At 47.8% G+C, this 144,179-nt stretch overlaps 4 protein-coding genes and 1 long non-coding RNA gene across 6 annotated transcripts in view; 3 read left to right on the top strand and 2 right to left on the bottom strand.

The window, feature by feature from the left end:
* The window catches only part of DGKZ (diacylglycerol kinase zeta), a 207,778-nt gene extending 200,601 nt beyond the window's left edge, over positions 1-7,177 (bottom strand). The window contains exon 1 of the mRNA XM_073541684.1: positions 6,999-7,177. Coding sequence (XP_073397785.1) covers positions 6,999-7,177 — 179 coding nt within the window. The remainder of the gene's footprint in view (positions 1-6,998) is intronic.
* A 16,649-nt stretch (positions 7,178-23,826) lies between these two features.
* CREB3L1 (cAMP responsive element binding protein 3 like 1) lies at positions 23,827-89,327 on the bottom strand. Of its 2 annotated transcripts, none has more exons than XM_073541712.1 (12): positions 88,674-89,327; positions 38,401-38,614; positions 36,247-36,395; positions 35,443-35,518; positions 35,064-35,221; positions 34,786-34,935; positions 34,166-34,224; positions 33,907-33,975; positions 32,404-32,503; positions 29,543-29,669; positions 25,616-25,826; positions 23,827-24,466 (listed from the first exon to the last, which is right to left on the bottom strand). In XM_073541712.1, the coding sequence occupies exons 1-12, from the start codon at positions 88,764-88,766 to the stop codon at positions 24,442-24,444; spliced, it is 1,431 nt and encodes a 476-aa protein (XP_073397813.1). In that variant the 5' UTR covers positions 88,767-89,327; the 3' UTR covers positions 23,827-24,441. The 2 variants fall into 2 exon arrangements, with proteins under 2 accessions (XP_073397813.1, XP_073397814.1); XM_073541713.1 differs by lacking the exon at positions 88,674-89,327 and adding an exon at positions 76,729-76,837.
* LOC141046963 (uncharacterized) lies at positions 72,441-88,193 on the top strand. The gene is made up of 3 exons (XM_073541819.1): positions 72,441-72,607; positions 86,437-87,311; positions 88,189-88,193. The coding sequence occupies exons 1-3, from the start codon at positions 72,441-72,443 to the stop codon at positions 88,191-88,193; spliced, it is 1,047 nt and encodes a 348-aa protein (XP_073397920.1).
* A 15,493-nt stretch (positions 89,328-104,820) lies between the features above and the next one.
* LOC141046921 (uncharacterized) lies at positions 104,821-128,159 on the top strand. Its single transcript, XR_012219696.1, has 3 exons — positions 104,821-107,160; positions 113,369-113,455; positions 127,299-128,159. It is a non-coding gene; the product is annotated as an uncharacterized lncRNA (long non-coding RNA).
* A 1-nt stretch (position 128,160) lies between these two features.
* On the top strand, positions 128,161-133,731 carry LOC141046914 (uncharacterized). The gene is made up of 2 exons (XM_073541725.1): positions 128,161-130,065; positions 131,799-133,731. The coding sequence occupies exons 1-2, from the start codon at positions 129,852-129,854 to the stop codon at positions 132,842-132,844; spliced, it is 1,260 nt and encodes a 419-aa protein (XP_073397826.1). The 5' UTR covers positions 128,161-129,851; the 3' UTR covers positions 132,845-133,731.
* Positions 133,732-144,179: the final 10,448 nt, after the last annotated feature.

Genomic DNA, 144,179 nt, shown 5'->3' on the forward strand with positions numbered 1-144,179 from the left:
ATAAGACCTATACTAAAGTCATAAGATGTATCAACCCATGTGATATCAGACATGGAAGTGCCCAAGTAATAGCATTGTCCATTAGGACCATGTAACAGTATCACCGTGATGTCCAAAAATAACAATGGGAAAAGTATCCAATTTCTTCACCTGTACCAAAGGTAGAGGAAAGGTGAGTAATATGTGTATGACACTCGGGCTCACCTGGATGCAACAATGGAGAAAAGCAAACACTGTATTCTGCATGTCCATTATGTGGCTGACCTGATCACTACTCATAACTAGGATACAAGATAAGAATTGGAGAGGATGAAAACTCATCAACCGGCTCTTACACAACCCGACAGATGTCCATGGATGAAATCCTTTCTCCCCACAATCTGATGACTATCCTGGCGTATTTATTAACAGCAAAGCCGTCTGTGAAAGCTTTGGTCATGTTCTCCTAAGAGTATGGAAGCCAGTGCACGACTGCAACGTTATCTTATGGGAGACATGTGGTAGGCAAACTTACAGTAATAAAAAAAAACTGAGCATGGAACACATATAACAATATTAAGTATACCTGTGAATCCAGGTCTGGTGTGGGATAAGACACATACCAGAAAGCAGCATGATGATGAGCATTATTCAGCAGTATTAAACAGTGTAGCAGTGAATCCAGTTCTAGGGTGAGATAAACACTTACTAGAAAGCAGGAGCATGGATGACACTAATGAGCAGTACTGATCAGTGTAGCAGTGAATCTAGCACTGAGGTCAGATAAAACACTTACTGGAAAGCAGCAGAACCATCTTGTTGTGTCTCTCTACCCACTCTTCTTCAAATACTTAAATTATCTCTGTTTCTTTTGTCCTGTACAGGGCAGGTTTTAGTAGTATTTCAGAGTGAATAATGAGTTCAGGAGGTAGAGTAGAAGAAAAAGTGGATCTTAAGTGGATAAACAAGCATATGTCTGAGCTAATAAATATTACATGTTTATTTATACTCCCTTGTCATATTGATCTATGCAAGAAAGCAGCAGCATGGACAACATTATACAGCATTACTGGGCAGTGTGGTTTGAGTCCAGCTCCTTCCCGCTTTATAGGTAGATGTAGGTAGGTAGATGTAATCTAATCCCTTCGTGAATTGGAAGTCCCTCTTGCCTTGCGCAGAATTGCTTCTAGCAGTTTTTATTCCTTCACTAACGAACATTGCTGAATCCATCTTCCATCACTTCTGATTATTACACCGAGTCCAATGTTTATAATTATTGATAAGTTGCAAATGTCTTCTCGTCCTAGACTCAGGGTCTCTAGGGAGTTTATATAATCTATTCTGAGTGAGTAGGCAAGAATGGTGGCAGCCAGGGTGCTCATTACAGTTCCCAAAAGGATTGACATTAGAATTTCCTAAACCTGCCAAGAGACGCACACATATCAATACTGCAATTACCAAAATTGAGACCAAATTGAGCGACCAAAGCGACAACTGCAGCACCCATTGTCGGGTGAGGTTTGCACAGGGTGCAAGAATTGCTGCAGAAAACTTGGGGCAAGAAAGAATGCTCACTCCCCTTATGTGCCAAAGGAGCCTGCGTAATATGGAGAGTCTGTGTCGAAGGCCGTCAATAGACAACGCGGCCAGGAATTTAGGACCATTCCATTATGTGCTCCCTATCATGGACCTGTACAATACAAAGGGGCACCCAGCCATTTGGTTTGGGAAAACAAGGAATAGAAGTGTAATATTACCCTTGTATCAATGGCAGGTTGTGCTAAATAATACAGTGCTTAAAAGTGGTACCACGGTGCTCACATAATACCGCCATATACTCCCTATATAATAGAGCCAAATATAAGTAACTTCTAGTTAGCATCCTCTGTCCCCATATTACAAAGTAGCGGGACACCTCGTTAACTTCTGGGTGTCGCCTCACGTGGCTGTTGTAGTGGCCCCATATTGGTTATCACCCAGTTTGCCCAGTAAGCACCATTTTACCAATTTGATAACTTGTTAGATATATTTCATGGAAATTTTTCAAGTTTGAGAGAAAGACTTGCCACATCACACGCAATGGTTGAAACAATACCGAACTACTACCTACAGATAACTGTCACAGGCAGCCACAGAATAAAGGAACTGTTCCCAGCTATGATTGCGCTAAGACCCGATTGTTGTTTGGTAATTGACACGTAACCTTTCCTGCAAGATCCAGATCCGAGCGCGCGGCATTCAGCGTGCATACGTGACTTGGTGTAATACTGCCACTCACAGCTGGGTCTATACATTGATGCTCAGCACGCTTACAGGTTATTAACACGGCAGGAGCCGGGCACGGCCCCGCCAATCTCACATTGTTTTCTGCCTTTCTAGTTAAACTATAGTCCCTGAAGTGTGTGTACACAGCCATGTAAGCGGCAATGTGCGGATGTATCCAGGCGGAGAGAACGCCGGCACCCTTTAACTGCCCGAGGAGTCTGCGAGAATATGGATGGATGTAAAGACGACAGTAGAAAAATGCAGCCCCAAATGTATCACCATTTCAATATGCCTTCCATATTACGGGCCGAGATCTTTGAGTGAGTCTAAAGGGGCATCCCCGCCATTAGGTCTGTAAAAAAGTAACAGAAGGGCAATGCTATATAGCATCTAAGTGATGCAATGTTACAAAATGGTACCACACTGTGCTCCTATAATGCCATCATATGCTTCCTATAGAATAGTACCAAATATACATCAATAATACTGCCATACAGTAACAGGCCTACTTCATGACCCTCGTATCTTCCCCATCTTACAACCCCAAACAGTTATTCAAAACTTTTAACTCCCTCCTCCGCCCAGCACTGTCCCCTCCAACCTCCCTCATCTCTGCCGAGGACTTTGCCACACACTTCAAAAACAAGATTGACCAAACAAGGCAAGTCTTCATCGCTCAACCACCACAACCCCTTTGTATACCAGACCGATGCCCAAACCCCATAACCTCACTCTCCAACATCACTGAAGGGGAGCTTAATCGCCTCTTCTCCAAATCGCACCTCACAACCTGTTCACTTGACCCCATCCCATCCCACCTCCTCCCCAACCTCACCACCACACTTATCCCATCCCTAACCTACATCTTCAACCTATCACTAACGTCCGGTACCTTCCCTTCTGCTTTTAAACATGCCACAATCACGTCTATCCTTAAAAAGCCAACCCTCGACCCAACCGCTATGTCCAGCTATCGCCCAATATCGCTGCTCCCATTCGCTTCCAAACTCCTGGAGCAGCACGTCCACGCTGAACTTTCCACCCACCTATCAGCTAACTTGCTCTTTTACAATCTACAATGTGGTTTCCGCCCCCATCACTCCACTGAGACAGCCCTGACCAAAATTACTAACGACCTACTTACAGCCAAATCAAATGGACAATACTCTATACTCCTGCTTCTAGACCTGTCCGCTGCATTCGACACAGTTGACCACTGCCTCCTACTACAGATCCTCTCCTCCTTCTACATCAAAGGCCTTGCACTATCCTGAATCTCCTCATACCTTTCCAACCGCACATTCGGCGTCTCCCACTCCCACACTACCTCCTCATCCCACCCTCTCTCTGTTGGAGTCCCCCAAGGCTCTGTTTTAGGACCCCTACTCTTCTCAATCTATACACTTGGTCTGGGGCAACTCATAAAGTCCCATGGATTCCACTACCACCTTTATGCTGATGACACTCAGATCTACCTCTCTGGCCCAGACGTCACCTCTCTGCTCTCCATAATCCCAGAGTGTCTATCAGCCATATCCTCCTTCTTCTCCTCTCGCTTCCTCAAGCTCAATGTGGACAAATCTGAACTCATCATCTTTCCTCCATCTCTCAGATCTTCCTTACCCGACCTAGCTATAACAATTAATGACATCACACTTTCCCCAGTACCGGAAGTCCGCTGCCTTGGAGTAACCTTTGACTCTGCCCTGTCCTTCAAACCGCACATCCAAGCTCTTTCTACCTCCTGCCGCCTCCAGCTCAAAAATATTTCCAGAATCCGTCCTTTCCTCAACCCTCAATCTACTAAAATGCTTGTGCATGCCCTCATCATCTCCCTCCTCGACTACTGCAACATCCTTTTGTGTGGTCTCCCTGCTAACATCCTCGCACCTGTCCAATCCATCCAACAACTCTGCCACCCGACTAATTCATCTCTCTCCTCGCTACTCCTCCGCTTCTCCCCTCTGCAAATCTCTTCACTGGCTCCCATTCCCTCAGCGTATCCAGTTCAAATTACTAATTCTGACCTACAAGGCCATCTATAACCTGTCTCCCCCTTATGTCTCTGAACTAATCTCCCGATACCTTCCCTCACGTAATCTCCAGTCCTCCCAAGACCTCCTTTTTTCCTCCACACTTATTCGCTCCTCACCCAACCGCCTCCAAGACTTCTCCCGAATTGCCCCTATCCTCTGGAATTCTTTGCCCCAACTAGTCCGACTATCAACCACATTTGGATCCTTCAGACGGAACCTGAAAACCCATCTCTTCAGGAAAGCCTACAGCCTGCAATGACCCCGCTACCTCCTTCTCTCTCACCACTACCGGTGATATCACCTCAACCAACACCGGAGCTGCTGCAACCCACCAACCTACTGTCTGCTTCCCCACCATCCTGTAGCATGTAAGCCCGAAAGGGCAGGGTCCTCTCTCCCCTCTGTATCAGTCTGTGATTGTTAGTTTACTGTAAGTGATATCTGTAATTTGTATGTAACCCGTTCTCATGTGCAGCACCATGGAACCAATGGTGCTATATAAATAAATAATAATAATAATAATAATAATAATAATACAGTAAACATTTTAAACTGTCCATCTAACAGCATCATATAGGAGGAAATGCCAGTGTCACACAGTAAATGTGTAAAACAGTCCACTGTAGTGTTAAAATAATAATACTGCCATATACTCTCTATATAATAGTGCCATATACTCTCTTTATAATAGCTCCATATATATGTAAATAATAGTGCCATATAGGAGTAAATACCAGCGTCATGCAGTAACCATGATGTAAAACAGTCCACTATAGTGCTCCAATAATACCACCATATACTCCCTATATAATAGTGCCATATATAAAAAATAACAGCGCTATATAGTAAACGTGGTAAACAGTCCACTGTAGTGTTGTAATAATACTGCAATTTACTCTCTATATAATAGTGCCAAATCTATGTAAATAACAGTGCACTGTAGTTCTATAATAATACTGCAATACAATTCCTAGGTAATAGCGAGCGGGACAGGATGGTCCAGCATAGGGGGTTTATAGCCCTTTCTCTTATTGCACTCAGGGCTTTTAGGAAAGCAGGACAGCCCATGTCTGAGGGTTTCTTGCAGCGACATTGATTGTTGAGGCGTACACGGATGCAGCAGGGGCGCCATACTGCACCTCCGCGCCGATCAGGGATGGAGCACAATCATCAGCCTTAACCCTTCCATGTATGTGACCCATCCGGCTGGAGCAGCAGACCACCACGTCCAGAGCTGCCGCAGTTGTATAGCCCCTGGGTGTACGAATAGTTCCTGGCCTGGAGGATGGGAATTCATGTCATATTCATCAGATGTAGATTATTTAATAACGACACAAAAATCACATTGGAATAAAATCAGCCTGAGACAATCCTATTAGATAACTGGAGACTGAACGAGCATCAATCTCCGAGGCGGAACAGTATCTGAATCATGGGGAGAAACATTGTACGCTGGAAATAAGCAGAGGGAAAAAGGGCAGATAGATAATGGATAGAAGATAGATAGATAATAGATAGGTAGATAGATAGATAGATAATGGATAGAAGATAGATAGATAGATAGATAGATAGATAATGGATAGAAGATAGATAGATAGATAGATAGATAGATAGATAGATAGATAGATATTAGATAGATAGATAATAGATAGGTAGATAGATATATAATAACTAGAAGATAGATGATAGATAGATAGATAATGGATAGAAGATAGATAGATAGATAGATAGATAGATAGATATTAGATAGATAGATAGATAGATAGATAGATAGATAGATAATGGATAGAAGATAGATAGATAGATATTAGATAGATAGATAGATAGATAGATAATAGATAGAAGATAGATAGATAGATGATAGATAGATAGATAGATAGATAGATAATGGATAGAAGATAGATAGATAGATAGATAATGGATAGAAGATAGATAGATAGATATTAGATAGATAGATAATAGATAGGTAGACAGATAGATGATAGATAGATAGATAGATAATAGCTAGAAGATAGATAGATAGATAGAAGATGGATAGATATTAGATAGATGATAGATAGATAGATAGATAGATAATAGCTAGAAGATAGATAGATAGATAATAGAAAGATAGATAGATAGATAGATAATAGATGATAAATAAATGGATAGATAGATAATAGATAGGTAGATAGATATATAATAGCTAGAAGATAGATAGAAGATAGATAGATAAATAGATAATAGATAGATAGATAGATAGATAGATAGATAGATAGATAGATAGATAGATAGATAGATAGACAGATAGGTAATAGATAGATAGATAATAGATGATAAATGGATATATAGATAATAGATGGATCACTATGACCAGTCGATAGTTACTGTAGATAATAGATCATTACGATCTTAGCGCAGATACTGGTGATAATTTCTCCTCTCTAGAGGCCATCGATCACCGTCAGCTGGGTCGTACCTGTATTACCTGTATGTGTCCGTCGTGGCATGCTGGGAGTTGTAGTTCAGTGGCAGCTGGAGGCAGTTGTTGCAGGCCTGACAGTCCCCATCCCGGTACTTGATTCCCTGTCACAGTTTTGCCGCCTTTCCCTTCACTTTGCGACACATTACTGAGTTGTGGTAAAACCAGCTCTGCTACATCTCCAGCCAGTCGTCCGCTCAGCAGTAGAGCGATAATCCTGACATGTAGGGATACCGGTACGGCGGACGGTGGCTCACCTGTAGGACAGCTGCTTCTTCATGTAGAGCGGCAGCAGGGCGTCTGCGTGTCCCAGGGGGGCCTCGTTACACGGTGCCACGGTGCCAGCTCGCAGCTCTTCTTCCTCATCCATGCCTTGCAGGCTGCCGGGTCCCCGTCCATCCTCTGGCCGCCCTTGGTCATGCCCTCCCTCCGCCATGCTGGGGCTCACCTGCAGCCGGGTAAGGATGGGGGAAATGTGATGGACGGAGAGAAGGCGGATGAAGTGAGACAGCGGAGAAGGGGAAACTCGGATCCGCTGACAACAATGAGAAAGAATGAAAAGATACAATGTGTCTGGGAGGAAGGAGAAGTGTAGAGCAGAGAGGAGAGAAGGAAGGATGGAGCCGAGGGGCAGGAGAAGGACAGAGGGAAAGAGGGAAAGAGAGGAGAGAAGGAAGGATGGAGCCGAGGGGCAGGAGAAGGAAAGAGGGAAAGAGGGAAAGAGAGGAGAGAAGGAAGGATGGAGCCGAGGGGCAGGAGAAGGACAGAGGGAAAGAGGGAAAGAGAGGAGAGAAGGAAGGATGGAGCCGAGGGGCAGGAGAAGGAAAGAGGGAAAGAGGGAAAGAGAGGAGAGAAGGAAGGATGGAGCCGAGGGGCAGGAGAAGGACAGAGGGAAAGAGGGAAAGAGAGGAGAGAAGGAAGGATGGAGCCGAGGGGCAGGAGAAGGAAAGAGGGAAAGAGGGAAAGAGAGGAGAGAAGGAAGGATGGAGCCGAGGGGCAGGAGAAGGAAAGAGGGAAAGAGGGAAAGAGAGGAGAGAAGGAAGGATGGAGCCGAGGGGCAGGAGAAGGAAAGAGGGAAAGAGGGAAAGAGAGGAGAGAAGGAAGGATGGAGCCGAGGGGCAGGAGAAGGAAAGAGGGAAAGAGGGAAAGAGAGGAGAGAAGGAAGGATGGAGCCGAGGGGCAGGAGAAGGAAAGAGGGAAAGAGGGAAAGAGAGGAGAGAAGGAAGGATGGAGCCGAGGGGCAGGAGAAGGAAAGAGGGAAAGAGGGAAAGAGAGGAGAGAAGGAAGGATGGAGCTGAGGGGCAGGAGAAGGAAAGAGGGAAATAGAGGAGTGCGCTGGGGGCGACGCAGGAGCAGAGCGAAGAGGCGAAAGTCAGGACGAAGTTCAGGGCTGGCGGAGAGAGACGTCTGGCCCCGGAGAGCGCCAGGGCGGTGAGAGGCGATGATGTGACCGTCAGCCGGTGCCCTGTGGAGGAAGGAGGAGACCAGCTAATAGAACCACGCTCATCGTGTCACCGTAGAGACCGTCATTAACCCTGCGCTGCCAGACCAGGGACATGGGAGGAGGTGGGGACATGTCTGGGGGGGGGCTATAGAACATTGCACTGGGAGAATTGCATGCTCTTACATATCATCCATCATCATCATCACTCCTGAAGACTTTTTTTTTGGCTCTAATTTTTTTCCCCGCAGCTCCTGACATTTCTGTTACACGGAGAGTGATGGATGATGTCTAAAAGCAGCGTTCATCACCCATAGGCTTCCATGTTAAGCAAAACACCTATACCGCACATTATATGTTGTTGTTTTTTTCAATGAGTCCTTAAAATAATGACAATAAAGTCACCTTTGTGGTGAGACAGAGGCTAAATACCACTGATGGCTTCTTCCGCCCCCGCGGTCTGGTCTACACGTGCAGCGGCCATCCTTCCACACACATCCTTCCACGCACGTCCTTCCACACACACCGTTCCACACACATCCTTCCATGCTCAGTCGTGATCATCTTGGCCTCTGCAGAGCGCAGCAGCTGGTAACAAACTCATCCTAACTGCTGCGCTCTGCATGGCCAATGGAGGCACTGACTGAGGTTTGGGCCCTGACATTTTGACTGACCTGGATCCCCCACAACTTCCAGAAGAGATTTCCACTTTGCTGGACTCCTTCAAAACCTCCACTTGTGTTTATGTACAGCAAAGCAGCAAAGGAAGAGAGGGGGCGTGTCCCAGACCTCATCAGACAGCAGCCTGAACCAATGACAAGACAGGGGGCGTGTCCCAGACCTCATCAGACAGCAGCCTGAACCAATGACAAGACAGGGGGCGTGTCCCAGACCACCTCAGGCAGCAGCCTGAACCAATGACAAGACAGGGGGCGTGTCCCAGACCTCATCAGACAGCAGCCTGAACCAATGACAAGACAGGGGGCGTGTCCCAGGCCACCTCAGACAGCAGCCTGAACCAATGACAAGACAGGGGGCGTGTCCCAGACCACCTCAGGCAGCAGCCTGAACCAATGACAAGACAGGGGGCGTGTCCCAGACCTCATCAGACAGCAGCCTGAACCAATGACAAGACAGGGGGCGTGTCCCAGGCCACCTCAGACAGCAGCCTGAACCAATGACAAGACAGGGGGCGTGTCCCAGGCCACCTCAGACAGCAGCCTGAACCAATGACTAGAGAGGGGGCGTGTCCCAGATCACCTCAGACAGCAGCATGAACCAATGACAAGGGATGGGGCGTGTCCCAGACCACCGCAGACAGCAGCCTGAACCAATGACAAGACAGGGGGCGTGTCCCAGACCACCTCAGACAGCAGCCTGAACCAATGACAAGACAGGGGGCGTGTCCCAGACCACCTCAGACAGCAGCCTGAACCAATGACAAGACAGGGGGCGTGTCCCAGACCACCTCAGACAGCAGCATGAACCAATGACAAGAGATGGGGCGTGTCCCAGACCACCGCAGACAGCAGCCTGAACCAATGACAAGAGAGGTGGTGTGTCCCAGACCACCTCAGACAGCAGCCTGAACCAATGACAAGACAGGGGGCGTGTCCCAGACCACCTCAGACTCCCTACAGACACTGGAGATAAACTGTAGTCACAGATCACAGCTCTGCAATAATGAACAACAACGAGCTAATATAAAGCAGCAAAGCTGGACATGGTATCAGTTTAGCTCATTGAGTGGATCTAAAAGAGAGGAGAAAAATAAAGAGAAAAAAAAACATACATGTAAAGAGTATGTCATTAAGTATGGCTCTAGGAAAGGCCTTTGGCTTGATCACTTGGTCGTACTGACAACTCACATCAGCCCACCAAGACTCTATCATGGGCGCTAATGGGTACAATGGCAGCCAGGGCACTGCCCCAGTCACTGCCATCTCGGTGCCCCTGTGAAGCTCAGCTCACCGGCTCAGCTTCACAGGAGACTAACATTGTTCCTATATACTGCAATACTATGATATTACAGCACACATTATAAGCCATCGGGCAATCGCAGGTGCAGGTACCATGGCTGCAATATTCGGAGGATGGGACAGGTTTTGTTCCCTGTGGAGTTGGGGGCCTGAAGAATACTCTTTCTAAATTTTCCTTCTTGCTACTTAGTCCTTTCTTCTCTACTTTTTTTTCTTCTTTTAACTCTCTTCTATATTCAGATTTTTCTGTAGACCCTGTTTGCCCTAATGTGTGTCAGAGCGGGGCGCAGGGGGTTGCTCCTATTATGTAAGCCACTTTTGAGTTGTTGCTCTTTGCTTTATCAGACTTTATACTTAAAGCCTCATATTCTATTCTACATAAGGTCTCATTTCAGGGTCTTGGACGTCTCTTCTTTCTGTTCATCTGATGCAAAGGTTTTCTCCGCTCATTGTCACTAATTTGTCACTGTTTATTACACCCTGAGGTCTTCTGTCCTCATTTTCATTTGCTTTTCTACTTCTCATTACATAATGGGTCAATAAACAGTTTGAAACATAAAAGCTCAGAAAAAGCTTCTCTTATCTAACGATCGTGTATCTATGGATCTGTATATCTTATGTACACATCATTACCTAGCTGGATAATATCTCTACTCTATCCTATCTAGTTAGCGCTATATCCTGTATTTATTTCTCTCATCTACGTATTTTATGTATTTATCATTATCTATCTTATATCTATTCATGTTTATATCCTATGTCAATCCTTTTATTTACAGCTATATCTATTTATATCATATATATTATCAATATATTATCTATTATCTATCTATTATTTATCCATCATCTATCGTTCTATTATCTCTCTATCTATTAATCTATCACCTATCTCTCTATTATCTATCTATTACCTATCAATGTATCTCTCTATTATCTATCTACAATATTATCTATCTATTATCTATCTATCTATTATCTATCTATTATCTATCTATCTATTATCTATCTATTATCTATCTATCTATTATCTATCTATAAGTTTCATCAGCAGACACAGGAGCGTTTTGTGCTTATTTGCCCCCCACCTTCTTTCTGTGATTTACGGGAAGCACAGGGGGCTCATTAGTTTGTCCTGACGCTATGCGGTCCTGGGTTTAAATCCCACCAAGTACAACATGTGCAAGGAGTTTATATGTTCTCCCCGTGTTTGTGTGCGTTTCCTTCAGTTTCCTCCCACATTCCAAAGACTGACAAAGAATATACAGGTGTTTCTCACAAAATTACAATATCATCAAAAAGTGAATTTATTTCAGTTCTTTAATACCAAAAGTGAATCTCCTCTATTCTATAGAGTCATTACACACAGAGTGATCTATTTCACGTGTTTATGTTGATGATTATGGCTTACAGCCAATGAAAACCCAAAAGACATTATCTCAATAAATTAGAATAATTAACAATGAACACCTGTACAGGCTCCTAAGTGTTCATAAAGGTCCCTTAGTCTGTTTCAGTAGCTCCACAATCATGGAGAAGACTGCTGACCTGACAGATGTCCAGAAGGCAGTCACTGACACACTCCACAATCATGGGGAAGACTGCTGACCTGACAGATGTCCAGAAGGCAGTCACTGACACACTCCACATGGAGGGGAAGCCACAAAAGGTCATTGGTAAAGAAGCCGGCTGTTCACAGAGTGCTGTATCCAAGAATATTGATGGAAAGTGGAGTGGAAGGAAAAAGTGTGGTAGAAAAAGGTGCACAAGCAACCGGGATAACCGCAGCCTGGGAAGGATTGTTAAGAAAAGACCATTCAGTAATGTGGGGGAGATTCACACGGAGTGGACTGCTGCTGGAGTCATTGCTTCACACCACACACAGACGTCTCCAGGACATGGGCTACAAGTGTCACATTCCTTGTGTCAGCCACTCATGACCAATAGACATCGCCAGAAGCGTCTTACCGGGGCCAAGGAGAAGAAGAACCGGACTGTTGTCAGTGGTCCGAGGTTTTGTTTTCAGATGAAAGTAAATTTTACATTTCATTTGGAAATCGTGGACCCAGAGTCTGGAGGAAGAGTGGAGATGCCACAATCCTAGCTGCTGGAGGTCTAGTGTGACGTCTCCACCATCAGTGAAGGTTTGGGGAGCCATGTCATCTGCTGGTGCAGGTCCACTGTGTTTTATCAAGACCAAAGTCAGCGCAGCCGTCTACCAGGACATGTTAGAGCTCTTCATGCTTCCCTCTGCCGACAAACTTTTTGGAGATGGAAATGTCATTCTCCAGCAGGACTTGGCCCCTGTCCACATGGCCAAAAGTACCAATACCTGGTATACAAACAACAGTATCACTGGGCTTGATTGGCAGCAAACTCGCCTGACCTTAACCCCATAGAGAATCTATGGAGTATTGTCAAGAGGTAGGTGAGAGACACCAGACCCAACAATGCAGACGAGCTGAAGGCTGCTATCAAAGCATCCTGGGCTTCCATAACCCCTCAGCAGTGCCACAGGCTGATCGCCTCCATGCCACGCCGCATTGATGCAGTAATTGATGCAGAAGGAGCCCGACCAAGTATTGAGTGCATTTACTGATCAGACATTTCAGTAGGACATTTCGGACTTTACAATCATTTTTCAAGCTGGTGTTATAAAGTATTCTAATTTCCTGAGATAATGACGTTTGGATTTTCATTGGCTGTAAGCCATAATCATCAACATTACCAGAAATAAAGACGTGAAATAGATCACTCTGTGTGTATTGACTCTATAGAATATAGGAGAGTCACTTTTTGTATTGAATAACTGAAATAAATTATCTTCTTGATGATATTCTTATTTTGTGAGATGCACCTGTAGATTGTGAGCCCCAATGGGGACGGTGATGATGATGTCTGTAAAGCGCTGTAGTATATGAAGGCGCTGTATAAGCAAAGCATAATGATTAATAATAATAGTTGGGTTTTCTCGCACACATCTAACACAGACTGATAGACCATTGATATATAAATGATGATAATAAATACATCGACACTTTACGGCTGGACCTGCAGTAACTCTCGGTCGCCACAAGGTGGTGACAATATGTGAAATAAATGTGGGAAGAATATGGGGACCCCCCCCAGAGGAAGTAAACACACGTTTGGGGTTCACCCCATCTCCCCCCATCAGGTGCAGGTATGCAGTAGGAATTTTTGCTATGATCCTTCTGACAATGGTGAAGATTAGAGCGGCCGGCGCCCACAGGGGGCTGAGTGCAGCTGAGAGACACATGGGGAGAGATTTATTAAAAATGGATCAACTAGTGCATTAAGTGTTTTTCAAGAGCTGGAGCATGAGTGGCTGCTGAGGACCCTCGAGGCGTGTGCCTATAACGAACCTTTATATTAATTGTATACCACGACTATGGAGACGACATTGTATAGCAGCACCGCTATTAGGCTGCTGTATGTATGGGGCGGTTATTACACCACCATATATTGCTATTATACAAGTATGTGCGGTGTTATGGCACAAGTATATGGGGTGGTATGGCACAAGTATATGGGGTGGTATGGCACAAGTATATGGGGTGGTATGGCACAAGTATATGGGGTGGTATGGCATAAGTATATGGGGTGGTTTGGCACAAGTATATGGGGTGGTATGGCACAAGTATATTGCGTGGTATGGCACAAGTATGTGCGGTGGTATGGCACAAGTATATGGGGTGGTTTGGCACAAATATGTGTGGTGGTTTGGCACAAGTATATGGGGTGGTATGGCACAAGTATATGGGGTGGTATGTCGCAAGCATGTGTGGTGGTTTGGCACAAGTATATGGGGTGGTATGGCACAAGTATATTGCGTGGTATGGCACAAGTATGTGTGGTGGTATGGCATAAGTATATGGGGTGGTTTGGCACAAGTATATGGGGTGGTATGTCGCAAGCATGTGTGGTGGTTTGGCACAAGTATATGGGGTGGTATGGCATAAGTATATGGGGTGGTTTGGCACAAGTATGTGCGGTGGTATGGCATAAGTATATGGGGTGGTTTGGCACAAGTATATGGGGTGGTATGGCACAAGTATATTGCGTGGTATGGCACAAGTATGTGCGGTGGTATGGCATAAGTATATGGGGTGGTTTGGCACAAATATGTGTGGTGGTTTGGCACAAGTATATGGGGTGGTTTGGCACAAGTATATGGGGTGGTATGGCACAAGTATATGGGGTGGTATGGCACAAGTATATGGGGTGGTATGTCGCAAGCATGTGTGGTGGTTTGGCACAAGTATATGGGGTGGTATGGCACAAGTATATTGCGTGGTATGGCACAAGTATGTGTGGTGGTATGGCATAAGTATATGGGGTGGTTTGGCACAAGTATATGGGGTGGTATGTCGCAAGCATGTGTGGTGGTTTGGCACAAGTATATGGGGTGGTTTGGCACAAGTATATGGGGTGGTTTGGCACAAGTATATGGGGTGGTATGTCGCAAGCATGTGTGGTGGTTTGGCACAAGTATATTGCGTGGTATGGCACAAGTATGTGCGGTGTTATGGCACAAGTATATGGGGTGGTATGTCGCAAGCATGTGTGGTGGTTTGGCACAAGTATATGGGGTGGTTTGGCACAAGTATATGGGGTGGTATGGCACAAGTATATGGGGTGGTTTGGCACAAGTATATGGGGTGGTATGTCGCAAGCATGTGTGGTGGTTTGGCACAAGTATATGGGGTGGTATGGCACAAGTATATTGCGTGGTATGGCACAAGTATGTGCGGTGTTATGGCACAAGTATATGGGGTGGTATGTCGCAAGCATGTGTGGTGGTTTGGCACAAGTATATGGGGTGGTTTGGCACAAGTATTTGGGGTGGTTTGGCACAAGTATATGGGGTGGTATGTCGCAAGCATGTGTGGTGGTTTGGCACAAGTATATGGGGTGGTATGGCACAAGTATATGGGGTGGTATGGCACAAGTATGTGCGGTGTTATGGCACAAGTATATGGGGTGGTATGTCGCAAGCATGTGTGGTGGTTTGGCACAAGTATATGGGGTGGTATGGCACAAGTATGTGCAGTGGTATGGCACAAGTATATAGGGTGGTATGTCACAAGCATATGTGGTGGTTTGGCACAAGTATATGGGGTGGTATGGCACAAGTATATGGGGTGGTTTGGCACAAGTATATGGGGTGGAATGTCACAAGCATATGTGGTGGTTTGGCACAAGTATATGGGGTGGTATGGCACAAGCATGTGGTGGTTTGGCGCAAGTATGTGCGGTGGTATGGCACAAGTATACGCGGTGTTATGGCACAAGTACACGCGGTGTTATGACACAAGTATGGGCGGTGGTATGGCACAAGTATGGGCGGTGGTATGGCACAAGTATGGGCGGTGGTATGGCACAAGTATGTGCGGTGGTTTGGCACAAGTTTGTGCGGTGGTATGGCACAAGTATACGCGGTGTTATGGCACAAGTACACGCGGTGTTATGACACAAGTATGGGCGGTGGTATGGCACAAGTATGGGCGGTGGTATGGCACAAGTATGTGCGGTGGTTTGGCACAAGTATGTGCGGTGGTTTGGCACAAGTATGTGCGGTGGTATGGCACAAGTATACGCGGTGTTATGGCACAAGTACACGCGGTGTTATGACACAAGTATGGGCGGTGGTATGGCACAAGTATGTGCGGTGGTTTGGCACAAGTTTGTGCGGTGGTATGGCGCAAGTATGTGGAATTGTATGGCACGAGTATGTGCGGTGGTATGGCACAAGTATATGGGGTGGTATGACACAAGTATGTGTGGTGGTATGGCACAAGTATATGGGGTGGTATGACACAAGTATGTGTGGTGGTATGGCACAAGTATATGGGGTGGTATGACACAAGTATGTGTGGTGGTATGGCACAAGTATATGGGGTGGTATGACACAAGTATGTGTGGTGGTATGGCACAAGTATATGGGGTGGTATGACACAAGTATGTGTGGTGGTATGGCACAAGTATATGGGGTGGTATGTCACAAGCATGTGTGGTGGTTTGGCACAAATATGCGCGGTTTTATGGCACCAGTATGTGCGGTGTTATGGCACAAGTATGTGCGGTGATATGGCACAAGTATATGGAGTGGTATGGCACAAGTATATGGGGTGGTATGGTACAAATATATGGGGTGGTATGGCACAAGTATGTGCGGTGGTTTGGCACAAGTATGTGTGGTGGTTTGGCACAAGTATATGGGGTGAAATGTCACAAGCATGTGTGGTGATTTGGCACAAGTATATGGGGTGGTATGGCACAAGTATGTGTGGTGGTTTGGCACAAGTATATGGGGTGAAATGTCACAAGCATGTGTGGTGATTTGGCACAAGTATATGGGGTGGTTTGGCACAAGTATATGGAGTGGTATGGCACAAGTATGTGTGGTGATTTGGCACAAGTATATGGGGTGGTATGGCACAAGTATGTGTGGTGGTTTGGCACAAGTATATGGGGTGAAATGTCACAAGCATGTGTGGTGATTTGGCACAAGTATATGGGGTGGTATGGCACAAGCATGTGTGGTGGTTTGGCACAAGTATATGGGGTGGTATGGCACATGCATGTGGTGGTTTGGCACAAGTATATGGGGTGGTATGGCACAAGCATGTGTGGTGGTTTGGCACAAGTATATGGCGTGGTATGGCACATGCATGTGGTGGTTTGGCACAAGTATATGGGGTGGTATGGCACATGCATGTGGTGATTTGGCACAAGTATATGGGGTGGTATGGCACAAGCATGTGTGGTGGTTTGGCACAAGTATATGGCGTGGTATGGCACATGCATGTGGTGGTTTGGCGCAAGTATGTGCGGTGGTATGGCACAAGTATACGCGGTGTTATGGCACAAGTACACGCGGTGTTATGACACAAGTATGGGCGGTGGTATGGCACAAGTATGTGCGGTGGTTTGGCACAAGTATGTGCGGTGGTTTGGCACAAGTATGTGCGGTGGTATGGCACAAGTATACGCGGTGTTATGGCACAAGTACACGGGGTGTTATGACACAAGTATGGGCGGTGGTATGGCACAAGTATGGGCGGTGGTATGGCACAAGTATGTGCGGTGGTTTGGCACAAGTATGTGCGGTGGTATGGCGCAAGTATGTGGAATTGTACGGCACAAGTATGTGCGGTGGTATGGCACAAGTATATGGGGTGGTATGACACAAGCATGTGTGGTGGTTTGGCACAAATATGCGCAGTGTTATGGCACCAGTATGTGTGGTGGTATGGCACAAGTATATGGGGTGGTATGACACAAGTATGTGTGGTGGTATGGCACAAGTATATGGGGTGGTATGTCACAAGCATGTGTGGTGGTTTGGCACAAATATGCGCGGTGTTATGGCACCATTATGTGTGGTGGTATGGCACAAGTATGCACGGTGTTATGGCACAAGTATGTGCGGTGGTATGGCACAAGTATGCACGGTGTTATGGCACAAGTATGTGCGGTGGTATGGCACAAGTATGCACGGTGTTATGGCACAAGTATGTGCGGTGATATGGCACAAGTATATGGAGTGGTATGGCACAAGTATGTGTGGTATGGCACAAGTATATGGGGTGGTATGGTACAAATATATGGGGTGGTATGGCACAAGTATGTGCAGTGGTATGGCACAAGTATATGGAGTGGTATGGCACAAGTATATGGGGTGGTATGGCACAAGTATATGGGGTGGTATGGCACAAGTATGTGCAGTGGTATGGCACAAGTATGTGCAGTGGTATGGCACAAGTATATGGGGTGGAATGTCACAAGCATATGTGGTGGTTTGGCACAAGTATATGGGGTGGTATGGCACAAGTATATGGCGTGGTATGGCACATGCATGTGGTGGTTTGGCGCAAGTATACGCGGTGTTATGGCACAAGTACACGCGGTGTTATGACACAAGTATGGGCGGTGGTATGGCACAAGTATGTGCGGTGGTTTGGCACAAGTACAGTATGTGCGGTGGTATGGCGCAAGTATGTGGAATTGTACGGCACGAGTATGTGCGATGGTATGGCACAAGTATATGGGGTGGTATGACACAAGTATGTGTGGTGGTATGGCACAAGTATATGGGGTGGTATGTCACAAGCATGTGTGGTGGTTGGGCACAAATATGCGCGGTGTTATGGCACCAGTATGTGCGGTGGTATGGCACAAGTATGCACAGTGTTATGGCACAAGTATGTGCGGTGGTATGGCACAAGTATGCACGGTGTTATGGCACAAGTATGTGCGGTGATATGGCACAAGTATATGGAGTGGTATGGCACAAGTATGTGTGGTATAGCACAAGTATATGGGGTGGTATGGCACAAGTATGTGCGGTGGTTTGGCACAAGTATGTGTGGTGGTATGGCACAAGTATATGGAGTGGTATGGCACAAGTATGTGTGGTATGGCACAAGTATATGGGGTGGTATGGTACAAATATATGGGGTGGTATGGCACAAGTATGTGCAGTGGTATGGCACAAGTATGTGTGGTGGTATGGCACAAGTATATGGGGTGGTATGGTACAAGTATGTGTGGTATGGCACAAGTATGTGCGGTGATATGGCACAAGTATATGGGGTGGTATGGCACAAGTATGTGTGGTGGTATGGCACAAATATATGGAGTGGTATTGCACAAGTATGTGCGGTGGTATGGCACAAGTATGCACGGTGTTATGGCACAAGTATGTGCGGTGATATGACACAAGTATATGGGGTGGTATGGTACAAATATATGGGGTGGTATGGCACAAGTATGTGCGGTGGTATGGCACAAGTATGTGCAGTGGTATGGCACAAGTATGTGTGGTGGTTTGGCACAAGTATGTGCGGTGGTATGACACAAGTATATGGGGTGGTATGGTACAAATATATGGGGTGGTATGGCACAAGTATGTGCGGTGGTATGGCACAAGTATGTGCAGTGGTATGGCACAAGTATGTGCGGTGGTTTGGCACAAGTATGTGCGGTGGTATGGTACAAGTATGTGTGGTGGTATGGCACAAGTATGTGCAGTGGTATGGCACAAGTATGTGCAGTGGTATGGCACAAGTATGTGCAGTGATATGGCACAAGTATATGGGGTGGTTTGGCACAAGTATGTGCGGTGGTTTGGCACAAGTATGTGCAGTGGTATGGCACAAGTATGTGCAGTGGTATGGCACAAGTATGTGCAGTGGTATGGCACAAGTATGTGCGGTGATATGGCACAAGTATATGGGGTGGTTTGGCACAAGTATGTGCGGTGGTTTGGCACAAGTATGTGCAGTGGTATGGCACAAGTATGTGCAGTGGTATGGCACAAGTATGTGCAGTGGTATGGCACAAGTATGTGCGGTGGTTTGGCACAAGTATGTGCGGTGGTTTGGCACAAGTATGTGCGGTGGTATGGTACAAGTATGTGTGGTGGTATGGCACAAGTATGTGCAGTGGTATGGCACAAGTATGTGCAGTGGTATGGCACAAGTATGTGCAGTGATATGGCACAAGTATATGGGGTGGTTTGGCACAAGTATGTGCGGTGGTTTGGCACAAGTATGTGCAGTGGTATGGCACAAGTATGTGCAGTGGTATGGCACAAGTATGTGCGGTGGTTTGGCACAAGTATGTGCAGTGGTATGGCACAAGTATGTGCAGTGGTATGGCACAAGTATGTGCGGTGGTTTGGCACAAGTATGTGCGGTGGTTTGGCACAAGTATGTGCAGTGGTATGGCACAAGTATATGGGGTGGTATGGCACAAGTATGTGTGGCGGTATGGCACAAATATATGAAGTGGTATGGCACAAGTATGTGCGGTGTTATGGCACAAGTATGCGCGGTGTTATGGCACAAGTATGTGCGGTGCTATGGCACAAGTATATGGGGTGGTAGGGCACAAGTATATGGGGTGTTATGGCACAAGTATGCACGGTGTTATGGCACAAGTATGTGCGTTGGTATGGCACAAGTATGTGGGGTGGTATGTCACTGTCGAGCTGCAATGTGTGGCGCTACCTCTTATGTAAAGTGCACTATATCTAGTTATTTTGCAGTATATTATGGTGATATTTGGTATGAGCACAGTATGGTGGTTATTATTTAAGCTCTAAGTTGGTGTTGAGTTTTATATGATGGTATTTAAGCACTGGATGGTGGGATTACTTCAGCACTATATGTTGGTGCTGTTTAAGCACTGCATGGTGGTAATACCTGAGAACTGTATATTTGTATTACTTAAGCACTGTATGATGGTATTATTTCAGCAGTGTATAGGTGCATTAATTGAACACTAAGTGGCAGCATTACGTGGAACAAGTATTATTGTAGAGTCTATTAAGTTTGCAGTATATGTTGGTAATTTATTGAGCACAGTATGGTGGTATTATTTCAGCAGCGAATGGTGGTATTCTTTTACCGCCACGTTTGCATTATTCGAGCCACTGTATGGTGGTATTATTTGAGCAACATACATCTGTATTATTTAGGAAATATATTTTGAAATAATTTAAGTACTGTGCTTTTGTATTTTTGAGTAGTGTATGAAAGTATTTAAGCAGTATATGGTAGTATTGTTTGCGCTTCATATCTATGCATTATTTCAGCACTGTAGGTTGCTATTTATTTGATCTCTGTGGAGTGGTAATATTTTCCTACAATACGTTTGTGTTATTTGTGCACTGTCTGATAATATTACTTGAGCACTGTATGATGGTATTTGAGCACTGTGTGTATTTGTGCATCATATGATACTATTTCAGCACTGTTTGGTAGTATTACTTGAGCACTGTATGATGGTATTTGAGCACTGTGCGTATTTGTGCATCATATGACACTATTTTAGCACTGTATGGTGGTATTATTTTAGCACTGTAGGATGGTATTTGAGTACTGTGTGTATTTATGCATCATATGACACTATTTTAGCACTGTATAGCAGTAATACTTGAGCACTGTATGATGGTATTTGAGCACCGTGTGTATTTATGCATCATATGACACTGTTTCAGCACTGAATGCCAGTATTATGTGAGCACTGTGTGTATTTATGCATCATATAACTATTTCAGCACTGTATGGCAGTATTACTTGAGCACCATATTGTGGTATTATTTATTTGAGCTCTGTGGAGTGGTAATATTTTCCCACAATATGTTTGTGTTATTTGTGCACTGTCTGGTAATATTATTTGAGCACTGTAGGATGGTATTTGAGCACTGTGTGTATTTGTGCATCATATGATACTATTTCAGCACTGTATGGTAGTATTACTTGAGCACTGTTTGGTGGTATTTGAGCACTGTGTGTATTTGTGCATCATATGATACTATTTCAGCACTGTATGGTAGTATTACTTGAGCACTGTTTGGTGGTATTTGAGCACTGTGTGTATTTGTGCAGCATATGACACTATTTCAGCACTGTATGGTAGTATTACTTGAGCACTGTATGATGGTATTTGAGCACTGTGTGTATTTATGCATCATATGACACTATTTCAGCACTGTATGGTGGTATTATTTAAGCACTGTCTGGTGGTATTTGAGCACTGTGTGTATTTGTGCATCATACAACACTATTTCAGCACTGTATAGTGGTATTATTTTAGCACTGTATGATGGTATTTGAGCACTGTGTGTATTTGTGCATCATACAACACTATTTCAGCACTGTATAGTGGTATTATTTTAGCACTGTATGGTGGTATTTGAGCACTGTGTGTATTTGTGCATCATATGACACTATTTCAGCACTGTATAGTGGTATTATTTTAGCACTGTATGGTGGTATTTGAGCACTGTGTGTATTTGTGCATCATATGACACTATTTCAGCACTGTATAGTGGTATTATTTCAGCACTGTATGGTGGTATTATTTCAGCACTGTATGGTGGTATTTGAGCACTGTGTGTATTTGTGCATCATATGACACTATTTCAGCACTGTATAGTGGTATTATTTTAGCACTGTATGATGGTATTTGAGCACTGTGTGTATTTGTGCATTATACAACACTTTCAGCACTGTATAGTGGTATTATTTTAGCACTGTATGATGGTATTTGAGAACTGTGTGTATTTGTGCATCATATGACACTATTTCAGCACTGTATAGTGGTATTATTTCAGCACTGTATGGTGATATTTGAGCAGTGTGTGTATTTGTGCATCATACAACACTTTCAGCACTGTATAGTGGTATTATTTTAGCACTGTATGATGGTATTTGAGAACTGTGTGTATTTGTGCATCATATGACACTATTTCAGCACTGTATAGTGGTATTATCTCAGCACTGTATGGTGGTATTTGAGCACTGTGTGTATTTGTGCATCATACAACACTTTCAGCACTGTATAGTGGTATTATTTTAGCACTGTATGATGGTATTTGAGAACTGTGTGTATTTATGCATCATATGACACTATTTCAGCACTGTATAGTGGTATTATCTCAGCACTGTATGGTGGTATTTGAGCAGTGTGTGTATTTGTGCATCATACAACACTTTCAGCACTGTATAGTGGTATTATTTTAGCACTGTATGATGGTATTTGAGAACTGTGTGTATTTGTGCATCATATGACACTATTTCAGCACTGTATAGTGGTATTATTTCAGCACTGTATGGTGGTATTTGAGCACCGTGTGTATTTATGCATCATACGACACTATTTCAGCACTGTATGCCAGTATTATGTGAGCGCTATAGTGTGGCATTGTGTGCAGACAATGTAGGTTGTTATTTTTGCATTGTATGGTGGTCGCTGCCCTGTCTATTGTCATTCTGAGAAAAGAAAGGAAGGTCCAGCTCCAGAAATTAAAATCCAGGATTTTTATTGAATCATATTTAAAATAAATTCATGGCTGCTTATGATCAAGTGACGGCAACAAAATTACCGCATGGGGATATTCTCCAGGTCTCTGTACGCGTTTCAAGCACAAGTGCTCTTAGACTCAGAGTCTAAGATCACTTGTGCTCGAAACGCATACAGCTGGAGCTGGACCTTCCTTTCTTTTCTTGGATTTACCATACGTCCTGGCAGAGACGTGTCCGTGCTCAGAGCCTTCCAACAGTTCCCATGAACTTATAAGAGGTGAGCTGAAATTTATCTTTCTCAGTATTGTCATTCTGAACAGACGGTACAGCACGTGGTACCGTGTATGGCCGACCATGGTTCAGCATTGCCAGTAATGATCCATTTTTGCACAGTTCATGTAGTAGGCCTTCGTGATTCATTAGTAATGCTCAGGGTCACGGATAATTGAGTAACAGAGCAAGTGCCCCAGGTACAGAGCGCACAGGAGACCCGGGGTTGCAGCTACAAGTGCAGGGAGAGGCCGCCGCTCCTGCTGCTGCCGCTGGAGCGATGCTTGATCTCATTAGGTGAATGTGATCTGTCAGCGGCAGGAAGGATGATTAGGAATTATTGGAGTCACTGCTCACTGACTTTTCCATGTCTGCAAGCATCTGTATCTGACTGATTAACCTCTTATCGTCCGCACGACCCTGCTTGTCCACACGCGCTACCTTCCATGCATTATTCAGCATCTGGGATTTCCTCTCCCCTATTACTTCCCTGCACCCCTCCTTTCGGATTCGGCCTGTTTTGCACCCCCTCCCCTTTCAGTGACTCACACCGGAGACGAGCTGCTGATGCTATTGTTTTTTTTTTTTATTATTATTATTTTGCTTGACTGAAGCAGGCAGAGAGCGGAGATGAGAAGCGTATAAATCTGTATCCGTGCGTACAAAGCTTGCGTTAACTAACCAATTTTCTCCAGGAGATCCAGGTGTGTTATGTACAGGGACAGGGGGGTCCGCCGAGGCTCGCAGGAGACATTCAGGCTGGTGGGATCATGGGCAGAGCAGGGTACGATCCAGCTAAAAAAAAGTCATTTCACGGCGACAAGTAAGGATTATCGATTAGTATTGCCTTTCCATAAAGTCATATTTAGTGAGAATTGGGTTCCTTATAGTGCAAGATGGAAGGCTGAGCAGTCGCGTACCCCTCTGGTGCGCAGAAGAAGCCGCCGTCGGTCTCGCTCGTTGCCGTTGGGTCAGCTCCACGTTGACAGAGTCTCTGCACACATTACGTTGATGCCGTGGTGCTGCGGGCCTAAATCTGTTGGGGGAGGGGAGGTTGAGATTCCGGTCTGGGATCACTGAGGTGTTTTAGTCTTTAATCCCAATTTTTTTTTTTGGTCTTCCTGCTCCACCCACGTATAGTGCTCAGCTTTCGATCCCTCTCCCCTTGGCTCCAACCCTACAATAGCTCAGAGCCTGCGCCCCTGTGAAAGAGAAAAAAAGGTCACGGTCAGTCTTGAATTGATGACATGGGACATGCTGTCACGCGGTGACATTAAAGCCGCCCGGAGCGGGGTACGGAGGAACACCGACGCCTCGGTGAGAAAACTGGAATATCCGCGAGAACCAGGAACGATTCCTGGATGTCGGGGATTGTAGTTCAAAACTAAACTTGGGTGGATTACACATATATATATATATATATATATATATATATATATATATATATATATATATATATATATATACCGCCCATTCATAGAGAGCAGATCACGAAACCTTGTCTCCAAAACCCTTGTGGTCACAAAGAAGAGGGGCGAGTTGCCGCTGTTTCTGGCGTATTTTGTGCCAAAATTTAGGTGCAAAGCGATTTATTGCATTGTTGAGCCAAAATGAATGACGCTGGGGGTATGTAGCAATAATCAGCACAAAACTTATTATGCACCAATGCAAACTTAATGGTCTCTGATCCAACTAAGAAGGAAATTTATCACGGCCGGTCCTGAACAGAAAGGCTGCAAATTTATTAGGAGTCACACGTCACACCGACTCTGGGCGTCCTGGGCTGTACAGAGAATAAAACATCTGACCGGTCGCCATAGACTTGGGGTCAATTTCTTCTAAATGGTCATCTAATGGGGTAAATGACAAGCGACTGATATGTAGCTTCATACTAATCATTGGCAAATTTTTACAATTTTTTTTTTTTTTGGGGGGGGAGGGGAGATTTGAAAAAAAGTTGCTAAATTTTTGTGCATAAAAATGTGAGACTTGATCATTTCCCTCCTTGGAGGTGGCCTATGTAAAATAAAGGGTGTGATAATACTACTTCCAAGGCCAAAGTAAACCAGTGCCATGCTGGAGAATTAGGGTAAATCTTCAATGGATGACGGAGGGTGTGAGAATATTACAAACCGGGGGCCCCGCACGGTGTGGGTGTCTCCATGGCACGGTGTGGGTGTCTCCATGGCACGGTGTGGGTGTCTCCACGGCCCGGCCGGCAGTTTAGACTTCATTTGGCTTTTCTATAAATGGTCGCATGCACTTTTTAAGACCATTTGTATAAAAGCAAAACATATTTTTAGAACAGATGATCAGCGGGAACAGGAGATGACCACAAAGTGACCACTCACCCCTCTTCCTGCCCTGCGAGTCCTCCATGTGTCTGGTTCTTCCGGTCTGTTTGTCCAAAGTACTTGTCCCTTTCGTGAGCCGCGTTTTCGAGACGGTCGCCGAGAGATGCTGCGTCAGATCTCCAATTTCTGTGGTCTCCCAAACCTGTGCTGGGATCCTCTGATGAAACTCCAGCTCCTTCATCGTACGACAAGAGGCTTCGGGAGCGGACTGGGGAAAAATAAAACACAAAAAAACTATTACATTACAAAAATGCAGATTATTTCTGTATGTAAAAGGTATAATAGGCATAAAATATCAAAAAGGGGTCCAAAAAATAGTTTACCCCTCTCATGTCATTGACAGTATGTCGTAGATAAAATATTGCATTATCACTTTCCTGCAATCAGTGCAGCCCATAAATCGCTGCCTTTTCTATAGGGTCTGACAACGTCGAAAGTGTGAGACACCTGTAGAAAAGGACTATTATTTGGGTTGGCTTCCTCCAATAGGTAGCGATATCATACATAGCTATTTTCTTTCCCTTTTTGAGGAGAGTTAATTCCGTTCCATTTATGATCTGCACAGATTGCAATCACAAAGTGAAAAGTAAAGCTGTACCTTCTACCTGACTAGGCACATGTCTGCCCGGTGAACAGGAGTGACTCTGATCTAGGCACATGTCTGCCCGGTGAACAGGAGTGACTCTGATCCAGGCTGATCTCTGCCCGGTGCACAGGAGTGACTCTGATCTCTGCTCATCTCTGCCCGGTGCACAGGAGTGACTCTGATCTAGGCTGATCTCTGCCTGGTGCACAGGAGTGACTCTGATCTAGGCTCATCTCTGCCTGGTGCACTGGAGTGACTCTGATCTAGGCTGATCTCTGCCTGGTGCACTGGAGTGACTCTGATCTATGCTCATCTCTGCCCGGTGCACAGGAGTGACTCTGATCTAGGCTGATCTCTGCCCGATACACAGGAGTGACTCTGATCCAGGCTGATCTCTGCCCGGTGCACAGGAGTGACTCTGATCCAGGCTGATCTCTGCCCGGTGCACAGGAGTGACTCTGATCTCTGCTCATCTCTGCCCGGTGCACAGGAGTGACTCTGATCTAGGCTGATCTCTGCCCGGTGCACAGGAGTGACTCTGATCTAGGCTCATCTCTGCCCAATGCACAGGAGTGACTCTGATCTAGACTCATCTCTGCCCGGTGCACAGGAGTGACTCTGATCCAGGCTGATCTCTGCCCGGTGCACAGGAGTGACTCTGATCTAGGCTGATCTCTGCCCGGTGCACAGGAGTGACTCTGATCTAGGCTGATCTCTGCCCGATGCACAGGAGTGACTCTGATCTGGGCTCATCTCTGCCCAATGCACAGGAGTGACTCTGATCTAGGCTGATCTCTGCCCGATGCACAGTAGTGACTCTGATCTAGGCTGATCTCTGCCCGAAGCACAGGAGTGACTCTGATCTAGGCTCATCTCTGCCCGAAGCACAGGAGTGACTCTGATCTAGGCTGATCTCTGCCCGATGCACAGGAGTGACTCTGATCCAGGCTGATCTTTGCCCGGTGCACAGGAGTGACTCTGATCCAGGCTGATCTCTGCCCGGTGCACAGGAGTGACTCTGATCTCTGCTCATCTCTGCCCGGTGCACAGGAGTGACTCTGATCTAGGCTGATCTCTGCCCGGTGCACAGGAGTGACTCTGATCTAGGCTCATCTCTGCCCGATGCACAGGAGTGACTCTGATCTAGGCTCATCTCTGCCCGATGCACAGGAGTGATTCTGATCTATGCTCATCTCTGCCCGGTGCACAGGAGTGACTCTGATCTAGGCTGATCTCTGCCCGGTGCACAGGAGTGACTCTGATCTAGGCTGATCTCTGCCCGATGCACAGGAGTGACTCTGATCTAGGCTCATCTCTGCCCGATGCACAGGAGTGACTCTGATCTAGGCTGATCTCTGCCCGATGCACAGTAGTGACTCTGATCTAGGCTGATCTCTGCCCGAAGCACAGGAGTGACTCTGATCTAGACTCATCTCTGCCTGAAGCACAGGAGTGACTCTGATCTAGGCTGATCTCTGCCCGATGCACAGGAGTGACTCTGATCCAGGCTGATCTCTGCCCGGTGCACAGGAGTGACTCTGATCCAGGCTGATCTCTGCCCGGTGCACAGGAGTGACTCTGATCCAGGCTGATCTCTGCCCGGTGCACAGGAGTGACTCTGATCTCTGCCCGGTGCACAGGAGTGACTCTGATCTAGGCTCATCTCTGCCCGGTGCACAGGAGTGACTCTGATCTAGGCTCATCTCTGCCCGATGCACAGGAGTGACTCTGATCTAGGCTCATCTCTGCCCGATGCACAGGAGTGACTCTGATCTAGGCTCATCTCTGCCCGAAGCACAGGAGTGACTCTGATCTAGGCTCATCTCTGCCCGATGCACAGGAGTGACTCTGATCTAGGCTGATCTCTGCCCGATGCACAGGAGTGACTCTGATCTAGGTTCATCTCTGCCCGATGCACACGAGTGACTCTGATCTAGGCTGATCTCTGCCCGATGTACAGGAGTGACTCTGATCTAGGTTCATCTCTGCCCGGTGCACAGGAGTGACTCTGATCTAGGCTCATCTCTGCCCGATGTACAGGAGTGACTCTGATCTAGGTTCATCTCTGCCTGGTGCACAGGAGTGACTCTGATCTAGGCTGATCTCTGCCCGGTGCACAGGAGTGACTCTGGTCTAGGCTCATCTCTGCCCGATGCACAGGAGTGACTCTGATCTAGGCTCATCTCTGCCCGGTTCACAGGAGTGACTCTGATCCAGGCTGATCTCTGCCCGGTGCACAGGAGTGACTCTGATCTAGGCTCATCTCTGCCCGGTTCACAGGAGTGACTCTGATCCAGGCTGATCTCTGCCCGGTGCACAGGAGTGACTTTGATCTAGGCTCATCTCTTTTTTTTTGTCTGTGTTACTTCCTTCGTTAGGTCTTACATTCTTATCAGTTCTCTCGTTTGGAAATTTTCCTTTTTGTTACGAAGACCCCCAACAATCAGCTGATCAAATGGATCTTGTGCTGGTTGGACCCCCCCCAGTGATTGTCTATAATCTCAGTGCAACATGCGTTCTGTCCCTCTGCAGCGCCACCACAGGTGACATAAAGCATTACACCATTCTTATTGTATCTCGCAGAGGGTCCTTGTAATGAACGGACACGATGGCTCCTCCAGAGACGGACATTACTTACTCCAGAAAGATCCAATGAAAGTTTCCATTAAGTGACACAAAGCAGAGATCTTAATCCTCCTTAACTTTCTAAGCCCTGAGGCGTCAGACCTGAATCTCCGCTCTTCAAGGACGGACGGGGCGAGATGAGGCTTCATCAGACAGGTCGTCATTTCATGACTCACTTTTAGCCGGAGACCGCGGCTCTGACATGAATGTTATAAGTTTGTGATGGAAAAGTAAAAGGAATTCTATAATGAAGGAGACCCCATAGCTTCGGTCTATTTCCTGTGCAATCTATTGTTCCCAGTTATCAGCCACTCCATGGCCACGAGGGAAGGATTGGTCATCCCTACATTATCACACACTTCACATGAAGGTTACCAGCTTGCCTTGATCCGGTCGTCCTGAGGCCACGTTGGTCAGGACACCACTATGGCCATGTTTCCACCAGGCCTAAATGGTGCTATCCAGTGTTTGTGTGTACATCTGCAGAAAAAGCAGCAGCATTCCTGCATGTGGGAACACGGCCTAATACTGAGCGCAGTCATTCCTACTCCAATCAGCACAGGCTTTGTATTTCTATGGAGAGCGGAGATCAGCAGCCGCCAGGCACCGATGGCGCCACTTATCCTACGGGGGAAGTCATCGGAGCCGTCCCAACAGAACCCAATGACATCTGGGCAGGAAAAGAAAGGAAGTCAAGGATTCCGAAGTCTTACTCTGGCTGAGGGTATACAGGTCGGGTGCCAAAAGAGGGGCCGATTTCACTGTCTGAGACCCCGTAGAGAAGTCTGGGAAGGACGGAATCATGGAGCCAAAGGCAAGAATAAAACACAGTACGACAACCTGCAGAGAGGAGAGAGAAGTCAGCGAGACGGCGTGCAAACGAGAGACTGGATATAGCATTAGTATAGAGACATCGACATCACGTACATCAGTAAGTGTTATACAGAGACCGGCACCATAGCGGCACTACACACAACACATGCCAGGAGTGAAGAATCTCAGAGAGCTGCAGGTGCATGCTCTTACCCATAGGGGGCAGTATTAGACATGGCCAAATGGGTTAAAGCACAGGGAAAAAAGCATCAGTCACGGTTAATGGAAACAAAGATATTAAAGGGCTATCCCCATCTTAGTAAGCGAAGCTGTATCCCTAGATTATGCCATCACTTAATGATCGCTGGGCCCCCCAGCAACCCTGAGAATAAAGGGGCCTCCTGCACAACAAACTTCACTCTCAGGATCAGGGGTGTTGGGGGGGTCCAGAAGTCAGACCCTTAGCGATCATTAATTGATGGTATAGTCCCACGATCTGCCATCACTGAGATGAGAAGAAGAAAATCTGTACCAGGAATATACAAAGTTATAAGGCAGCAAAGCAAAATTCAGAACGAGCTCCCAAGATGAAGTCTCCTCCACCAACGTTAATGTCCACAATCTCCGAGCTGAATTCCCCCGTATAGGGTGCGGGGTGATGGTGCTCAGGGCTTTGTATCCTCATCTTCCTCTCATAACATAGTAAAATCCTGAATTTATGTGGCCACCACTAGGGGGAGCTAACAATATATGTGATTTGTACGACCAGCACTGAAGTCAATGCCGGCTGTAAAGATCTACAACCAGTTGTGTTATGGTCACAGTTCAGTATTGGCTGTAGGGAGGTCCGGCTGGAGATAACCGTCACCTACCACAGACGGGTCACTATTATCAGTCTCTTAGAATTATTCCCGTAGTCACGAATATTAATCAAGAGCATCCAGTGGACGGCCACTAATAGCCTCGAATGAGAAGCGTTATCAATGCAAGCTGCTGGGGACACTAACTGAGGAACAGACACTGAGGAGGGCACAATACATAGTACAGACACTCTGGACAACACTCAGTCAGGGGCGCAGACGCTCCGGAGAACACTCAGGGGTGCAGACGCTCTGGAGAACACTGAGGGGTGCAGACGCTCCGGAGAACACTCAGGAGTGCAGACGCTCCGGAGAACACTCAGGGGTGCAGACGCTCCGGAGAACACTGAGGGGTGCAGACGCTCCGGAGAACACTGAGGGGTGCAGACGCTCTGGAGAACACTGAGGGGTGCAGATGCTCTGGAGAACACTCAGGGGTGCAGATGCTCCGGAGAACACTCAGGGGTGCAGACGTTCTGGAGAACACTGAGGGGTGCAGACGCTCCGGAGAACACTCAGGAGTGCAGACGCTCCGGAGAACACTCAGGGGTGCAGACGCTCTGGAGAACACTCAGGGGTGCAGACGCTCCGGAGAACACTGAGGGGTGCAGACGCTCCGGAGAACACTGAGGGGTGCAGACGCTCCGGAGAACACTCAGGGGTGCAGACGCTCCGGAGAACACTGAGGGGTGCAGACGCTCCGGAGGACACTCAAGGGTGCAGACGCTCCGGAGGACACTCAGAGGTGCAGACGCTCCGGAGAACACTCAGGGGTGCAGACGCTCCGGAGAACACCCAGGGGTACAGATGCTCCGGAGGACACCCAGGGGTGCAGATGCTCTGGAGGACACTCAGGGGGGCAGATGCTCTGGAGGACACTCAGGGGGGCAGACGCTCTGGAGGACACTCAGGGGGGCAGACGCTCTGGAGGACACTCAGGGTTGCAGATGCTCTGGAGGACACTCAGGGTTGCAGATGCTCTGGAGGACACTCAGGGTTGCAGATGCTCCGGAGAACACTCAGGGGTGCAGATGCTCCGGAGAACACTCAGGGGTGCAGATGCTCCGGAGAACACTCAGAGGTGCAGACGCTCCGGAGAACACTCAGGGGTGCAGACGCTCCGGAGGACACTCAGGGGTGCAGACGCTCCGGAGGATACTCAGGGGTGCAGACGCTCCGGAGGACACTCAGGGGTGCAGACGCTCCGGAGGACACTCAGGGGTGCAGACGCTCCGGAGGACACTCAGGGGTGCAGACGCTCCGGAGGACACTCAGGGGTGCAGACGCTCCGGAGGACACTCAGGGGTGCAGACGCTCTGGAGGACACTCAGGGGTGCAGACGCTCCGGAGGACACTCAGGGGGGCAGATGCTCTGGAGGACACTCAGGGGTGCAGATGCTCTGGAGGACACTCAGGGGGGCAGATGCTCTGGAGGACACTCAGGGGTGCAGATGCTCTGGAGGACACTCAGGGGTGCAGATGCTCTGGAGGACACTCAGGGGGGCAGATGCTCTGGAGGACACTCAGGGGGGCAGATAGTCTGGAGAACGCTCAGTCAGTGATGTAATATGGGGGAAATGAGCCTCTATAACTGAATTTGTAAGATTTATAGGCACATTATAATATATACAGTATATGATATAGTGTCAGGTTCGTTATGCAGACAGACTGCAGCACACGTGAATATATACATGCATGTGCATGTGATACAAGTAAATCCGTGTACAGCACACAGACCGGAGTCTCCTACACATGAGACTGTGAGCTCTTCGGCCCATCGAAGTCACACACATTGGGGCACATTTCTACAAATAACCGGAGGTCTCTGAAGTCCAGAGGAGATAAAGGACGGCTGTCGTACTGTTCCGCCATCACACGGGTCATCTCATCCTTTTACCTACCATAAGACAAGTTCCCGTCTGGGTTGCTGCAAGTTTGCAGGGTCTTGGCACTTTTCCTGTTACTAAAGCCTGGAGCTTCTGTAACTGCTGCAGCAGAGACCTGTGGAGTAAAACACAACTTCAGAGCGGAGCTGTACCAATACCCTGACAGATCTGTAACTCAGGAATCCGGGAAAGCTGAGTCGCAGGGTTTTCAGAAGTGATAAATCTACAACTGCCCTTCAACTACCTCGCCATTTATAGTAAAGCTTCTCTTGGGCTGTAGAGGGGTCGGTGGGTGCAACGACAACATCAGTACCTCCTACTCTTACACCTTTACTTGTTATATAGTGACTCTTTCTGGAAACATGAAACATTTACGCAGGATTTGTGTATTACAATAATATTACCCCATATTAGAATTCTTACAAGTCATTGCCAGGTGTGAACACCAGATGGCGCCACATTCCTGCACTCTCCCAGTATAAACGTCTCTTTCCTGCCCAGTCGGGTTATACACCTTCCAGCACGACCCAATACGCCCAGTAAACATTTGTCTGCTATTTTTTTCCTCTTATTTTTTCCGAACTTCAGTTTGTTCTGGTTAAAAATACGAGAAGTTTTCAAAGTGTCAATAAAATAATAAAAGGCAGGTTCTTACAAATGGAAATAGATGACTGTTTATGGATCCAGTGGGCAGTTGACTATTGTTTGGGGGGGTATTGGCTGTGGCGCCGGTGCACTTGGTCTGGGGTATAAGTGCAGAATAGCATGGAGGACGCTATAGTCATCTATTAGTGTTATATTCCCATGCTGATGGCCATATTATAGCTATGTGCAATCACTAAGGTGCACGGATCTGGGATACGGTACCATTAATAATATACTGTATGTGACCCTATTACATATGCCTCTGATAGGCATGCAAACAATTTGTGCATGATCCCTAAAGTCACCGCTCTGATAGCACCAGACGTGCCTTAAACCACATGCCCATTGGTCACTTGGAAATCCATTATTTGGCAAAAAATGTTTTTTTCTAACATAAACTCATCACAAGTTGTTAATCTCCGGCGATCAGCAGGAGAAATCCAAATAGCAAGTGGTTAGTTCTGCTGCAGCACCCCCGCAGGGCAACTGGAGCATTACATAGTGCCTTTGGGCTGCCCATATAATGCATGCATATGTCCAGTCCTCCAATACGAGAGACAGACTTTATAGCTAGTACATGAGAACTCTGCACAGGGGAATAGGATACTGTAAAATGGGCTTTCATTTAACGCACAGGTACAATTTCCAGGGGTTAATGCTAAAGCGGAAACACTGATTGCATCAGGTATACCTGACTATGGAAATCCTCCTCAGCTAGTCCTGCTGGGATAGAGCACATGAGCGGCCATAGTGGCCAGGTCGGAGCCCCTGTGCTGTAACGCTGCCTCGCAGATATTATGGAAAAAGGATTAAGTGGTGCAAAATGCTGACAGCGTTTCCACCTTTCACGAGGCACCTGGACGTATATCTCACCTATTGGCGTTCTCCAGAGTCTCCACCTTTTTCCACAGCTCGCTGTTCTGTGATGTGAACGATTCCACCCTGCAAGAAAGCAGCGGCGACATAATACCCTATGGACGCAGAGGAAGGTACGCAGGTGGAGTGCTATGCGGTGACACAGAACAACAGGAACAATGCAACTAGGATATACGGCTGATAGTGATCAGGGTGACACACAAGACACCGCACCCCTGCACTGTGGCCACGGGTGGACGCACATCACAGGACTCACTTCTTCTCTAGGCACTCCACATACTCCTTTTTCTTCCTCCGACTCTCCTGTGCTGAGATCTGGGAAAAAGAAAAATCCGGTGACAATCTATATTTTACACCAAGGTCAGAATATATAAAGTCGGCAGTGGTCGCCTGCAAAGTTCCTAACATCGCGGCAACCCCATGTGAATGGACCCAGATTCTTCCCATCCCTCTACCCCATGACTGCATTCACATTAATGATAATGGGCTGAGCCGTCCACACATTTTTAGGAAGCATGGAAAGGAAAGGGGCCACCAAGCCTGAGATTGGGCAAGCGGAGCGGCTCAAGGTAAAAGGTTGTACAGGACATGGCTGCTTTCTCTGTCCAGGGGCTGTTGATGGCATTGCAGCTCATGGGACATGGATGGGGCTTATTTGCAATACCACACACGACCTGTGAGCAGGAGTGGCGCTGTCCTTGGAATAAAACAGACGTGCTTTCTTAGTTTTTAAACTAAGGCCTTTAGTACATGGCTTATCCCCTGTTATTCTGCACACGGGCTGGTGACCCATGTAGGTGCCTAGTGCTACACAGACCTACACAGTCTACGGTCTTCAGAGCTGGACACGCAAGTCCCATGGGGTCCAATCCTCACCTTGTTTTTAATCTTCCGACGCACTCTCTTCAGGGCTTTCTCTTCTGTTTTTGTGAGGGGCAGCTTAGTAGGAATGGGGTACCCTTCAGCCACTAAGGTGCGTCGTTCCTCTTCTGTCAGCATGAGTGGTCCTGACGTGCCCTGGAGTTTCTACGTGCCGAGAAAAAGCAGAAAATATCCCATATAGCAATGTCCATAATGTGACAAAATACTTCATAGATCTGAGAAAGGACCCCCAAAAATAGGGGACATGGATGCCCTCCTGGTTGGGTACTTACATGGGGAGCGGTGAGGAGCGGTGAGGAGGAGATAGCATGAGATGACCGCACTGCTGGACGGGCCGGACTTGGGGGTGGAAGAGAGCGAGGACTCTGAGATCCATCACTGTCACTGCTGTGACTACTGGGGGGAGTGAGAGGCATGACCCCTAAAACATCTGGAACAGAAAAAGACCAATATCAATCTGCAGTCCTGTGACCACCACCGATCTCCCGGGAGATGGGTATCATCGGCATCAGAGGTCAAGTTCCTTGGTTTTACATCAGTGGGCAGTGATGTGGCCTAGAGCTCCTACTGTAGACCCCGGTACACCCTCTGTGGGGTGTACATAAATCTCCGCTGTGTGTACATTTCCGCTCGAGATATCTGATCACTTACCTGAGCTTACATTTAGCAGATGGTTTGGGATTCCTGGTTCTACTTTAATGTGCGATATTGAATTTCGAGAGACATTCTGCAAAATACAAAAATTAGGCATTAAAGGGGTTAACTTACCGGATAAGTGATAACTTGTAGATCAGTGGGGTCTGACTGCTGGGGTCTGTGGCCTAACCCTATTATAAAGTGGGGGGGCAGTGCACACGCCCGGCCGCCGCTACATATAACCACTATGGGGCTAATGACTTTTACTGGCTGCTCCAAAAGAGAATGAATGGCGCGGCGGCCGAGCAAACTGAAACTCCATTCCAAAGGGGATAAAAGTGCCGCATTCTGCGATCAGTGGCCTGACCCCCATTGATCTAACAGTTACCACAAGGTCTCCATGCTGATCACTGCACAGTTTTGGCAGGGCCCAGTAGACTTGCTGACTTTCCGAGAGTCCATAAGAACTTCCGTTTTTCTGGGAGCCTCCTAGACTTCTCGGGAGAGTTGGCAAGTATGTGATACACCCTAATAAAAAAAATCCAGACTGTTGAACAATAGTCAATGTGTCATGGCGACAGATCTGAGTTAGAGGACGGAGGTCCAATAGCAAAAACACTTATAGAGGACTCCTTAGATGAACGATCCTCACCATGAGAGGGTTATGGAGTGGCCATAAACCGGCTGGCCCTGGCCATTCAAGAGGCGGTGTAGCCACGATGAACACAACCTCCATCATCTACACATGGGCCTAAGAGGCCACCACTTGGGCACTGCCACAAAGGTGTATCGGCTGTTGATGGTCACTCTCATACGTACCTCCTCATTGTGCAGTAACCCCGTACCAGGACCTTGCTCCAGCGGTACATTCGGATGTACGGGCTCTACTTTTGCAATGAGATTCTGTTCTTGCTTCACCAGTAAAGAGCAGAGTTCGTGCTCCAAGGCCCAGACGGCGCTTACCGGATCTGCAGGTCAAACATAAATAAGTCATAGACCTAGAGATCAAATTCTTACGGCCGATCATGGTTCCTGATACGATGTATTGCTACTGCATGGCGTCAAAGGAGAAAAAAAGACAAATTAGTGTCTCCTGGTACTATCAATATTCTGCACCGCCACAAAGAGTCCCGCACCCATTGCACCTGCTGTACCCATCTGTCTTAGCACTGTATGGTATTTGTACATGCAATAAGCCAGTATTATGTGCCACTTCTTATTTCACACTGTATGGTAGTGGGTCGCCCTCGTACGCCCAGGGCAGCGGGGGTACTCAGTACCGGGCCGGTGTCAAGGCAGGAATGTGTCACAGCAGCGGTGACCTGGACCGTGGCCCTGGGCGCCCAATATCAATGGCGGTGATGTTAATAGTGTTAAAGTTTATTAGAATAGTTCGTGATGCCACCCGTGGTGTTTGGCAAGTAAGATGGTGAGCCAACGCTGCATGCAGATCCGCTGGGACTGATGGTGTGGTGCAGCAAAGATGGTGTAGCTCCCCACAGGTGGAGCTGTAGTCCCAGGGCAGTGTAGGTGCAATGGATGAGAAGAGGCGCAGAATGGTATGGAGGCTCGTACCCAGGTGTAGTGGTGCGGGAATAACTGGAGGACACCAGAGTATGCGGTTCCAAAGCTTTACTCACTGTTTGCAGTTCACACAACTGCCTGCCTCCGTACCGTGTTCTCCAGGTCAGGGCTCCAGCCAACCTCCAGGCAGGATAGGATTCTCCCCTCCACACTCCGCCAACATGTACCTTACTGAACGACTCCTCCAATGCGCCTTTAGGTGTGAAGCACTCCAGTACTTAGTTACCCTGGAATGCCTCTCTCTAGGTGTTCCTAGTCTTTACTTGTATGACAGACAGCTGTAGCCTGCTTCGGGGACTCCTCACTGCGTCCCGGCTCTCTATTCAGTTGCTGTTGTGTCCCAAGTCTATGAAGGGAGCAAGGCGTTAGTGGCTCACTACTCCTCCGGTGTCTGTTGTCGGATATAAAGATCCAATCAACCTCGGGGACCGGGCCCCGGCCTTTGCGCTCTCTGGACTGGAAGGGTTCTCTCTCTTTCTCAACCTGCTTCCCACCGTCCTTCTATTCTCCTTCGTTCCGATCTGTTCTCTCTCTCTTATGGAAGGTTAGGTTATCAATCTTATCAGTCTCTTTCTCTGGCCTTTCTCGTGCCAGCAGCCCAGATCACTGGGACCAGCTGCAGCACGTCCCTCAGACACCCATCTTCTCTCTTCTCTCTCCTCTAACCAACTAACTACTAACTCTCACTCTTCCCACTCTTTTATATCTAACTCCACCCGCCTCCCCAGCACCTCTCGTGTTACGAAGCCAGGGACCACAAAAGGCACCCTATGACTTTTCCAGCATAAAGCATGGATGGGTCCCTGCTGAACACTCCTGTGTGTGGGGTGCAGGTGTTGGAATGCGGAAAGGAGTTCCCAGCCTACCTGGATGGTGGGGTACTACACCTTAGGAGAAGGTGCAGTACCTCTGGCGACTGAAGCCTCAGGGGCGCCACAGTAGTATTATTTAGGAATATTTAGGACTATATATGGATAATTTTTGGGCAGTCTTATGAACGTGCTACTTTCCATTTCCTCCCACAACATATTTTGGTCTGGTGGCCATATACATTAGATTATTGTTAGCTTGAACCCACTGATTCTGGTAGAACCGGCTACTCATCTAATGAGCTGAGGCCACCACCGGGGCCAAGCCAAAAGCCCAGACTGCACGTTCTAGTTTTCAACCCCTAAGACCACCATTGATCAGCAGAATGAAGAAGCCCCTTGATGCCCCAGCCTCATCTGTACAAGAGACCACACTTGGTCCTGCAGCTGATTCTGACATTTGGTGGCGGTCAGTAGGGTCGGACCCTCACCAATCATCATTTAAACATGGGAATAATGACAGAGTAAAGAAAAATATCTTGATTAACAATATGCAGATTCTCATATAAGGTCTTCCTACCTCTTGGACTGTCTTCATCTTCTTCTTTGATGGTGAGGGCTGGACTTTGTGGAGCGGAGTCTTCGCTCAGTGAGTAGCTGTGCTCAGCCTGTATGGGTGGAGTAGGACTTTCAACCTCCATATCCAGGAAGGAATCTCGATCCAAGAGAGGAGGATCATCAAAGAAACTATTAAACAGGTCATTGGAGAATTCATCGAGAGCTTCCGAGAAATGCTGTGGGGGCAAAACCGGTAATAATCAGAAGGCGGCTCATGGCTCTAAGTCATAGGCGAGCGGATGACGGGTCATAGAACTCTATGGACAGTCGAGTGAGTAAGCAATACATGCATGAGTGATATTTTGACAGCAATGTCTATTAAATGGTTGCTGCTGTTTTCATAAATTTTGCATAAATCAATAGTACAAGTCAATATAAGAAACACTGTGATATATCTTATTAGAGAAATTTCCTTTAGTCTCCACTTATAAGCCACTTTTTCCCCTCTCTGCCTCTTGAATTAATCCTTCATTCTAAAGCACTGCTAAAATTCAACTTGGTCAAGGAAGATGGACTATCAGCTCACTGAGGGATCAGATTAAAGCTGCATATTGAAGTCTATGGAGAGGGGAGGGATGAGAGGGAGGAGAAAAGTGAGGCACAGTCACAAACAGTGCTGATGCTTTCTAGTAAGTGTTTTATCTCGCTTCAGCGATGGATACACAGCTTCACTGCTCTGTTCTGTTGTATACTGTAGGTTATACTGTTGCTACTTTCTAATAGTTTTATTTTATCTCATCTTATAGATAGTATGAGAGTTTGTGTAAATTCCCCCAAAACACTTGAGAAGAACAACATGGTCGGAAGAATAGAAGGAACAAGGTGAAAAGGAAGACCAGCAACCCGATGGGGTGATACTATCAAGATAATGGCGGAGAAAACCCCGATGGACCTATCTAGGCTTGCACAAGATCGATCTTTCTACAGATCGTTCATCCTTCAAGTCATCATGGCTCGAGATCTAGTTGAAGGCTGTTAAAAAGCAATAGCTAGTATCACAGCTACACTGCTCAGTACTACTCTGTATTGTTCTCCCTGCTGCTGCTTTATGCGTCTTATCTCACCCCAGAACTGGATTCACAGATATACCACTCACTACCACTGTATAGTTGTCCATGCTGCTCCTTTCTTAGTATTGTTTTATCTAAATCCAGTGCTTTATTCACAGCTACACTGCTCGATCCTTCAGAAAATGTTTTCTATGCATCATCTGAACATGTGCTATATACAAACAAAAAAGCATGAATCCCTCATGTCTGTGTGTTTTATGTATGGGAGTCATCACAGCTGCTAGTCCCTATTCCCTAGCTGAGAGACAGCTGAAAATTAGAGCGCTTGCAGGGAAAAAAAAAAACAGTGAAAAATACAACTTCTAAAAAAGAAAATTTGCAGACAAGCACAAGAATCTGATATAAGGTCCCCCCCCCCCAGGACTCCCAAATATGACACATAGCTGGTGAATTTAAGACCTTAATTACAGCTTGATCAATGGCAACCATGTACCACTACATTGCATCTTTAGGGGCCAATATGTCTTTGTGGCCGCAGCATGATCGCCTGCTTCTAAAACAGTCTATCTATAGGTCAGACACATCATATATACAGGTACTTACATGGGATTATACATGGGGGCAGGTGATATTGAGCAGATTCTCTGTATAGCACAATGTTATAAATACATGGTAATATTGCAGTAGAATGACCACATATGACTGCATGCATGCACGCTGCGTCCAGATGGCTGCAAACACCTGATGATCCATCTGGAGCCGGGCAGGACGGCATCATATGGACAGGAAACCAGCAATCTCATACATACAGGGACAGTTAAATATAGAGCAGCTCTGGGGAAAATGTAAAAAACACAAGTCCTCTGCCACCCTGCACAAAACCAGGCCGTGACTAGAGACAAGGGCGTCTGCAGACTATTTTTCCAGAGGTGCAAAAGAGCCAAGTCCTATTTAATAAGTCTTCCAGGAAAAAAAAAACCCATAAAAACACATTTTGTACATAATAGGCGACAGTAAAAAAAAAAAATAATAAAGAAATGCAGCTAAATATCACTTGTGTGATGGGGAAACCAGCTGAACAGTCAGGATTTGGAAATATGGGGCCGACGGCAGTAGTGGGCCCAAGTAGAGACCTCTCGTCAAACCCACCTTAGAAGATAAGATCATTGGTGCTTTTTACATGGAAGGAACAAGGCGGACAAGGAAAGGTAGCCCCTTTACTATATCCACTTGGGTACATAACATGGCTGGACCCACAGATTTAGAAAAGAGGAATCTTGATGTAGCTTCTTAGGTCCAGATCTTATAATTAGTGGGCCCATAGAGGAGGAAGAAAAATCAGACGAATATGGGCTTGTGAGAAGAAGGGCACCGTCCTTTCGGATTTAACAGGTGGGGGAAGTGACAGTCCATGGGTGAGATTGGCATGCTTGGCACTCAGTAATCTTGGTTGGGACGTTTCAGAAATAAACCTAAGTATCGGGGACCACACAATTGCATCTCGATTTGACATTAAGAATCTGTGAAACAGATGGAAAAGTAACATTGTCCGAGAATTTAATAAGAACCAGGGACAAGGGCGGGATGAATGAAAAAAAAACATGTGCGGTACACACGGCTCCATATCTAGAAGATAAAAAATGGAGGCAGCACACCAGTTAAAGGTGAAAAAGTGCTACTTAAATGCCCAAAATGGCGATGTTCTGTCTCAAAGTTGTGAGCCTCATATCAATCTATAAGAAAATGAAAGCATTCCCATTTCAAAAAGTCGAAAACTTTGGATTTAATCCAAACCAACGTAGTAAAGCATCAGCTTTGGCAATGAGCCTTTTACAAGTGAAAAGGTCTCAGAGTGAACATGGGAACGGAATAAATACAATTTTTCACCTTTTTAAGCTGGAAGTTCTGGCATTCTTTCTTTTATTGGTCTAGTGGTCCGGACTCTGTGGTTTATACTCACGCTTAATTAGATTGGTGCTACTTTATTTATTTTTTTTTTGGGGGGAGGGAATGTTATCTATTTACAGTATTTATCTGACATGTATCATTAATCTAGTTACACATTTATCTACCTATGTACAACCCCAATTCCAAAAAAAAAGTTGTCCCGCTGTGTAAAAAGTAAAGAAAACAAGAATGCAATGATTTGGAAATCTGTTACCGTCACATTTTATTCACAGCAGAACATTGGACGACGGACATTTTTCCATTTCGTTTGAAAACATTATCTTCTTTAGAAATTGATGGCAGCGACGCATCTTAAAAAAAAAGTTGGGACAGAGTTAAGGAAAGGCTTGAAAAGTATGCGACACCAATAAAAAACAGCTGAAGTGACAGTTTTCTAAAGCATCACATACTGTGTATAGAAAGAGGGTGTTAGAGAGGCAAAGACACTCAGAATCAAAGATGGTCCCTGGTCACCGATCTGTGATCAACTGCGGCTAAAAAAGGTGGAACAATTTCAGAGAAATTTTAAATATCCCGCATCTATGGTACATGAGATCATCAAGAGATTCTGGAGAAATTTACCGGTATGTCCATAAGGGACAAAGCTGATGGATAATATTGGATATTTGTAATCCACAGGCCCTCAGTCAGCACTGCATTAAATACAAGCGTGATTCGGTTATGGAAATCACTGCATGGGCTCGCAAAAAACGTCCGGAAATCATTGTCTGATCACAGTTCTCCATGCAATCCACAAAAGGAAAGCTGAATATCAGCACAATCTAGGAAAATGGAAAACTGTTCTGTGGTCAGATAAATCAAAATGGGAAACTCTTTATGGAAATCATTGTGCCCTGCAGACTAAGGAGGAGAGGGACTATCCTGATGGTTATCGAGGAGAGGGACCATAAAGCTTGTTGTTGGGGAGAGGGACCATCCAGCTTGTCGTTGAGAAGAGGGATCATACAGCTGGTTATCAAGGAGAGGGACCATCCAGCTTGTTATCGGCACACAGTTCACATCTCTGATGTAATGTCACAGCACGAGGATATGAGCTCCATCCTTATCCCTAAAGCTGGGGTGCCTTATCTATCCCTGCTCCCCAGATTACTTCTGATGGTGAAGACCTTGGGACCATGTGCTTTGCTGAGCTCCTACATCAGCCCCTATCCTTTCCCTCCCCCACCCAGGGATGTTAGGAGTAATAGTGTATAAGAATACACAAACCAGAATAGCAAGGGAAGACATACAGGGATAAATGAAAATACCAATTATACAAATATGTACTCCCAGACTACAGAGAGGAACACCGGGGAGAATATGAAGGAAAACCAAATAAGAGCAGATGAGAATGTGAACACAGACAAATCACCAAGCAACAGTCTTCTAAACAACACTCCAAACAGCTCCTCAAAGAACCAACACCTCCAACTCGAGAACCAGGCAGTATAAAATTAACACTGGCAATCCCTGTTTCCCAGAGGTAAGTATATATAGAAGAGGGTAGTGGCCAAAACTGAACAGCTGAGACCATCAAAGCAGAAAAGCTCCAGGCTCTCTCAACCTCACAAATAAACCCCTGCACTACTAGCAGAAACCTGTATTTTTTAATATGATGGTGAAGTGCTTTTAATTAGTGCAAGAGTACTTGAAAACAGACACTGCAGTCTTCTGGCCTTTGTCTTTCGAGGTAAGCTCGAGACATGTATTGAGGGCATTAGTGCCTATGACTTGGGCAGCGCATTCATGGAAGACACCATCAGTGCGGAGCGTCATATAGAGGTGTGAGAACATCTGCTCCATCCAGACATCGTCTATTCCAGGGAAGGACTTGTCTATTTCTGCAAGACAATGATAAACCCCATACTGCATCCATCACACACCACGGCTCTGGCTCTGCAGAAGTGTTGGGGTGCTGAACCGACCTCCTGCAGTCCGGACCTTTCACCAATAGAAAATATTTGGTGGATTATGAAACGAAAAATCCAGCAAAGACCCCACACTTTGGAGCAGTGATAATCTGATGTCAAGAAGGGGCAATGTTCCTCTTCCAAGATTCAAGAAATTGTTTCCTCACTTCCCCGACATTTACAGACTGGGATGCTCCTCAATGGTGGACACGACCTGGGCAAAACTGTTCTGAGATGTGTCGTTGCTATCAATTTCTAAATTAGTTAATTTTTCAAATTTAATGGAAAAATGTCTGACTTTCAACTTCTGATCTGTTCTATGTTCTGCTCTGAATATTATGGTGATGAGATTTCCAGATCATAGCATTCTTGTTTTCATAGAATCATAGAATGTTAGAAAACTCACAAAAACGTCCAGAAATTAGTGTCTGATCCAAGTTCCCCGTGCAATCCACAAAAGCAAAGAAGAAGCCGAATTGAGAAGAGAGACCATCTAGCTTGTTATTGAGGAGATGGACCGTCCAGCTTGTTATCAAGGAGAGGGACCATCCAGTTTGTTATCGAGGAGAGGGACCATCCAGCTTGTTATCGAGGAAGGGGGACTCTTCAGCTTGTTATCAAGGAGAGGGACTTATCCAGCTTGTTATGGAGGAGAAGGACCATCCTGCTTGTTATCAAGGAGGGACCATCCAGTTTGTTATCGAGGAGAGGGACCATCCAGCTTGTTATCAAGGAGAGGGACCATCCAGTTTGTTATTGAGGAGAGGGACCATCCAGCTTGTTATTGAGGAGGGGGACTATTCAGCTTGTTATCAAGGAGAGGGACTTATCCAGCTTGTTATGGAGGATAAGGACCATCCTGCTTGTTATCAAGTAGAGGGACCATACAGCTTGTTATCAAGGAAAGGGACCATCCATGGACAATGCTTTTTCCAGTATGATGGAAATCATGTCACAAGGCAAAAGGATAATAATATAGTTGCTTGGTGAACAAAATATCGCCGTGTACTTTATACAATAGCCTCTAGCTACTGTATATACCTTCATATATAGCCAAAAAAGATGTGGTGACCCTTAAAGGTATAGTATCCATTTTTTGCAATCCTCTATATATATTTTTCTTGCACTTTATAGAAAGAGTCACTGTGTTGTTCTATATAAATGCGCATGGTTAAAGTTTGCACATGCACACTGCACTTTATATGGCAGTGATTATTTTGAGTCACTTATATAATTTTTATGATATACAATATATGGTTGTTTTTTTGTACATGCACATTGCTCCTTTTTCATCAGAGATTTATTAAGTTACCAGTGGTCTTTTTCAATCTTTTTTCTTTTTGTGAATATGATATAACAACACTTTGTGTTTTTTTTGCACACTGCACTCCTCATGGTAGTGATTTATTAAATGGTTGTGCTTTATTTTTGCATGCACTTGCACTTACTATTTTTGAAAAAAAAATTTCACTTTATAATATATGAGGTATGCATATTAGAATATGAATTATATGTAATTGGGTCCAATTTTATTTTACAATTTTGTAAAATCGTTCCTATACGTGCGTGCACTTTGTTTTTATTTGGTTTTTATGTAACCACCTGTATAATAAAGATTATTAATTAAGTACACCTTGTCTGGTTTTCTTTGGTTAACAGGTCTTATGGTTGGTTTGTTTTTTTTTTATCTTAAATTAGTGTGTAATCACTATTTTCACTGGACACTGGTGGTGGAAATTAATATATTTATCAATATTAATTGTTGTATCATACGATATATCGAGATATATACTATATCCAGTGTCGGTGTGTGTTTATCTTAAAAAAGATGAAAGGTCGAATATAATATCCATTATCAATCGTATTCAATAGAGGTTCAGCCTATATCATTTATACCGCGGGACACCCTGACTGTAAGACACAAAATCCACAATGCCTCCCTGGCTAAAACATGCTTTGCCCAACAACCTCCTCTTTGTTTTTTTTGTTTTTACTTATCGCTTGCAAAAAAAAAAAAAAATCAGAATACTTTAAATTCACACATTAAAATGTTTCTTCACCCACAATGCTTTTGCATCTTTCTTATATATATTATTCACATTCTCAAATACGTAATTTATACCTAATATAGTTCACAAAGGTGTAATGGACAATATAAATGACATGAGGACTGTCGCCAATAATGAAAGAATGAATTTTAAATCATCGGTCATGTTACTAGTGTAAAAAACACTCAGTTCTTTTAGCCACAGTTCACATATCGCATTTTGTGCCTCCGCATTTATAAAAGTGTTTTTGGGAAAGTTTTGTTCCACTTGTGGTTCTGCTGTGAAATAAACGCGATTATAAGTCCCTGCCTCGTTTAAGAAGAAGAACTTCGCACATCTGCTTTCAATATTTCTGTCAAGTACAGGTAAATATTTTAATAAAAATTTATTAAAAGGCATCTGTCATTGGGATCAACCCTCCTAAGCCGTCTATATGGGAATGCAGATCATAGGAAGCTGAATAAAATGACACCATTCAGTGATATCTGTGATCCGATTTCTTATTCCGGAGAAATCAATGCTTTTCTTAATAATTAAGTTGTTAAGATCTATGGGCTGGACATAGATCTCCCTGAGACTCCGCCTCTAGAACTTATTTTAAATAAAATGGGACATTAATAGTGTGAGACATGTAGATCAGGAGAGCAGACTGTCAATCGTTACATGACTCATACTGGTAACGCCGTTTTCTTTTAGAATAATCGCTGGAAGTGGATTGTCGGGGAGATCTAGGACCAGCCCATAGATCTCAACAGCTCATTTACATATTATGAAAAACGTGTATTTCTCTGGACTAAGACATTGGATCGGAGATATCTAGGTGTCATTTTATTCAGCTTCCTATGACATGCATGCTCATATAGACATCTCAGGAGGGACTGATACTGCTGACAGATTCCCTTGAATCTTTTTGTAATTATTACTATAAGATGTGGAAAAAAACAAACCTTTATTTCTCCATTCCTTTATTTTATTCTATCCATAAAAATAAGATCTCGCTTTATATTCCTCCTTAACTTTTACATCTGCATAATCTAGTGTGCCATCAGTATAATAACCTCCTTTTCTCAACCTATTTTCCCATTTTTCGCTCCCTTCCCCTGTCATACATAGACCTCATTATCATTCCAGGCTCTCCTAATTGTAGTAAACTCCCCTTTGGGTATTGTTTTAAAGAGGACCTGTCACATGATCCAAAAAATGTAGTTAGGTACCTTGAAAAAATATCTGAGCTCAACCTAATTCTGTTGCTCTTTTCCGTTTTGACCTGCGTCACTCCACTGCAGAGATATTGACATTTGTTTCTTCTGGAGCGCAGCATGTGAAATCTCTGCTTGCGGTCCAATTGAGCGTTTGTTTTTTTTTCAAGTCTTCTGCCCTTTCATCCCTCACTCCTAGGCTATGTCAATCACAGTTTGACCGCTTAGAAGACTGATAAACTGCTGAGCTACGATTGGCAGCATCTGTGATTGAGGGGTGAAAATTACACTGCCATAGAAGGCTCTGGGCCCAGCTGAACTACAAGCAGAGATTTCACATATTGCACTTCAAAAGCAACAAATATTAATATCACTGCAATGGAGAAACGCAACTTAGACCTCATTGGGGCTCCCACCACCTTCAGGTAGTAAATTCCATCAAAGTGGAAGAAACAGTAAGTAAGGAGATACTGTGCGCACAATTCATAATAAATGTTTGCACCCCATCAAAATATGAGAATACTTATACAAGTGAGAGCGACACTGTGGGGAATACAAGAACATAAGTCCAAGACGTCACATGGGATCCCGGCAAAGATTTTATTCCATTCAGAATCCAAAATCCGCCTTGTAGATGTCCAGGGTGTGTCGCACTGAATATTGCAGGAAAACGTCTGGTAGGGCACTTCATTAAGGGATCATTGGATACTGTTATTATTGGTTGAAAAACCCGGAGGAAACCCTGCCGTGTGTATCGTCGGTAATCCTGGAAAAATGGCCATTACCAGACTTGCAATCAATAGACCGTCCGCCGTTTTTTGTCACTCAGTGCTCACATTTATTGGTTTAAATTGGATTAAAATAAATATGGAACAAAGTGCTGTATTGTGGAATATAGAAAACAGCCCTGGTCTCTATATAGAAAACAGCCCTGGCCCTATATAGAAAACCGCACTGGCCTCTATATAGAAAACAGCCCTGGCCTCTATATAGAAAACTGCACTGACCTCTATATAGAAAACCGCACTGGCCTCTATATAGAAAACAGCCCTGGCCTCTATATAGAAAACCGCCCTGGCCTCTATATAGAAAACCGCCCTGGCCTCTATATAGATAACCGCCCTGGCCTCTATATATAGAAAACAGCCCTGGCCTCTATATAGAAAACCGCCCTGGCCTCTATATAGAAAACCGCCCTGGCCTCTATATAGAAAACCGCTCTGGCCTCTATATAGAAATCCGCCCTGGCCTCTATATAGAAAACAGCCCTGGCCTCTATATAGAAAACAGCCCTGGCCTCTATATAGAAAACAGCCCTGGCCTCTATATAGAAAACAGCCCTGGCCTCTATATAGAAAACAGCCCTGGCCTCTATATAGAAAACAGCCCTGGCCTCTATATAGAAAACAGCCCTGGCCTCTATATAGAAAACAGCCCTGGCCTCTATATAGAAAACAGCCCTGGCCTCTATATAGAAAACCGCCCTGGCCTCTATTTAGAAAACCGCCCTGGCCTCTATATAGAAAACCGCCCTGGCCTCTATATAGAAAACCGCCCTGGCCTCTATATAGAAAACCGCCTTGGCCTCTATATAGAAAACAGCCCTGGCCTCTATATAGAAAACAGCCCTGGCCTCTATATAGAAAACAGCCCTGGCCTCTATATAGAAAACAGCCCTGGCCTCTATATAGAAAACCGCACTGGCCTCTATATAGAAAACCGCACTGACCTCTATATAGAAAACCGCCCTGGCCTCTATATAGAAAACAGCCCTGGCCTCTATATAGAAAACAGCCCTGGCCTCTATATAGAAAACAGCCCTGGCCTCTATATAGAAAACCGCACTGGCCTCTATATAGAAAACCGCACTGACCTCTATATAGAAAACCGCACTGGCCTCTATATAGAAAACAGCCCTGGCCTCTATATATAGAAAACCGCCCTGGCCTCTATATAGAAAACCGCCCTGGCCTCTATATAGAAAACCGCACTGGCCTCTATATAGAAAACCGCACTGGCCTCTATATAGAAAACAGCCCTGGCCTCTATATAGAAAACCGCCCTGGCCTCTATATAGAAAACCGCACTGGCCTCTATATAGAAAACCGCACTGGCCTCTATATAGAAAACAGCCCTGGCCTCTATATAGAAAACCGCACTGGCCTCTATATAGAAAACAGCCCTGGCCTCTATATAGAAAACAGCCCTGGCCTCTATATAGAAAACCGCCCTGGCCTCTATATAGAAATAGTATATCAGCCCTTTTAGATAAAATTTGCTGACTAATCTATACCAGTGCAGATATCATGGGGCCCCGACAACCGGCCCCCGGTTCTCTCACTCACGGGGCCGCGCTCATCAGGACTGTGCTACACTGACAATGTGCTTCTCATAGCAACCTATCATGTTACCAGAGCAACTAATCAGAGCTCTGCTTTCATGTTACCAGAGCAACCAATCAGAGCTCTGCTTTCATGTTACCAGAGCGACCAATCAAAGCTCAGCTTTCATGTTACCACACCAACCAATCAGAGGTCAGCTTTCATGTTACCACAACAAACCAATCAGAGCTCAGCTTTCATGTTACCAGAACAAACACTCAGTGCTCAGCTTTCATGTTACCAGAACAACCAATCAGAGCTCAACTTTCAATGTAAATCAGCAACCAATCAGGGCTCAGCTTCCACTTTACCTCTGCAGAGGAATGACTGCGGCCATCATTTCCTTCCTTCAGTCGGTGTCTCTCTGTGGAGGGCGGTCGTGTCTTGTTGTGTGCAAGTAAAACATGGCGGATTGTGATAGAGGAGGCGACGTACACACAGGGTCAGTGACAGACACGACTGTTCTGCTCCAGTAATGAGCTGGATATACGGCTTGGAGTAACACAAGATCCATTGCTGAAGTCAAAGAAATAGACCCCACTCCACCCACCATTACTTCAGACATCCAGGAGAGGATCATGAGAAGCCCCAGAAAATATGTGAGGGTAAAGGTCCCAGCCGAGGAACATGGCGCCGAGTACTGAAATCACCGCGCCTGACGCCATTGTGTCAGCAGTGCGAGGGTTACAGGAGGGCGATGAACAGACGCGTGCGGCGGATTGTGACTGAACATGATGGCGGACGCCATGTGGACTTACTGCATCATGTGGGGTGATGACGAGCGGCCCCATAGTCTGCGTGATCCCTCACAGGACGGCAGGGACCGAACACAGAAGATTCACGTGACACAGAAATCAGCGCGTGGAGCGCGGCTCCGTACTCTGCGTGATCCCTCACAGGACAACAGGCACCGGACACAGAAGATCCACGTGACACAGAAATCAGCGCGTGGAGCGCGGCTCCGTACTCTGCGTGATCCCTCACAGGACAACAGGCACCGGACACAGAAGATCCACGTGACACAGAAATCAGCGCGTGGAGCGCGGCTCCGTACTCTGCGTGATCCCTCACAGGACAACAGGCACCGGACACAGAAGATCCACGTGACACAGAAATCAGCGCGTGGAGCGCGGCTCCGTACTCTGCGTGATCCCTCACAGGACAACAGGCACCGGACACAGAAGATCCACGTGACACAGAAATCAGCGCGTGGAGCGCAACTCCGTACTCTGCGTGATCCCTCACAGGACAACAGGCACTGGACACAGAAGATCCACGTGACACAGAAATCAGCGCGTGGAGCGCGGCTCCGTACTCTGCGTGATCCCTCACAGGACAACAGGCACCGGACACAGAAGATCCACGTGACACAGAAATCAGCGCGTGGAGCGCGGCTCCGTACTCTGCGCGATCCCTCACAGGACAACAGGCACCGGACACAGAAGATCCACGTGACACAGAAATCAGCGCGTGGAGCGCGGCTCCGTACTCTGCATGATCCCTCACAGGACAACAGGCACCGGACACAGAAGATCCACGTGACACAGAAATCAGCGCGTGGAGCGCGGCTCCGTACTCTGCGCGATCCCTCACAGGACAACAGGCACCGGACACAGAAGATCCACGTGACACAGAAATCAGCGCGTGAAGCGCGGCTCCGTACTCTGCATGATCCCTCACAGGACGACAGGGACCGAACACAGAAGATTCACGTGACACAGAAATCAGCGCGTGGAGCGCGGCTCCGTACTCTGCGTGATCCCTCACAGGACAACAGGCACCGGACACAGAAGATCCACGTGACACAGAAATCAGCGCGTGGAGCGCGGCTCCGTACTCTGCGCGATCCCTCACAGGACAACAGGCACCGGACACAGAAGATCCACGTGACACGTAAAACAGCGTGTGGAGCGCGGCTCCGTACTCTGCATGATCCCTCACAGGACGACAGGGACCGAACACAGAAGATTCACGTGACACAGAAATCAGCGCGTGGAGCGCGGCTCCGTACTCTGCGTGATCCCTCACAGGACGGCAGGGACCGGACACAGAAGATTCACGTGACACAGAAATCAGCGCGTGGAGCGCGGCTCCGTACTCTGCGTGATCCCTCACAGGACAACAGGCACCGGACACAGAAGATCCACGTGACACAGAAATCAGCACGTGGAGCGCGGCTCCGTACTCTGCGTGATCCCTCACAGGACGGCAGGGGCCGGACACAGAAGATTCACGTGACACAGAAATCAGCGCGTGGAGCGCAGATCCGTACTCTGCATGATCCCTCACAGGACGACAGGGACCGGACACAGAAGATTCACGTGACACAGAAATCAGCGCGTGGAGCGCGGCTCCGTACTCTGCGTGATCCCTCACAGGACAACAGGCACCGGACACAGAAGATCCACGTGACACAGAAATCAGCGCGTGGAGCGCGGCTCCGTACTCTGCGTGATCCCTCACAGGACAACAGGCACCGGACACAGAAGATCCACGTGACACAGAAATCAGCGCGTGGAGCGCAACTCCGTACTCTGCGTGATCCCTCACAGGACAACAGGCACCGGACACAGAAGATCCACGTGACACAGAAATCAGCGCGTGGAGCGCGGCTCCGTACTCTGCGTGATCCCTCACAGGACAACAGGCACCGGACACAGAAGATCCACGTGACACAGAAATCAGCGCGTGGAGTGCGGCTCCGTACTCTGCGCGATCCCTCACAGGACAACAGGCACCGGACACAGAAGATCCACGTGACACAGAAATCAGCGCGTGGAGCGCGGCTCCGTACTCTGCATGATCCCTCACAGGACAACAGGCACCGGACACAGAAGATCCACGTGACACAGAAATCAGCGCGTGGAGCGCGGCTCCGTACTCTGCGCGATCCCTCACAGGACAACAGGCACCGGACACAGAAGATCCACGTGACACAGAAATCAGCGCGTGGAGCGCGGCTCCGTACTCTGCGTGATCCCTCACAGGACAACAGGCACCGGACACAGAAGATCCACGTGACACAGAAATCAGCGCGTGGAGCGCGGCTCCGTACTCTGCGCGATCCCTCACAGGACAACAGGCACCGGACACAGAAGATCCACGTGACACGTAAAACAGCGTGTGGAGCGCGGCTCCGTACTCTGCATGATCCCTCACAGGACGACAGGGACCGAACACAGAAGATTCACGTGACACAGAAATCAGCGCGTGGAGCGCGGCTCCGTACTCTGCGTGATCCCTCACAGGACGGCAGGGACCGGACACAGAAGATTCACGTGACACAGAAATCAGCGCGTGGAGCGCGGCTCCGTACTCTGCGTGATCCCTTACAGGACAACAGGCACCGGACACAGAAGATCCACGTGACACAGAAATCAGCACGTGGAGCGCGGCTCCGTACTCTGCGTGATCCCTCACAGGACGGCAGGGGCTGGACACAGAAGATTCACGTGACACAGAAATCAGCGCGTGGAGCGCAGATCCGTACTCTGCATGATCCCTCACAGGACGACAGGGACCGGACACAGAAGATTCACGTGACACAGAAATCAGCGCGTGGTGCGCGGCTCCGTACTCTGCGAGATCCCTCACAGGACGGCAGGGACCGGACACAGAAGATTCATGTGACACAGAAATCAGCGCGTGGAGCGTGGCTCCGTACTCTGCGTGATCCCTCACAGGACAACAGGCACCGGACACAGAAGATCCACGTGACACAGAAATCAGCACGTGGAGCGCGGCTCCGTACTCTGCGTGATCCCTCACAGGACGGCAGGGGCCGGACACAGAAGATTCACGTGACACAGAAATCAGCGCGTGGAGCGCAGATCCGTACTCTGCGTGATCCCTCACAGGACGACAGGCATCGGACACAGAAGATTCACGTGACAAATAAAACAGCGTGTGGAGCGCGGCTCCGTACTCTGCGTGATCCCTCACAGGACGGCAGGGACAGGACACAGAAGATTCACGTGACACAGAAATCAGAGCGTGGAGTCAGGATCCGTACTCTGCGTGATCCCTCACAGGACGACAGGGACCGGACACAGAAGATTCACGTGACATATAAAGCAACGCGTGGTGTGCAGCTCCGTACTCTGCGTGATCCCTCACAGGATGGCAGGAACCGGACATAGACGATTCACGTGAGACATAAAGCAGCGCGTGGAGCGCGGCTCCGTACTCTGCGTGACCCATCAAAGGACGGCAGGGGCCGGACACAGAAGTTTCACGTGAGACAAGAATCAGCTCGTGGAGCGCGGATCCGTACTCTGCGTGATCCCTCACAAGACAGCAGGGACCGGACACAGAAGATTCACGTGACACATAAAGCAGCGCGTGGAGCGCGCCTCCGAATTCCGCGTGATCTCTCACAGGACGGCAGGGGCCGGACACAGAAGATCCATGCGAGACAAGAATCAGCGCGTGGAGCGCGGCTCCGTACTCTGCGTGATCCCTCACAGGACGGCAGGGACACATCCACTGACATCTTCTAGCGCAGGTCACCGATCAGGAGTGTGAGGGGCTTTGTATCATGGCCCAACAGCCCAGACCTCTAGTAATATTAACCCCTAACAGCTCCAGATCACTATTAATGTTACCATTAACCCTTTGTTCCTCCTAGACCACTGGAGATATCCAACATTATTAGAGAGAGCCCTTCACAGGGCGCCAAAAAACACAGAGTCGTGGAAAGAACAGCAGCGGTTTGTTTGAGGGGTGTGGCTTATAAATCGGACGTGGCATCTTCACTTAGATCAGTGATTGGCTGCAGTAGTGATGTCCCGACTATGGTGCGCATCACCGCTGCAGCCAATCATTGAGATTTAATAGCTTGTGCCATCTACATCGGCATCTCCACTGAGCTCAGTGATTGGCTGCAGCCAAAACATATGGTGGAAACCCCACTTGCCATCAGTTTTTTTTTTACTGCAGAATCAAAGCTTTTCTGTTGGGTCGCCCTCCCAGGGCTGTGGGGTACTCGGTACCGGGCCAGTGTCGGCGGGATGTGTCACAGCAGCGGTGACCCGGTCCGTGGCCCTGGGCACCCAATTAATAGGGGAAGTTTGAATGGTGAAATGTAGTTGATTAAATGAATAGTTTGTGACGCCACCTGTGGTGTTCGGCAAGTGAGATGTTAAGCCGATGCTGCATGCAGATCCTCGGACTGGTGGTGTGGTGCAGCCGAGATGGTAAAGCTCCCCACAGGTGGAGCTGTAGTCCCAGGGCAGTGTAGATGTAGGGGTAGAGGAGAGGCACAGGCGGTGTAGAAGCTGGTACCCCGATGTAGTGGTACAGGATGTGTTAGCGCAGGAATAATTGGAGGACACCAGGGCATGTAGTTCCAAAGCTTTACTCACAGTCTGTAGTACACACAGGTGCCTGCCTCCGTGCTGTGTCCTCCGGGTCAGGGACTCAGTCAACCTCCAGGTCAGATGGAATGCTCCCTTCCAACGCTCCGCCATCATGTGCCTTTCTGAACGTCTCCTCTTATAGCGCCTTTGATGTGAAGTACTCCCAGTACTGAGTTACACTGGAGTTCCTCCTGACAGATGTTCCCAAGAACCATACTAGTACGGCTGACAGCTGTAGCCTGCTTCGGGGACTCCTTGCTCCTGAATCCCGGCTCACTATCCAAGTTGCTGTTGTGCCCCCAAGTCTTAGATGGGAGTAGTGCATTTACAGCCCACTACTCCACCGGTGTCTGCTGTAGGACCATTAGTATCCATACAACCTCGGGGACCGGTCCCCGGCCTGGCGCTTAGAACTTCTAGGCAGGGTTCTTCCTCTAACCCACGTCCTCTGTTCCCTTTTACTCCTTCGTTCTATACTAGTCTCTCCTTCTTATGGAAGATCAGGATTCTGTTCAATGTCTTTCTCCTTCTTTCCTTTCCCGTGCCAGCAGACCCAGGTCACTGAGATCTGCTGCAGCACCTCCTTCCTCCATCCCTCTCTCAGTAATCTTCTTTCCTCACTCCTCACTGAGTGACTCTCTGACTGAACGACTGACCTCAAATCCTAAACCTTCTCGCTCTTTTATGTATTCTAACTCCACCCGCCTCCCAGCACGTTTCGTGTTCCAAGCAGGGAGCCACCAAAGGTGCTTTTACACTCCAAGCAGGGAGCAATGTGGCTTTGCTGAACTACTGTGTTGTGTGGGATGCAGGTGTTGGAGCGTGGTCAGGAGCCTCCAACCTACCTGGATGGTGGGGCACCACACCTCAGGAGGAGGTGCAGTACCTCTGTGGCAACTGAATCCTCAGGGGCGCCACATTGTACTAAAAAAAAGTATTAAAAATGCTGCTTCAATTTTGCCCCAAAAAGGCATCAAATAAAGTGGTAAAGTGGAAAATGCATTACAAAATGCAGCAAAGATGCAATAATCCGAGAATACAGTTATTGTGTTATTTAGAAATAGCATTTAAGTTACTCATGACGATAGCTTCAAGGGGTCTTCCAGGATTAGAAAAACATGGCGGCTTCCTTTCAGAAACAACGCCACCCCTGACTGTGAGGAATGCATGATATTGCAGCTTATCTTAAATGGAGCCGAGTTGCAATATCAGACACAACCTATGAGCGAGGGGTGGCGCTATTTGCGAAAGAAAGCAGCCACGTTTTTCTAATCCTGTAAAATCCCTTCAGTGCTTTTATATCATCTGTGCAGAATTTCCTAAAAATGAGCACTGCCTCCTTCATGACCTCCAGCTGAGCACAGGACTACAACCCCCAACATGCCCTGGACGCACATAGCGTATGGCGAGCTCTGATACCGGACGAAACGACAAGACGCTAAATACGAGGCCATTGCTTTGTCGTTTGTGACAAGTGAGAACAGGGGGTGAGCGAGGAGTTAAAAGTAAGCCGGCACAAGTCTTGGAATTGGGATAGGACAGCCTGGAAGGAGGCAGCCAATGGGGGACAAGAATGCAGCAGTGAAAACTTAGTGGAGCTGCTGTATGTCTGGCTGCAGAAGTCTGGGAGTGCAGGGCTAGAATGGTGGAGCGTCCCCATTAGTGATTCTGGGGGATGCTTGACATGTGGGAGCATTAAGGGTGGACCCCTGTACATACACTAACCACCCCCCAGTGTGCAATACTACAGGGTCTCACATGCTACGTTACTGCCCTGATGTGATGTCCTACAGGTACCTCCGTCCGCAGCGCTGCACAACATGTACTCCGCATTCCCTGGCTGCTATCCATAGGACATAATCATTTTTGCACTCTCTTTTTCCTCTGCACCTCCAGCTACTGAAAAAAATAAAAACCGATGGCGATTTATTAAGCAGCGAGTACGGGGATGGCGTCCGATTTTTTTTTTTCATGGACCCATTCGTTTGCATCGGTGCGCTTGATCCCAGACTCGGATCAAAATTGTTCAAGTGTCCATGATTTTGTGACGACCGCCCACTCTGAGAAACAATAATCAGACATGTGAACAGCCCCATGGACTACAATTGGTACAAAAAGCACGGACAGAACTTGTATGAGAAAAATTGAGATCTGAATCAACTCTAATATTCACACAGTTTCCATTATACATCATCAATGGGACCTGACAGGTTCCAGATTATCAGATGTTATGGAATATCAGACTGCCAGAAAAGTTTATAAAACTTGTAAAAGTGCCAATACACTTGGAGCTGAGTCCAGAGTGCGCGCGTATGTGGGAATCGCCATCGGCTGAACGAGTTTGGCTCATTGCTATTGAACAGGTATTATCTTCTGGGTTTTCTCGCACCACCGGGCAACTGCTATGGGGCCCACAAGCTGGAGGGAGCCGCCCTCGACCGGCATTCAACCACCTCTCCTGACATCTGCCATAAGTGATAAGCAGAAGTTGGAATCATAGAATCGTAGAGTTGGAAGGGACCTCCTGGGCCATCTGGTCCAACCCCCTGCTCAAAGCAGGATTCGCTAAATCATCCCAGTCAGATGTCTGTCCAGCCTCTGTTTGAAGACTTCCATTGAAGGAGAACTCACCACTTCTCGTGGCAGCCTGTTCCACTCATTGATCACTCTGTCAAAAAGTTTTTTCTAATATCTAATCTGTGTCTCCTCCCATTCAGTTTCATCCCATTGCTTCTAGTCTTTCCTTGTGCAAATGAGAATAAAGTTGATCCTTCTACAATGTGACAGCCCTTTAGATATTTGTAGACAGCTATTAAGTCTCCTCTCAGTCTTCTCTTTTGCAAACTAAACATTCCCAAATCCTGCAACCTTTCCTCATAAGACAGTGTTTGCAGACCGGTCACCATTCTGGTCGCTCTTTTCTGAACTTGCTCCAGTTTGTTGATGTCTTTTTTAAAATGTGGCGCCCAAAACTGGACACAATATTCCAGATGAGGTCTGACCAAAGAGGAGTAGAGGGAAATAATGACTTCACGTGATCTAGACTGTATGCTTCTGTTAATACATCCTAGAATTGCATTTGCCTTTTTTGCTGCTGCATCACACTGTTGACTCATATTCAGTTTGTGATCTATTAGTATACCCAAGTCTAGAAAGGGCTCACTCGATGTCTGGCGGGTGCCGGCTGTTCTACACAGTATAACGCCTGCTGAGACTGGAGTAGTCTCTGATCACAGTGGTCTCACCCATTAGATGCTGTGGCAAACAGATACTGTGGCATCTAGGAGGTCAGATGGGGGATGGCGTATGTTACCAGCATTCGGCCAAGAACTGATGGGTTGTTTAAGAGCAGCTGGGGACCAATAGGGGGGAGAGGCCCAACTCGGACCCTCACTATTGGGCCTGCTGATTTCTACTACCCGGCCTCTGCGGATTCTACAGCAGAAAATCTACATCATAAACGGACACGTCGCTGTTTGTAAATCCGGGATCAATAATGTGATCACTTCTTTGTTCCAGTCTTTGCCAATTACGCATTTTTTTTTTTCATTGGGAAAAAGTTGAGTTTTGTTTTCTTTTTATTAGGGTTTTTTTTTTTAATTCAAAATTTGTTATACGCTTGTTTTACTCTAGATTCGGGTAGGGGATCGGAACATGTGGTCCTCTGATCGCCCACATAATACACTGGAATATTTCTGTAAGCCGAGTAAAGCTGATAGGCGGCCATAACAATCATGTGATCGCGTCCTGCTGTTAACCAATTAGATGCCACGGGCAACAATGACTTCAGGAGCTAAGGGGTTTAGCGGCTGGGATCGTAGACATCTTCAGTTTAGGCCTTCGGAGCAGAACAATAGCTGTATGACACAGTTAGCTCCTGCAAGTGGAGACATTTCCCGTACCAGCACCATCTATATGTTTTTTTGCGCCATCTTTCGGCCACATCGTAATAACACCTATATAACCTATAAGGGTACATGGATATAATGGAATGATTCACAGCATGGATCCCCCTCAATGATCCAGAACGGAGATCAGATCTGTAAGGGTATGTTCACATGTTGCAGATATCAATGGCCGGTTTCTCCATCAGGTGCACAGATTTATGCATTTGTTATTACATATAATAGCTGGTGGAGATTCTACATTTTTTATATTTCTTTTTTAGTTGCTTTGTTCCTATAAAAAAAAAAAAAATGACGTGTACATTTTTGGGGGTTTACAGGACATGCCTGCCTTGCTCATCCTCCACTGGTCCAGCACTGAGACAGCAGCGCTGCTGCCAATAACGGAGATCAGCGGCTGTGTCCGGGATGATGGTATGAGCCACGTTCAATGTGACAATAACAGACCGAGACCCTGCACTGGACCCATGGAGGGGGAAGAAAATAATTTTTTTGTTTTTAAACAAAAAAAACCTCTCCAATTCCACCTCAAAAACTTTTCTGCTCAGTTTCTGTTCCAAAAACTCAGCAAAAAAAAAAAAAAAAAAGACAGTGTGCACATGCCCTAAATCAGAAAGAGTTCTAGAAAAGTTTCCTACAACTGTTTTTGTAGAATTAATGCAGAAGTAAATAAGTCAACGGGAGAACCTTGCAAACTATGCAAAGATCTATTTACTAAAAGTAATAATCGTATAAATTCTGAGGGGATTACAAGTGCATCCAAATCAGCAACCGAGTCAGATCTCGCCCTCTCAATTTCCCGTACAACGGCCAAAAAAAGTGTCTGTCACTTGCTTCAAGTTCAGATAGGCATACGGTAATTGCTGGAATTTCTGGGTTCCTAATTTCAATTTTCGGTGCTGCAGTCAAATACGAGCAGCACAAATCTCGTCCTCGTGGTCTCCTACGTAAACCGTCCAGCCATGGTTGTGCCTATAAAAATGCAGCAACATGCATAAAATTACTTTAAAATGTAGGCACCAAAAAGATGCCATGTAACCTAACGAGAGGTGGTGCAAAGTTAGACGAAAGTGATAAATGTGGTGCATTTTCAGAGTTTAGCTTCCAGGGTTAGTACCTCTACCTCAGTATACACAGCGATTACACTCTATATACACGAGATGGCTTCTATCGTACTGGGTCCGGGAGGCCATATCGCTTGTGGGAAGTCTTATTTATTCCTAAAGAACCATTGACTAATACCCATGGCTCCAGAGTTCTCCATACTTTTGCCATCAGTTGCCAGGTTGACATCATTGCCCCTATATTGGTTTGCCCTCTGGATCCATGGTTTTGGCTGAATCCACTAGTCTTCAGCATTATAGCTAGTACCTCCTTGTGGTTCTCTAGGCAAAAAAATAGCCTAAAGGGGTATTCCAGTCTCCAAAAATAATGGCTTATCCAGATCATTTTTAAATCAGCGTGGGTGCTGCTGCTGGAATCACCAGGATGGGAGCTTAATGTCGTCCTTTTTTCACCTGGCTCCATGGCCATGGTCAGGAATGGAGAGGCCATATGTGCCCCACAGCTCCATTCATTGTCTATCTTCATCATTGCTACAGATAATTAATGGAGGACACATACAGATCCAGCTCCTTGTCTGCGCACCTCCTAACCATGGAGAGAATAAGGAACAGTATGACCACGGTAGAATGAGGGACACAAGCCTAAGGTGATCATTTTTGGCAATAACAATTCCTCTTTAGGTATCTATGGTGCTGGTTACACAGTAGTAACCAGCTCCATTCCCGCTGACAGGCTTTCTAGAAATGGTGGCTCTCTCCCTTGCATTTACATCTTTATAAAGTGGTGCAAGACCTATTTCACCCTGTTATGACGGTTTTGGTAGGTATCCTGTGGATGGATGATACATGATGGGATGCCCATTTATACTCTGCTTCTAGAGCCTTTTGTGTATTAGCACCTGCTAGTAAAGGTGTATTTTTAGGTTCAATAGCCCCAATACAAAATCTTTAACATTTGCCACACCTACGATGTGCCATGTATTGGACACCTACGATGTGTTATTTATTAGACACCTACGATGTGCCATGTATTGGACACCTACGATGTGTTATTTATTAGACACCTACAATGTGCCATTTATTGGACACCTACGATGTGCCATTTATTGGACACCTACGATGTGCCATTTATTGGATGCCTACGATGTGCCATTTATTGGACACTTATGATGTGCCATTTATTGGACAACCTACGATGTGCCATGTATTGGACGCCGACGATGTGCCATTTATTGGACACTTATGATGTGCCATTTATTGGACGCCTACGATGTGCCATTTATTGGATGCCTACGATATGCCATTTATTGGACACCTACGATGTGCCATTTATTAGACGCCTATGATGTGCCATTTATTGGACACCAACGATGTGCCATTTATTGGATGCCTACAATGTGCCATTTATTAGACGCCTATGATGTGCCATTTATTGGATGCCTACGATGTGCCATATATTGGACACCAACGATGTGCCATTTATTGGATGCCTACGATGTGCCATTTTTTGGATGCCTACGATGTGCCATTTATTGGATGCCTACAATGAGCCACATATTGGATGCCTACGATGTATTATTTATTAGACACCTACGATGTGCCATGTATTGGATGCCTACGATGTGCCATTTATTGGACACCTACGATGTGCCATTTATTGGACGCCTACGATGTGCCATTTATTGGACACCTACGATGTGCCATTTATTGGACACCTACGATGTGCCATTTATTGGACGCCTATGATGTGCCATGTATTGGACACCTACGATGTGCCATTTATTGGACACTTACGATGTGCCATTTATTGGACACCTACGATGTGCCATTTATTGGATGCCTACGATGTGCCATTTATTGGACGCCTACGATGTGCCATTTATTGGACGCCTACGATGTGCCATATATTGGACACCAAATGATGTGCCATTTATTGGATGCCTACGATGTGCCATTTTTTGGATGCCTACGATGTGCCATTTATTGGATGCCTACGATGTGCCATTTATTGGACACTTACGATGTGCCATTTATTGGACACCTACGATGTGCCATTTATTGGACGCCTACGATGTGCCATTTATTGGACGCCTACGATGTGCCATTTATTGGATGCCTACGATGTGTCATTTATTGGACGCCTACGATGTGCCATATATTGGACACCAATGATGTGCCATTTATTGGATGCCTACGATGTGCCATTTTTTGGATGCCTACGATGTGCCATTTATTGGATGCCTACGATGTGCCATTTATTGGATGCCTACGATGAGCCACATATTGGATGCCTACGATGTATTATTTATTAGACACCTACGATGTGCCATGTATTGGACGCCTACGATGTGCCATTTATTGGACGCCTACGATGTGCCATTTATTGGACGCCTACGATGTGCCATTTATTGGACGCCTACGATGTGCCATTTAGTGGACGCCTACGATGTGCCATTTAGTGGACGCCTACTATGTGCCATTTATTGGACGCCTACAATGTGCCATTTATTGGACGCCTACAATGTGCCATTTAGTGGACGCCTACAATGTGCCATTTATTGGACGCCTACACCAACGATGTGCCATTTATTGGATGCCTACGATGTGCCATGTATTGGACGCCTACGATGTGCCATTTATTGGACGCCTACGATGTGCCATTTATTGGACGCCTACACCAACGATGTGCCATTTATTGGATGCCTACGATGTGCCATGTATTGGACGCCTACGATGTGCCATTTATTGGACGCCTACGATGTGCCATTTATTGGACGTCTACGATGTGCCATTTATTGGACGCCTACGATGTGCCATTTATTGGACGCCTAGGATGTGCCATTTATTGGACGCCTACGATGTGCCATTTATTGGACGCCTACGATGTGCCATTTATTGGACGCCTACGACGTGCCATTTATTGGACGCCTACGATGTGCCATTTATTGGACGCCTACGATGTGCCATTTATTGGACGCCTACGATGTGCCATTTATTAAACACACTCAAGCACCACGGCTGGGTGTCACTACCTCTCCATCTCATCCTGTATATCTATGCCTAAGCTATCATACCAAACCCTACAAATCAGACCTTTATTATATGTCCACTGGAGAAGCCACAAAAGTCTACTTTTTGTGTTGACTGATTTAGGATTAGTTATAATTGTGCAATGGCTTTGGAGTAGGGGATTAGTCATATACATTTAATATATTTTTTAAGCCCTTAATAGGTCTGCAGAAGATTCTGCAGACACAACTGGTAGCAAGTGCTTACATAAATAATCATTGACGGCAATTAAGGAATTATTTCTCGTAGCTGGAAATTGGTTTCATCCGTCCATAAAAGAAGGAAAGTGCTCAGGACATTTCTGTGCAGTAGATCGTTATCACGTATGTTACAGTATTAGGGTGGACATACACGTTAGATCAAAGTCTCCCAAACCCCCTGATTTCAGAGGGAGCGGTCGAAAGTCTAATGTGTATGGTGGTGTGGATGGGAGATGTCAAAAGAAAAAAGGATCAGGCATGCTGGAATTCAACAAACCCAGTCCTTTTTTTTGCAGTTTACAGTTTTGCATCAATGAGTGGAAACATTTTTGTTTTTGCATTTTGAGACTGAAAACATGTCCTGAACGTCTATCTTGTCATGATAACAGTACCAAACCCTTTGTGTGGCAGACAGCTATGTTTGTCCTGCAAGGGGAAACCTGAGTAAGGTGCTACTAGACACCTCTGATGATGACCAATATTTTGGGAAAATGCAAGAATCACCTGAACCTTATCTTCCCTAACATCATCAATTTGAGAAGAGTCGAAGTGCCCAAATGAACATGAGATGGAGTCCTGCAAAAGTCATTGGGTGTGCATGTCATTAATGTAAAAGGAGTATGGGGATCTTGATAACTTTAGTCATAGCACCTAAATGCCAGGGAATCATGCACATGGTAGAACGCTTTGCACCTGAACGATAATGCATAGAGACAATTTTTCATAGTGTACAGCTAGATTGTGTACTGTTCAAGAAACATGCGATCGCAACCCGGAGTCCACCGTGCAGAGATGGCAAACGGCTGCTCGGTAATGACGGACACTAACTGAACACCGGCGGAGTAACCGCTGACCCGGTGTGCACAGGAGCGAACTCTGCTACAGCACAGAGCCGCAGAAAGAGACGCCGAAGCCTATTACCTCACAGGCTATGGCTAAAGGAACCGCTACTGCGGCGCCAGGGATTAACCCTAGAGAAACGCTGTGCCCGCTAGCAATCACAGGGTGCAGCCGACAGTTGTGTGACCTCACTGCTTGTGTACAGCGCCGCCCTGGCGGATGCCACTAACCAGCCTAAGCTTAGCGCTGGAAAGCGCAGTAACTGCGCACGGCACCGCTGAGACGACACTGCGGCGTATGCAGTACAGAGGTGTCTCGTGCAGATGATACTTCCTGGCTTAACATGTGAGAGGCGCTGGAAGCACTGCGGCGCTATACAGTGCCACCGCTTGGCCCTGACTCAGGACTCTAAACCCTACCAACATACGTATCAAAGGGAAGGGGTTTCTTAATGAGTCATTCAGTGGTTCACAAGCATCCATCATCACACACATCACTATCCATTACTGTCTATACTAGCGCATGACCTTGCGGCCATGCGACTCTTTTATAGCAGCGTCCTTCCGGGACCTTCCTAGTGGTCCATTGGGAGCAGCAATAGGACCTGAGCATGTGACCTCAGACCTCCAATGAGTGGACTTCCCACGGGCATGCTCAGTGGACCGAAAGAAGGACTTAGTCCCAAGAGCTGCTCGCTGCTGGCTATTGCAGGTTACTATAGCTGAACCCTGATTAGCAGCTGTAACCAAGCCAACAGGAGCAGACCGAGAAAGACAACAAGAATGACGCCTTTTCTGAGCAGGCTCCACTGCGGCCGGAGATGAATGGGAGACGGCAGACAGCAAGGCTCTGGATTCCTGCTGTGCAGAGGCAGGAACCCGACGCCTAACAGGCACTTCTATCTTTGAGGGACCCAACTCATGTATGCATTACATAGATGGCCCTTTGGCTCCTAGTCATTGGTTGGACCAGGTGGTACTAGCAACCAATGGGAACCTCAGAGACCAACTCTTTGTCAAGAGATCTGTCATGTATGAAATGGCTGTCCAAACCAGGTGACTCATGTAACGAGCACTGTTTATCAAAAATAGCTGTCATGTGACAGCTATATTTCTTGATGTCTCCATTTACATGGATGCTCATCTCAGCAGAGCATGCACGTGTTTTTACGGGGAGATTGGAATAAACCAGACCCCCTTCTGCAGTCTCAGGAAAGTCTGGGTTCAAATCCCACCAAGGACAACATCTGCAGTGAGTTTGTATGTTCTCCCCGTGTTTGCGTGGGTTTCCTCCGAGTTCTCCGGCTTCCTCCCACATTCCAAAGACATACTGATAGGGAATTTTGGTTGTGAGCCCCATCGGGTACAGCATTGATAATGTGTGGAAACTGTAAAGCGCTGCGGAATATGTTAGCGCTATATAAAAATAATGATTATGATTTTAGATATTCAGTCAATCCCCTAAAAATAATCCAGTTGCATGAAGTTTCCTCTAAAAAGTATGGACACTGTGATAAAACACTCCGGGATCGCCTTTGCTGGGGTCAAAGGTCACGTGCGTTCAGCATGAAACTCAGGCGCAGAGCTGGGATACGGGTGTAACTGACCCTGGGTCAGGTTTATTAACGATGAAAGCAATGCAAAAGGAAATAAAACATAAAACAAATCCTTGCCTGTCCGGCATTAACTAAACAATGGACAACCTAACTACCAACTGGCGGGCTTCTCCCATCCAGCCAAACCACAGTTGCAGTGGGCACTGCTTCCACTCACATGTGTCTCTCACACAGACAGGCTCTCTGTGTTCCCAGGCTGAGACACTCACACAACCACCTGGCATCCTTTTATATCCACCTCCCATTATTCATTAGCAAGCAGGTGAGATACTGACCAGACTAGGGCACATAGGAAAGGAATCTGGGCGAGATATACCTGCCCTCATCCACTATTCCCACATGATTCTCACATATCCCCCCCCTCTGCTCAGACCACTCCGGTCGAGCAATGACACCCGCCAAACAGTGCACTCGGGACAGGGCATCTGCATTTCCCATCTGTACCCCTGGGCGGTGCTCCACCGTAAAAGTGTAGGCCTGCAGGGCAAGGAACCACCGGGTCACCCGGCTATTCCGTTCCTTGTTCAAGTGCATCCACTTGAGAGGGGCATGGTCAGTGATCAGCCTGAACTTTCAGCCCACCAGGTAATATTTGAGGGCCTCTAGAGCCCACTTAATGGCGAGGCACTCTTTTTCCACGATTGCATACCTTTGCTCGTGTTTATTCAGCTTCCTGCTGAGATAGAGGACTGGGTGTTCCACTCCGTCCCTCACTTGTGAGAGTACGGCCCCGATACCGGTATCAGAGGCATCCGTTTGTACCACAAACTCGCTGCGGAAGTCCGGAGTCACCAGTACGGGCTGAGAGCAAAGTGCCCGTTTTAGGCTATGGAAGGCTTCTTCAGCCACTAAACTCCATTTAATCATGACGGAGTCTTTCCCTTTTGTAAGATCCGTCAGGGGGGTAGCGATGGCTGCAAAATTGGGTATGAACCGGCGATAATAGCCGGCGATCCCCAGGAAGGCTTGCACCTGCTTCTTGTTGACAGGTTGTGGCCAGTCCTGATCCGCCTGAATCTTATCAACCTGGGGTTTAACAACACCCCTCCCAATTACATACCCCAAATACCGGGCTTCTTCTAGCCCAATGTGACATTTCTTGGGGTTCGCGGTTAGACCTGCCTCCCACAGGTCGTCAACCACAGCTTGTACTTTCTGGAGATGAGTCTCCCAGTCCAAGCTGTAAATGACAATGTCGTCCAAATAGGCCGAAGCGTACTGCCTATGTGGCCTCAGGACTCGATCCATCAGTCTCTGGAAGGTCGCCGGTGCTCCGTGCAGTCCAAACGGCATATACACATACTGAAATAGACCCTCTGGGGTAGCAAATGCCGTCTTTTCTCTGGCAGCCTCCGCCAGAGGGATCTGCCAATACCCCTTTGTTAAGTCTAGGGTCGTAATATACCGGGCTTTTTCTAACCGATCTATTAACTCGTCGACCCGGGGCATAGGGTAGGCATCAAATTTTGAGACCGCATTCAGTTTCCTGAAGTCATTGCAGAACCGGATGGTGCCGTCCGGTTTAGGAATTAGCACAATCAGGCTGGACCAAGCACTGTGCGATTCCTCAATGACACCTAACTCTAACATTGCCTTCACTTCTCGGGAAACGGCTTCACGGCGCGCTTCCGGGATTCGGTAGGGCTTTACATGAACTGTGACACCAGGTTCCGTTACAATGTCATGTTTCATTAGCGTGGTCTGCCCGGGTTTTTCTGAGAAAAACTTTTGGTTGTGAAGTAGAGACTGCCTGACCTCAGTCTTTTGCCGCTCCGAGAGAGTCTCTGCAATCCGTACCTCCGGTACGGTATGCGAGCAGACGGGACGGGCCAGCTCCGCTGACAAGGCAGACCGATCTTTCCAGGGTTTTATCAGATTTACATGATAAATCTGTTCAGGTTTCCGTTTACCTGCCTGGTATACTTTGTAGTTTACTTCACCAACTCTTTCCTTAATCTCAAAGGGGCCCTGCCACTTTGCCAGGAACTTACTGTCCACCGTGGGGACCAGGAGCAACACCCTATCTCCGGGTGCAAACGTACGGATCTTGGCGCCCCTATCATAGATTCGTTTTTGGGCTCCTTGAGCCTGTATCATGTGTTCTTTGACGATAGGCATAACAGCCGCAATACGGTCCTGCATTTGTGTGACGTGATCTATCACTGTTTTAAATGGTGTGACCTGACCCTCCCAGGTTTCTTTTGCAACGTCTAATAGTCCACGAGGACGTCGGGCGTACAATAACTCGAAAGGCGAGAATCCCGTGGAAGACTGGGATACTTCCCTGATGGCAAAAAGCAAATACGGAAGTAAATAGTCCCAGTTCTTCCCATCCTTGTCTATCACCTTTCTCAGCATCTGCTTCAGAGTTTTATTGAACCGTTCGACCAACCCGTCTGTTTGAGGGTGATACACGGATGTGCGTAACGGTTCGATTTGTAACAATCGGCAGAGCTCCTTCATAACCCTGGACATAAAGGGAGTCCCCTGGTCGGTGAGAATCTGTTTTGGTATACCGACCCGACTAAACACATGCACCAGTTCCTTGGCAATCGTCTTGGTGGCCGTGTTACGCAAAGGGATGGCCTCCGGGTAACGAGTGGCATAATCCAAGATGACCAGGATATGTTGGTGTCCACGTGCAGACCGTGGAAGGGGCCCAACTAAATCCATCCCAATCCTCTCAAACGGGACTTCAATAATAGGTAGGGGTACCAAAGGGCTACAGAACCGGGGCTTAGGTGCAGAGGCTTGACAGTCAGGACAAGACTCACAATATACACGAATATCGTGATGCATGCCTGGCCAAACAAAACAGTGTAATATCCTTTCGGTGGTTTTCTGGACTCCCAGGTGACCTCCCATCACATGTCCGTGGGCCAGGTCCAGCACCTGCCGCCGGTAGGGTTTTGGCACGACTAATAGTTGCACCAGGTCTTCCCCCTTTTTCTCTATCTGATAGAGTAAATAATTCTCCAGAACCATGTAAGGATATGCCAGCCTAGAGCCAGGTTCTACGGGTACCCCATTTATCACTTTTACATTTGTCCTAGCCTGAGAAAGGGTAGGATCCTTTATTTGCTCGCTTTGGAAGTCATCTTTCTGAACTTCTAAATCCGGCAAACGGGGAGGTGGACGGCTGTCGGCCTCCTCCTCTTCCCCGGTCTCCTCCGTATCACCCGCCATGACTGAAAACGGGAACTGCAGGTCATTTCCCGCAGACTCTTCCCCCGAGTCTTCCGAGGAGACATCTTCCAGGGGTTCGAGACCCCCACGTGCCCTGGGAGAAGAATCATGTACACTATTACCCGAGGGCATCAACTGATTCTCCCACAATTGCCAGAAGTGGGGAAAATCCCGGCCCAGGATAACATCATGCAATAACGCCGGGACGAGTCCCACTTTATGTTGCACAGACCCATAGGAAGTAGTAATGCATATGACCGTGGTGAGGTACGAACAGGTGTCTCCATGCACACACGTTACAGAAAATTTGTCTGATGGTCCAGTCGGGGCTGACACCAGACTGGCCTTCACCAGAGTCACCACACTTCCCGAGTCTAACAATGCCACCACATTTTTGCCATCAACAGTTAAATCACACAAGTGTTTCTCCACATCCTTTTGACCGGCATTCACACTCACTACCCGTGCAACCATAGACATGCGGTTTTTAGAGTCTGTGACGTCGCACTGCATGGGTTCAGTAGTGACCGGACAGTTTGCAGCAATATGTCCCATCTCTTGGCAGCGGAAACACCTAACGGGCCCCTTGCTTAGACCATAGTTCGTTACTCTCGGCCTCGCAGTGCGGGCAGTCCCGTTTTCCTCCCCCACTGTCTTAGGGATTTTTCCATCTCCCCTACTCCCTGGAACAGTCTTACCGGTTCCACGTGGAGATGATGAAGAACGAGGTGGGGTAGCGTCATCTCGGAGTCCTTCCGCCACGGAGTAACGTTCAACCAGATCCACGAGTTGATCTGACGTTGTAGGATTTCCATGGCTTACCCACTTCCTCAGGGCTGGCGGTAGAGCTCTCAGGTACTTGTCCATGACGACTCTCTGGATTATCTCTGGCGCTGTCAACACCTTGGGTTGTAGCCACTTCTTCGTCACGTGGATCAGGTCGAACATCTGTGACCGCGGTGGTTTATCCGGCTGATAAGTCCATTGATGCACTCTCTGTGCACGGACAGCGGTCGTCACTCCCAGCCGGGCCAAGATCTCGGCTTTCAATTTGTCAAAGTCCTGCGCAGCTTCAGGTTCCAAGTCATAATACGCTTTTTGGGCCTCACCGGAAAGAAACGGGGCAATCAGGCCGGCCCATCGTGCCTTCGGTCATTTTTCTCGCACCGCCGTCCGTTCAAATGTGGTCAGGTATGCCTCGACGTCATCTTCGGTCGTCATCTTCTGCCAGTACCGACTCACGTGAATCACTCTCGACTCTGCTTACAGGTTAACCTCAGGTAAGCTTGCCAGGCGCTGCGCCACCTGCTGGAGAAGCGAACGATTGGTAGCTGTCATGTCCACCAACTCCTTCAGCTGGGCCATCATCACCCGATTAGCTTCTTGCTGGACGGCGGCGGACTGTACCAGCGCTTTCACCACGTCCTCCATGCTCATGCTTGCAACGTGATGCCCGCGTTCTCCACCACAATGTGATAAAACACTCCGGGATCGCCTTTGCTGGGGTCAAAGGTCACGTGCGTTCAGCATGAAACTCAGGCGCAGAGCTGGGATACGGGTGTAACTGACCCTGGGTCAGGTTTATTAACGGTGAAAGCAATGAAAAAGGAAATAAAACATAAAACAAATCCTTGCCTGTCCGGCATTAACTAAACAATGGACAACCTAACTACCAACTGGCGGGCTTCTCCCGTCCAGCCAAACCACAGTTGCAGTGGGCACTGCTTTCACTCACGTGTGTCTCTCACACAGACAGGCTCTCTGTGTTCCCAGGCTGAGACACTCACACAACCACCTGGCATCCTTTTATATCCACCTCCCATTATTCATTAGCAAGCAGGTGCGATACTGACCAGACTAGGCCACATAGGAAAGGAATCTGGGCGAGATATACCTGCCCTCATCCACTATTCCCACATGATTCTCACAACACGTTAAGACGGTCTAGGTGATCTCCAAACTGGGAGAAAATCACTCATGGTGGAAGGCGAGATCCAAATTCTATGAGCATATTTACTATCCGATAGCTCGTTTCATTTGCTAAGTTTGTCCAAATCTTCCATGCAACCACAACGCTGTGAAAAATGTGAACTCAGCAGATAATAAAATCCAGGATACTCTTCCAGTGGTCGTCCCATCTGTGGATGCTTTTGATTTTCAGATCATAGGTACCGTGATCATATAGGCACATGAGTGGCTGTCATGTCTAGAATGTGGTCAGTAAGAAGCATCTGTCGTGCAGATGCCCCAAAATCGGTGAGTGAAATCAATTTTCCTATAAGCAGTGATAGAATTGTAAATCAGGGCCAACTTTTTGCAGTGATCTGAGGCCAATTCTAAATTCGAGAGTGTAGATCCAGACAATGTGGTCTGTCCTGGTGAGTATTCCATTATTGACCTATTGATATGATGAAAGATAAAAGTTGACATTGACAAAAATGATACTTTATATTAGTTTTAGGATAAACCACAGGCAATTTTGCCAAATACTGACCTTTTAGGCTTAAAAGGATTTTCTGGAATAAATATTAGTGGCTCATGTTTGGCAAAGACCAATGTGTGATCGGTGGGAGTCTGTCCACCCTTGATGGAGGCCGAGCAGCTGCACCAAGCAGAATCACATGCACGTTCGAGCCATTGCACCAGGAAAAACACTGATGATGTGCTTTGATGATCTTGGTGTGCCAAGTGTCAGGGACCTACTAATCAGATATGGGTGATCTATTTAGCAGGGAGACAACAATCCAAAATGTACAAGTCAACCTACTGAAAACTAGGCGAGACATGTCTTACCGCTGGGCTTACATCTATCCTGAGAACTGGATCCGAAATGTCCCGTTAGATTGGATTAGCGACTGTTCATATGTAGAAACCATTCTATTTCAAGGGGCATTTCTTGAGTAGGCGCAATCCATTAACTGTTTAAACTTTTTTGGGGGTATAATGCGATATGTCTATAGATTGCATTGGTGGGGATCTTCATGCACCTCAAAAAGCACAAGCATGAGGGGTGGAAGCAACACGACTCTGGAGTTGAAGTGAGATTTCTTAAAGTTCTCCTAGACTATCAGTTGGAAAAACCATTGATATCAGCAAGGTGGGACTCTCACACGCACCACTGATCACCTGATTAAAGGATTCACATCTGCTTCATTGTTTAGCAGACATAGCTCAATACTTTTAATAGTTGCCATGTCGCGTAATGCAGCTCAGTCCCAGTTACGTGAATAGGATCAAGCCACTGCAAAAAGTAAGGAGCTGTGCATGAAGGTGACGTAGGCCCCATTCAATCAGCAGATCGGAAGAGGTTCTGAGAGTCTGACCCAAAGTTTTCAAAGATCGATGCCTATCTTAAGAATTGGCCATGCATTTCGCACAGTTAGACACCCCCTTGTACCGATGGTTCTCCCAGACCTCCTCTTTACATTCAAGCCACAGGGACTGCCATGAGTCCAATGTGAAATTCCCAGCGAGCGAGTATTGCAGGTGCCGTGGAGAAATGTAGAATTACATGCTGGATATTCCAATGAATATCACGTAATACAGGACCAGAATGTGTCTGCTTTCTGTTAGTGACTTTATGCTGTAGCTAATATATGGGGGGTCCCAAATGGGGGGAGTCCCATCTATGACTATAGGGATTGACTTGATGAGATGGAACTGTACTACACATGGAATCACTCTTTTGTGACCTAGTACAAACGAGTTACAGATGCAAATACACTTTTGTCTGATCGTTAGCTCAACGATTTTACATTCAGAGAAAATTGTAAATGTGTATGGGAGTTCACAAACTGTTCAGCAAAGAACAGACTAAAATGAACAAGTCAGCATGCACCAACCGAGGTTATTACGGTCTATGTACACTGTTTCAGTGACGTCAGTATAAATAACATTACTCTGCCTATTGATAACATAATGGCCTATTACAACCAAAAACTGAAGATGTCATAGGGACTTGATTATTAAGACATAAAGGGTTTATGGGGGATGGGAGCATCATTATTTCAGCTCGAACTTAATCAAATTTCATCGTAACTGGAAAGTTTCTAAAAAAGTTTCTCCAAGACTCACTAACTTCCCAGGCAGAGCCGGCATCATTAAATAGACTTAGACATAATTGTTTAGGATCATCTCCATGCATGAGTGCATCGGCCCAGTTAGGTGGGAGGCTGGAGACTCGTTTGAATGACAGGTTTCCGGGACAGAAATATCCTAGAGTTCAAAAGTAATAAGAATTGGAACGATTTCTCCCGACTGGAGAGAGTGAGATGAGGCAGAGTCGGCAGCAGGTCCAACTGGCGTCAAATCAAAGGGGAAGCAGCTCAGCGCCAAGAACGTCCAACGTATTTAACCAGAGCAATGTGCAGAATGACTGCAAACTCCTCCTCATATTACACAGAGAGTACACAAAAGTGTACCACAGAGACACCGAGGGGTAAAGAAGAGCCAACACAACGCCAAAGGTTTTCATAAGTTCTCAACCATTGCTATGTAGACCTGAATGGGTACATGCCATGTCTCTAGGGTGTACCTGCACTGTCCTTGATGAAAGTACTTTGATGTAATTTTTAAGTAGGGGTACAGGCAACCAAAAATCACTGAAAAGGAACCTGGCTCAGGTTACTACACAGGTAGTAATCCTCATCTTGCCCTGGGTGGTGCAAATGGTGCACTTTGCTCTTTATGTACAATGCCTACATACTTTTGGCATAGCCGGCTGTAACGGGGTCTACCCAAGCTGGGGTACCTCTTTCAGTACCACCCCGTGTTTTCGGAGGTCCGCTCTGCGTTGGCTGGAGTCTGAATGAATGACGCTGGCTAGAATTCCTTGGTTACATGGGCACATATAAAAGATCACTGCTTCTCCATGTATTTCCAGTCTGACAACACTTTACTCACAGGACACAGAATATATCACACAGATACAGAGGGCAGGCCAATAGAAAAGCGGCAGGCCAGACATACATTACAAAAGCCGCAGGTGGCCGGAGCCTGCCGATGTTTACTGTGGGAATTACAAAGGTGGGGAGAGGGCGGACAAAGGGAGAATATCGTGTCCCCTCTGCCCAGGGGCGCAGCCTGTGGGCTGATGCATTAGGGACATGCATCTCACATAGAACCTATTATACATACATATAACTGCACCTCATATTCTGGGTGCTGAGTGGTTCTGTAACACGTAACACCGGCCGCTAAAGTTTTTGAAGGGAACAGTTCCAAGGGCTCTGCACTTGTTTATGACTGCAATGTATGGTGGTAAGCCACAAAACCCTGGGGTCCTGGTTCTGTAATGGTGGCATAGAAGTGGATAGCCACATTCAAAGGGTTGTCTTTAAGTTTAGCTGCTAGGGGATCGATTGATCATCCTAAGTCTTGCTCCAAGGCACCAGTTGTATTCACCAGGGTGCCTCAGCCGGCCAGGCATTCCTGCTGCAGTGGCTGATGCAAGGGAAAGGTATAATTATATGATGGCCGCTTGAGATCATGAGAAAACAGCCTATGCATTAAAGAGGTAGTCTGCTGGGAACAATCCCCCTTTTTTTTTTTAGAAGGGTTTACCATAAAAAGCTAATCATGGGGTATCCGGTTACCATGATGCCCAGCGATCAGCTAAGGAGAACCAAGCAAAAACTGTTCAGCATCTTTACAGCAGCCCCACAGGAGAATCGGGGTATTACACAGAGCCTGCGTAAGGCATGGACATGTTTGATCCTCCAGAGTTGCCCTTTGAAGCCTTACTGTTCTCTACTTAGTAGAGGGGGATCTTGAATAAGAACCTAATTTAGTAAATCCCTAGTGATGTGTCAGACAATGGGTTTTGTAAACCAGTAAACATCCCAAAAACAAAAGCCCGAAAAAGAAAGGCGGAATTGTATGGGATTTTTTTTCCAATCCTACCTCACTAATTTTTTACCTGGTAGTCACTAAATTATATGGGAAAAATGAATGATATAATTCAAAACTACAACTCGCCCCACAAAAAAACAAGCGCTAATACGAATATGTATTTGCAAAAATAAAAAACGTGCGGCTTTTGGAAGACGAGAAAGAAAAAGCAAAAGAGTAAAAATTAAAATCCCTGCGCCTCCACGGGTTTAAATATCAACTACGGTGCTTAATAAGGAATTCCCTTTCTATTCTCTACAGGTGGTGATAATAATGACAAAACAGAACAAATGTGATGTGACACTTGCGTTTTAGGGATCCAGACCTGAGGGGTGCAGCCTGAACCGCTTTCCTTGCGCTGGGTAACAGGTACACCAGCGATATCACAATAATATTGTTGTCAGCTGTTTTGCTGTAAGCTGCAGAGAGGTCTCTGTCCATGGTCCAGTTTCGTGTTCGCGTGACTCATAGGGAATCCTGCTCCTCCAGCCAAAAGATGTAACTAAAAAACGTTTTATCAGCGTCTCAGCTGCAGAATCTGGCGAGGACTCGTATGTGAACGAACACGAAATCTAGGACCCCAAGCGCTTAGCAGTTTTCTGGACCTTTAATGTCAATGAGTCCTAAACCATGGACACACATGTGTCACCGAGAGAGAAGACTGATCCTCCAGAGGGTGGGCCCTGATCCACCAAAAGTATTCATACTCAGTGAAATTTTTCAAATTTTTTTCACTTTACGCCTCCTTCACATGTCCTGGTGATTCCTGTACAGAAAAACACGGTACTGGTGAGATCTGTGGTCCGTGTACGCATATGACATCCATGTGCCATCCGTGTGTCAGTGTAGCCATGTGCCGTCCATATGACACATCCCAGCGCCTGAGAAAAGCAGTACAGTTCGCGCTGATCCCAGGAGACAATGGTGGGAGTTGCCACAGGGCAAGTGGAAAGAGTGAGGCTAAGGGCCAGATTTGGCACATCATGTGGATGTGCTTTTTCTGGGGCGACTGAGGGCTGATGTTAGTAGCCTCATGAGGGGGCAATATCTCTAACCCCTTCCCAGGCTATTAATATCAACCCACAGCTGTCTGTTTAACCTTTGCTTGTTTTAATTTATAGGGGGACCCTACATCATTTTCTTTCTGGGGTCCCCGTAAATTCACCAATAAAGGCTAAGCAAAACAGCTTTGAGCTGTCATTAACAGCCTGTGAAACTTATGGGGTATTGTCCCTTGGTAGTCCCTCTGCTGGTTATGAAAATTGCGTGGGAGCCCAGGCTGGTTTTTTTTCCTTCATTTAATCATTTATTTTACACAGGAGTTACTCAGCTGCTGATGAATACAACTCCCATTATTGTCTCCTGGTTGCACTGATCTCAGGGCGAGCAAGAGACAATGATGAGATCTTCCTTCAGCCGCCGGCGCCTAGAAACAGCACAAACTGTACCGCTTCTTCCCAGGCGCCGGTATGTGACACACTGACACGGACATCATGAAGTGCATTAGTATTCAGCCCCCTGTAGTCTGATATCCCTAAATAAAATCCTGAGTGACCAATCGCCTCCAGAAGTCACATAACTAATACATTGCGTCAACCTGTGTGTGATTTATTCTCAGTATAACTACAACTGTTCTGTGAAGGCCTGAGAGATTTGAGAACATTAGCGGACAAACAACAAAGGAACCCACCAGGCAGGGTAGGGATAAAGTTGTAGAAAAGAGTATAGTTAGGCTACAAAAAATAGCCCAAGCTCTGAACATCTCAAGGAGCACTATTCAGTCAGTCCATCGTCCAATATGGAAGGAGAATGGCACAACTGCAAACCTACAAAGACAGGGCCGACCACCTAATCTAACATCTTAAGCAAGGAGAGCACTAATTAGAGAAGCAGCCAAGAGGCCCATGGTCACTGGAAGAGCTGCAGAGATCCACAGCTCAGGTGGGAGAATCTGTCTACAGGACAACCATTAATCATATGTTCCACAAATCTGGCCTTTATGGAAGAGTGGCAAGAAGAAAGACATTTTTGAAAACCATAAGAAGTCCCGTTTACAGTTTGAAAAGAGCCATGTAAGCAACACAGAGAGAATGTTGAAGCAGTGGCTCTGGTCAGATGAGAGCAAAGGAGAATTTTTGGGGCTACATGCAAAAGGCTATGTGTGGCAGAAAACAAACACTGCACATAACCCTGAAAGCACCATGCCCAGTGTCAGAAATGGTGGTGGCAGCATCATGCTGTGGAGAGGCCTTTCTTCAGCAGGGGCAGGGAAGCTGGTCAGAGGTGATGGGAAGATGTAGATTAGGGAACAGTTGGACAGAAGTAGGCCCGCTGGATCAGACAACATGAGGATTGTGTGACGTCTGTACCTATGGAGATACATAGGACTGCATAGGAGTTGTAAACACAAAATGGTAAGAGATTTTAACAGAACTATATTTGAAGTTGCCTCATTTTTCATTTTAGATGCACTGGAGGGAGCGATTTCCTGCTAGCTGTTTACATCGGACCCCCGGCCCCCATCTGGATTTCAGGACAATAAGAAGAATTAAGCAGCAGGTACTATTAGTGGTGACATCAGTTGTTACGTTTGGCCCAATTAGCCTAATGTAAGTCCTCACACTCGGCAGTGCAGCGAGGCGCCCCATGTAAACATGACGGTAAATGCACCTGTTCCTGATGAGATCTCACGCGGCGCAGACTTCCCACACTGCAGCGCCGGGCCCTCGCCTGCGTCTGCTGTTTGCATTTAATCAAAAGGACGGTTCAGTCACTCCAAAGGCTCCAGGATATGTGAACCAGGATGGAAAACGTCAATTGTGGGGGAGGAAATGAGAGAAAAGGCAGAGTTGGGAGGTGGGACCATACAGGGAAACACAGACACAACAAAGAAATAGCAGAAGCACAGATATACATTTGTATCCGTATATAGGCCCATGCATCACAAGGCATGGATTGTGGGAAAATGTCACACAGGGATAAACAGACCCAGGCGGTGGCTATAAGAGGGGTGAGCACTGGGCCCTCACTAGTGGAGTCCCAAAGTCACATCAAACTTTCTTTACATGTCGCCTGCACGTTGCAATCATCATTATCATACACTGTATTCCTATATGACCTCCCCAGATGCTCTGCTCTTCTCACTGCTTCTATAAATATTATTCTGTGAGCCTAAGTGCCGTCTAAGGACCGTGTTCACAATGTGAGGTCTGTTCCTCCTCCATCCAGACTTTCTAGCATTAGATATACAGTCCATGCAGTCTATCCGCCAATGATTGGAAAGGGTTAATAATCATGTTGGGGGTAAATATTTCTTCATAGGTGGCGCTATAACCTTAGATGACATCAGTCAGTCTACTGACCCCAAAAGCCAATCAGTCACTTCATAATAAATAATAATCTTTATTTTTATATAGCGCTAACATATTCCGCAGCGCTTTACAGTTTGCACACATTATCATCACTGTCCCCGATGGGGCTCACAATCTAAATTCCCTATTAGTATGTCTTTAGAATGTGGGAGGAAACCGGAGTGCCCGGAGGAAACCCACGCAAACACACAAACTCCTTGCAGATGTTGTCCTTGGTGGGATTTGAACCCAGGACCCCAGTGCTGCAAGGCTGCAGCGCTAACCACTGAGCCACCGTGCCGCCCTAGAAGTCATAGAAGTCATAGAAGTCAGGTGATTGCGTGGACAGAACGTCATCACTTCCAAGTCTCATGGAAGACCACCAAAGCGATGTCACTCTAACCACGGGCATACCCTCACTTCTTTACTTCACAACTATCCCTTCCATCGGGAAGGTTTTTTTTATACTTTCTTTTGAGAGTCTGACATAATTGCAGCCAACCAATGTCACACCGTGAAGTCTTTCAAATAGTTTTGATTATAAACTTTCCACCGTTTTTTGTCTACAGTTCCCATGCAGATCTATGTGTCTCCATGGTTCCAGGCTACAAACAAACCCCATGTAGGCTGATCTCATAGTCATACTTCTTGCTGATTTTTAGGAAATAGGGGACGGGAACTATAACTACAGGAGCAGACTCTACAGGGTTTGTTTGTAATTTGGAACCATGGAGACGCATAGTTCTGCATAGGAGCTGAAGACACAAAACAACAGATTTTTAATCAAGACCATATGTAAAATGTTCACCCCAGGTAAAGGTGGATTCCAACCTAGATATTATTTTGAGAGATGATAATTATTAGACGGGTGTGAGTCCCACTTGAACTGTCAATGATTATCAGAATGGGGAACCTATTGCACCCTTCTCCCCGGCAGCAAGACCACCGCAGGTAGGATACACCAATAATGATGGTTGAGAGCAGCTCTGGGTATCTTGGTGATATAGAGTTGACTTGAGCAGCAGGATGTAAGTTCAACCTGAAGCTCCAATCAACTCTCTCAGCTACAGGAGAAAGGGGGACACAAGACCCCAGACTCGTGATCCTCCTAGAGACAGTCTTGTAGCCAGAGGAGAAAGGGGGACAAAAGACCCCAGACTCATGATCCTCCTGAGACAGTCTTGTAACCAGAGGAGAAAGGGAAACACAAGACCCCAGACTCGTGATCCTCCTAGAGACGGTCATGTAACCAGAGGAGAAAGGGAAACACAAGACCCCAGACTCATGATCCTCCTAGAGACGGTCATGTAACCAGAGGAGAAAGGGAAACACAAGACCCCAAACTCATGATCCTCCTAGAGATGGTCATGTAACCAGAGGAGAAAGGGAAACACAAGACCCCAAACTCATGATCCTCCTAGAGACGGTCATGTAACCAGAGGAGAAAGGGAAACACAAGACCCCAGACTCATGATCCTCCTGAGACAGTCTTGTAACCAGAGGAGAAAGGGAAACACAATACCCCAGACTCGTGATCCTCCTAGAGACGGTCATGTAACCAGAGGAGAAAGGGAAACACAAGACCCTAGACTCATGATCCTCCTAGAGACGGTCTTGTAACCAGAGGAGAAAGGGAAACACAAGACCCCAGACTCATGATCCTCCTAGAGACGGTCTTGTAACCAGAGGAGAAAGGGGGACACAAGACCCCAGACTCATGATCCTCCTAGAGACGGTCATGTAACCAGAGGAGAAAGGGGGACAGAAGACCCCAGACTCATGATCCTCCTAGAGACGGTCTTGTAACCAGAGGAGAAAGGGAAACACAAGACCCCAGACTCATGATCCTCCTAGAGACAGTCATGTAACCAGAGGAGAAAGGGAAACACAATACCCCAGACTCGTGATCCTCCTAGAGACGGTCATGTAACCAGAGGAGAAAGGGAAACACAAGACCCCAGACTCATGATCCTCCTAGAGACGGTCTTGTAACCAGAGGAGAAAGGGGGACACAAGACCCCAGACTCATGATCCTCCTAGAGACAGTCATGTAACCAGAGGAGAAAGGGGGACAGAACACCCCAGACTCATGATCCTCCTAGAGACGGTCTTGTAACCAGAGGAGAAAGGGGGACACAAGACCCCAGACTCATGATCCTCCTAGAGACGGTCTTGTAACCAGAGGAGAAAGGGGGACACAAGACCCCAGACTCGTGATCCTCCAACAGATGGTCTTGTAACCAGATGAGAAAGGGGGACACAAGACCCCAGACTCGTGATCCTCCTAGAGACGGTCTTGTAACCAGAGGAGAAAGGGGGACACAAGACCCCAGACTCATGATCCTCCTAGAGACGGTCTTGTAACCAGAGGAGAAAGGGGGACACTAGACCCCAGACTCATGATCCTCCTAGAGACAGTCTTGTAACCAGATGAGAAAGGGGGACACAAGACCCCAGACTCATGATCCTCCTAGAGACGGTCTTGTAACCAGATGAGAAAGGGGGACACAAGACCCCAGACTCATGATCCTCCTAAAGACGGTCTTGTAACCAGAGGAGAAAGGGGGACACAAGACCCCAGACTCATGATCCTCCTAGAGACGGTCATGTAACCAGAGGAGAAAGGGAAACACAAGACCCCAGACTCATGATCCTCCTAGAGACGGTCTTGTAACCAGAGGAGAAAGGGGGACACAAGACCCCAGACTCATGATCCTCCTAGAGACGGTCTTGTAACCAGATGAGAAAGGGGGACACAAGACCCCAGACTCATGATCCTCCTAGAGACGGTCTTGTAACCAGAGGAGAAAGGGGGACACAAGACCCCAGACTCATGATCCTCCTAGAGACGGTCTTGTAACCAGATGAGAAAGGGGGACACAAGACCCCAGACTCATGATCCTCCTAGAGACGGTCTTGTAACCAGAGGAGAAAGGGGGACACAAGACCCCAGACTCATGATCCTCCTAGAGACGGTCATGTAACCAGAGGAGAAAGGGGGATACAAGTCCCTGATCTTGTTATTGGTGGTGGTCCCAATGATGTGGCCCACAGCTATCTAAAAATAATCACCAATACAATGAATAATCATTGCACGGCACAACGCCAATCAGCAGAATGAGACCATAGAGGGCATCAAGCCTGGCAGAAGTAGCCCGTGTGCACATAAAGAGGCCATATTTGTCACCCATGTGCCATCTCACTATTCCTTGCCAGAAAAATAAAGGATCCCTTTAGAGATGAGTGGGAAAATGTGAGCTCTACCTAAATGAGACAAAATCCACAAGAATGTGCCCAGTAATAAGACGAGCTGCTCCCGTCACTCCAGCAGCAAACGTGCAACACGCGAGCGATGCAGCAGAGCCCATTCTGTGAGGCAGCAGCACTGTCATTTCTACAGCGGCTGTCATCTGTAATTGTGATCCTTGATTCACTACCAGCGACAGCTTCCAAGCCGTAATACAGATTCCAAGGAGCAGAATGAATAATTAGTGACAACCGCAAGCACATTATATCATTAGATTTAGTTCCTGTCACAGCGGGACATCGGCTTCCTCTTAAATCCAACTCGCTGCAACCACAGATAGCGAAAAAGTTCAGAATGAAGGACGCTAAACTGTAGAGACAGCAGAGCTGAGAAGGTGCAAACTATCTATCTATATATTATCTAGACCAGGGTTCCCCAACTCCAGTCCTCAAGGCCCACCAACGGGTCATGTTTTCAGGATTTCCTTTGTATTGTACAGGTGAAGCAATTATCACCTGAGCAATACTAAGGAAATCCTGAAAACATGACCCGTTGGTGGGCCTTGAGGACTGGAGTTGGGGAACCCTGGTCTAGACTGTCTATCTATCATCTATCTATCTATATCTCTATTATCTATCTGTCTATTATCTATCTATCTATTATCTTTCTATCTATTATCTATCCGTCTATTATCTATCCGTCTACCTGTCTATCATCTATCTATTTATCTGTCATCTCTTATCCATGCATTATCTCTCTATCCTTGTAAAGTTGGATAAGTCACCCAGTTGTTGGTGTCTTTGCAGATACACAAAGCTGAACCTTTAACTTAGAATTGAAGGTAAAGTCTTACAGGGTTCTGTGGCTATATTCACACTGCATTTTAGGCTTCTGTCAGAGTCTCCGTGAGTGCCTATGTTTGAAGCCCTGGGAAACGGGATTCGGACATTTGCGCTGACGTGGACTTGAATGGTGCAGACGGAGTCATATTGTGCCCCGTCGGACATCACTTTCGGAATTATTTGCCTGTTTGAAGCCGGCACCAAATAGGCAAATGATGCCTTAAAGGATGTCCGACAGGGCACGATATGACTCCGTCTGCACCATTCAAGTCAATTTGCCCCGTCAGTGCAAACATCTGATTCCTGTTTTCCCGGGCTTCAGACGTAAGCACCGATGGACCGGCTGTCGGGCCTAAAACGCAATGTGAACAGAGCCTAACGCATTTTACTTCGCACATTGCAGCAAACTTTTAGGAAATGGAAAACTTGTGCTGCTGATGCGTTTAGCTCACAGAGGATTGTCTAGACTGGACACAATTGTAGCAAGTTCTCAGCTGTGAAAAGCGTGGGGTCAGTGCCATACCACTTATTACTTTCTTGTTGTTGTTGCTTCTTGGAAGCAGCGATAATCAGAGCCCGAATTTCAGCCTAATAAACGTGAGTTTTTGTGGAGGGGGGGACATCACGTGCCATTTAGCAGCCCCAGATTGGCTGCAGCCTCAACATTCTGCCTGGTCTCTTCCGGCTTGAATGGCACATGACCGCTTCAGCCAATCACTGGCCGCTGATTGGCTGCAATGGTCACATGACACCCCTCATCGGGAGAGGAAGCAAAGAGATGGCTGGAGGACACGGCCAGTGATGCAGAGGGAGGGTTCATTAAGGGTCTGGGGTTTTTGTGACCACCTTGGACATATTTTTACTATAAAATACGGTATTGGACAAACCCCTTTCATAGGCTATTTTATGAAGCCAGTCCCTTTCACACTAGTGCACACCAATGTTGTATGCACTGCCCCCCATTTAGGATACCCATATAATCAAGAGACCCTTATATAAAAAGCAGCACAGGGGCCTCGCTCCTTGACCCCCAGTAATCAAGACTGGAGCCCTGCTGTCACCTTTCTATGACCGTCATCCCCCCCAGTGCCGGCGCCTCATCACCATGATGTAATATAAATGAGACGCCCTCCGACCATTCCTTCATTATCTTCCCTATGTAATGCTCCGCGGGGTCGATCCTCTGACACACCGTCTGCATGCACGGTCTGGATGAATCTGCGAGGTGTCCTGTGAGTCACGGATGCATCGAAAGCCATGCTGATGTGGCGCCCCTGAGGGTTCAGTCACCACAGAGGTACTGCACCTCCTCCTGAGGTGTGGTGCCCCACCATCCAGGTAGGTTGGAGGCTCCTAACCACGCTCCAACACTCGCATCCCACACAACACAGTAGTTCAGCAAAGCCACATTGCGGCTCCCTGCTTGGAGTGTAGCAGAGCACCTTTGGTGGCTCCCTGCTTGGAACACGAAACGTGCTGGGAGGTGGGTGGAGTTAGAATACATAAAAGAGCGGGAAGGTTTAGGATTTCAGTCAGAGAGAGAGGAATGAGGAGAGAAGATCCCTGGGAGAGGGATGGAGGAAGGAGATTCTGCAGCAGATCTCGGTGACCTGGGTCTGCTGGCACGGGAAAGGAAAGAAGGAGAAAGACTTTGAACAGAAACCTGATCTTCCATAAGAAAGAAAGACTAGTACGGAACGTAGGAGTAAAAGGGAACAGAGGACGTGGGTTAGGAGAGAACCCTGCCTAGAAGTTCTAAGCGCAAGGCCGGGGCCCGGTCCCCGAGGTTATATGGACACTAATGGTCCTGCAGCAGACACCGGTGGAGTAGTGGGCTGTAAATGCACTACTCCCATCTAAGACTTGGGGGCACAACAGCAACTTGGATAGTGAGCCGGGACTCAGGAGTAAGGAGTCCCCGAAGCAGGCTACAGCTGTCTGCCGTACAAGTAGAGTTCTTGGGAACATCTGTCAGGAGGCACTCCAGTGTAACTCAGTACTGGGAGTACTTCACACCAAAGGCGCTATAAGAGGAGACGTTCAGAAAGGCACATGTTGGCGGAGCGTTGGAAGGGAGCATTCCATCTGGCCTGGAGGTTGACTGAGTCCCTGACCCGGAGGACATGGCACGGAGGCAGGCACCTGTGTGTACTACAGACTGTGAGTAAAGCTTTGGAACTACAAGCCCTGGTGTCCTCCATTCATTCCCGCGCCAACACACCCAGCACTGCTACATCTGGGTGCCAGCTTCTACACCGCTTGTGCCTCTCCTCTACCCCTACATCTACACTGCCCTGGGGCTACAGCTCCACCTGTTGGGAGCTTCACCATCTAGGTTGCAACACACCACCAGTCCCAGGGGATCTGCACGCAGCGTCTGCTCAACATCTCACTTGCCGAACACCACAGGTGGCGTCAGGAGCTATTCATCAATTCTATTTCATTGTTCTTTCACCCCCTTTTTGCCATGGAGCACCAGGGCCACGGACCGAGTCACAGCTTCCATGACAACTCCCACTGAGATCAACGGGCTCGGTGCCGAGTACCCCGATAGCCCTGGCTGGGCGCTTCACTGATCCTATAGGGGCCCCTCTGCCTGTCCCTATAAGTACAGTGAGGTCACTACACCGGCCCCTCCTGGCCACGCTGCACGACCCCCATGTCATTCACTGCTGATATACCAGTGATCACTTCATGATTGATGGAGCAATGTATGAACTTGCACAAGGTTGCAGGCGGCGCAGGTGCAGCTCAGGTCAGTGTCTCATCTGTCATTGGTTGGAAACTAAGTTGCCAAACCGATGTTTTCTTTTTCTTGATAATTTATCCCAAAAGTGACAGCTATAGCCCATCTGACCCACTTTCACAATCCAGAGCCCCAATCTGAAGGCATCAGACGATAACCATTACTCCGGACGATATGTACTGGATACTTCCCTGCACAGATTTCTCCAGCTTTGTACTAATATGGCCGGGATCACACAAGCGAGAAACTCAGACGAGTCTCGCACCTTAATCCCCGGCACTGCCGCCGGCACTCGGATGGGAGCATTCAGCTGCATGTATTTCTATTTCTAACCCTAATCCATGAATTTACAGACAGTTACCAGCCCTCAAATGTCAGGAGGCAGATGCTAGAAATGGTGCATGTACTGACGCCCTTAAAGTAAAGTCTATTATGATGCATCAGGCAGCACGGGTCTTGGGTCTGGAAGCCCGCACACCCACCGATCAGCAGTTTTCAGGTCCCAAGGCAGCTGGATGTAGACAGTGTACACAGCCGAAACGGTAAAGCTCCATACACCGCATAGTGGCCATTCTCAGTACTGCAGCTCACCTCCTATTGAAGTGAATGCGATGTGATCTGCAGTACTGAGGAAGGCCACTATGTGGTGTATGGAGCTGTGCTGTCATACATCCTGCAGTTGCGGAAGTTGCCAGGTGTCGGACCACACCAATCTGATATAGGTACGTGCACCTATTTCGAGAACAGGAGCCTCATCTTGAGTCAAGAGGTAACAGAGCATGCGCTATTCTCTCCATTCACTTCTATGGGTTGCACATTTTGTTGTGTGCAACTAACAGAACTCAGGGAAGATGCATGGAGGTCTGCTCTGCTCCCCCTGTGCTGAAAACAGAGACACCGCGCATGTAATGTGAACAGATGTTAACGAGAGGACGAACTGCAGAAGCTCGAGGTTTCCAATCCTTGTGGATTTGCTGTGGATTTTGTTCGGGAGATTTCTGCGCCTCTTCTGTCCCATTCATCGGACACAACTTTATTAAGAGTAATCGAACCGACTGTACGTTGTAGAAAATTCTGCCTCACAAAATTACTGTAAAAGCGCATTACTACAGTTTCTTCTCTGTAGCAGATCTCACGGCATGCTGGGAGTTGTAGTTCTCCACCGGGCAGAGAGCCATAGGCTGTCCACTGTACGGTCTCCCTCAGCAGGTCTTATGCGATTATTAATGTGGGAAATCCATCCACCCCTTGGTAACCTGGGGGATTGTGGAAGGCATCGTTGTCAGACATAATATAACGTAATAGGAATGTGACTCCATCCTCATCATCACTCCGCACTGCACCGTGTAATATTACAGCGCCTAGCAGCAATGACGGCTACCGTACCGTGCCCCCCGAGCAACGCCGTACAGATGTAGCAGAGCCGAGATTGTCATTTAAAGGGAATGACCCACCAAAGTATTCATCGCTTATCTACAAGATCGGTGCGGATTATATGGCTGCTGCGGAGCCGCCAATCACTGGAGCCCCATTGTGGAGGAAAGTAAACGGTGTGGGGGTCACACATGCACAATACTCCCGAATGGAGGGTCCCACGGTGATCACACAAGCACAGTGTCAGTCCCATAGACACTGAGCGGGGTGACCACTGCTTCACTCACTCCCTTCTGGATAAGACCCCTATTCTGGTCATTAGTGGGGCTTCCAGCGGTCATGTAATCCTCACCTAATAATGCTGGGAAGCCCTTAATCACTAGAACACTTTCCGGCACATGCTCAAGCTTCCACTCCATTGTATGTCAGCCCCCTGGACACTGAACGGAGCGGTATTGCATTTGGGACCCCCACTTCATTCACTCGCCTTCAATGAGGGGGCTTAGGACCCCTGTTCTAGTGACTGGTGGGGCTTCCAGTGATCATGCAGTTAGGCCCTACTGCTGGGGGTCCGGAGCATAACTGCACACCATAGCTCCATCCTACGATGCTGCAGGTACCGCGCTCTCCCCCAGCACTGGACTCAGCCCCCGGCCTCACTTATCACATTCCCATTCTGACATTTTGGGACTCCCTACTAAGTATTTTTCAAGCCTACAGGTTACAAGGGGGTTAGCCACATTAATAACCTTATATCGGACGGGTGACACCTGCTTCTTTTTATCCCCTTGTGGATCTTGACAACCAACTGATTTGCAGAATTCAAAGACAAGACCAAATATTCCCACATGGCGACCTCAGCTCTGCTACATCTCCACCTAGCAGCAGCTCTGCTACATCTCCACCTAACAGCAGCTCTGCGACATCTCCACCTAACAGCAGCTCTGCGACATCTCCACCTAACAGCAGCTCTGCGACATCTCCACCTAACAGCAGCTCTGCTACATCTCCACCTAACAGCAGCTCTGCTACATCTCCACCTAACAGCAGCTCTGCGACATCTCCACCTAACAGCAGCTCTGCTACATCTCCACCTAACAGCAGCTCTGCTACATCTCCACCTAACAGCAGCTCTGCGACATCTCCACCTAACAGCAGCTCTGCTACATCTCCACCTAACAGCAGCTCTGCTACATCTCCACCTAACAGCAGCTCTGCGACATCTCCACCTAACAGCAGCTCTGCGACATCTCCACCTAACAGCAGCTCTGCTACATCTCCACCTAACAGCAGCTCTGCTACATCTCCACCTAACAGCAGCACTGCTACATCTCCACCTAACAGCAGCTCTGCTACATCTCCACCTAACAGCAGCTCTGCTACATCTCCACCTAACAGCAGCTCTGCGACATCTCCACCTAACAGCAGCTCTGCTACATCTCCACCTAACAGCAGCTCTGCTACATCTCCACCTAACAGCAGCTCTGCGACATCTCCACCTAACAGCAGCACTGCTACATCTCCACCTAACAGCAGCTCTGCTACATCTCCACCTAACAGCAGCACTGCTACATGTCCACCTAACAGCAGCTCTGCTACATCTCCACCTAACAGCAGCACTGCTACATCTCCACCTAACAGCAGCTCTGCGACATCTCCACCTAACAGCAGCTCTGCTACATCTCCACCTAACAGCAGCTCTGCTACATCTCCACCTAACAGCAGCTCTGCTACATCTCCACCTAACAGCAGCACTGCTACATGTCCACCTAACAGCAGCTCTGCTACATGTCCACCTAACAGCAGCACTGCTACATGTCCACCTAACAGCAGCACTGCTACATCTCCACCTAACAGCAGCACTGCTACATCTCCACCTAACAGCAGCACTGCTACATCTCCACCTAACAGCAGCTCTGCTACATCTCCACCTAACAGCAGCTCTGCTACATCTCCACCTAACAGCAGCTCTGCTACATCTCCACCTAACAGCAGCTCTGCTACATCTCCACCTAACAGCAGCACTGCTACATCTCCACCTAACAGCAGCTCTGCTACATCTCCACCTAACAGCAGCTCTGCTACTTCACCACCTAACAGCAGCTCTGCTACATCTCCACCTAACAGCTGCCCTGCTACATCTCCACCTAACAGCAGCACTGCTACATCTCCACCTAACAGCAGCACTGCTACATCTCCACCTAACAGCAGCTCTGCTACATCTCCACCTAACAGCAGCACTGCTACATCTCCACCTAACAGCAGCACTGCTACATCTCCACCTAACAGCAGCTCTGCTACATCTCCACCTAACAGCAGCTCTGCTACATCTCCACCTAACAGTAGCTCTGCTACATCTCCACCTAACAGCAGCACTGCTACATCTCCACCTAACAGCAGCACTGCTACATCTCCACCTAACAGCAGCTCTGCTACATCTCCACCTAACAGCAGCACTGCTACATCTCCACCTAACAGCAGCTCTGCTACATCTCCACCTAACAGCCGATGCAGTGTTAGAAAAGGATTTGCTCTCCGTTCTCCGGTCAGATTTATTTATTTCTGATCCAGAGTAACAGAAATATAATGTTTCGTTACCGGATGCTTTTATGTTACCCTCCCCCCCAAAAAAGAGGATCCATCCCGTCGGACAGTTATCTTTTGAGAAGGACCTGCAAAAAAAAATGTGATTTGCACAACTTTTTTTCTGTCCCCAAAAATGGAAAGCAAATGGGGATTTGGGGTTTTTACGGTTAAAGTCCCGTGGACGCGGGTCATAGTGGACGCTCATCTGTTAGGGTCGTCCATTGATGGATCCGTTTTTAGCAGTGAGCGCGAGAGGGGCGTCGAGAATAAAAACGGATCCATCGACCGGAACAATCCGGGAAACCAAATCATTTGCTTTAAACGTTGGTTTCCGATTGCACCGTTTTTTTTCTACTGGATCCGTTACTAACGGACGTTTACGGTTTCCAGTATCGGGATGGCTGGGACTTGTGGTCCTCAGGGGATGGAAGTAGATCAATGATTATCCAACATGCCGGCATTTCTCTTACCACATTGCTCATAAAGTCAGCCTCCGTCAAGTCCTCCAGCTCCAGGAAGGGGCTGTGGAAGCTCCGCTCTTGGGTCACGGTGACCCCCTCCATGGTGGTCGCAGCGTCCCCTCGTCAGGTGTCACCGGCCGCCATCCATGAGGACGGATCAGTCACAGGTGGCTGGATGGGAAGAAGGAGCAATGGAGCAGCAGCACACTGCAGAGGGATGCCAGGAGGGGGAGAGGTGCAATCCAAAGAGTGGAGGTCAAAAATACGAGAGAGGGGGTGCAAACTAATGCAAAAGGATCTGCAAGCTATGGGGGGGGCAATGAGGTGCAGGGTCAGAGACCACAGCAATGGAGGAAATAGTGATGGCAGAAAATGGGGGCACTGTGCTGCAAAAATGGCAAGAGCTGGGGTGCCAGGGGGCAGGATGGGGTGCCGGGATGCCCGGGCTGGAGTGGGGGGCAGGCTCCAGGGTCAGTAGGGCTCAGCAGGCCCTGTTTCCTCCCAGTGCATGGTGCTCCCCTCGGGGAGAGAGTCTCCCGTCCTCCTGGTGGCTCTGCCCGGGGATTGTGCAGTCCTGAGCCTGTGTCTCCCGGTGACTTCTCCGCAGCTGTCAGCGGCAGCCGGAGCCGACAACCAGCGACACGCCCCCTTCATGAATATTCCAAACGTAGCATCTAAACCACGCCCACTGTGCAGGGTCAGCGGAAGGCGAAAAACCACGCCCTCAAAGAGGCGGTGCCCAGTGGTTATGGAAGCCACGCCTCCCGCAGAGTCACGTGATGGCGGGAAGTAGAGCCGCGGACGGTGAGCAGCCGGGGATAAAGCCGCGGGGCTGAAGGGGCCGAGAACCAAGCGACCATTACCTCATGTCCTGCTGCCTGGGCGGGAGACTACGAGCGGATCCGCAGCGAAAACGCTCTGGCTGTGTGCACACAGAGGGGTTTTTAGGTGGAGCCGGATCTCTGTGTGCACAGACTGCAGCCCTCCCTGGGAGGACTGTCCTACTCTGGGTCTGTCTGTGGAGAGAGATACATTTACTGACGTTTTTATCTTCCACCATGGTTCGGGGGAGGGAGGAGTGTGACGGATGGAGGAGGCCGGTGTGACGGATGGAGGAGGCCGGTGTGACGGATGGAGGAGGCCGGTGTGACGGATGGAGGAGGCCGGTGTGACGGACGGAGGAGGCCGGTGTGACGGACGGAGGAGGCCGGTGTGACGGACGGATGGAGGAGGCCGGTGTGACGGATGGAGGAGGCCGGTGTGACGGACGGTTGGAGGAGGCCGGTGTGACGGACGGTTGGAGGAGGCCGGTGTGACGGACGGTTGGAGGAGGCCGGTGTGACGGACGGTTGGAGGAGGCCGGTGTGACGGACGGTTGGAGGAGGCCGGTGTGACGGACGGTTGGAGGAGGCCGGTGTGACGGACGGTTGGAGGAGGCCGGTGTGACGGACGGTTGGAGGAGGCCGGTGTGACGGACGGTTGGAGGAGGCCGGTGTGACGGACGGTTGGAGGAGGCCGGTGTGACGGACGGTTGGAGGAGGCCGGTGTGACGGACGGTTGGAGGAGGCCGGTGTGACGGACGGACGGATGGAGGCCGGTGTGACGGACGGACGGATGGAGGCCGGTGTGACGGACGGACGGATGGAGGCCGGTGTGACGGACGGACGGATGGAGGCCGGTGTGACGGACGGACGGATGGAGGCCGGTGTGACGGACGGACGGATGGAGGCCGGTGTGACGGACGGACGGATGGAGGCCGGTGTGACGGACGGACGGATGGAGGCCGGTGTGACGGACGGACGGACGGATGGAGGCCGGTGTGACGGACGGACGGATGGAGGCCGGTGTGACGGACGGACGGACGGATGGAGGCCGGTGTGACGGACGGACGGATGGAGGCCGGTGTGACGGACGGACGGATGGAGGCCGGTGTGACGGACGGACGGATGGAGGCCGGTGTGACGGACGGACGGATGGAGGCCGGTGTGACGGACGGACGGATGGAGGCCGGTGTGACGGACGGACGGATGGAGGCCGGTGTGACGGACGGACGGATGGAGGCCGGTGTGACGGACGGACGGATGGAGGCCGGTGTGACGGACGGACGGATGGAGGCCGGTGTGACGGACGGACGGATGGAGGCCGGTGTGACGGACGGACGGATGGAGGCCGGTGTGACGGACGGACGGATGGAGGCCGGTGTGACGGACGGACGGATGGAGGCCGGTGTGACGGACGGACGGATGGAGGCCGGTGTGACGGACGGACGGATGGAGGCCGGTGTGACGGACGGACGGATGGAGGCCGGTGTGACGGACGGACGGATGGAGGCCGGTGTGACGGACGGACGGATGGAGGCCGGTGTGACGGACGGACGGATGGAGGCCGGTGTGACGGACGGACGGATGGAGGCCGGTGTGACGGACGGACGGATGGAGGCCGGTGTGACGGACGGACGGATGGAGGCCGGTGTGACGGACGGACGGAAGGAGGCCGGTGTGACGGACGGACGGATGGAGGCCGGTGTGACGGACGGACGGATGGAGGCCGGTGTGACGGACGGACGGCTGGAGGAGGCCGGTGTGACGGACGGACGGCTGGAGGAGGCCGGTGTGACGGACGGACGGCTGGAGGAGGCCGGTGTGACGGACGGACGGCTGGAGGAGGCCGGTGTGACGGACGGACGGCTGGAGGAGGCCGGTGTGACGGACGGACGGCTGGAGGAGGCCGGTGTGACGGACGGCTGGAGGAGGCCGGTGTGACGGACGGCTGGAGGAGGCCGGTGTGACGGACGGCTGGAGGAGGCCGGTGTGACGGACGGCTGGAGGAGGCCGGTGTGACGGACGGCTGGAGGAGGCCGGTGTGACGGACGGCTGGAGGAGGCCGGTGTGACGGACGGACGGTTGGAGGCCGGTGTGACGGACGGCTGGAGGAGGCCGGTGTGACGGACGGCTGGAGGAGGCCGGTGTGACGGACGGCTGGAGGAGGCCGGTGTGACGGACGGCTGGAGGAGGCCGGTGTGACGGACGGCTGGAGGAGGCCGGTGTGACGGACGGCTGGAGGAGGCCGGTGTGACGGACGGCTGGAGGAGGCCGGTGTGACGGACGGCTGGACGGATGGAGGCCGGTGTGACGGACGGACGGTTGGAGGAGGCCGGTGTGACGGACGGCTGGACGGATGGAGGCCGGTGTGACGGACGGACGGTTGGAGGAGGCCGGTGTGACGGACGGACGGTTGGAGGAGGCCGGTGTGACGGACGGACGGTTGGAGGAGGCCGGTGTGACGGACGGACGGATGGAGGCCGGTGTGACGGACGGACGGATGGAGGCCGGTGTGACGGACGGACGGATGGAGGCCGGTGTGACGGACGGACGGATGGAGGCCGGTGTGACGGACGGAGGACGCCTCTGCCCCATGTGCTCATTGTTATGGTAGTGAGCTGGCTGTATGGAGTCACATCTGCACACTCTCGTACCTGAGGGTGTGGACGCTATAGTCCACACCCATGTCACTACTTCGCTTTTATTGGATTTCTTTGGAAATTAATCCTCTAGAATAGATAGTGGTTGTGATGTCCCAGTACTGCCAACAGCTGAGAATTTGCTACCATTGAATCCATTGTAGTTATAGTCTGTGAGTAGAAAACATTAACACCTGAATTTGTCTACAATGCTTCCTAATTTCCCACAATGTCAGTAACTTCAGGCTAGTCAGCATTAGAGAGATGGCTAGGTTGCAGACAATCACACAGACAGAAATAAGGGATTCCTGCGCCCCGTCTATCTAGTACATGTTCGTTAGCGGCAGCATGGAGCACATTATATAGCAGTGCTGAGCAGTGTAGCTGTGAATCCATCTCTCGTGTGAGTTAAAACACTTACTAGAAAGCTGCAGCATGGATCTTTTATGTGTCTGTGTCTCTTACTCCGCTCCTCCCCTCTCCATAGACTTCAGTAAATTGCTGTCATCCGTTTCCTTAGTGAGAAATTTTGTCCTGTGCAGCACAGAGTTAATGGTGAGTGCGGGTGGGAGAGAAGTGGGTCTGAAGTGGAGAAAAGTTCATTTCTCCAATAAGATATACTAGTTTGGCCCGTGCAAAATTTTCACACATTGGTCGTCAGGGGCGCAGGAAATTTCAGCAAAAGCAAGCTGGTCAAATTAAGTAGAGGCCAAAAAATGTCTTCCGGTTGAGGCGCCACCTGCAGGTCACTGTCTTTCTGCAGGTTTATGAAAATGAATGTTTACACTGTATTTAGTGATAAAATCGTGGATGTGTGGTTTGTTTGGCTGTTTTCTTGCTGAAGGGGGAAAGTTTACCTTTCAAATGGTGTATCGTGTGTGTGTGTGAAGTATGAGCGGGGATACGTGTTTAGAAATAATAGAATAGATACATTTTATAGTTCCGTCTATTCACTTCACCTGACAGTGAGTGGTCTCTAACTTGTGGCGCTCATGTAATGAAACTACAACTCCCAGCATTCTTTCAGGGCAGCCGGAGAGCCACAGGTTAGAGACCATTGCCATACAACACGACAATGCTCTTCACCTGCAACCCTGCTGAAAGCATCGCCGTGCAGCCGCATGACAGCTCAGCCATTGTTTAGGGACTTCTTATCCATTGTTTCTTGGGTGCTTATTCTCATACTAGATGGAGGCCGGATGCTATCGCATCGGGAGGGCGGTGATGTCACGATGGGGGAGGCTTTGCAGCGTTGAGAATCTCTCCCCCTATGTGCTCACCCACCTATCCACTCTCTTACCCATGTGATGACTTCTCCCATCTGCGCTCTCTTCTTTGACCTGTCTACCCCATGTGCTATGCCCCTTGTCTGTGGTCTCTCTCCCTCCTGTGCTGTGTTCTCCCCTCATGTGCTGTCCCGTTTGAGCTGTCTCCCCCTCCCCCCCCCCGTGTGCTGTCTCTCTCACCCCTGTCTGTCTGTGTACAGAACATACCACAGCTCCTGGGCAGGGGAGGAAGCAAAAGACAATACTGACATTGCAGCAGGAGATCGCAGAGGATACATTTTGCGAGGTAAAATATTGTTTAAAAACAGTCAGTGAAATATTTTACCTCACAAAATGAATCCCTTGTGATCCCGTGCTGTAATGTCAGTCTTGTCTTTTGCTTCCTCCCCTGCCCAGGAGTTGTGGTATGCTCCGTACACGGTCAGACACAGACCATTTTTAATATGGACTTTCGTTCGTGGGAAAACCCCTTTAGGCTATGGGCCCACGTAGCTTTTTTAAACGCACACTAAAAACCGGTCTCCTTCCCAGAAATCGCGCGTTTTTTTCCATGCAATTTCACCGCGATTCTGATCGCGATTTTGCCGCGATTTTCTCAAGCACTTTCCAAGCGACTTGAAGCATCGCTTGGAAAGTGATTGACAGGTTGGTCACACTCGTCAAACATAGTGTTTGACAAGTGTGACCAGGTTTTTACTATTGAGGCTGCCTATGCGGCATCAATAGTAAAAGATAGAATGTTAAAAATGATAAAAAATCGGGGTATATTTACCTTCCGGCGTCCCACGCTGCATTCCCGGGCTACAGCGTGCCTTGCGAGACCTGTGATGACGTTGGTCTCGTGTTACTATAGCGATCTCACGAGACCACGTCATCACAGGACCTTGCCACAAGGCATTACTGGGAACGCTGAGGCCGGGAATGCAGCGCGGGATGTCAGAAGGTAAATATACCCCGATTTTATTTTTATTTTTTTTTTTTTTTTTTTTTTTTTTTTTACAGGGGTATGGTACCCAGGGCCTGGAGGACAGTTTCCTCTCCTTCACACCCGTGGGTACCATCCGCACATGAGACGCTTAACTTCCCGCATGGTGGGCATAGCCACATGCGGGAAGTAAGCGATTCTCATGCATTCCTATGGGTGCAGAATCGCGGCAATTCTTTGCGATTCCGCACAAAAAAATGAGCATGCTGCGATTTTTTTTTTTTTTCTGCGATGCGATTCCGCCGCGGAAAATAGCACAGCATGTGCGGAATGCCATAGGAATGCATGGGGGGCGTTCTGTACACTATTTTTAAACGTTTTTGCAGCGTTTTCGTTTAATCAAAAACGCTTAAAAATCGCATCGTGGGCACACAGCCTTAATGTGACCGGCTTCCTCTGGTACCGCCGGGATCAGCCGAATGATTGCGTGGAATTTGTGCAGACAGATAGCGGCGGTCACACTAAAACTGTGCATGCACTCCTCCTGTACAAAGATGGCGGCGGTCAGTGAATCATTTGGCTGATCCTGGCGGCGGCGTGTTCGCAACGGTGTTCCGCTGGTGGTACGCGCAAGAGGCTGAATACGGCGTATACAGTGTTTGTGTGTGGTGCGAAGGTGTTCCGCTGGTGAGGCTGCGTACGGCCTATGCAGTGTGGGAATGGGGCGTACGGCCTATGCAGTGTGGGAATGGGGAGTACGGCCTATGCAGTGTGGGAATGGGGCGTACGGCCTTATACAGTGTGCGAATGGGGCGTACGACGTATACAGTGTGTGAGTGGGGCGTGTACAGTGTGCGAGTGGGGCGTACGGCGTGTACAGTGTGTGTGTGGTGCGACGGTGTTCCGCAGGTGTTACTGCAGAGGCTGGTACCAGCAGCAGTTTCCATCTTGAGATGCCCATCACTTGGGTGTCCCAATATGGCAGTCGGTGAACTTCCTCCGCTTGGAATTCTGGGATACGGTGACATCTGGACAGAACAGGATGTGAAGACATTACCAGGCAATTCTATAGATGCGGCGCTGCTTCTATAAGCTGTAACTTGACACACTGCCATAATATGACATCACGTCTTGTCGGGTCCCACCACCCGCACAGGCCCATATAGAGGCACAGAAATGATAAGAATTGGGACCCCCATATTAGGCCCAGCTATGGTCGAGCAGTCTCCACCCTTAAAAAAGTGTCCAGTCTCTTGAAGGATCCGATCTGATTCTAATTCTAGGCATCAGCAAAAAAAAAAAAAAAGGTCTGAAATTCTATAATACTGTAATTAAAAGGACAGGAATCAATTTGACGGATCAGAGAAAATGGCTGGATATCAGCGAAAAACACTCATGGCAGATCTGTGCCTTCTCCACAACTCCCTCCATATATACAGTGGAGCGCTACCCACCCGGCATCACACAGCACGATCCTGTGCCAATGACACAGCAGCTAAGGCTTGTATGATGGCGTGATTCAGGAGCTGAGGTGTGTGTGTGGTATGGTTCTGCAGCGGCTGAGGTGTGTGTGTGGTATGGTTCTGCAGCGGCTGAGGTGTGTATTTTGAGGTTCTGCAGCGGCTGAGGTGTGTATTTCAACGTTCTGCAGCGGCTGAGGTGTGTATTTCGACGTTCTGCAGCGGCTGACGTGTGTATTTCAAGGTTCTGCAGCGGCTGAGGTGTGTATTTCGAGGTTCTTCAGCGGCTGAGGTGTGTATTTCGACGTTCTGCAGCGGCTGAGGTGTGTATTTCGACGTTCTGCAGCGGCTGAGGTGTGTATTTCGACGTTCTGCAGCGGCTGACGTGTGTATTTCAAGGTTCTGCAGCGGCTGAGGTGTGTATTTCGAAGTTCTGCAGCGGCTGAGGTGTGTATTTCGACGTTCTGCAGCGGCTGACGTGTGTATTTCAAGGTTCTGCAGCGGCTGAGGTGTGTATTTCGAGGTTCTGCAGCGGCTGAGGTGTGTATTTCGACGTTCTGCAGCGGCTGACGTGTGTATTTCAAGGTTCTGCAGCGGCTGAGGTGTGTATTTCGAGGTTCTGCAGCGGCTGAGGTGTGTATTTCGACGTTCTGCAGCGGCTGACGTGTGTATTTCAAGGTTCTGCAGCGGCTGAGGTGTGTATTTCGACGTTCTGCAGCGGCTGACGTGTGTATTTCAAGGTTCTGCAGCGGCTGAGGTGTGTATTTCGAAGTTCTGCAGCGGCTGAGGTGTGTATTTCGACGTTCTGCAGCGGCTGACGTGTGTATTTCAAGGTTCTGCAGCGGCTGAGGTGTGTATTTCGAGGTTCTGCAGCGGCTGAGGTGTGTATTTCGACGTTCTGCAGCGGCTGACGTGTGTATTTCAAGGTTCTGCAGCGGCTGAGGTGTGTATTTCGACGTTCTGCAGCGGCTGACGTGTGTATTTCAAGGTTCTGCAGCGGCTGAGGTGTGTATTTCGAAGTTCTGCAGCGGCTGAGGTGTGTATTTCGACGTTCTGCAGCGGCTGACGTGTGTATTTCAAGGTTCTGCAGCGGCTGAGGTGTGTATTTCGACGTTCTGCAGCGGCTGAGGTGTGTATTTCGACGTTCTGCAGCGGCTGACGTGTGTATTTCAAGGTTCTGCAGCGGCTGAGGTGTGTATTTCGAGGTTCTTCAGCGGCTGAGGTGTGTATTTCGACGTTCTTCAGCGGCTGAGGTGTGTATTTCGACGTTCTGCAGCGGCTGAGGTGTGTATTTCGACGTTCTGCAGCGGCTGACGTGTGTATTTCAAGGTTCTGCAGCGGCTGAGGTGTGTATTTCGAGGTTCTTCAGCGGCTGAGGTGTGTATTTCGACGTTCTGCAGCGGCTGAGGTGTGTATTTCGACGTTCTGCAGCAGCTGAGGTGTGTATTTCGACGTTCTGCAGCAGCTGAGGTGTGTGTTTCGTCGTCCTGCAGCGGCTGAGGTGTGTGTTTCGTCGTCCTGCAGCGGCTGAGGTGTGTGTTTCGTCGTCCTGCAGCGGCTGAGGTGTGTGTTTCGTCGTCCTGCAGCGGCTGAGGTGTGTGTTTCGACGTCCTGCAGCGGCTGAGGTGTGTATTTCGACGTCCTGCAGCGGCTGAGGTGTGTGTTTCGACGTCCTGCAGCGGCTGAGGTGTGTGTTTCGTCGTCCTGCAGCGGCTGAGGTGTGTGTCTCGTCGTTCTGCAGCGGCTGAGGTGTGTGTTTCGACGTTCTGCAGCGGCTGAGGTGTGTATTTCGACGTTCTGCAGCGGCTGAGGTGTGTATTTCGACGTTCTGCAGCGGCTGAGGTGTGTATTTCGACGTTCTGCAGCGGCTGAGGTGTGTATTTCGACGTCCTGCAGCGGCTGAGGTGTGTATTTCGACGTCCTGCAGCGGCTGAGGTGTGTGTTTCGTCGTCCTGCAGCGGCTGAGGTGTGTGTCTCGTCGTTCTGCAGCGGCTGAGGTGTGTATTTCGACGTTCTGCAGCGGCTGAGGTGTGTATTTCGACGTTCTGCAGCGGCTGAGGTGTGTATTTCGACGTTCTGCAGCGGCTGAGGTGTGTATTTCGACGTTCTGCAGCGGCTGAGGTGTGTATTTCGACGTTCTGCAGCGGCTGAGGTGTGTATTTCGACGTTCTGCAGCGGCTGAGGTGTGTATTTCGTCGTTCTGCAGCGGCTGAGGTGTGTGTCTCGTCGTTCTGCAGCGGCTGAGGTGTGTATTTCGACGTTCTGCAGCGGTTGAGGTGTGTATTTCGAGGTTCTGCAGCGGCTGAGGTGTGTGTATTTCGAGGTTCTGCAGCGGCTGAGGTGTGTGTCTCGTCATTCTGCAGCGGCTGAGGTGTGTATTTTGAAGTTCTGTAGTGGCTGAGGTGTGTGTTTCGACGTTCTGCAGCGGCTGAGGTGTGTGTTTCGACGTTCTGCAGCGGCTGAGGTGTGTGTTTCGACGTTCTGCAGCGGCTGAGGTGTGTATTTCGACGTTCTGCAGCGGCTGAGGTGTGTGTATTTCGACGTTCTGCAGCGGCTGAGGTGTGTGTCTCGTCATTCTGCAGCGGCTGAGGTGTGTATTTCGACGTTCTGCAGCGGCTGAGGTGTGTATTTTGAAGTTCTGTAGTGGCTGAGGTGTGTATTTCGACGTCCTGCAGGGGCTGAGGTGTGTATTTCGAGGTTCTGCAGCGGCTGAGGTGTGTATTTCGAGGTTCTGCAGCGGCTGAGGTGTGTATTTCGAAAGTACATACCACCGCATCTGCTGAAGAACCTCTTCTTAAAAGCAGAATGGGCACTGTCTGCCAGCCAATCAGTGTTTGGCGTAGGATAAGTAACTCCTGAGATGAGCGGCAGCGCCTCTGCAGGAAGAGATAAGCCGCCCCGGTAGAATGCTGTTCCTCTCTGACCTCAGAAGGTGACGTTTATACACGTCTTCTGTGCAGACCTCAGTAGAACCTCTCCATGGATGAGCCTCAGAGTGGAGCCGTCGTCGGATCACCATGTCCTGGGCGCTGTGCTTCTCGGAGACAGTGTTACTCATGAGAGAGACTCATCAGCTTGTTATCCGCTAGGCGCCTCTGGAAATAATTTTGCAGGGTTTCCATATTTGCACAACCCCAGCTGAAATGATTGAACTTTTGATTAAGAGGAGATTTTCCAGGGTCTATTCTGAGCAAACATAATACCATGTGTCCTATTCTGCAACTGCTGAATGCTCTACTAAAGGCCGATCTATAGCTTCAGATAGCGGGAGATCGACGCGGTCCCTCGGGGTGACTGAGTACTGGACACACGAGGAGATACTTTACTTAATTCATGCATCCTCCTGATTTCGAGGATTATTGGAGTTTCCCCTTTTCCACAGATAACTGTTGTATCACAGGGGGTCAGACTATTGGACCCCCCCATCAAATTTAAGAATGGGGTTCTGTTGATCCCCTCGTTGAATTGAACAGAGGCGCAAATGATCAACTTTCGCTCCATTCATTCTCTGAGACTTGTGTAAAAATACCTGAGCACTGATCCAGCGTGGGCAGCACCACTCCTGTTCTCATAGTCTGGGGGCCCAGTTTTCAGGATTGCAGGAGGGGGTGGGGGGGCATAAATTGGATCCCCAGTGAGTAGTACGTAATCTGCAATCCTATGGATAGGGGATAACTTTCAATTATGTGAATCGCCCTTTTAAATGGATTGTCCAGGTTTGTTTAAATAAAGCTTAGAGGTGTTGTCTGCAACTTAAAAAAAAAAAAAACTTTACGTCTCATCGCTAAGGCCTCATTCACACACCTGATTTTCGCCTACGAGGGCTGTCTGCGATTTTCACGGATAACACCTGTGATAGTGTATGGCTGTGATTTTTCAGTCCCCAGGGACCTGTCCGGATTTGATCTAAGCGTCAGATCAAAAGCGGCAGTGCAAGTCAATGGGTCCATGGAAATGTCGGAGTGCTGTCCGAGTTTCACGGACTGTCATACTGGAGAGAGGAGGAGAAATTTTTTGTTTTCTTTTCTCCACGTACGAGAAAATGAGATGACGCTTGTACCACATTCTGATCCAAGTCTTTCGGTTTCAATCGGACGTGTAAACGAGGCCTAAGTCAGCTGTAGAAGGTGCCTTTCCCCAATCCTATGAATCGGACCCTTTGTAATACCTCCTCCGCCCCTGCAGGCGCGCTGCAGGCAATGTAAAAACTTGCAATCAGGTTCCTCCTCGGAATACCGGAACTCCTAATTTTTTTTTCCACAATTGTTCGCTTTTCAAGACCTATACAGCAAGTAAAGGTCTTGAAATAGTGAAAAAAAAAAAATAGTATATAAAAAAAAAGTTTATAATTATTTACACAAATGCAGAACCCCCCCCTCTATCGCATCTGCAGTTCTTTAGATAGGCTGTTCGTTTTTGTACACATGCATTTAACCCCCTTGCGGGGTTGGGATCTGTCCACAGCAAATCTGTCTGATCTGCGATGTAGCCACATTCTACGATCTCCATGAGATAGCAGTGGCCTAATATCAATGTGATTTGGGAGTTTCTTTGCAAGCAGAAGCGTGCTGATGATACAGATGTAGAGCTGGGGGGGTTTCAACCCCCATGAGCTTCCTGTGTGCTGTAGAAGCTGCCAAGGGCCAATTAACAACCTGTGTCTGCAGGTCCATAGACAGAATCAGCCGCAGGTTAAATATTGGAACGCTCCCATGTGTAAGGGTAGCAATAAATAGCATTTCTCTAACATTAGCAGACCTGTCACTAGTCCTCTGCTGCACCCTGTTATTAGGTCGTTTGCTGTATCGGATGCACTTTTACACATTATGCCTTACATGGAAAGCGAGAAAGGTGTTTATTAATCAGCGTTCTTATAGGAGATACTAATACGTATATATTTGTGCACTACACAACCCAGGGACACCCAAATAGGAAGCTGTTTTTGGGAAGGGGATGAGCTCACAAGGGTCCAGTTCTTCTGATCTATTGATTTTTGTACCTGTTCATACTGATTTTTTATAAAAGCATGCTGAGTATTGTTATGGTCCAGCAGCAGTATTGCCTCCACGTAATGTACACATACATATAGGGATGCCAAATGGGAATCCTATACGCACCCTTATAATGCGCCATTGCGCAGCCACCAGCATCACACGACTGCACCCGCAGATCCCATGGTGAGGATCCCCACTACTGACATCGGGATCGACAAAACTTCTAAATGTGGTTTAGCAGCAATTAATTGATTTTCTAATCTATGAAAATGGATACCGCAGGCACCGTCCGCAAGGTTTTGGGATTTTCTTGTGCACCCTTTGACTCTAATGGGTTGAGTCCTGCTGACGGTTCAGACTTGATCATTGCGTGTCGCGATTTTTCTTCGCGGACTGTGTATCCCTATGGTAGACTGTCCTACTTATTAACGTGCGGTTCGGTAGCAGTAAATGGACCAAATTAATTTATCGACTCTCTAAAAGATTGCATTTTGCAAAAGCATCATCCAACCGCGATGCAACAAGTGCACAAAACTGCACAGGGATGCAAGACATCCGCAACTTCCCGACATGACTGGCTCCAGAATTCAGACCTCTGCGTTGGTTGGGATTTACAGTTCTCATTCATTAAAGTTTCGTCCGCTGGGCAAGTTTTTAATCCCTTTTTTTTTTGCATATATATTTGCAAACATCAATACCCTGTGAAGGTTTTACTATCGATTTGATTCTCACTGCAGTTGGTTAAGGAAACATGCACATTTGTAGAAAATAATGCACCTACAACTTTGTATCCTGACTCTTAGCTTTCATGATCAAGTTTGGGTCAAGTGCTTGGTTTGTTAACAGCAGGGGGGGGGTTCTGTTGTGCGTAAATGTCAAAATTTCTTTAGCCACTTATTCCACAAGAGGGAGCTATCCGTATTCACTTTGTATACAGTCCCACCAATATACATGGTGGGCCATTTATATGGAAACACCTAAATAAAATGGGAATGGTTGGTGACCCAGAATGGGCAAAACAAAAATTGGAACAGGACCCTCAGTTTACACAGAACATTATGTTCAGTGATGAGCCAGACTTTTTGGGGTGGGCCATTTATATGGATACACCTGAATAAAATGGGAATGGTGACAGTTTTCTTGCGTAGGGGGTCTTGCATTGAAATCTGCTGCAGTGACCCCGGGTACTGCCTCCACCAGACATCAACACAATTTATATCCGCTTTTCACTTGTTAACCTCTGTGACATATCAATGGCTGTAAATAACTCATGAAAGAATAGAGTTACTCAAAAACCAAGCACACCATTGTTTTTCTTGTGAAATTCTCAATAAGTTTGATGTGTCACATGACCCTCTTCCCATTGGAAAAAATAAAGTTGGATTCAAAATGGCCGCCATGGTCACCACCCATCGTGAAAAGTTTCCCCCCCTCCCATACGCTAATGTGCCACAAACAGGAAGGTGATATCACCAACCATTCCCATTTTATTTGGGTGTATCCATAGAAATGGCCCACCCTGTAGATATCATATGGAGATTGCAAACTTTGCCACATGGATTATGCAGTATCAGGGATGGGAACTAGAAGAGCGGCTGTTTTTGCCTCCAAATCAAAACTTAGACCATGAAGTTCATTGGACATTTTTAGGCTGAGTTCACACGTGGCGTTTTTTTCGCGTTACCGCGGCTGTTTTAACCGCGCGATTTTGCCGCAAGAACGCGAAAAAAAAAGCATCCCATGCAGTCCTATGGGATTCCGCAATGCTGTGCTAATGCTGCGGTTTTTCCCGCGGCGGAATTGCTTCGCGGTAAAAAACGCAGCATGCTCAATAATTTTGCGGAATCACGGCAATCCCGCACCCATAGGAATTCATTGTTCTGCTTACTTCCCGCATGTGGCTGTGCACACCATGCGAAAAGTAAGCAGAACAATTGCGGATGGTACCCACGGTCCGGAGGAGAGGAGACTGTCCTCCGGGCTGTGGGTACCATATCCCTGTAAAAAATAGAATTTAAAATAAAAATTATTGTTATTCTTACCTTCCGACGTCCCGCGCAGCCTTCCCGCCTCTCTCCACGCTCCCGTTCCCAGTAAGCCTTTGCGAAAATGCCCGCGATGACGTCCGTTCTTGCGGTCATTTGCGCAACGTCATCGCGAATTACCGCGAGACGTCGCGATCCTGCGAGAACGGACGTCATCGCGGGCATTTTCGCAAAGGATTACTGGGAACGGCAGTGTGGAGAGAGGCGGGAAGGCTGCGCGGGACGTCGGAAGGTAAGAATAACCATTTTTTATTATTTTTTTTACATTTTATCTTTTACTACTGATGCTGCATAGGCGGCCTCAGTAGTAAAAAGTTGGTCACACTCGTCAAACACTGTTTGACGAGTGTGACCTACCTGGCAGACCTACCTGGCAATCAGTTCTCCAAGCGATGCTGCAGATCGCTTGGAAAACGCTAGCATTTTGCAAGCTAATTACGCTAGTTTTTCCGCGGGAAAATCGCGGTAATTTAAAATGCGATTTTCCCGCGGAATGGAATTCCGGAACTCTCGCGGTAATTTCCGCGAGAGTTCCGCTACGTGTGAACTTAGCCTTACTCTCGGCTATGTCATGTCAGGTTTGTCATTCCAGCAGCGTTAATGATGGCTGTCATGCTGGTTGTCGGCTGTTCTATAAGCTGATGCATATAGCTTTTTTTTGTCGAGAGGCTTCTCTTCGGTGGTGGTTACATGGAGACAGCGGTTTATTTTCAGTCACCTCATGGCAGTGGGCATTTAGCTCGTTATGTTCTGAGCTATGATCTCACAGCGCTGCACAAATCCCCTGCAATGAAATAGTTAAATGCCAAAAAAAAAACAATGCAGCTTGTAAGAGGATGCGCTATGTCTTGTTATAGGGAGAGGTCTGGACCACGGCGGGATGAAAGCCACATCCGCTACACAAGATGGAACAAGTTGGGTCGTTGAGGAGTAAAGGGTTAATATTGTCTCTTCGTGGGGGGTACTCGAGGCCTATAATGAGGGCCCCCTCTAATTAGAGCAAGTCAGAGAGGAGACACAAACAGGATTGTGGGGAGACGGGACAGAATTGGTAGTTTGGGGTTTTCTTTGTCCTGCATTTCCCTCGACAAATTGTAGCTTTTCCGAAAAGTGATTAAAGCTGCATCTTAGCGGGCACCGATGTGAGGACAAAATCCACGAGGAGACAGAGGAACCACACCCCACGACGCCCCCGTCCGACCCCAAACTCAACCTGACCTCCTGCTGGAGTAACCCTTTCGAAGACGCGAAGTAGAGTGTAATACATGTACTGTATCATTGAAATACTCTTTCCTGTCTTTGACCTAGCACTATAGTCTTTGTATGGGAATGTCATTTAGTATTACCTTTAAGTCATAAAACTTTTATGTCCTCTTTTTTTCATGTGGTTTTACAATTATTTTTCCTTATTTAAAACATAAATTCCAAATTTTGGGACCAGGTGACTTATTAGAATATGCTGTCATGTCTACGTGCAATTCCTGGCCATTATATAACATGTCTCCTGTATTTTTCACCAGTTTTCCTTCTGTAGGATTTATTGCTAACGATCAGTTGTCTCTGAGCTAGTGGGTGGAGAGTAGTTTATGACGTCTCCCATTCACATATATAAATATATACAGCAGCACTGAGCAGTGGGTAGATCTGAATTCAGCTTTGACAGTAAGTAAAAAAAACACTTAAAGCAATGTGTATATATATATATATATCATTTTATTTTTATTTTTTTTTGCTTTTTTCTGTGTTATATTGGCAGATACCTATTTGTAATCATGAAGTTTCATGTTATGTAATATCTTAGCGGCGGCTCTCATTTCAAGACATTTACTGCTTCTTTTAATATGTATATTTTTTTTTAATGTGTTTAAATGTTTTCTAATAAATATTGTATTTTTAATACTTTAGAAGTGACCCATTTTCCTGTTCAACATTATCATCGGGTTAGGAGATAAATTGGTTTATTTGGAGTGCTAGTTCCGTATGTTTTCTGGATTTTTTTGCAAATGTATCACTAGAAAGTAGCATGTGTATTCAGATCTGGAGTGAGATAAACACTAGATGCAGCAGTGCTAAGCAGTGTTGCTGTTAATCCAGCTTTGGAGTGATAAAAAAAATAACATTTATTAGAAAGCTTTACTAGAGGTCTGTGTGTGTCTCTCTCTGTTCCTCATCCCTCCACCCTACCTTCTCTATTGGGCAGCTGTAGTCTTATCCCTTACTGAGCTCGCAGTTGGACCAAGTTGGATTTCAGCAGTTTCTCTAAATGAATGATGACTTCAGAAGGCAGGGATGTGGGGAGGGGGGAGAAGAAGGGGCTCATAAATGGAGAAAGAAGCAGATTTGTCCAACACTATAGCTTGCAAAGTTTCTCACGTCCGCTTGTTCTGTTGACTTTTACGCAGCCTGATTAAATGACTGCGACCCTTTAAACCTCAGTCACCAAACCTGCTTGAAACACCCTATTTTAAGCAAATCTCCACAAGCCTCGCTTATATGTGGTCCTAATCGAAGGACATTATTTAGAAAAAAATGGGACTGTTGGGGTGCATGCCAAAAATACAGCCAAAAATATAGAATACACTTCCACTGTTGTACTTGGCATGTGGTCCCCCTGCCCAGAACATACTGTACATCAATAACGTAGCAGAAGGCGGTCATCATGGGAGATAAACTAGACGTCAATGTAAAAACTACATCTTGTGCTTTGCTCGGGCAATGCTGGAAGTAGAAATCCTGAAATACAGATTGACAACCAACCCACTATGTTTCGGACTATATACAGTCCAATATTAGAGGCGACGTGTTATCATTCCTCATTTTCCAGACAAGATGATATTCTTAGCAGTGCGCTCAGTAGTTGACTCCTTTTGCGTCAGAGTCCGTTCCCATGGAAACCTGCCACTTGTTACATTCTATCGTTACTGCATGAAAGCCTGGGTAGCCGAGCGCCCATTGACGCTTCTGTCACCAACTCCGTGCGTCACCTACGCGGCATCTGACATTAGACGTCAGATTGTGACAAATAAGAGAAGAAACGTGAGCTTTATACTGAAAAAAGAGTGCAGATGGTTCCCAAAACGCTGCAGCAGATTTTGCTCCAAGAGTTGTAGTTTATTAGCTGAAGTTGCGTCATATGGCGGGAAAAATGACAAAGTTTTATCCGTAGTATGAAAGGGGGCAAAAACTTTGAAAACCGCACCAAATATGTTAAAATAGCATAATAAATACAGATGTAACAACGCTGTATTGAAGACGAACCTTTGCCTCAATATTTTGTGAAAATAATACATTTTTAGGCTAAGGTCACACAATCCGTGAAATTCGGTCTGATTAATTATGCTAATCACACGCAGAGTTTGATCATTGTGCCCAGATGTGGAGAGGATGGGATAAAAAAAATTCTCAATTTTCTCCATTCTGTCAGTCCATAAAAATTGGTCTATACTCCAATGTCATCGGCGCGCGTTCCGTTTTTTTTTTTTTTTCCCGGACCCATTTACTCGCATGGCCGCGTGTGATCAGATTTATGGATACAAATCAGGCATGCTGCGATTTTTTTTCTTTGGACAGCCTCAATCTGAGGAAAAAAGTCAGACATGTGCACGGCCCCATAGAATAATAATTGTTACGTGTGTGATCCAATGGTTTGTCAGATGGCAGTCAGACCGAAAATACGGTCATCTGCACGAGCCCTTAGCCTGAGCATTGTTTTGAAACTTTAGTGTCTAAAACGCATTTTTTTTCAGTAAAACTCTCCAGTTGTTAATACTTTTATCATGTGGTATGACTTTTCCTGGTTCCAATCTGTTTAGATACTTTTCCCTATATAAATGATCACCTATCCACCACTGGGACCACCCACCTATCCACCACTGGGACCACGCACCTATCCACCACTGGGACCACGCACCTATCCACCACTGGGACCACGCACCTATCCACCACTGGGACCACGCACCTATCCACCACTGGGACCACGCACCTATCCACCACTGGGACCTCCCACCTATCCACCACTGGGACCACCCACCTATCCACCACTGGGACCACCCACCTATCCACCACTGGGACCTCCCACCTATCCACCACTGGGACCACCCACCTATCCACCACTGGGACCACCCACCTATCCACCACTGGGACCACCCACCTATCCACCACTGGGACCACCCACCTATCCACCACTGGGACCTCCCACCTATCCACCACTGGGACCACCCACCTATCCACCACTGGGACCTCCCACCTATCCACCACTGGGACCTCCCACCTATCCACCACTGGGACCACCCACTTATCCAACACTGGGACCACCATCGATCACCAGTACGTATGACTTTTTTCCTCCCCATTTCCAAATATCCTATTAATAAATTCTGATTATTTGAGGTGGTCTAGGACCTTCAACTATTAGCAAAGATTGGAGGGTGGTTAAAACGAGAATCTTTGTCTCTGGAGGTCCACACTGGTACTATATTCCCAGAACAGCTTGCTGGCTTCAATGGGACTGGTGTAATGCTTCATTCCCCCTGTGGTGGCGCCATAGGAATATGGAACACTAATTGCAAATAATTGTTGGAGACAATTATTAAGATTAATAATAATAAAAAAAAGAATAAAATAGTAAATTAAAAAAAAAATTAACTGTTGAAAAAGGAGATGGATCACTCGCCCACTTTCTGCAGTCCTAGACCTTGTGCACCCGGGAAATTGGTGACTCAGAGGCTTATTCATGAAAATGATGTGTTCAGGGGGTTAGATACCCCCTAGGTCCAGGGATACTAAGTTTGTGGTGAGTAATGTCAGGCTGGCTTAATGCCGATGTGTACTACTCAGCAGAATGGTCTTCGAGTTAAACACACATGGGAAGAGTAGCGAGCGCTGGTGAACATTAAAGGGATATAATGGATGTCATTGCCTTAATAAAATGTGCGGCTTCAGTTCCCATCAATTCTTATTCTGCTCATGTACAGAGTATTGGTTTATGTCGAGCATGGAAAAAACCAAAATGCAGCCCCCCAGCCCTGCTCATCTGGGCTCATATAACTACCTATACTAGTATCAGAATGGGACTGGGTTTCCTTGGGCCAAACGGAAAATCATTCAGTGGGTTCTTCCTCCATCAATGCAAAACAATCACATTTCATGGCAGATCATCAGTAAAGTCAATTGTGACAAGTTACTTTCTCCAAAGTCCTGTCCGAATGGGATTAGTTTCTGATGGACCATTGGTACCGATTGTGTCAGAGCCCGGGTTTTTCAGATGATCCTAGTTAGCATTGGTGCACAATTTGTAGGGGAAGAGGTTGCAGTATATATGTAAATGCTACCTGTGCACCAATATAATATCACCAGGGTCTAACTATCTACCATGAGTAATCCATCCTGACAGAAGTTCTGTCGCTTATCCATGTTATGCAAATAAAAGCTTATAACCGGACGTTAAATTCAGCCATTGGTTGTATAAATTATTCTTCTGAAAGCTGAAACCCTCTGACATGTGGTTTAGGTTAAGAAAATAAATTGGCATCAATGCAGAAATACTAATCATTTAATGGACACAGAATGGTCAGATTTTGGTAAGACAAAAGTTTTGTCGCCCACAGAAAGTAATGTGGTATTCAAACAAATAATTAACTTAAAATACAAATATATGTTGCATAACATTGGTGAATGAAGTTGTGGTGGTATTAGCGTCATCTATATATATATATATATATATATATATATATATATATAAACTAGCTGAAGAGCCCGGCGCTGCCCGGTCATAGTAACTAACTGTGGTTAATTATAGCAAATTATAATTATCCTCCATCCCATAGTCCCGTGCCCATATACCCATCACACATCCTCCATCCCATAGTCCCATGCCCATATACCCATCATACATATCCTCCATCCCATAGTCCCGTGCCCATATACCCATCATACATATCCACGATCCCATAGTCCCGTGCCCATATACCCATCATACATAGCCTCCATCCCATAGTCCCGTGCCCATATACCCATCATACATATCCACCATCCCATAGTCCCGTGCCCATATACCCATCATACATAGCCTCCATCCCATAGTCCAGTGCCCATATAGCCATCATACATATCCACGATCCCATAGTCCCGTGCCCATATACCCATCATGCATAGCCTCCATCCCATAGTCCCGTGCCCATATACCCATCATACATATCCACCATCCCATAGTCCTGTGCCCATATACCCATCATACATAGCCTCCATCCCATAGGCCCGTGCCCATATACCCATCATACATATTCGCCATCCCATAGTCCAGTGCCCATATACCCATCACACATCCTCCATCCCATAGGCCTGTGCCCATATACCCATCATACATATCCGCCATCCCATAGTCGAGTGCCCATATACCCATCATACATAGCCTCCATCCCATAGTCCCGTGCCCATATACCCATCATACATATCCACGATCCCATAGTCCCGTGCCCATATACCCATCATACATATCCTCCATCCCATAGACCCATGCCCATATACCCATCACACATCCTCCATCCCATAGTCCCGTGCACATATACCCATCATACATATCCTCCATCCCATAGTCCTGTGCCCATATACCCATCATACATATCCACCATCCCATAGTCCTGTGCCCATATACCCATCATACATAGCCTCCATCCCATAGGCCCGTGCCCATATACCCATCATACATATCCGCCATCCCATAGTCCAGTGCCCATATACCCATCACACATCCTCCATACCATACGCCTGTGCCCATATACCCATCATACATATCCGCCATCCCATAGTCGAGTGCCCATATACCCATCACACATCCTTCATCTCATAGTCCCTTGCCCATATACCCATCATACATATCCTCCATCCCATAGTCCCTTGCCCATATACCCATCATACATATCCTCCATCTCATAATCCCTTGCCCATATACCCATCACACATATCCTCCATCCCATTGTCCCGTGCCCATATACCCATCACACATCCTCCATCCCATAGTCCTGTGCCCATATACCCATCATACATATCCGCCATCCCATAGTCCCGTGCCCATATACCCATCATACATAGCCTCCATCCCATAGTCCAGTGCCCATATAGCCATCATACATATCCACGATCCCATAGTCCCTTGCCCATATACCCATCACACATATCCTCCATCCCATTGTCCCGTGCCCATATACCCATCACACATCCTCCATCCCATAGTCCTGTGCCCATATACCCATCATACATATCCGCCATCCCATAGTCCCGTGCCCATATACCCATCACACATCCTTCATCTCATAGTCCCTTGCCCATATACCCATCATACATATCCTCCATCCCATAGTCCCTTGCCCATATACCCATCATACATATCCTCCATCTCATAGTCCCTTGCCCATATACCCATCACACATATCCTCCATCCCATTGTCCCGTGCCCATATACCCATCACACATCCTCCATCCCATAGTCCTGTGCCCATATACCCATCATACATATCCTCCATCCCATAGTCCCTTGCCCATATACCCATCATACATATCCTCCATCTCATAGTCCTGTGCCCATATACCCATCACACATATCCTCCATCCCATAGTCCTGTGCCCATATACCCATTATGACATCATCATCACCATGGCAGCCGTTATGACATAACCGTCACCATTGCAACCTATGATGACATCAGCGTCGCCATGGCAACCATTGTGACATAATGAGGGGCGGGGCTTGACACGCATACTTTTTCCCCATTATGTAGTTAGGGGCAAAATTGTTTGGTGAATTGGAACGCCCGGGGTTAAAATTTCGCCTCACAACATAGCCTAGGACGCTCTCGGGGTCCAGACATGTGACTGTGCCAAATTTTGTGGCTGCGGATGCCAATCCCGGACATACATACATACACACACTTGAGCTTTATATAATAGATTGCCTTGAATTGTCTGTCATCCTCTTCCGACTGGATGTCCTCGAATCCCACAATCCACCGCGCCGCATCGGAAGTACACTGACCGCCATTTTGGTACACCCAAGTGATGCCGCTCGGATCCAGGACGCTGCTGTGATCACGAGGCTGTGAAAGGGGTATAACGAGAGGGGTGTAATTAAGGGGGTGCAATGAGAGGGTGCCGCCGCCAGACCCCCGCCAGGACCCACCGCCTGACTACACGCTCCGGATCCCGCCGCTGCCTGCCCACCCACCTCCGTGCAGTCACAGCCGGCAGGAAAGACCGCAGCTTGAGGCCTGTGCTGGAGATTGGGTGCGGCCACCCTCTGGTGGCGCCGCACACCATCTCCAGCACAGGCCGCAAAACATCTTTCCTGCCGATTGTGACTACATGGAAGTGGGTTGGCTGCCAACCCCAGCGCCACAAAGCTGCCCCCATCGTGATGTTACGGCCCTCCCGATGCGATACGCATCTAGTATTTAATATTTTGTGTGACTTCCATGAGCTTGAAGGACGGCATCCATGCGGTTCAACAATGATTCATACCATTTATTAATGAAGTCATCAGGAATAGCAAAGAATGCAGTCTTACCTGCCTCCCAGAGTTCATCTAGATTCTTTGGTTTTGTCTTCCAAGCTTCCTCTTTCATCCTACCCCAAACATGCTCAATGATGTTCATGTCTGGTGACTGGACTGGCCAGTCCTTGAGCACCTTGACCTTTTTTGCCTGGAGGAACTTTGTTGTAGAGATGGATGTATGAGATGGAGCACCATCCTGCTGCAGAATTTGACCCCTTTTATGATTTGGAATATAAGAGGTAGCTAATACTTCGTGATATTTTAGGCTGCTGATATTGCCTTCCACTTTGCACGTTTTGCACACCCCCATACTGAATGTAACCCCAGACCATGATCTTTCCACCACCAAATGTAACCGTTTTCTGGGTGTATTTGGGATCCATACAGGCTCCAGTAGGTCTCCTACAATATTTGCAGCGGCTGTGGTGTAACTCTACTGAAGATTCATCAGAGAAATCCACCTTCTGCCATTTTTCCAGCGTCCATCTGTTTAGCAGGCTGTGGGACTTTGCAAATGCCACACGGTTTTTTATTTGCCTTTTGTTTAGTGCTGGCTTCTGGGCACTGATTCGACTATGGAGGCCATTTCGAGACAGAATCCTACAAACTGTTCTAGTTGACACAGGGACTTGCGGTGACCAGGACTGTGGGAGCTCTGCTGCAGTGGAAGAGGGGCTTGCTTTGGATTTTCTAACCAACAAACGTTCCTCCTGAGCAGTTGTCTTGCGGGGTCTGCTGGACTTGGGCTTGTCAAACACATCTCCAGTCTCTTCAAATCTTTTTTTAATTCTTTGTACTTGACGCTGAGCCACATTAAAGGTGCTGGCCACCTCTGCAGTGGATCTGGTCTTCAGGCTCTTGATTATCCAGGCTTTGGTCGCAGGGTGGATTTTTGGCATGTTGTCAGAGCTCAAGTTGCAGCTCAAGTGAAGGTCTGGGGTGCTGGGTTTCTTTTTATACACACCCACTAATTAACCCATCATTTACTGAGCACAGGTGAGGATGTAAACTAGGAATGGGTGCATTATATGACCAGGTGACAAAACTTTGGTCTTGCCAAAATCTGACCATTCTGTGTCCATTAAATGATCAATATTTCTGCATCGATGCCAATTTATTTTCTTAACCTAAACCACATTTCGGAAGGTTTCAGCTGTCAAAAGAATAATTTATACAACCAATGGATGAATTTAACGTCGGGTTATAAGCTTTTATTTACATAACATGGATAAGCGACAGAACGTCTGTCAGGGAGTGTACTTTAGAAACCAATGACATTAGTGCTATTGTAGACATGCAAGTCTTGGGGTACGTGCCCACGATCAGGAACTGCTGCGGGTTTGACGTTGCGTATTGATGCAGCGGCCAGCTGTTACAGTATAATGGATAGGAGTTTGTCTGCAGATCACCCACGGAGACTGATGTGTCGCATCTTTCCAGACCGCAGCATGTCTCTTTCTCTTGCGGAGATGCCAGTCTCCGCAACAGAAATGACATCTATAGAAATGTATTGGATGCGGTAAATCTGTACGGTTCAGTGATCACATGCGGATTCTCCTGCTTTCAGTAGAAGGCAGCGCTTCGGCTACAGCGAACATATACTGCTAGTTCTGGATCGTGGGCACCCGCCATTATTATTTCTCCAGGGAATTCACGCTGAACCTCTCATGTAATATTTATTAAAGACTTCCAGGAACTTGTTGGATCTGCATTTATTTTAGATAATACTGTGATTAAATCTTTACTGAGCGACAATGATAAAACACATGCATACAAATGACTTTCACCCAACTAGACATCAATAGCATGAAAAGTCTCTAATCAATTCAATTAAGGTGATTATTCACTGCTAAAGCTAATTACTATTGGAAAAGCCACAGATTAGTCTTTTCTGCATATCCATTTTGCATAATTTCGCATAAAATAATCACCTCAACTATCGTAACATAGTCTTCATTATTAAGATTCTTCTATTTCTCCCCATTGTAGAAGAGGAAACCTGAACTTCTGGCCACCATCTAGGCAGCTGCAATCACAGGCGGTAGCACTTCCCCAGCATGAATGGTGATCAGACAGGTAGGCCTGACCAAATCCTATGCAGCCAAAGTCATAGAGAGCATTACAAATTATCAGCAGATAGCGAAAGAGAGGATGTGACTGTGCAGCAGCAAGCATGTCAAAAGGCAAGGTGACACAAGAGAAACTGTGGCTGCGCAGCAACGAGCATGTCACAAACAGTGTGGCCCAAAAAAGGCTGTGGCTGCGCACCAGGGTGCATGTCAAAGGCAGTGTGACAAAAGGAAGGCTGTGGCTGTGCAGCAGCATGCATGTCGCGGGCCGTGTGACACTGGAGAGGCTGTGGCTGCGCAGCAGGGTGCATGTCGCAGGCCGTGTGACAAAAGGAAGGCTGTGGCTGTGCAGCAGCATGCATGTCGCAGGCCGTGTGACACTGGAGAGGCTGTGGCTGCGCAGCAGGGTGCATGTCGCAGGCCGTGTGACAAAAGGAAGGCTGTGGCTGTGCAGCAGCATGCATGTCGCAGGCCGTGTGACACTGGAGAGGCTGTGGCTGTGCAGCAGCATGCATGTCGCAGGCCGTGTGACACTGGAGAGGCTGTGGCTGTGCAGCAGCATGCATGTCGCAGGCCGTGTGATACTGGAGAGGCTGTGGCTGTGCTGCAGCATGCATGTCGCAGGCCGTGTGACACTGGAGAGGCTGTGGCTGTGCTGCAGCATGCATGTCGCAGGCCGTGTGACACTGGAGAGGCTGTGGCTGCGTAGCAGCATGCATGTCGCAGGCCGTGTGACACTGGAGAGGCTGTGGCTGTGCTGCAGCATGCATGTCGCAGGCCGTGTGACACTGGAGAGGCTGTGGCTGTGCTGCAGCATGCATGTCGCAGGCCGTGTGACACTGAAAAGGCTGTGGCTGCGTAGCAGCATGCATGTCGCAGGCCGTGTGACACTGGAGAGGCTGTGGCTGTGCAGCAGCATGCATGTCGCGGGCCGTGTGACACTGGAGAGGCTGTGGCTGTGCAGCAGCATGCATGTCGCGGGCCGTGTGACACTGGAGAGGCTGTGGCTGTGCTGCAGCATGCATGTCGCGGGCCGTGTGACACTGGAGAGGCTGTGGCTGCGCAGCAGCATGCATGTCGCGGGCCGTGTGACACTGGAGAGGCTGTGGCTGTGCAGCAGCATGCATGTCGCGGGCCGTGTGACACTGGAAAGGCTGTGGCTGTGCAGCAGCATGCATGTCGCGGGCCGTGTGACACTGGAGAGGCTGTGGCTGCACAGCAGCATGCATGTCGCGGGCCGTGTGACACTGGAGAGGCTGTGGCTGTGCAGCAGCATGCATGTCGCGGGCCGTGTGACACTGGAGAGGCTGTGGCTGTGCAGCAGCATGCATGTCGCGGGCCGTGTGACACTGGAGAGGCTGTGGCTGCGCAGCAGCATGCATGTCGCGGGCCGTGTGACACTGGAGAGGCTGTGGCTGCGCAGCAGCATGCATGTCGAGGGCCGTGTGACACTGGAGAGGCTGTGGCTGCGCAGCAGCATGCATGTCGCGGGCCGTGTGACACTGGAGAGGCTGTGGCTGCGCAGCAGCATGCATGTCGCGGGCCGTGTGACACTGGAGAGGCTGTGGCTGCGCAGCAGCATGCATGTCGCGGGCCGTGTGACACTGGAGAGGCTGTTGCTGCGCAGCAGCATGCATGTCGCGGGCCGTGTGACACTGGAGAGGCTGTGGCTGCGCAGCAGCATGCATGTCGCGGGCCGTGTGACACTGGAGAGGCTGTGGCTGCGCTGCAGCATGCATGTCGCAGGCCGTGTGACACTGGAGAGGCTGTGGCTGTGCAGCAGCATGCATGTCGCGGGCCGTGTGACACTGGAGAGGCTGTGGCTGCGCAGCAGCATGCATGTCGCGGGCCGTGTGACACTGGAGAGGCTGTTGCTGCGCAGCAGCATGCATGTCGCGGGCCGTGTGACACTGGAGAGGCTGTGGCTGCGCAGCAGCATGCATGTCGCGGGCCGTGTGACACTGGAGAGGCTGTGGCTGCGCAGCAGCATGCATGTCGCAGGCCGTGTGACACTGGAGAGGCTGTGGCTGCGCAGCAGCATGCATGTCGCGGGCCGTGTGACACTGGAGAGGCTGTGGCTGCGCAGCAGCATGCATGTCGCGGGCCGTGTGACACTGGAGAGGCTGTGGCTGCGCAGCAGGGTGCATGTCGCAGGCCGTGTGACAAAAGGAAGGCTGTGGCTGTGCAGCAGCATGCATGTCGCAGGCCGTGTGACACTGGAGAGGCTGTGGCTGTGCAGCAGCATGCATGTCGCAGGCCGTGTGACACTGGAGAGGCTGTGGCTGCGCAGCAGGGTGCATGTCGCAGGCCGTGTGACAAAAGGAAGGCTGTGGCTGTGCAGCAGCATGCATGTCGCAGGCCGTGTGACACTGGAGAGGCTGTGGCTGTGCAGCAGCATGCATGTCGCAGGCCGTGTGACACTGGAGAGGCTGTGGCTGTGCAGCAGCATGCATGTCGCAGGCCGTGTGACACTGGAGAGGCTGTGGCTGTGCTGCAGCATGCATGTCGCAGGCCGTGTGACACTGGAGAGGCTGTGGCTGCACAGCAACTTGCATGTCACATGCCATGGTTTTTTTTCCCTATATGTAGAAATGGCTACTGTTAATTTGCACCTGCACACACCAGCTTTCTGTTTGGAAGTGACAGTCTTTTGTTATTTACTAGAGAGGTTGTGGCTGCACAGCAGCATGCATGTCAGAAGGCCGTGTCACACAAGAAAAGCTGTGCCTGCGCTGCAGCATGCATGTCACAGGCAGTGCGACACAAGCGAGGCTATGGCTGCGCTGCAGCATGCATGTCACAGGCAGTGCGACACAAGCGAGGCTATGGCTGCGCTGCAGCATGCATGTCACAGGCAGTGCGACACAAGCGAGGCTATGGCTGCGCTGCAGCATGCATGTCACAGGCAGAGCGACACAAGCGAGGCTATGGCTGCGCAGCAACATGCATGTCACAGGCAGTGTGCAAACTCCAGACAGCTGCAAGAGGAGTCGAGAGGTTTGGTAGCAATAGCTGTTGTCCTCCAGTTGCCATTCAGCCACTATAGCCTCTGTTCCACCAGCTCCCATGCAGCCTCTGTTTCTTCCACCCATTCTCCTTGCAGCATCACCGTCATCTGTGCGGGCCTATTTGATCTGTTCACCCAGGCCAAGACCTTCCACCTCCCCAGATGAAATATGACATAGTCCATGGGCCCAGCACACTCTGACCAATGTTTTAGTACTCAGCATCCTGCAAGAGCCCGCAGTCACCTCAGATATAATGGTTACAGGCGAAAAATCACATAGGAAAGTGATATTCACGCTAATGTTCCTTTAAATTATTTGCATTCAGTTAAGAGAATTTTACCTTCATATAAAGTGATGGAATATTGCAGGGGGTCTAACTTTGAGACCCCAACATATCGGTTCAGCACTGTGCACCCTTCTAAGTTTCCCTGCACAGTGACACTGTGGTGAGGATACAAGACTAAACCCAGCAAGCAAAGCTATCCAGCCATATTGTATATAAAACCTCACCAATGTATTAGTGACAGCTGTCACAATTCCTCCTATCAATGTGCCTGGACTCAGTGAATGACTGTTCTGCAGTCCAGTCTAGGGCAGGGGGGTGCTGAGCTGTTATGGTGATTGACAGCTCAGCCGTCCAGTTGGGATCTGGGCTGTGCTGAACTGTCAGTGTCTTGAGTGACAGTTAGGCCGTCCAATCAGGACCAGGGCGTGCCAGGGCTTCCTCCATGTGTCTCATCTTCCAATTATTTACCTTGCTATTTGGCTGGCTGCCTTATGTTTCTGCCAATCGCAGCTTTGTTCCAGAGGCGTGTGCTTGCTCTGATCTCCTAGTCTTGCATTCTGATCTTTGCTGCTGGACCTTGGATTTGTCTTGACCATCCATTTGCCTAGCCCTTTTGTCGTGATCCACTACCTTCTTGGAATTCTGGCCTCGCGCGCTGTCACCTGACTACTCCTTTGTATCACCCCTCTGTCTATGATGTTCCCTCTTGTCTTTTGATCTCAGACCATTTCACTAGGCATCCTCGCGACTTGTGCGTGAGTAATGATTAGCATCACAACAGCTTTGAAAGATTCCAGGTACATTAAGGCTGTGTGCCCACATAAGTGGTTTTTTCGCTTTTTTTAAAGCGTTTTTTCCCTGCAAAAACGCTTTAAAAATTCATACATTAACCCCTTAACGGCCGCCGATACACCTTTTAACGGCGGTAATTAAGGGTACTTAAACCACAGCGCCGTTAATTCACGGCACTGTGGAGTAAGTAAATAGCACCCCCAGTGTCGGATTTTCTCCGGGGTCTTGGCTGCCAGGGGTAGCCGAGACCCCAGAGAGCATGAATCGGGTCGGTTTTTACCAACCCCACTTTTGCGATCGCCGTTATTAACCCTATAACGGCGACCGCAAAAAAAAGCCGTGATTTTACATTTAACTTCTCTTTCCTCTGATGTGATTGCACATCAGAGGAGAAGGCAATAAGGTCCCCGATCCGCCCCCCCGCCGGTACTTACCGGTGGTCATGGATCCCCTCCCAGTGGTCCTGCGCCCCTCCTGCCTCCTCCGGTGGGCGCCGCCACCTTGAATCCGGAAGAAAATGGCATTTTGATCACTATGATGAACTATCATAGTGATCAAAATAAAAAAAATAGTAAATCACCCCCCCGTTTATCAATCCCTTAAATAGGCAAACATAATGAAATAAAGAAAATTATTTATTTTTTTTCCATTAGGGTGAGGGCTACGGCTAGGGTTAGGGTTAGAATTAGGGTTGGAATTAGGGTTAGGGATAATTAGGGTTAGAATAGATTAGGGATTAGGGTTGGGATAAGGGTTAGCATTGGGATTAGGGTTAGGAGTGTGTTGGGATTAGTGTTGGAGCAAGAATTGAGAGGTTTTCACTATTTACCAACTTTGGGGGTCTAATTTCTCCTGTTACCCTTGGGAAAATAAAAAAAAATTGGGGACTAAAAAAAATCACGGCACTGCATTTATAAACTTCTGTGAAGCACTTGGGGGTTCAAAGTGCTCACCACATATCTAGATAAGCTCCTTGGGGGGTCAAGTTTCCAAAATGGGGTCACCTGTGGGGGGTTTATACTGTTTAGGCACATCAGGGGCTCTGCAAACGCAACATGATGCCCACAGACCATTCCATCAAAGTCTGCATTCTAAAATGGCGCTCCTTCCCTCTCGAGCTCTCCCATGCGCCCAAACAGTGGTTTCCCCCCCCACATATGGGGTATCATCGTACTCAGGACGACAAATTGCACAACAACTTTTGTGGTCCAATTTCTCCTGTTACCCTTCATAAAATAAAACCTAGCAGGCTAAAAAATTATTTTTGAGGAAAAAAAAGTGATTTTTTATTTTCACTGCTCTGCATTATAAACTTCTCTGAAGCAGTTGGGGGTTCAAAGTGCTCACCACATATCTAGAAAAGCTCCTTCAGGGGTCTAGTTTCCAAAATGGTGTCACTTGTGGGTTTTTTTTCACTGTTTAGGCACATCAGGGGCTCTCCAAAAGCGACATGGCGTCCAATCTCAATTCCAGCCAATTCTGCATGGAAAAAGTCAAACGGTACTCCTTCCCTTCTGAGCTCTGCCGTGCGCCCAAACAGTGGTTTGCCCCCACATATGGGGTATCGGCGTACTCAGGACAAATCGCACAACAACTGCGGGGGTATGATTTCTCCTGTTACCGTTGTAAAAATAAAAATTTGGGGGCGTAAAGATCATTTTTGTGGAAAAAAAAATATTTTTTATTTTCACGGCTCTACGTTATAAACTTCTGTGAAGCAATTGAAGTTTTAAAGTGCTCACCACACAACTAGATAAGTTCCTTAAGGGGTCTAGTTTCCAAAATGGAGTCACTTGTTGGGGGTTTCCACGGTTTAAGCACATTAAGGGCTCTCCGAACGCAACATGGCATCCGATCTCAATTCCAGCCAATTCTGCATTGAAAAAGTAAAACGGCGCTCCATCCCTTGCGAGCTCTGCCATGCACTGAAAAAGTGGTTTACCCCCACATATGGGGTATCGGCATTCTCAGGCGAAATTGCACAACAAATTTTGTGGTTCATTTTCTCTTTTAACACTTGTGAAAATAAAAAAAATTGGTTCTGAAGTAAATTTTTTGCAAAAAAAAGTTAAATGTTAATTTTTTCCCTTCCATATTGCTTTAGTTCCTGTGAAGCATGTAAAGGGTTAATAAACTTCTTGAATGTGGTTTTGAGCACCTTGAGCGGTCTAGTTTTTAGAATGGTGTCACTTTTGGGTATTTTCTGTCATGTACACCCCTCAAAATGACTTTAAATATGCTGTGTTCCCTAAAAAGAATGGTTTAGTAAATTTTGTTGTAAAATGAGAAATCGCTGGTCAACTTTTAACCCTTATAACTTCCTAACAAAATAAAAAATTTGTTTCCAAAATTGTGCTGATGTAAAGTAGACATGTGGGAAATGTTATTTATTAAGAAATTTGTGTGACACATCTCTCTGATTTAAGGGCATAAAAATTTAAAGTTTTAAAATTGCAAAATTGTAAAAATTTTCGCCATATTTCCGTTTTTTTCATAAATAAACACAAGACGTATAGAAGAAATTTTACCACTAACATGAAGTACAATATGTCACGAAGTAACATACTCAGAATCAGTGGGATTCGTTAAAGCGTTCCAGAGTTATAACCTCATAAAGTGACAGTGGTTAGAATTGTAAAAATTGGCCCGGGCATTAAGCTGCAAACTGGCTCTGTCACTAAGGGGTTAAGCATCCCCTTCTTATAATGCATTCCGAAATTTTTGTGCACATGATGCGTTTTTTTCCTCAAAAAAAACGCATCGCAGAAAAAAACGCAGCATGTTTATTAATTTTGCGGGAAAAAAAACGCATTTCGAACTATATTCAATGAGAATGTGGATGCTCCAGAAAAAAAAATGCGTTTTTCCTGGGAAGGAGTCCGGTTTTTACTCATGAAAATTCTGCATAAGTGTGCACATAGCCTAAAAATGTAGCATCAAGGCATAGACCGACACGTTTTGGACATAGTACTGTACTTAGTCATGGACAAGACTAAACCAACCCTGTGACCTTCATTTTTAGGATGGATGAATGACCCAGAGGACAGACGCCCACAGATCCACTGACCTAAATGTGATGGGCATACCCTCAGTTTATGAGATGAGATTATGCCTTTAATATTATTAGTAATCTTAAAACTCATGAGCTAGAACATCCTAAGAGACATATTATAGATACTTGTCATTTTTTTCCAGTAAATGCAGGTGTCCGAGCCAGCAGGCAAGGTTTAGTGACATCGCTATGTAGGATGAATGATGTCATGGACCAATGGAAGTAGTGCCAGCGCAACGTCGACTGCGACATTCCAACACCGGAGGAGAGCAATCTACTCCTCGCTGTGTGTCTAAGATGAGATAAAGGGGGACTTAGTTCGAAAGCTTGGCCAGCCCCCTTCTCTATCTCAGACCTGGGTTTTAAAAACGACGACTTTTACAGGGAACCTGTCACTTGCCATAGGCATGTAATTTTACTTGGTGTAAACACTGTTGTTCTCCTGAATTCGGCTATGTTTTTCATGAGATATGGCGCCTACTTCTCTGTATGTAAATCGTCTTTTTTATACTAAATCAGGCGTGGTCCTCAGCATCACGCCCACAGAGAAGAATAGAGGACCATGCACACTTGGGTAACAAGACTAGATTTACATACAGGAAAGAGGAGGCCATATCTTAGGAAAAAAAGAAAAACATCGCCAGAGTCAGTAAAACAGCGGTAAATACATCAGGTAAAAAAAATGCTTATGACAAGTGACAGGTTGTCTTTATGGCTGGTTTCACGGTCTGCGTACACATTCCGCGTTTTTGGAACAGCCGCAGATCTCTTGACCTGAGCTTTACAGCCTCATAAAAGCCTTAGAGTTTGGGTTGGAAACGTGGTCCGTACACCGACCATGGAACTTGGAGCGTGAGCGTGGCCAAGCAATGAGGCGAACATCTTGGTCTGCACGGCTGATGGTTTTGCTTTTAGTTCTATATTTAATTTTTACGCTTCCCACTCCTAATCTACAGATCGTTCAGATCGTTCTTCTAGGAACGTTTTTGTACATTTTCACGGAAAAGATTTTCATGGAAAAGATATAGGATCCGCGCGTCCAAGCTAAGCTGATATGAGTTGTGAGGGTCGTGTCACACTGACGAAGGAACATTTGGCTGTCAGATGCATCGCCATATGAAATCACGTTCATCCATTTGACTTAATTAACTGCAGCTCTGTTCATCTGGCTCATATCGGGAAGAGGGTGGGAGTGGAGAGAGATCGCATATATTATGGATGTCCCTGTCTAAAAATGATGCAGGTCATTGATCTCATCCCGATAATGACAATTTGCATCTGTAGCAACCATCAAGGTGGATGAAGCTCTCCAAAAGTAATTGTTGCCAAATTCCCGCACATGGAACACAAGAATATTTGGATATGGATGGAGCTGTAGGGGCCAGGGATTAGATAAATATGTAATCCAGATTATGGCGCCGGATTTGGGCCTGATTTCAATGCAAAAAATACACTAGAAAATCACTCTCAACAGGAAGCACCTGCCGCCTCCAGCGGTCCTGGGGTCAATTGCAATAATGAAAACAAAAGAAAATTATAATTACAATCGGAGAAAAGGAAATTATGATCATTAGCCATCTTTTGTATTTAAAGGGATTGTACAAGACTCTGATACTGGACCTTAAGCCTCAGTCGGACATCTGTATTAACATGATATACCGGCCATGGGTCTCCTGACCCAAACCTGACACTCTCATAGAATTATATGAGGCTGTCACATTCAGGTCAGAAGATCTGCAGCCGATCTGTGCATTCCAGTCTGTACACAGAATGAGGCTTTAGGATAGGTCATCAACATCAGATTGGTGGGAGTCCTACATCTTATTCTTCCATCGATCAGATGTTTGCATCTCCAGCGGTACAGCAAAGCGTCATACAGGTTGTCAATAAGCTCTTGGACACTCTGTGGCAATACTTGGTGATGTCAGATGCATCGATACATAATGTCGCAGAATCTATCAATAGGATTCAGTTTGGGGAATGTGAGGGCCAGTGACTGGCATCAACGCCTTCATCATCCAAGGACTGCCTAACACTCGGCTGTCTCGTGCTCAGTATGAACTTGCTTTTATCTGTGAAGAGAATGGGGTGCCAATTCCAGGCATGACTAGTCTCATCTTCTATGGTAAATGCAAATTGAGCTGCATGGTGCTGGCTGTGGACACAGGTGCCTCTACAGGATCTGACAGTGCTCTTCTTCTTTATCCTTGCTCAATGGAGCAGATACTGATATTGGTCCTGGTGCTAGATTGATGTCCTTCTATGGCCCTGTCCGACTCACGGACCACGGGTGTCTGTACGGCAAACGATTGAGGCACACAGGACACGGATAGCTGGAATACTGGAAACTGCAGGCAGGAGACTGGACAGTCAGCAGAGATGCTGGAAACTGCGGGTAGGCAGGAGACCACGGACAGGCAGCTGTAAACTGCAGGCAGGAAGGAGACGTTCAGGTTACCACAGTCAGCTGTGATGCTGGAAACCGCAGGCAGGCAGAAGACATTCAGGTTACTACAGACAGGCAGCACAGCAGGTAAAGGTGCTTAGAGCAACTCAGAGTGATAGGAGCACTGAAGTCTTAATACCAAGGCACAAGTGTGTATCTTGGTGAGCCTTATATAAGCCCAGGCAAACGGTCACATGGGAGCATGCTGAGCCATCTGCAAAAGCTAGACGTGGAGCCCCACAGAGTTTAACGGAGCAAGGTGAGGGTAGCAAGGCCCGGATCTGTGATGGAGTGTAGCAAGTTATTTGTGACCCCCTTCCCTTTTTGGGGTTGTCTTGCTGTTCACTCCTGTGTTTCTGTTGTCCCTTTCATTTGCACCAAAGCCGGTGACGATTATTCACAATCACTTTTGCACAGATTAATATCCCTGAAGTTTCCTTCACTTGGGATTATACTGAGATGTGCAGCAAGCTGCCAGCCAGAATGTTTTTTGGAGCGTGGTCTGTTCCGTGGAGTTTGGTGGCTCTGGTGTTGAAGATGATGCATTTTGAATATCAAGACTACCACAGTTTGGCCAACAGCTAAGTTGTATGAGCAGCTTCTAAAATCTATCAGTTCCTCAGACTAGTACCCCCTACAAGGGGCTATGGACTGTCCCCAGCCGATTCTCCCTCCGCTGTCCTGTAAATGGTCAGTATTTGTACGCAGGTGGGCTGTAGAGGTGCGGAATCCAAATTGAAGTCAAGGGCGACTCCAGAGAAATGGCAGGAATGATACAAGCAAGAGAAGACAAGACACAACCAGGAAGAGGTACTGTGTCTAGGGAAGAGCCGAGTAACATTTTCCATATTTTCGGGCGGTAAAACAGTTAACAGACGGAACCAACTTGAATTACTAGTTGGATCCTGAGCTGCGCAGAACAGTAATTAAAATAATCGTACAGAACATACACATTGGCTTCCTCAGCTTTCAACACGACTGACCGCGATGTAAAGCTGAAGCCCCACCACCATGTCATGAAACGCCCCTTGTGGTATTGCTGGAGGGTGTTGTGCTGCATGTTAGTGCCGCGGTTGTAATACTCCTGCTTTTAATTTAAACGTGTAGTTAACTTCAAATAGATTTCGTCAGCTCTCCACAAATAGCAACGATGGCCTATAATAAGCAGCTGTGCCAGGAATGGTAGGGCTCTAGTGCATGGAGAGGGTTACAGCATCCCACAGCAGGCAAACCAGACCTTCACGCCAGGGTTATGGTGTTAGGTGTACAACCGGCCCATCTAGGAAAACCACAGCGCTCGGAGAGCAAGAAACCACAGGCTTGGAATGATCTCCCTGCTAAGCCCTCTCATGGGGGCGCTGGATACCCCAGCTACTGGTTGGGGCGTGACTTGCCAAAGTGGGTCCAATGTGGACAATATCTTCTATCCCTATAATACTACATGTGGATAAATATAGAGTAATTTTGAATGCATCCAAAGGCTTATTTTCCTTGTGGGACCACAGGAGTTGTAATAATATCAAGCCAGATATAAACTCTGCGAGCTACTATAGGTTTGCCTTCCAAGATGACTTTGTCTTGGGGAACGAAATGTTGATGCAACTATGTGTAAAGAATCATCATTTTGTAAATATTTTACAAATACGAATCTGAAAATTGCAATGTGCATTCGTATTCAGCTTCCCTGAGTGAATAATTTGTAGGATCACCATTCGCTGAAATTACTGCTGCAGTCTTTTGGGATCTCTCGCTTCCAGCTTTGCATATCTAGAGGTGACATCTCTGCCCCTTCTTCTTTGCACACTCGCTCTCGCTCAGTGAGATTGGATGGAGATGTCTGTGAACAGAACGTTTCAAATCTTGACACAGGTTCTCCAGGATTTGGGTCTGGACTGTGACTGGACCGTTCACACACAGGAATATGCTCTGATCTAAACCCTACATTGTAGTTCTGGTAGGATGTTTAGCATTGTTGTCCTGCTGAAAGATGAACCTATGCCCCAGTCTCAAGACTTGTGCAGCTGCTAACAGGTTTTCATCCAGGATTACCCTGTCTATAGCTCTACCTTTCTTCCCATTAACTCTGAACAGCTTCTCTGTTGAAAAAAAGCTTCCCCACAGCATGATGCTGCCTCCACCATGTGTGACGGTGGGGATTGTGTTTTCAGGGTGATGTGCATTGTTAGTTTTCCACCACAGATAGATTTTGCATTTCACCTGAAAAGTTCTCCTTTGATGTCATCTGACCAGAGCACCTTCTACCACATGCTTGCTGTGTCCTCTAGTTTGGCTTTTTGCAAACTGTAAACGGTACTTCTCATGAATTGCTTTCATAAATTGATTTCTTCTAATAGTTGTCCTGACGACAGATTCTACCACCTGAGCTGTGGATCACTGCAGCTCATTCAGTGACCATGGGCCTCTTGGCTGTTTCTCTCATTAGCGCTCTCCTTGCTTGAGATGTCAGTTTAGGTGGACAGCCATGTCTTGTTAGGTTTGCAGTTGTGTAATATTCCTTTCATTTTGGGATTGGGGATTGAATAGTGTTCTGTTATATGTTGTCCACATCATGGGCTATTTTTTTTATAATCTAACCCTGCTTTACTCTTCTCCACAACTTTATCCCTGACCTGTCTGGTGGGATCCTTGGTTTTCATGATGCTGTTTGTTCCCTAAAGTTCTCAGACAAACCTCTGAGGCCTTCCCAGAACAGCTGTAGATGTACTGATAAAAAATTACAAACAGGTGGATTCAATATACTAATTGTGACTTCTGGAGGCAATTGGTCACTCAGGGTTTTATGAAGGGGTATCAGACAAAAGGGGCTGAATACTAATGCACCTCAAAATTTTCAGATCTATATTTTTAAAAAATATATTAAAAAGCCTTATATCATTTCCTTTACACTTCACAAATACTTGCTACTTTGTGTTCGTACTGTATATCACATAAAATGGCAAAATACATGTGCCGCCACCCGCACGTGCCTAATAACTAGTTAAATCCCGCTGTCAAGCGCTGACAGCGGGCATTTAACTAGAGCTTCCCCGCCGGGCCGGAAGCGAGCTCATCGCCGACCCCGTCACATGATCGGGGGTCGGCGACGCTTTGCCTGGACAACCAGAGGTCTCATAGAGACCTCTATGGTTGTTGCAGGCAGATCGCTTTGAGCGCCGCCCGGTGGCCGGTGCTCAAAGTACTGCAGCAAATCTGCTACATATGGGCGATCTGCTCATCGCCCATATGTAGCAGAGCCGATCGGGTTGTGCACGCGTCAAGCCTCCTATGGAGGCTATTGAAGCATGCCAAAAGTAAAAAAAAGTTTAAAAAAAAATTAATAAAACCTAAAAGGTCAAATCTCCCCCCTTTCACCCCAATCAAAATAAAACTATTAAAAAAAATCCCACACACACATTTTAGGTATCGCCGAGTTCAGAATCGCCCGATCTATCAAAAAAAGCATTAACCCGATCGCTAAACGGCGTAGCGAGAAAAAAATTGAAAACGCCAGAATTACGGTTTTTTTTTGGTCGCCACGACATTGCATTAATATGCAATAACGGGAGATCAAAAGAATGTATCTGCACAAAAGTGGTATCATTAAAAACGTCAGCCCGGCACGGAAAAAATAAGCCCTTACCCGGCCCCAGATCACACAAAAAGAAGACGCTACGGGTCTCGGAAAATGGACGCAAGCATTTTAGCCGAAACGGGTTGACTTTCTACCCTCTTGGACCTGTTATTCTTCTAACAAAAAAATAAAAAGTAAATCAATGGCGGTTTATAGTTCCATGTAATAACACATTGGCACCTATTGTGCTCTGCTTTCCCCTCTCAAGTTTTTGGGTAAAGTGATGATAGCACCTTTCTTTTCCCGTGAGTGAACACCTATAGTAAATGCACATGATGATATAAATTCCAAGTCTATACAGTCACATAGAGCCCCGAATAATGCAAACGTTCATGCGATTGACATAAGCCAGAGTTTACTTTACTAGAATAAACACTAAAGGAACAAAAGTAAACCTCACAAATCAATCAGGCTGATACATTCCATCTCTGCATTAGATCCGTATGCCCCCAAGCTCCAGGCCTCCCTCGTTGGTGCAAGGTAAATATCATTTCCCGCGCTCAGATTGAGGTTGACTGTAGCAATCATATAATAATGAAGGTCAGCATTTGTGGTCATTTTACATTATGAATGACTTGTGTTCTGAAAAGTTTTATGCCCGGTCCTTTAATTCAGACTATTTAACAATTTCCTAGGTTGGTCACAGTCCGTGAGCAGTCACCGCCTTACGGCGACTACTCTACTAGCAATGCGTGAAAAGTCCGGAACAAGCTAGGAGCAGTCAGTGGCAGAGGAGACGGGATGTGATAATCCAAAAGATGAGCCCAAGACGTAATCAGGAGACGACCAGGGGTCAACACCAGGAAACTAAACTACAACTTTGACTAATTTTAAGAAGCAAGACCGAGAGAAGGTCAAGGTCAGTGTCAAAACATAAGGAAACTAGCACCAAAGAATGTAGGTGTACCTGATACACGGGCAATGTGTCCGCTGTTACAAAAATGGGTCCGGCTCGCCGTAATAGACGTGCTTAGGTGTTCAGAGCCCGGGAATCGCTTCGTCAAGGCGTGAAGCAATCACAAAACAGGAGAAAATCCAGCTCAACAAACTTGTGAGCAAACTTCTTCCTTCATTCACTGAAAGTGCTCAGTAGAGGATAAAACAGATTCAGAGATGTAAGTTACATGGTATGCGACATCGGCGCTTTTAAGTTGACTGCGCACCCTTAATTTATTAAAGGTGCACATATGCAAATTGCCACTTCAAAGAGAAAGAGGACTTGAACTCTACAGCGCCACCTGCTGGTAGTGGCAATCCTACAAGTCACAATCAACCCTTTAACGAGTCTTGTAATGTGACTTAGGATTAAAGCCAAATCAGAACCTCAATTTGCAGGCACGGTGTTTCTGGCTATTGGCCCTCATCAGTGCAAAGTATGAGAACTGATTTGGCTAAGTGAGAGGCGCACAGTCACTGGAAACGCATCGATGTCGCATACCATCGCTAATTATGTTTTAACCTCAACTGAGCACTTTCAGTGAATAAAGAAAAAAAGTTTGTTCACAAGTTCCGGTGAGCTGGATTTTCTCCTGTTTTAATGTCCTCTGTTCCAGAACTGCAGCTAGGAAAGGTGAAATTTGAATTTTACATAGAGAGTAAAATAAAAAAAATATCCCCAGCTCGTGCGCTGTGTCCACTGGTGGCAGAAATCATCTCATTATCATCAAATATCAGTATTCGGATGTCAGGTAGCGCCTCTGATATAGAGCGGGAAGCCGGTAATACAGGAGGTACTGAGAACCAGCTCCCCTCCTTCATCAGTCTCCGCGCAGTGACCTCTGCATTTGTCACAGTGCATGCCCACAACACAATCCCATAGAACTTCTAATGAATGAACTTCTATGTGACAAGTAGAAGCAGCTGCACTGATGATTTAGAAACATCCAGCATATCGGGGTTAACGTGGTTACAGGTGACAGGGAGTGGTCAGCACAGCCCCAAGGGATTCTGGGAAAGTTGTTGTTGTGTCAGGTAACTCCAGCAGAAAGAAGCAGTGTGAAGCCTCCTGTCAGACTGAACTAAGGTAAGTTGCCAAGACCAGTTCTTTCAGGGAAGTGACTGCTGGAAGCATTGAGGCAGTCAGGCCAGCCAGGAGAGATCTGAGTGTGAGAGACAGCACTGGACTCATCCCCCCTCCACCTCACTGCATGATGACGGGAGAGTGCCACTCTGTGTAAAGACACTGTGTGTGGAGAGATTTTCATATGTGGTTGCTGGAAGCATTGTACAAAGAGAACTGATTCTGTGTGATGAAAAGAAGCTGATTAAAATCTTATAATCAACCTCTGCCTGGAAGCTGCTACCTCACATGGTTAATCGTCGACCAGAGTAAAAATCCTTCAAGATTCCGAAGAACTCATGTTACTTTGCCCTGCCTCCCTATACTGAGGGTGGACATACAACATGTACTGTACAACCAGTGCTGTGTACCAGGGGTGTAACTGGAAGCGCCAGCAGGGACCCATAGCAAAAGTTCTCAATGGGGCTCTCTGCTTATCACTGCCAGGCCCTCCTACTGTGCTGGCCACACTGACAATACCTGCAAGGGGCAGCACTGCCAGAGGGCCAGGTGGCCTGCAGATATGTGACCACCCAACATCCCTGGTCCCCCTGCAGCCGTGCGCCTTGTAGGAACTTCTACATCTACAATTCCATTCTAGCGGCTAAAGGGGGTGTAGGATCTCTGCAAATTAAAGGTGAAAGGGTTTTGTCCCATGTCCACAAATGATTGTGATTGCAGGGGGGTCTGACTGCTGGGGACCCAACCTACCTAATGGAGCTCCGAAATGTCCTAATAGAGGGAAGGGGTGGTTAGAGATGGCAACAGCCTATCTTCAGCAGTCCTATAGGCAATGAATGGTGCAGTGGCAACCATTCGAGGAGGCCTTTTAAAGACCCGTACTTAGGACTCCTGAAAAAGTTGCCAAGTCTCCAAACACCATGGAAAACAAAGTTTCTGGAACATTTCTTGTATATAATGGTGAGATGCTCCGACATTTGTTAGAGCCCTATCATCTAAACACATATTTGGGGGGGGGGGGGTAGCGAAAAATAAGGGGATGGCCCAAAACATATGGAGCAAATTTTAGTGCCATTCTTTGCACACTTTAAAAGCTTCCTGGACATTCATCAAAAGTAGCCAAGTGTGAGCTTGATATCGTAGCAAACGGCAGAACTGGGCTACCACGATGGGTGCACGGGTATTTGTTCTCTTCTGCTGGCTTTGTGTTTGTTCTCTTTTACAGGAGCGTAATAGGCAGCAGTCACCTGAGCACCAGCGAGGTCACAACGACTACCGGTTACACTGTCTGGCACAAGGCCGCACACTATCCGGCCATTTGTCTTTCTGGCCTCGGTTACACATATCCACCGCTACAGGAGGCAGAAAAGGATGGGTTGCTGGTATATTTATGTTTTGTTTATGTATGAACTGTAGAAAAAAAAGTATCTTCAGCTTAATATTTCCAGTAAAGTCGCTATAGACATTGCATATTTGTTGGCAAGAGCAAAAAAAAATTGGTGGGCTGGATTTGTTAGTAAATATTTAAGGTGGCTTTCTGGAACTTTAACACTGATGAGCTTTACTTAGGATAGCTCATCGACTTCAGATCAGTGATGGTCCAACTCCCAGCACCCCTACGATCAGCTGATCGAAAGGGTCACAGAAGTGGTACATCCCTGTACATTGTATGGTGGCTGAATGGTACTGCAAGGTCTCTCCTACAAGCGGGACGGAGAAAGCTTGCAGTACCGTTCACTACCAATACACTACGTGTGGCGCTGTTCTAGTGCCCTGCGACCTCCCCCCTCAATCAGATGGAAATGCAGCTGTGTTGGAGATCAGCGCTGGACTGCCTGAATTTCCAAACTATCAGATGTCACATTGTATGTTTTAGATTGTTCTTAGTGCTGAACCGTAGATTGTTCTTAGTGCTGAACCGTAAATGCTTCACCTCTCACTGCGCCGGAGCTCTCGGTATCAGTCCTGTCTTGCTCGTTCCCACCAATACCTGCTACATTATTACATATCCCAAAGCCTGTCCAGTGCTTTCTGCACACAAAATTCCAGACGCATTCTAAGAAACATAACTTTCACCCTCAGCTTTTCTGTTCCATTTATTGAGTTCGACTAGAGGGAACGTTTTAAGGGAATTGTTTCACCTTTAGAAGAAAATGCGTGTTCCTTATAGACAAATATTTTAGATATTCAGCGACAGGTGAACAGAATGTTGCAGGGCAGAATAATGCACTGGAACTTGCTGAGACATAGTTTTCGTGCCCTGGGGGTATTGTACTTTAGACGGACCGATGTTGGTTTTCTTTTCTGACTTGTGCAGCTTCAGAGTTACAGAAACAGTCAAAATCACAACAGATGAGGCTAAAATCAAAGGCATTATGTGATAGTACATAGCGGTGTGTTATCGTAACCACAAAAGAAATAGCCCCATCGTAACTGCTTGGATGCATAAAAAATTAATATCCTATGTTTACAGGTCAAAATACTGTCACAAAGTGACCAAATAATACTGCCATAGAGTGGACAAATAATACTGTCACAGTGACCAAATAATACTGCCACAGAGTGGACAAATAATACTGTCACACAGTGACCAAATAATACTGCCACAGAGTGGACAAATAATACTGTCACACAGTGACCAAATAATACTGCCACAGAGTGGACAAATAATAGTGTCATACAGTGACCAAATAATAGTGTCATACTGTGACCAAATAATAGCGTCATACAGGGACCAAATACTGCCATAGAGTGAACAAATAATACTGTCTGTCACGCCGTCTCTGCATACTCACCCAGCCACCGCTCCCACGCCGCAGCCCCTCACCGCCCGACAGCCACGGCGGTCACCTCTGACAGGCGTGCGGCCGACGGCGTCTTTGCATGCAATGCGCATGCGCCATAGGCCGCGGCCGCGCCTCCCTTCTGCTTCTTGTGCTCCGGCTATGCCCTGACCCGGAAGGACCCCCTGACCAATGGCAGACCAGACAGGGGCATATCAGGCCGCTTCCCCGTGAGGGAGGCGCCTGATCGTTGTGTTTCCTATCACAGTGGGTCTCGATTCTTCGTGTGCTCTCTGCAGTCTCACAGTCCCGTTCTCGTGTGCTCCCTGCAGCAGCCTCACAGTCCGGCTATCCGTGTCCCCTGCTCCAGTCCTGCCGTCCTACTCCAGTCCTGCCTCCGGTGTTCCTGCTCCATCCTGCTCCAGTCCTGCCGTCCTACTCCAGTCCTGCCTCCGGTGTTCCTGCTCCAGTCCTGTCTCCGGTGTTCCTGTTCCATCCGGCTCCAGTCCTGCCGTCCTACTCCAGTCCTGCCTCCGGTGTTCCTGCTCCATCCTGCTCCAGTCCTGCCGTCCTACTCCAGTCCTGCCTCCGGTGTTCCTGCTCCATCCTGCTCCAGTCCTGCCGTCCTACTCCAGTCCTGTCTCCGGTGTTCCTGTTCCATCCGGCTCCAGTCCTGCCGTCCTACTCCAGTCCTGCCTCCGATGTTCCTGCTCCATCCTGCTCCAGTCCTGCCGTCCTACTCCAGTCCTGCCTCCGGTGTTCCTGTTCCATCCGGCTCCAGTCTTGCCGTCCTACTCCAGTCCTGCCTCCGGTATTCCTGCTCCATCCTGCTCCAGTCCTGCCGTCCTACTCCAGTCCTGCCTCCGGTGTTCCTGTTCCATCCGGCTCCAGTCCTGTCGTCCTACTCCAGTCCTGCCTCCAGTGTTCCTGTTCCATCCTGCTCCAGACCTGCCGTCCTACTCCAGTCCTGCCTCCGGTGTTCCTGGTCCTGCCGTCCTACTCCAGTCCTGCCTCTGGTGTTCCTGTTCCATCCTGCTCCAGTCCTGCCGTCCTACTCCAGTCCTGCCTCCGGTGTTCCTGTTCCATCCGGCTCCAGTCCTTCCGTCCTACTCCAGTCCTGCCTCCGGTGTTCCAGTTCCATCCTGCTCCAGTCCTTCCGTCCTCCTCTAATCCTGTCTCCTGTGTTCCTGCTCCAGCCATCCCTCCACGTTCCAGTCTACTATCTTACTCCATTCCTGTCTCCTGTGTTCCAGCTCTGTCCTGTCATCTACACTTCAGTCCCTCCACGTTCCAGTCTACGGTCTTACTCCACTCTTGTCTCCTGTGTTCCAGCTCTGTTCTGTCATCTACACTACAGTCCTACTCCAGTCCATCCTGAGCTGCCCCTCTCGGTACCGGCTACAGTGGTACTCGAACCCCTGGGCCTGCTCCTAACGGTCCCTGTATAGGGGTCGGTTCCACCTGGCAGCTCGCCCGGGGCCCCTCGGTGCCACGGCCCAGAGGGTCCACTCCTGGAGATTCCGGCTCTAGACCAGCCACTCTAACACTGTCGTACAGTGACCAAATAATACTGCCATAGAGTGGACAAATAACTGTCACACAGTGACCAAATAATACCGTCATACAGAGACCAAATAGTTCTGTCATATAATTATCAAATAATTCTGTCATATAGTAACCAAATAATACTACCATAGAGTGGGCAAATAATACTGTCAAAGAGTGACCAAATAATACTGTCATACAATGACCAAATAATAGTGTCACACAGTGACCAGATAATACTGTCACACAGTGACCGGAAGAAGCAAACGGGCGAAACGCGCGTTGGGGCGCAGGGGTCTACCACTACTGGCTGTGATCACCTTACCACCACTAATATTGTAAGTAATGTTATTGCACTAATTCCCGTTATAGCCTGAGCGGTTTACAACTATCTTTGCTTTTTGGATACCAAGTGTAAAATAAGGGATATTACAGCTGAAGACTATATATGATTATAGGGTGCACATGTGGTAAATTATTATTAATGCCATGGGCATAATATAACTGGATACCTTGTGTTATTCCTCTTCCTATGGTGTAGTGATATCCTTTCTTCATCACAATATTATATGTGCAATATTTAATTTTATTATTGTGGTTTTCAGCTGTGATGGATATTGTCCCCTTGGGGTATGTTTATTGTAATTATGGAAAAGTTGTGAATTTTATGGATTTTTTTAATGATTAAATAAACAAATGTTTGCATTCACGCCTGGTTCTCTTCTATTGGTGACAGTTTAATCATTGTTTTGTAAATTGCATATGGAAGTGCCATTTGTATAACTTGTGGACAGAAGTGGATTTATACATTTATATAGTGGGCTCTGAGACGAATCATGTGGGGGTCTCACCACTTCCTACCTTTTCCAGTTGGAAGCTATAATGTGTATACTACAAAAGCAGAACGGTGCACTGGGCCACATTGAAATAAATGGATGCCAGAAGCCATTTTTTTATGGACATGCTCCTTAGTTTTCGTTACTAGGGGGGATCCTATGCCGGGAACCACATCTATTAACTAAACGTATCGCATAACTACATTTTAAATGTGTTATTAAAGTCTCGAGGACCCGTTTATAAGCCCCATTTATAAAACTTTACAGTCTTGGATCCTGGCTCCCAGGTGTTCTGCTACTTTGAAATACGGAGAAAACATCTGTTCCCACCGATATGAAACAGAAGAGCACAAGATGTGTTCTAGAAGAAGCGCGCAGCACAGAGAGACTATTAAACTTCCTTTCAGATGGGTCACAATCTGCACAGGAGGTGGGAAGTGCACTTCAAAGGATAGATAATTCCAAAAATAGATTAAAAAACACCCATATCTACATCCATGCCCCCCCTGTGCATTGTACAGAGTGCAGGGCCACAGGTACAGAATTCCAAATATTACAAGAATCCAGGGAGAGGTAAGAGTAGAAGAGAAAATAATGTGCCCCTATTAGATGATAATGGTGGGGCACAAGGAGTCCTTCTCGGGAGTCATGTGGCAGCAGTCATACCCTGGCCCCAGAGCAATCAATCATGGCTCAACTTCTGTTTTACCAAAGCAGTGTAATAAATGGCCAGTCATCTCCTTCCTGTGGTCGATGTTTCTCTGCCGGGGACGGCACTGATGCGTGAGCTCAACATGGCCGATTGTGAAAGCGGAGGCAACGTACACCCGGGATCAGTCACAGACACACACGACTTTTCTGCCGGGCAATGTCCGCTCCAGGAAAGGATTATAAGAAGCCCTAGGATATTGATGTGAATAGTATCAGAAAAGACACAGAACTGAAATCTCTTCACCTGACGCCACCGAGTGCCAAAAGTGCGAGAAGTAAAGGAGAGGATGAAGAGAAGCACTTGGTGAATGGTGATTGCCTACTGGATAGAATGGTGGACGCCATGTGAACCCCGTACGATGCATCATGTCCGATGAAGCATAGCTCCATGCATACCTGGGTGTTCCCTCACAGAACCATCTGATTCACAAATAACATATCGGTGAACATGTTCGGATAACGTCTTAAAGGCTACACCATGATTTACCAAGAATGATTACTCTAGATCAGGGGTCTTCAAACTACGGCTCGCGGGCCACATGCAGCCCACCAAGGACATTTATCCGGCCCGCCGGGTGTTTTTACCACTGCTGCCTGTTTTACTTAGCAGCCGAATTGAGCTTCGGGGCCCGTGGTCTCAAGGGGCCCCGAGCAGCTGTTCCTCCTCCTTCTGCTACACCGGTAGTTAAGTTCCGCGGCTGCCCTTGGGCCCGGCCGACATTGAGCTTCACTACAGTTCAATGTCGACGAGCCCTGTAATTGTGGGCGGAACTACGAGGCGGCAAGGAAAGGCAATGCACGGCAGCACAGACGACGTGATTGCCATCACGCCGCCTGCACGGCCTGATGATGTCACGCTGCCTTTGCCAGAAGAAGACGGAGTCCAGCGGGCGCCTCTTCAGAGCAGCGGGGAATATAGGTGAGTACTGGGGACCTATCCTGCCTATTGGGAACATTTACCTGCCTATTGGGGACTATGCTGCCTATTGGGGACATTTACCTGCCTATTGGGGACCTATACTGCCTATTGGGGACATTTACCTGCCTATTGGGGACATTTACTGCCTGCCTGCCATTTGCGTGCCTTTTTAGAAAACACCAGTTATTGTCTTACTGCTGTCTCAAACATCATGTCCTCCCTCTATCTGAAACTGAACCTGTCAAAAAACTGAACTCCTCGTGTTTCCTCCCTCTACTAACCTACCTATGCCCGACATTGCCATTTCCGTGTGTGGTTCCACTATTACTCCCCAGCAACATGCCCGCTGTCTTGGGGTCATACTTGACTCCGAGCTTTCCTTTGCCCCCCACATTCGATCACTGGCTCGCTCTTGTCATCTGTACCTCAAAACATTTCTAGAATTCGACCTTTTCTAACTTTCAACTCTGAAAAAACTCTTACTGTTTCTCTTATTCATTCTCGTCTCGACTATTGTAACTCTCTTCTAATCGGTCTCCCTCTTACCAAACTCTCCCCTCTCCAATCTGTCCTGGATGCTGCAGCCAGGATCATATTCCTCACCAATCGTTACACCGATGCCTCTACCTTGTGCCAGTCATTACACTGGCTACCCATCCACTCCAGAATCCTGTATAAACTTATTACCCTCACCCACAAAGCCCTCCAAGGCTCAGCACCACCCTACATCTCCTGCCTTGTTTCAGTCTACCACCCTACCCGCGCCCTCCGTTCTGCTGATGACCTGAGGTTAGCATCCTCAATAATCTGAACCTCCCACTCCCGTCTCCAAGACTTTACACGTGCTGCGCCAATTCTTTGGAATGCACTTCCCAGGTTAATACGATTAGTCCCCAATCCCCACAGTTTTAAGCGTGCCCTGAAAACGCATTTGTTCTGACTGGCCTACCGCCTCAACACATTAACCTAATCTATCCTGGTGTGGCTCATTTCAAATTTTTTACCATATCCAGGTTCCTTGCGTCATGTTCCCACATGCTTTTTGCATTTAATAGCCCTCTGTGTCTGTACTGTTATATACTTTGGCCAATAACCGGTTTATGCAGCATTACATGAACACCCGATTCTTACACTATGGGGGGCCCAAACAACGAAAGCAATTGTTACCACCCACCTTTCGTGTCTCCCCTTTTTCATCATAGACTGTAAGCTTATGAGCAGGGCCCTCATTCCTCTTGGCATCTGTTTTGATCTGTGTTTGCTATGCTGTAATGTCTATCGTCTGTACAAGTCCCCTCTATAATGTAAAGTGCTGCGGAATACAGTATGTTGGCGCTATAGAAATAAAATTATTATTATTATTCACCTGCCTCTTGGAGACTCTTGCACCACACCAGTCTGAGCCTGAGGTAAAACGGAGTTCCACCAATATGGTCACTGATCAGGCTGTATTGATGGGCACTGATCAGGCTGCATTGATGGGCACTGATCAGGCTGCATTGATGGGCACTGATCAGGCTGCATTGATGGGCACTGATCAGGCTGCATTGATGGGCACTGATCAGGCTGCATTGATGGGCACTGATCAGACTGCATTGATGGGCACTGATCAGGCTGCATTGATGGGCACTGATCAGGCTGCATTGATGGGCACTGATCAGGCTGCATTGATGGGCACTGATCAGGCTGCATTGATGGGCACTGATCAGGCTGCATTGATGGGCACTGATCAGGCTGCATTGATGGGCACTGATCAGGCTGCATTGATGAGCACTGATCAGACTGCATTGATGGGCACTGATCAGGCTGCATTGATGAGCACTGATCAGGCTGCATTGATGGGCACTGATCAGGCTGCATTGATGGGCACTGATCAGGCTGCATTGATGGGCACTGATCAGGCTGCATTGATGGGCACTGATCAGGCTGCATTGATGGGCACTGATCAGGCTGCATTGATGAGCACTGATCAGACTGCATTGATGGGCACTGATCAGGCTGCATTGATGGGCACTGATCAGGCTGCATTGATGAGCACTGATCAGGCTGCATTGATGGGCACTGATCAGGCTGCATTGATGGGCGCTGTTCAGACTGCATTGATGGGCGCTGATCAGGCTGCATTGATGGGCACTGATCAGGCTGCATTGATGGGCGCTGATCAGGCTGCATTGATGGGCGCTGATCAGGCTGCATTGATGGGCACTGATCAGGCTGCATTGATGAGCACTGATCAGGCTGCATTGATGGGCACTGATCAGGCTGCATTGATGGGCACTGATCAGGCTGCATTGATGGGCACTGATCAGGCTGCATTGATGGGCACTGATCAGGCTGCATTGATGAGCACTGATCAGACTGCATTGATGGGCACTGATCAGGCTGCATTGATGAGCACTGATCAGGCTGCATTGATGGGCACTGATCAGGCTGCATTGATGGGCACTGTTCAGACTGCATTGATGAGCACTGATCAGGCTGCATTGATGGGCGCTGATCAGGCTGCATTGATGGGCACTGATCAGGCTGCATTGATGAGCACTGATCAGACTGCATTGATGGGCACTGATCAGACTGCATTGATGGGCACTGATCAGGCTGCATTGATGGGCACTGTTCAGACTGCATTGATGGGCGCTGATCAGGCTGCATTGATGGGCACTGATCAGGCTGCATTGATGGGCGCTGATCAGGCTGCATTGATGGGCGCTGATCAGGCTGCATTGATGGGCACTGATCAGGCTGCATTGATGAGCACTGATCAGGCTGCATTGATGGGCACTGATCAGGCTGCATTGATGGGCACTGATCAGGCTGCATTGATGGGCACTGATCAGGCTGCATTGATGGGCACTGATCAGGCTGCATTGATGGGCACTGATCAGGCTGCATTGATGAGCACTGATCAGACTGCATTGATGGGCACTGATCAGGCTGCATTGATGAGCACTGATCAGGCTGCATTGATGGGCACTGATCAGGCTGCATTGATGGGCACTGTTCAGACTGCATTGATGAGCACTGATCAGGCTGCATTGATGGGCGCTGATCAGGCTGCATTGATGGGCACTGATCAGGCTGCATTGATGAGCACTGATCAGACTGCATTGATGGGCACTGATCAGGCTGCATTGATGAGCACTGATCAGACTGCATTGATGGGCACTGATCAGGCTGCATTGATGAGCACTGATCAGGCTGCATTGATGAGCACTGATCAGACTGCATTGATGGGCACTGATCAGGCTGCATTGATGAGCACTGATCAGGCTGCATTGATGGGCGCTGATCAGGCTGCATTGATGGGCACTGATCAGGCTGCATTGATGAGCACTGATCAGGCTGCATTGATGGGCGCTGATCAGGCTGCATTGATGGGCACTGATCAGGCTGCATTGATGGGCGCTGATCAGGCTGCATTGATGGGCAGTGCAGTCTGTATGTCTGTGTGGGCAATTTTATTGGTGGTATATTGTTTTTGTAGCGCTGTATATCTATTGATATTTTGTACATTGTTACATTGTATTTGTTTCTGTTTTGTTTGTTTTTTTACTTCAAAATAAGATATGTGCAGTGTTCATAGGAATTTGTTCATAGTTTTTTTTAAACTATATTCCGGCCCTCCAATGGGTCTGGGGGACAGTGAATTGGCCCCCTTTTTAAAAAGCTTGAGGATCTCTGGTCTAGAACATTGAAACTACATTACTGCCATAGAAAATGGTAAAAAGAGAACAAAATGCTATATAATGTATATATGAAATATTAATCTGCAATATTGCTATGAAAAATATTGTAAAAGAAGGTATCTCGCCCATAGATTGGCCAATATATGTGAGCCCAACTGCAACTCAAGGCGTCCTTTGAAAGTTGGGTCCCTGTCCTGATATGTCATCTCTCCTGGGCAAAATAGCCTATAATTTATGGGGTAGGAATGGGCCAGCTAACTACTTAAAATCTCCTGTGGCTGATGGGATAGAGAGTGCACATGTCCAAAAAGGGTTTGATGCAAATAAAGAGACCAGCACATCCAAAAGGTATTATAAAATTTGACAGCTTGCCACACAAAAAAAAAACTGCCCTTATACAGCTCCGTCCAAGAATTTTTTTTTACAAACTTCAGATTTTTTTGCCACTAAAGTATTAAAAAAAATATTACTCCAAGTTTGGAATTGCCATAATTGTACTGACTTGAAGTCTCATACCGTTACACCGATCCCTCTACTTTGTGCCAGTCATTGCACTGGTTACCCATCCACTCCAGAATTCAGTATAATCTTATTACCCTCACCCAGGGTCGGACTGGGGTGTGTAGGGCCCACCAAGAGAATGAATTTTAGGGACCCACCTACTGTAATGTACAACTCAACATTTAGGCTTTGAGACCGCAGAATTACACCATGGGTTCTTTTGCCGTATATCCCACGCCAAATCTGCATCATTTCAGCATCCTAATTCTACTAAAAGCTGCACCGTTGTTCATATGCTGCAGATCTTTCCGCACTACGATTCATTTAATCCTTTAGGGCCGCAGGCCTGTTTTCACCTTAATGCCCAGGCCATTTTTTTGCAAATCTGACCTGTGTTACTTTGAAGTTAAAAAGTGACCCCATTTTGGAATCTACACCCCCAAGGATTGACGTAGGGGGTATAGTGATCACTTTGTCCCAACAAGCGTTCCATGGTAGATGCTACACAGCCCAGCCAATCGAAGCGTTCGGATCTGCAGGGGGGCTAAAATTCGCCCGGACCAGCCAGGCAGCGTTGCTGCCTGCCGGTCTTAGCGGCGAAAGCCTCCCGGTACCCGTGCGATTAGCTGCGGGGAACGACGGAACCCCTCGCCGTACATTAGTACAATAGTGGACATTTTAATTTAGAGACTTGGAGAAAAGATGTCTGAACACAAGGATGTCAGCGCCATCACCGCACATACAAGAACCAAACAGAAGAATCCAGAAGAGAGATCATTAATGGCAATGGAAGGCCTGGCATAGCATACAGTACACCACATATCCCTACATACAGTAATATGGGCACCGCATAGTCCTTCATACAGAATTATGGGCACCGCATAGTCCTTCATACAGAATTATGGGCACCGCATAGTCCTCCATACAGAATTATGGGGCACCGCATAGGCCTCCATACAGAATTATGGGACACCATGTAGTCCTCCATATAGTATTATGGGTACTACATAGTCCTCCATGCAGTATTATGGGCACCACATAGTCCTCCATACAGAATTATGGGCACCACATAGGCCTCCATACAGAATTATGGGCACCACATAGGCCTCCATACAGAAATATGGACACCACATAGTCCTCCATATAGTATTATGGGTACTACATAGTCCTCCATGCAGTATTACGGGCACCACATAGTCCTCCATACAGTATTATGGGAACCACATAGTCCTCCATACAGAATTATGGGCACCACATAGTCGTCCATACAGTATTATGGGCACCACATAGTCCTCCATACAGTATTATGGGCACCGCATAGTCCTCCATACAGTATTATGGGCACCACATAGTCCTCCATACAGTATTATGGGCACCACATAGTCCTCCATACAGTATTATGGGAACCACATAGTCCTCCATACAGAATTATGGGCACCACATAGTCCTCCATACAGAATTATGGGCACCACATAGTCCTCCATACAGAAATATGGACACCACATAGTCCTCCATACAGTATTACGGGCACCACATAGTCCTCCATACAGAATTATGGGCACCACATAGTCCTCCATACAGAATTATGGACACCACATAGTCCTCCATACAGTATTATGGGCACCGCATAGTCCTCCATACAGTATTATGGGCACCGCATAGTCCTCCATACAGTATTATGGGCACCGCATAGTCCTCCATACAGTATTATGGGCACTGCATAGTCCTCCATACAGTATTATGGGTACCGCATAGTCCTCCATACAGTATTACGGGCACTGCATAGTCCTCCATACAGTATTACGGGCACCGCATAGTCTTCCATACAGTATTATAGGCACCACATAGGCCTCCATACAGAATTATAACATTTCATTACTGATCCTGAGCTACCTGCTGTATTACTTTCCAGAGCTGTAGTTCACATCCGTCTCTCCCTTGTGGGATGATAGAATGTACAGCTGCAGGAGCAGCGCTCCCCGTGACATAGGAGTATTACAGCTCCAGGCTGTGTAACCTGTGCATTCACCCTTCCACCCCCTGTAATTACTCAGCGCTCCCTCCTGTGCTCCTCCGGTTGGTGCACGGCTTGTAGGAATGATTGTATAATCCTGGGACCTTATAAGATGAGAATTTCACAACCCGACTAGCGCTCAGAAAACGCCCAGCGGAGATTCAGGCAGCGAAACCTTCATGCAGGATTATCCAGCCAACCAGACATGGATTTGCAGTCAGTTCACCAGCCTCATCAGGTCCGCTAATGCAGGCAGATTGAATGTGAATTCTGCTGATAGATTTCCTTGAAGTTTTACTGACACTGACGGCCATTTCTTGTGTACAGCGCAAAACATATTGTGGCCTGTACAAAACTCAGGTGCATGCAGAGCGTAGCGGCACAGAGAAGAGAGCGTTGGCACAGGCAGAGAAAGAGAAGAGAGCGTTGGCACAGGCAGAGGAAGGGTATGTGCACATGTTGCAGATTTGGCTGCGAATCCGCAGCAGTTTTCCATGCGGTGTACAGTACCATGTTATCCCATGGAAAACCAAATCTGCTGTGCACATGCTGCGGAAAATTCTACACAGATTTGCTGCGGTTTATTTTCTGCAGCATGTCACTTCTTTGTACGGAATCCGCAGCGTTTTTACACCCATTCCATTATAGGAATACGCAGGTGTAAAAACGCAGGCGAAATCCGCACAAAATCTGCACTAAATCTGCAGGTAAAGCACAGGTCATTTTACCTGCGGATTCAGCCAAATCCGCAGCACAATCCACAACGTGTGCACATACCCAAAGAGAAGAGAGCGGCGGCAGGGAAAGGGCAGAGCGCAGCTGAGGGGACAGGGCAGAGCGCAGCTGAGGGGACAGGGCAGAGCGCAGTGACAGGGCAGAGCGCAGCTGAGGGGACAGGGCAGAGCGCAGGGACAGGGACGAGCGCAGCTGAGGGGACAGGGCAGAGCGCAGTGACAGGACAGAGCGCAGCTGAGGGGATAGGGCTGAGCGCAGTGATAGTGCAGAGCGCAGCTGAGGGGACAGGGCAGAGCGCAGTGACAGGGCAGAGCGCAGCTGAGGGGACAGGGCAGAGCGCAGTGACAGGGTAGAGCGCAGCTGAGGGGACAGGGCAGAGCGCAGCTGAGGGGACAGGGCAGAGCGCAGTGACAGGGTAGAACGCAGCTGAGGGGACAGGGCAGAGCGCAGGGACAGGGCAGAGCGCAGCTGAGGGGACAGGGCAGAGCGCAGCTGAGGGGACAGGGCAGAGGGCAGGGACAGGGCAGAGCGCAGCTGAGGTGACAGGGCAGAGCGCAGCTGAGGGGACAGGGCAGAGCGCAGCTGAGGGGACAGGGCAGAGCGCAGTGACAGGGTAGAGCGCAGCTGAGGGGACAGGGCAGAGCGCAGGGACTGGGCAGAGCGCAGCTGAGGGGACAGGGCAGAGCGCAGTGATAGGGCAGAGCGCAGCTGAGGGGACAGGGCAGAGGACAGGGCAGAGTGCAGCTGAGGGGACAGGGCAGAGCGCAGCTGAGGGGACAGGGCAGAGCGCAGCTGAGGGGACAGGGCAGAGCGCAGTGACAGGGTAGAGTGCAGCTGAGGGGACAGGACAGAGCGCAGGGACTGGGCAGAGCGCAGCTGAGGGGACAGGGCAGAGAGCAGTGATAGGGCAGAGCGCAGCTGAGGGGACAGGGCAGAGTGCAGTGACAGGGCAGAGCGCAGCTGAGGGGACAGGGCAGAGCACAGGGACAGGGCAGAGTGCAGCTGAGGGGACAGGGCAGAGTGCAGCTGAGGGGACAGGGCAGAGTGCAGCTGAGGGGACAGGGCAGAGCGCAGCTGAGGGGACAGGGCAGAGCGCAGTGACAGGGTAGAGCGCAGCTGAGGGGACAGGGCAGAGTGCAGGGACAGGTCAGAGTGCAGCTGAGGGGACAGGGCAGAGCGCAGGGACAGGGCAGAGCACGTGGACAGGGCAGAGCGCAGGGACAGGACAGGGCAGAGCACAGGAACAGGACAGGGCAGAGCGCAGGGACAGGACTAGGTGACGCCATATTATGTAGGATATGTAAATTGAAACAGACGGGGGATTAGTTATAAAAGGAGGGTGAAGCTAGGGTAAGAGGGCATGGATCCATATTGAATATTTGCCCATGGCAGCATAAATTGTGCTCAGCTTTCTCAGCTTTAGGTATTCTGAAAATGCGTATGTCTAATAAATGAGATGTGACAATAGGCGCTTATGTGGTGTACAGGAGTCTGTTATTCTGCAGCGTGTAAGTTGCAGGCACTGACAGAAAAGTTAGGCGGTGCTCACGTCTGTCCAGACCTTCCACATATCTGTACTGTTTTTGGAACAGACAAATGGGGTACCGTAAGTGATCATCAGTCATGCAAATGGAAACAGAGGGGACAGAGGCACTCACCACCTCTTCTAGCATGTCTCTTGCAGCCCCAGGCCGGTGCTTATTCCATCTTCAATCTCACCGCTGTTCTACTTCCTGCTTTCAGCGTCCACGTGGTTCAGCTGAGCC

The sequence above is a fragment of the Dendrobates tinctorius genome, unplaced genomic scaffold (genome assembly GCF_039654945.1).
Source record: "Dendrobates tinctorius isolate UK_male_01 unplaced genomic scaffold, ASM3965494v1 ptg000124l, whole genome shotgun sequence".
Lineage (NCBI taxonomy): Eukaryota > Metazoa > Chordata > Amphibia > Anura > Dendrobatidae > Dendrobates > Dendrobates tinctorius.

Excerpts from the sequence above, each read along its gene's own strand:
- LOC141046914 (XM_073541725.1), top strand. The coding sequence starts at position 129,852 with ATGGGTGCACGGGTATTTGTTCTCTTCTGCTGGCTTTGTGTTTGTTCT. Across the intron at positions 130,066-131,798 it reads CAGAAAAGGATGGGTTGCTG|CAGCCTCACAGTCCGGCTAT; the intron begins GTATATTTATGT and ends TGCTCCCTGCAG.
- CREB3L1 (XM_073541712.1), bottom strand. The coding sequence starts at position 88,766 with ATGGAGGGGGTCACCGTGACCCAAGAGCGGAGCTTCCACAGCCCCTTC. Across the intron at positions 33,976-34,165 it reads GTGGAGTGCCTAGAGAAGAA|GGTGGAATCGTTCACATCAC; the intron begins GTGAGTCCTGTG and ends GCTTTCTTGCAG. Across the intron at positions 25,827-29,542 it reads CCTGTATACCCTCAGCCAGA|TCCGCTCCCGAAGCCTCTTG; the intron begins GTAAGACTTCGG and ends ATTTTTCCCCAG.
- LOC141046963 (XM_073541819.1), top strand. The coding sequence starts at position 72,441 with ATGAGGCAGAGTCGGCAGCAGGTCCAACTGGCGTCAAATCAAAGGGGA. Across the intron at positions 72,608-86,436 it reads TACCACAGAGACACCGAGGG|AATTCAAAGACAAGACCAAA; the intron begins GTAAAGAAGAGC and ends ACTGATTTGCAG.